Raw genomic sequence first — 144179 nt, forward strand, 5'->3', positions numbered from 1 at the left:
ATCATATCAGAATGGCTGCTCAGAATGATCAGAAGTATCAAAAGCTGTTGGAAGAAGTCCGGCAGGGCAAGAAATCAGAATTTTCAATCAGAGATGATGATCTATTGCTACACCAGGGCAGAATATGTGTTCCTAATGATGTTGAATTGAGGAAGATCATTTTGAAGGAAGCACATGAGTCTCCTTTTGCCATGCACCCTGGTGGTACAAAAATGTATAGAGGGCTAAAGGAGCATTACTGGTGGATGGGTATGAAGAGAGATGTGGCAGAGTTTGTGTCCAAATGCCTAACTTGTCAGCAAGTAAAGGCAGAGCATCAAGTACTGGTTGTTACATCCACTACCAGTACCAGAGTGGAAATGGGAGAGAATAACGATGGATTTTGTGATGGGACTTCCGAGGACACAGAAGAGTCATGATGCAGTTTGGGTCATTATTGACAGACTGACTAAATCTGCTCATTTTCTGCCAGTCCGGATGGACTACAGTTTAGGAAGATTGGCCAAGTTATACATCGATGAGATTGTGAGACTGCATGGAGTGCCAGTATCCATCGTGTCAGACAGAGATCCGAGGTTCACTTCTAGATTCTGGGGTAGTCTTCAGAGAGCCCTAGGAACTAGATTGAACTTCAAGATCGCATTCCACCCACGCATGATGGCCAGTTTGAGAGGGTAATTCAGATCTTGGAGGACATGCTACGGGCTTGTGTGATTGAGTTTGAGGGCAGTTGGGATACACACTTGCCTTTGATTGAGTTTGCTTACAACAACAGCTACCAATCAAGCATTGGAATGCCTCTATATGAAGCTTTGTATGGCAGGAAATGTAGAACCCCGTTGTGTTGGGATGACGTGGGTGAAAGAAAGATGATTGGACCCAAAATTGTTCAAATAGATCAAGAGAAAATCGTGGTGATTCGAGATCGACTTAAGACCGCATCGCATCGCCGTAAGTCCTACATTGATTTGAAGAGAAGAGATATTGAGTATGCAGTGGGTGAGAAAGTTTTCCTCAAGGTTTCTCCTTGGAAGAGAATTATGAGATTCGGCAGAAAGGGAAAACTGAGTCCTCGTTTCATTGGGCCATATGAGGTTCTGGAAAGAGTGGGTCCTTTGGCATATCGGTTGGCACTACCTCCAGAGTTGGAAAAGATACATAATGTCTTCCATGTATCTATGTTGAGGAGGTATCGATCAGACCCATCTCATGTACTGCCAGTAGAAGAAATAGAAGTAAATCCAGACCTCACATATGAGGAAGAACCCATAGAGATTCTGGCTTATGAGGTGAAGCAGCTACGGAACAAGCAGATACCATTGGTAAAAGTGCTGTGGAACCATCATTCAGGCCAAGAAGCTACTTGGGAACGAGAAGAGGACATGAGGAGACAGCACCCACAGCTGTTCAGAGATTGATACCAGGTAAAATTTCGAGATGAAATTTATTTTAAGGGGGGGAGAATTGTAACAACCCCGTTTGCATAGCCTGGTAGATTTCACTGTTCCAGTGACCGGTGTCGGTCCGGATAATTAAGGAGATTAGAGCCACACTTAAGACAACTTGAGAAGCCATAAACACAAATAATTAGTAATGTTTAATTAGTTAACTATAAATAAGAAAAACAGAACATAAGAGGTTAAACGAGCAGAGAGTCACAGCGATGAGTGACCTCCTGAACGATCGCTAAGTCGCTTTAAACTCAAATTTCGAATCAAAAGTGACGCTGCGGTCCTTAGGACCCTTACGAACACAAGTGGAAAAGAGAAAATCACGAAAAAGAACATAAGCTACCAAATAATTAGGTCAGGGAGCCGGAAGAAATATTGGATTATTTACAAACCGGGATGAACCGGCGAGGGGCAATTTGGTCAATTGATCCCGAGAGCTGACTCCTGACCTAACTGTCAAATAAAATCAGAGAAAAGAAAATTTCAGAATCGAGAATTAAATTAAAGAACTAATAGAAAAAAAAATAGAAAAAAAAAAGAAAGAAGATGGAAAAGTCAAAGTTGATGACATCATGAATGATGTCATAAACAAATTAATTAAGTGAATTATTAAATTGGAATTTTTGGTCTTCAAAAAGGGATAAAGATGAAAGAAAATAAAGAAAAAATAAACAAAAAAATCCTTTTTTCTTCTTCTCTCTTTGCCGCCCCATTTCTCCCTCTCATCTCCATGAAAGCTTCTTCCATTTAAGCTTACAATTAAGCTTGATTCTCTCCACTTAATTTACATAACTCCCCTAAAAACCTTGTTAGAACTTGTAATCTCAACTTAAGCACAAGGATTACAAGAAGAAAGAGGAGCTAAAGATAGGGTTTTGAGGATTTAAGAGAGGTGAGCATGTTAACTTGTTACTTTCCATTTTTAATGCATCATTAGTTGTTGAATTAGCTTGTAATGTGTTAAAATGAAATAAAAATATGGGGAAGGACAAACTGAAATTTCGGTCAGCCATGGATGTAGGAAAGTTTGATGTATTTTGAATGAATTAAAGGTGTTAGTAAGTTTGTATGAGTATGGTAGTAGGATAGAGAGGCATAAATGTAGTTAAATACAATAATTTAGTAAGGGTTTTGGGACTTAGGGTTTGTGAACCAAATTTTGAAGAAATGTGTCGACACCATATTTTGGCCGATCCCCAGAATCAATAAAAGTCTTCTTTGGATAGCTAATCACGTTTCCGATCCCTCTTTGATAGGCGGTCACATTTCCGATCTCTCCTCACAAAGAATTGAATCAATGCTAAGTCCTCACATTCGTTAAAGCCCTACCGATCTCTCAAATCATTTACCGATCTCTCAAACCCGTTGTCGAATTTCCGAACCCGTCGAGTATATTCCTGATCTCTGTTGATAAATGAAATGAACTGGCACTAGATCCTTCCTTACCGGTTTTACTGCCGACCTCCCTTTCGAAAAGTTTAAGAGCTAAAGTTTTGGTTCGATTTAATGAGGATTCCGATCTTAAGTGTTCGAGTTAAATTTTCAATCAAGTCCCATTCAGCATTTCTTCCCCACCGATCTCATGATTATTGTGCTTTCCGATCTGTTATACTTAGATTAATAATTGCATTTAGCTCTTGTTTCGCTATGCTCATACAATCAAATACTTAGGCAATTCAGAGATTTTCCGATCACATCCATTCATTGAACAAAAGTAACATTCCATTTCATTTCACTTTTTGTACAAGCTATTCAGCTGGAGGATCACCCTCAGCTTGATTTACATTTTGCTCACTCTCTCTCTCACCCTCGGCTTCCTCCTCACTGTCTTCACCATCGCCCCCAGGAGCCAGGTTGGCCATCCAGGAGAAGTCCTCTTCAGGGTAGCGCTTCTGGAGTTCGGCCAAGAGGTCCTTGTGAGCATTCACATAGGCTCCGGCTATTCCCGCCACCATCTCTTCGTCTCTCTCCTTCAGCTCCTCATCTTTCTCCTTAAGCTCCTCATCCTTCGCCTTAAGCTCCTCTATAAGTTGAGCAACCTGAGCAGCTTCGTTGGCCTGGAGCGCCTGGACTTCTCCGAGAGCCCGATCCCTTTCAGCCAGGACATGAGACTGTTCGGCCAGCTTGTCTTCATAGTACTTCGCCCGTCCCTCAACTTGAGATACATAATCCCGAGCGGATGAGAGTTGGGATCGGAGGGAAGCCACTTCCTGATTTTTCTTCCCGATCTCCTTGCCCAGACGCTAAACCTTTTCCCAAACCATGGTCTGATTCACCAAGCACTCCACGTTCAGGCTCATGGATTGAGTCAAGATATCATCAAGGCTGTTCGGGGATAGCCTGTCCCGATCCTCCCGAAGAAAGATGGAAGCCCCCAAGACTTGGGCAAAACCGGGGTTCTCCCGAACGGTCCAGCTATTCTTCAGGGACTCGATTAGCTTTTGAGCGCCACGAGAAGAGGTCCTCCCAGAAGATTGAGAAGGACCCCTTTCTGTGCTTGGAACAATTGGAAGAGGTGGAGGTTGCTCTTCCGATCTAGGAAGAGATCGGACGGCTTCAGCGGTCGGCAGATCCAAAGGTTGAGGCGGGTCTCTTTGTATCTCCCCAGGTTCGCGATCGGGTGTTCGAAGCATTTCCGAACGCTTCATCTCCTTTACTTTCCGGAAGATCTCTCTTTCCTTCTTCCGCTTCCTGGAACCGTCACCACCCGCCATACCTGCACAAAGAAAAGGTTAGTGAGATCGCTAAGGTCGTGAGAACTGAGATATAGAAAATACCAATGCCGAGGTCAGAGAGCGAAAGTTCGCGGTCTTGGCCGGTGAGCAGTTGAATAGTCCAATGGTGCAGCTCGGCAGTCACTGCATCCAAACAAGAATACTTTTGAGTGGCAGCCAGACTCTTCAGATCCATCACTATTAAGCTTTCCTCCTGACTCAGGGTAATGTGCTTCGGAAGCAAGGGCCCCTGGTACCACCAGCTACGGGGAAAGTCCTCAAAGCAGCTCGGATCTTTGCTCCTCAGAATGAAGAAACGGTTCTTCCAATTCTTAAGGGATGAGGGCAGATGGGAAAAGAGCCCGCAATGAGGCTTCGCCTGAAAGAACCAGTATTCGTCATCCTTTCGGCGAGTTAGTCTGTGCAGCTCGGCGAACACCTTAGCCGTAGGTCTGATTCCCTTTGCTCGGCATAGACCTCGGAAGGCTACAAAGATCCACCACGAGTTAGGGTGAATTTGAGCAATGCACGCTCGATGAAGTTTTAGGACCTCCTTATAGAAATCATTTAGAGGGAACCGGAGACCGGCCTTTAACTGTTCCTCGTACACCATAACCATGTCATTCTCTTCGAAGGAGTGATCGACACGAAGATCGCCGTGGCACTTGATTAGCTCGTACGAATCAGGCCGAATGTTGTATTCTTGGCTAAACGATTGCAGATCGGATTCTCGAAGAACCGATGGTAGCTCGTCTATAGGGAGAGTCTCTCTCCCTGAAGAAGGTGCAAGCCTTGATGGTATGACCCGCCCCCGAGCTGGAGCAGAGGCCCTGGGAGGTTCTTGTTGAACGCTTGGCCCGACTACCTCTTCTTCATCAGAGGACCACGAGAATTGGATGGAAGGAGGGCTCGCTGCTCTCTGACCTTCGGCACCGCTCATTTTCAAAAGAAACAAAGAACTTAAACTAAAAAGAGGATCAAAGCCCTTACCGGAGTCTGATCGGCGTCGGAAGAACTGGAGAAAATGAGAGAACTTCGAAGTTGCGAGCGAGAGACTGAAAATGGAATGAGAGAACTGGCTAGCCCCTCACCCCTATTTATACTAGTCCGAGCATTTAATGCTCGCGAGGTTCCATGCAGTGCATCGGTTAACGGGATTCGCCAATGCTCGACACGCCTCGAACATTCCGAGATCGGTTAATTAGAGATCGGCATAATGAGTTGAATATTTTGAATAAAGGATCAGTTAAGAGTCGTTTTGTTAGGAACCAGATCGGACAAATATATCAGAGATCGGAAAATAATCAATAAGATAATAATTGGAGAAACAAGACTTTTATTTCCAAAAAGATCGGATTACATCATTAGGGCGATCTCTAGGGATCGGATTACAATAAAGGACTAACTACATCATTTGGGTGATCTCTAGAGATCTGATTACATTGACAGACTACATAATTTGGGCGATCTCTAAGGATCGGAATACATTGGAGATATGACTATATCAAAAGGCTGATCTAAGGATCAGTTTATAACTGATCCCAAGGATATTGCCGACGGATGCTTCATCCGCCGTTTAACACCCAATGTGGATCGTAATCGCCGTTTAACACTCAATGTGATGAGAAGCCGAATGAACTCGATTGAGCGACTCGAGATCGGTACAACCGAGGTCCGCAATACAGATCGGTCAAATCCAGCTTCTCTCACCATCGCGATTAAGGTCATCCAATCACCGGGATCGTAAATTTTCAGTCGGTGAGTAAGGAAATCCATCGAAAAAAGATCAAAAACCACAATCATGGCCGGAGCGACCGCCGGAGCAGCTAGAACTAGAAAAGTAAGAAGGAAGAGGGGGAAATCGATGAAGGAAATGTCTCTCATGGACGGGGTATATATAGGGAAAATGAGCATTTATTGTCGATGCAAGAACGGCTTAACGCCGGAATCGAGGGGCAATTAATGCTTTGACCAGACCGGACCTGAGGAAAGGAAAAGATCAGAATAGTAGATCGAGAGATGGGAGACCAGCATGAAAGATCGGAAAGAACATGTGAAAGAGATCAGAAAGAGGAGGGATCGGAAGGCAAAAAGAATAAGACAAATCCCAATAACCGTCGTCAGAATCAGAGCCGAGGTAGTTAAAGCGTTGCAGACGAGATCTCCACTGCACGCCTAAGAATTGCCCGCAATGCTGACAGGTGCCAGGGCATGTCATGACAGTCCTGTACATCCCAATCTCCACCGTTGATCACACTTGTAAGGACAAACCCGGAACCCTTGGATCAAGAGAGAAGACGACAATACCAGCGTCTTTCGCTCTTAGCCCTCAGATCGTTCCGGACAAGGAGATTTGGGACCGTCAGATGGAAAGAAGAAAAGGACAAATGTTCTGAAGGGGGATCTCAGCCATTCATTTTGATTCTCTTTAATTCCTGGACATCCGATCATGTCCTTCGAAATCTTGACCCTCCATCTCCCTCAAAATAAATCCTGACCCTTCACGGGGAGCACCCGATTCCTATAAATACTTGCATGAAAAAACTGTTCAAGGGACGGACGAGCAAAAAAGAGAGGCTGTTATTATAGCGGAAGAACTCTGAAAACTTCATTCAGTTCGTTATTCCGCTACTTTGAAGTGTTGATTGGAAAAACTTTTGAAACTAGTTTTCTGAAGTGTTTCTTGAAAAGGATCAATACTTGAACTCTACATTTCCAGTTTGTTCATTATCTGGTTACACCCTCACTTTCAGCCCTTTATCGTCTCTGTTTTCATTCCCACTGTCTAAGCTAAACTTCATCCCACTCGGCTTTTATCTTAATATGATTATATTTTAGCTAAGCTCCCTTCACTTCTCGACGAACATCACTCTCGAGCTAATCAACCTACTGTCTTATCTCTGTTTGCCAACCCGTAACTATTTTAGTAGATTTGGCTCCTCACAGGTAAGAGTTCATATTGCTGTTTTGTTAAGTGTTTACATTTATTTTGTTCTTCTTACGTATGTGATTTTCTCCAAGTTCATTTTGTGCAAAAAGACCCAAAAGAATGTTACTCCCGAGTTATCTCTTTAGTGATTAGTCTGTCATTTTATTAATCGTCGTTATTTCTGAATGCGAGTTTTTCTGGTTCTTAGTAGCGTGTAAATGGTCTGGAAAGACGTATGTAACTGCAACTTAGAGGTCTCTTTTAAAAGAAAAGGGCATGAATAACACGTCAGGAAGATAGCCGAACTATTAGGTTGACGTAAACAACAATTCGACAAAGACGTCATAAAGTGGAATAAAACCAAAGTAAACGAAACAGAATAGATCGGTCATTAATAGATATTGGTAAAATGAATACATGGAAGGTCGGTAAATCAAGTCTAGTTTTCCCCATCTAGCCAAAAGGTATCGAGAAGCCTTATCCCCAGCATCTTTGAACTCCAGGATCCTTATCTTTAGGTTCTTAGGACACCAAAATTCGGGAGATCGGAAAAATCCCTTTCAGGCTCCTTTTAATTTAAAAGAGATCGGAGGAGAGTTCTTATCTGTTCTCAACTCAAAATTTAGATAACTATTAAATAGAGATCGGAGGAGAGTTCTTATCCGGTCTCAACTCCAAATTTTAATAAACGTCTAAAGGAGATCGGAGGAGGGTTCTTATCCGGTCTCCCCTCAAAATTTTAATAAATAACTTAAAAAGAGGTTGGAGGAGAGTTCTTATCCGATTCTCACACCCGTTCACTAAGGTTGTCTCATTTACTTATGTATCTGGGTAATCCTAATTAGTGAAAAATCAAATATTCCTTTTACCAAAAGGATTAACATTCCCGTTCAAGCCCTTCTAACTAATTTATAAAGGATGCAAAATTAAATCTACTTACCCTTATTAAGGGACGAGGTGGGGTGCCTAACACCTTCCCCACCCGTTTACGGACCCCGAACCTAGAATCTCTGTTTTGAAGTGGTCTCATTTTTAATTTATCTTCGCAAATGGTTTTCTTTAGTTTCCCCCAAAACTAAGGTGGCGACTCCTCAATCCTTCCCACTTCGGTGAGTGATCGTCCGGGCGACCGCAAAGTCCCATTGCGACAGCTTGGCGACTCCACTGGGGACAGTATACCGACTTAACCCCGGTCTAGTGGTCCAAAAGTAGGTTTGATTTTTGTCCGATCAAATTATAGTTAGATGGGCTCATTTGGCGATGTCTTATATGTTAATTATTATTGCTGCTAACTATTTTGTTTTGCCTGTTCTATTTCCTACAGTGCTCTTCATTTCAAAAAAAAAGGGGAAAAATGGAAAAATAAAATCCCCCTGAATTGGGAAGAGGTAAAGGTGTCCCTTCACACACTGAACACTCACACAATGTCCTCACACACTATGGTCCTAACCCGGGCTTTCTTACCCTTTTAGGAAAGTAGGAGGGGGTCATGTAGCGGTACCCGTGGGTTTTACCCCGTTAGTATCCGTGAAGGCTTCTGCTCAAATTGAAACTCGTTCTATTTACCGTGATACCCGTGGAATTTTCCCGACAATATCATGGGCGTAGAATGGGGCTCTACTGTTTACAGTAGGGGCAATTTGGGAACCTGTGGCTTTTAGAAAATTAGATCCTGAGCTTAACTATCACGATAGCTGAAAGCCGTAGTAAGCTACCTTATAAGATAGAACTATCCCAAATAGGTAGCGCTTATCCGGTATCAGGAGTCTCCCTATTATAGGACAAAAAGGGACATGTTTACTCTTACCTTGCTCTCCTTTGATTTCCTTTTGTTCATTTTGTGAGGGTAATCTTGAATTCTACTGAAACACCTACACATTTTCCTACTTTGATAAATGTGTATGTGTCACCTTGTCAACAGTATGATTCAAAATTACCCTAATTTATCTTGTTAACGAATTTTCCCGCAGGCGTTACCAAACCAAGAGTCTGTAAAAGGATAGGCATCATTTTTACCATGGCATCCTCGAGTCAGTCGGCAGAAAAGGTTCAGAATGCTAAACTTTGGTCCGAATCAGCTCATAGTCCTACACTTCGCAAAATGATGCTTCCGAGGCACATGCTAGCTCGCTACCTTCGCTAGATCTGAATAAAACAAAGGTTAGAATGAACAGCCTAGAGGGTCTGTCCAACGGATGGAGGTCGCTTCCCGATTAGGCCAAGGCACATTTTGAAGAGAAGTACGGGAGGATTGCAACCTTAATGCAAGTCAAGGTCCAAATCCCGGCATTAAAAGCCATGTTGTCGGTTTGGAATCCTGGCACGGGTATTCTCTTTCAACGACATTGATACGGTCCCCACTATGGAAGAATATCGTGCATTGCCGGGATTCCATACTCATTGCAGAACCGGATCTACCTACACCTCGAGCATAGGCAGACCTGGAAACGGTTGGCACATATGTTGGGTTCTCCCCCAGAAGAAGTAAAGTCCAAAGAAACTGCCAAAGGAAAAACACATGGTTGGTATTGGACATATCTCCAGAAATGTTTAGATCAATGCCTCCAAGAGAAACAGTGGGACCGGGCTTCAGTAGCCCTCGCTTTGGGAATCTACGGTTTGATTTTGTTCCCGGGGCCATTAGGGATCATAACTTGCAATGCGGTGGAAGTATTCTGGACAGTAGAAAGGCAGGAGATCAATCCGATACCGGCAATTCTCGCGGAAACCTTGTTAACCCTAACTTACTGCAGACAACATGGGAAAGGGTCCATTAAGTGTTGCTCTCAGTTGTTATACCTCTGGATTGTCAGCCACATATGCCCGGTGGAGACAAAGGGGTTGACTTGGTACCTTGATCAGCCTCCCATCGAGAAGATGACCCGGTTAGTAATCAGCCTGAAGAACGAGCAGCAGTGGTGGGAACGGATTTTGAGTTTCAATAGCCACAATTACTGTTGGAAGAAGCTGTGGACGTCAAGCCAACCCGTTTTGATCGGTACAGGGGGTAATCAGTCGGTATCCCTAATCAGAATAACCGGGTACACAAGTTATACTCCAGCATTGGTAATGAGGCAGTTCGGCTCAACACAGTCTGTGATCAACATTGAAGAATACCACCAAGGTCACTTCTACCACGAGCTCAAAGAAGAAAAAGGGTTGAAAAAGGCTCGCAAATTTTGGGAAAACATCGCTCTGATGGAGAGATCGCCTAAAGGCCCAAGCGCCTCGGGCGATTATCTTAAATGGAGGGCTGACAGGGAACGAGAACATTCAACTGTGAAATTCGAAGACAGCAACCCGCTCCGAGATGTCCTATTAGAAGAAACGAATGGCCATCTGGATGACTCACTACGAGAAGCTAATACTGAAAACTCACGATCATAGAACAAATAAAACAGCTGAAGGACCAACAGCAGAAACTTAAAAGAAGAGTAAGAAGACTTAAGGAAGAGGTAAGGGCCGAAAGGATGGGGTTCGAGGAGCAAGAGGTACAGTGGGAAAGGGAAAGAGACTGTCTCCGAGCTGAGGTAAAAGAAGCGAAAGTACAGAATAGTAAGCTTCAGGAAAAGATGAAATACCAAGAGGTACTCGTCGAAGAATATAAGCAAGAAAATAAGAAGAAGAAGCTCGAATTGAAAGGACAGGCACAACTCATCGACGATATCTTGAAAGAGTGTGCTAAGGAAAGAAAGGAAAAGGAAAAACAAACTATTCTCTATCAAGAGTTGAAAGAGAATGTGGACCAGCTGGAAAGAATGATAGCACGGGGAAAACAAGAATTATTACCTGAATCCGAGTACGCTCTGAAAGCATTCGACCCCGCCAAACAAGAGGAAAGGTTATATGAGTATCTCAGAAAATGTCATCTTATTATAAAAAACCTTCCAGAGCCTAGGCCGATGTAAAGAATATGGTGTACACATTATTCAATCAATGAAATGATTTTTGGACCATTGTTTAGCAAAATTTGTGAATGAATAGTATGACTCCCGTAGGAACTTCCTCGCTAGGGTTATGTGAAAAATTGAATGCGCTATATGGACAGGTATCGTAAATGCGCATTCAATCCCGTCATTCGCAGTCAGACTATCGAACGATGCCATGATAAAGTTGATGCGATTATCCTTTTGCGATTCCCAACCCGGCTCTCAAATGCCATCAGATCCTTCGGCCCGCATCAGACTTTTAGTTTCTTTGCAATATTTAAATTCATTTAAATTTTTTTTTACCCTCACAGGAAATCAATATTGATTCAAACAAGGCAAGTCTGACCAAGCACACAGTTCAACCCAAGCGAGTGTACTTAACAAGATCTCGAACAAGGAAGATAATGGAAAATCAGGAACAAGTACAGAACCTACAAAGGTGTCTCCGAATTGAAAGATCAGCTTTCTGAAATTATGAGACTAATGAAGGAAATGTCTCAGAATAAACCTACTTCAGAGCCTAGCCCACCATTACCTCCTCCACCTCCTACAACAAATGATCCTCATCAAGCTTCAACTTCTTTTACCTTTCAGTCTCCCATCCCGGACCCGACAATCACTGTCAATCCGGTTACCACAAATAATGACTTACCTTACTCTCATTACCCAACCATTCCAAACACCGACCCTTATCCTTCAAATTCAATCCCTCCAATTCACTTCACTCCTTATCTCCCAACTGGGGGAATATTCCAGGGAGTGGGAGGGGAAAATAAGTCAAAAGAAAGCAAGAAACTGTCTGCTCTAGAGGAAAGATTGAGAGCAATTGAAGGGCTGAATATGTATGGCTCTGTGGATGTGGCATCACTTAGATTGGTTCCCGATGTGGTGGTGCCGCCCAAATTCAAGGTCCCCGATTTTGACAAATATACTGGGAATTCGACCTGATTCATTTGGCCACCTATATTGCCAAGATGTCCTCTATGACAGATGATGACAGTCGTTAATCCACTTCTTCCACGAGAGCCTCTCGAGCACTCGAGGTGGTGCGTTGCTTAGATAGGAGCAGACTGCCCCGGAAGGATTTAGCCGAGGCCTTTTGAAGCAGTACAAATTTAACTGCGATGTGGCCCCCACAAGGAGGGATCTTCAGAATCTGGTGCAGAAAGACCGGGAAAGCTTCAAAGAGTATGCCCAAAGATGGAGAGAAAAGGCGGCAGAAGTCCACCCTCCGGTGACTGACAATGAGCTGTGCTCGCTATTTATTGAGACTTTGAAGGCTCCCTACTTCAACTTGATGATTGGGAATACTTCCAACAGCTTCTCTGACATCATCCAGATGGGTGAGAGAATTGAAGCTAACTTAAGAATGGGACGACTGCAGGAGTCAGCTGAGAACCCTGCAAAGAAGACTGCCAATTTTGGCAAGAAGAAAGAGAGTGATGTGCATTCCATCACTCGGCAGAATAATTACTCCCAGTTTCCCCAAAATAATTACCGGCCATATCCTTCTTCTCATGGCCAAACCATCGCCAACATTCCACCTCCTTTCCCTAATTATCCGCAACCACGCCCACAATATCCCCCACCTACAAATTTTCAACCAAGACCACCTCCTCCTCCCGTTCAACCAAGACCACCACAAAACAATCCAAGACCCCCAAGAAACCCCGATCCACATCTTCCTCCCTCTCGCTGAAATATACCGATACCTTGTCGGTATAAACCAAATCGCACTGGCCCCTTAGACCCAATCCACCCGCCATATCCTGTGGTATGATGCCACTGCCCGTTGTGAGTACCATGGAGGGGCACAAGGGCATTCAACTGATAACTGCGGGGCACTCAGAGGGAGAGTGCACGCTTTAATCCGAAATGGATGGTTGAAGATCGAGGGAAATGGTTCCCTCCCCAATGTTACCTCAAACCCACTGCCTAACCATAATACAGGTAGTGGTGTAAATATGATTGAGTCTGAGGGAGTGGGATCAACACTGGAGGTAGACAAGCTGGTTCCTCACTTTGAGGAGATTTTTGTTGTAGCAATGAGGGAAGGTTACCTTTGCCCTCAGGTAGCAGGATTCGAAGAGAGTACGGGGTGTCCTTACCATGGAGGGGCAGCTAACCATGAGCTGCGAGATTGTGAGGGGTTCAAACGAGAGGTCCAGAACTTGTTATCCCTCAAAGTTCTGAGATATCAGACGAGGTCAAAGACGGAAGAGGAAGTGAACACCACTAGATTCAGCCAAACGACTTCTACCTCTAAACCCAGAATCACCTTCTCACCCCCGGTAGCCTCACCGCCAGTAACGGTTATCCGAACTCCGCCTCAGCTCCCCATCACCAATACTCACGCTGTCCCTTGGAACTATAATTTCCAAGTTTTCACTCAGGAAGCATCAAGCAGTACATCCGCTCCTAGTCTTGCCTCACCTCCAGCACCACCAAAACCATGTTTCGCTCCTCACGAGCATTTCAGAATGACTTATGATGGACCTACTTGAAGGAACGGAAGCGTGAAAAACACAAGATTATACCATTGAATTCAAAAATTTTCACCTAGGGTCACAAGCACCATGCAAGATTTATTTTTATCTATTTGATTTCAATGATAAACAACATATTAAAACTCTTTTAATATGTTTTTGGATCTGTATTTGCCATTTAAGATTTTAAAATTAATCAGATTAATTTTAGAACCCTAGATTAAATCAAGAACGATTACACTAACCTCTTGATGTGCCGCAAATGTCTCGCGCTTTGAGATTCGTCTTCAGGACACCAGATGTTGTCCCTCTAGCTTGTCCACACCAAGAACACCTATGGCAGCCCTTGAACAGCTTCTAAAGCCTTTTCTATTAATTAGAAATTGAAGTTCTGCCTTTTAAGAGATTAGAGATGCAAACAGGACACTAGAAACAATTTCTAGTGTTCTTAATTCAAGAGATTGATGGCTAATCTCTTTGAATTGATGAGAGATGAAGAGAAATAGCTGGAGAGGCTCAAAGTGGCGTGACATATGAGAGGAGAGGCTGCTGGTTGTGTTTTCTTTTCATAACCCCACTTAAATAGCTAGGTTAACACATTAAACCCTAGCCACATGTCACCGTTTGATTAGCTCTAGGTTTAAGTGACCCAATCACATTGTGCCAAGTGTCAAACCTATATTTAATCTTGATTTTAATCATCTTACATGATTAAAATTATTTGGCAAGCTTATGTGTTATGCCATGTGTCACCATCTCATGGTGCCACGTGTCACACTGCAAAATGACCAAAATGCCCCTGTGTCTTAATTTTGAGTTCTTAACCCAAAATAATTATTTTCTTCTTCTAATTAATTTATATCAAATATAAATTAATTAATTAATCTCTATTAATTAATTTCTCATCAATTAAATTCATATTTAAACAATTTAAATATAAATTTAATTTATACTACACATCCAATAATCTAGATTTGGTTTCAAGTCATGCTAGGGACTTTGCAATTTTATTGCAAACCAAATCTATTTAATTAATCAATTAAACTCTTTAATTAATTAATTAAATCATATTTAATTAGGTGATAACTTGTGTATGTGTGTGACTTACTAGGCTCATCACTAATTGGCAATGAGACATCATATCAACTCTTAATATCATTAGAACTCTTTCTTACCATAAATGATTTCTCTAAATCATTTTATGAACCTCATAGACCATGGTTAACACCTAGCATAGCATGCCATGGCCACCCAATTAGTAATAAGGTTTACCTTAAATGAACCTATAATCATATGTTACCATGCACTAGAATCTCTCTCTGCTACAAAATCCCAACTCAAGCCGAGTCATGGTTTATGTCAAACTCCATTTGCTATGAATATTATGTTCTCTTTTAATTCCAGTTCTTGATTAAAAGATTTTTCTCATCGTAAACTCTTTTTGAATAAATCTATCTGTCTGCCAGAACTTGAAACATCAAGAACAATTAAATGAACATAGGATTTTATCTCTATTTACTTAGAGGAACAGATTCCATCTTGATCAACACCTACCTCCATATATAACTAGTAGGAGCCAACACATGCCCATATACCCATACATAGTACAAGTATGAAAGCAGTATCAAACTCAAACTACCTATATACAAGATAATCGTGCTATCTCGTGTCTAAAGATTATATGCATCGATATGATTTATGACAAAACATTGACAAGAGTAAACTCCATGTGCTTGTCATAAGCGTCACTGGTTCGGCCTACTTATCATTTATAAGTGCCTATCATGTTTGTTATATGGCATGAGACTCACCATTCCATCTTATTTATATCTCATATAAATAACTTGGGAACAAACATGAATACAATCTTTCTGGATAAGTCATGTCCTTATTATGAAGTATCCTCGATTGTGAACCTATTTATGATACTTCGTGCTAGAAATATTGTCACTCATATTCTTAACAACTTAAGAATAATATTTCTAACAAAATATCAATGGACCTTTTCTATTACACATAAATATATTATGTAAACGGAAAAGTGGAAATGCCTTTATTAATAAAAATATGTACAAGATACATACTAAATGATATGCTCTAGGGCATATTACTAACAATCTCCCACTAGCACTAGAGCCATTCATTACAATATCTTAGACCCATCTTCTCAAGATGTCAGTCTAACTGAGATTATGACAAAGGCTTAGTGAATGGATCAGCTGGTTTTTTAGCTGATGTTATATTTTCTGCATGGCTATATCGCCTTGCCCAACTATATCCCTGATAATATGGTAGTGCCTTTCTATGTGTTTGGATTTTGGGTGAGACCTTAGTTCCTTAGCCTGCATGACTGCTCCATTGTTGTCACAGCAGTAGTGGAACCGCCGACTTAATGGAAGGAACTACTATAAGTTCTGCATTTAACTTCTTTATCCAAATGCTTTCCTTTGCAAGATTCGATGCAACAATATACTCAAATCAAGAGTGGAATCGCAATCGTGCTCGCTTGGAACTCTTCCAACCGATCGCACCTCCATTACAAATGAACACATATCCAGAGGTAGACTTTCTATCATCGATATCCGATTGGAAATCGTAATCGATAACCATCCAATTGCAAGTCTCCACCTCCATAAATCAAGAATAAATCCTTAGTTCTTCTTAAGTACTTAAGAATATTCTTGACAAACTATCCAGTTGTTCCAAACCCGATTGGATTGATACCTGCTAGTCAAACTAACAGCATATGCGATATCCGGCCTAGTACACAACATTGCATACATTAAACTTCCAATAGCCGAAGCATATGGAATCCTGGCCATCTTATCTCTTTCTTCAGATGTCTTTGGAGACATCTCTTTAGAAAGATGGATACCATGTCTCACTGGTAACAATCCTCTCTTGGAATCAAGCATGTTAAACCTCTTTAACACCTTTTCCAAGTATAGACTTTGTGATAAACCAATTATCCTTTCCGCTCTATCTCTATAGATGCGAATCCCACGAATATATGTTGCCTCCCCTAAGTCTTTCATGGAGAATGTATTTGACAACCATACCTTTATAATCGTCAACATACCTGTATCATTAACCATCAACAGTATGTCATCCACATATAAGACAAGCAAAATGATAGCACTGACACTCACCTTCTTATATACACATGGCTCATCCTCATTTTTGATAAAACTAAATGATTTAATGGCTTCATCAAAACGGATGTTCCAACTCCTCAAGCTTGTTTCAACCCATAAATGGATCGCTTTAGCTTGCATACCTTGGAACCATCTTGGGATTCAAATCCCTTAGGTTGTTCCATGAAAATGTTTTCTTCAATGTATCCATTAAGAAAAGATGTTTTGACATCCATCTGCCAAATCTCATAATCATAGTATGCAGCTATTGCTAATAAAATACAAATTGATTTAAGCATTGCAACAGGTTAGAAAGTCTCCTCATAGTCGATTCCATGCCTTTGGCGAAACACTATCACTACTAGCCTTGCCTTATAGGTATCTACATTTCCATCAGAACCAATTTTCTTCTTGAAAACCCATTTGTTCCCTATAGGTACAATACCTTTAGGTGTGTCAACAAGATCCCAAACTTGATTCTTATACATGGAATCAATCTCGGATTTCATAGCATCAATCCATTTTGAAGAGTCTATATCTGATATAGCTTCTTCATAGGTAAGTGGATCATCTCCATGATCTACTTCTTCATGAGTAGACAACTCTTGTTCTTCTTCATGAAGAAAACCATATCTCACTGGTGGGTGAGATACCCTGGTTGTTCTACGAGGAACAGCTGTAGATGTTTCATCAATGGGTATAGGTTGACTAGATGGATCTATATCCATCCGATGCTGGTTGGTCGAATTCTCCAATTCTAATTCTATTTGCCTTCCTTTGCCTCCTTCTTGAACAAACTGTTGTTCAAGAAATGTGGCATCTCTACTTATCACAACCTTTTGTGAAGTAGGCAAATAAAAATAATATCCAAAACTATTTTTTTGGATATCCAACAAATCGACCTCTTCTCGATCCGGTCTCCAATTTATCGTTGTTCACTTTTTGATATAAGCTGGACAACCCCAAATCTTAACATGCTTAAGACTTGGTTTTCTTCCATGCCATATCTCATAAGGTGTGGAAGACACTGATTTTGATGGAATCCTATTCAGAACATACAAAGCTGATTCTAATGCAAACCCCCAAAAGAAGATTGGCATATCAGTATAGCTCATCATACTACGTACCATATCCAATAGGGTACGATTTCTCCTTTCAGATACACCATTTAGTTGTGGCATTCCTGGAGGAGTCAGCTGAGAAACAATGCCATGCTCTCTCAAGTATTCATCAAATTTAGTACTCAAATATTCACCTCCATGATCTGATCGAAGAGCTTTAATACTTTTTCCTGTTTGATTTTCTACTTCAGATTTAAATTCCTTAAACTTTTCAAAGGATTCATGTTTGTATTTCATCAAATACAAATACCCAAACCTTGATTTATCATCAGTAAAGGTAATAAAATAATGAAAGCCCCCTCTAGCCATTTCTTTAAACGGACCACATACATCACTATGTATTAGTTCCAAAATATTTTCAGCTCTTAGCCCTTGTCCAACAAAGGGTGATCTAGTCATTTTGCCTTGAAGGCAAGATTCACAAGTTGGAGTAGGCTCAGAGCCTAATGAGGATAGAATCCCCATTTTCTCCAATTTTGCAATCCTATCTTCTGCAACATGACATAACCTTAAGTGCCAAATATATTTTGAACTTGAGTTGGTTTTCACCATGGCATTGCATTCATTTAGATTACTATACTCTGGCCAATGGAAACACTTTCTTACTGGCAATGGAAACACTTTCCTGTTAGCAATGGAAACACTTTCCTGTTGGCAGTGGAAACACTTTCCTTTGCCTTTGTCAGCTTTGGTCTTCCCTTTCTGTTTAGCTATTTTCTTAGAAGGACCAGGAATCTGAAGTTTCTTTTTCATATTGCCCTTCTTCTTGTTGGACTTTCCAGCAGAAGAAGATGCAACCAAAGCTACCTCTTTTCCTTTATTGCCTGGCATATTCTTTTGTGCAATAACCAGCATGTTGAGTAAACCAGCTAAGGTGCATTCCTGTTTAGTCATATGGAAATTTGTCACAAAACTCCCAAAAGACTCAGGAAGGGACTGAAGGATCAAATCCGTTTGTAGTTGGAAATCCATGTTGAAGTCAAGATGTTCCAACTGCTCAAACAGCCGAATCATCTTGTGGACATGATCCCCAACATTCTGTCCCTTAGACATCCTCATACGGAATAGCTGTCTAGATATCTCATACCTAGCATTCCTACTGTGCTCACCATACAACTCTTGTAGGTGAAGGAGGATCTCACTCGCACTCTGCATGTTCTCATGTTGCTTCTGTAACTCATTACTCATGGAAGCAAGCATGTAACACTTAGCTCTCATATCATGCTCCTTCCACTTGTCCAAAGTTTCATGTTCCTCTTGTGTGGCCTCTGGAGGTAAGGGACCAGGAACATTTGAATCTAGAACGTATCCTATATGTTCAAGGTTCAGGACAAGTTTCAATTTTCTTAGCCAATCAGACAGATTAGGTCCTGTCAACCTATTGTGGTCAAGTATGCTTGCAAGGATATTGGATGGTAGTGGTTATTTTGTGATCATTTTTATCAGAAAATTAATTGCAGAAAATAACCAGATTAATTAGTAAATGTATCATGTAATTAACCAAAATGATTATGGTCTTTTAATCAAATTGGTCCTCCCACTAACTTAGCGAATCCTACACTTCCAAAGTAGAAAACGGAAATCCTAGTTGGATGGATTTCTAGTGGGTGATTGAATTCTTATAATTCTATTGATCATCCTCAGGTACATCCATTATTGGAATTACAATAAACTATAAGTGAGCAACTCTTTGCCCATCACATCTCATGTGAGGTTCAATCCTTTACCTAGCCCCTAATGCTCAAAATCTCAGGTACATCCATTATTGACTTATCTTGCATTAGTTAAGTTGATCCCATTGAGCCAGTAATTATGCAAATAATTTTAATGTCCTCAGGTACATCCAATATTGGCCACTAAACCATTTACATATTTACAACATTTCATGCTTAACAATTATTCTTAAGAAAATCTCTTAAATAAATTGCATCTTATGCAACTATTTAAAATTTCTTAAAATAATTGCCCCAATGGAGGGCCTATGTTATAATTACTTTAATTATAGCATTTCCAACTTAATCATTTGTTTGGAAGATTTTATGGTCATTCTATTTACTATTAAGGTCTCACTTTGCACATTGTCCATTTAGCATGCATATATCATATAATTGCATACATTCCCATACATCTCATGCATTCATGGATAAGCAGTAAATATGGTATGATCATGGACTTTCTAAGGGATTCAATTCTGAGCCACCAAGAATTGAATCAGGGCATTCCTAGGTGCATTTCATTCATTCATTTTACAAGAGTTGCTGAAGGAGTACATAATCAACATTTGATCTTGAATTCCTCCCACTGGTCCCACCAATGCTCTTGACCTCCTTGAACTTCTTGCAATCCAATATTACATAGTAATCCTTGGCATACCAAGTCGAATTTACAAGAACTTAAATAAATGAAATTACAACCCAAAAATATTACAAACTTAATAATATATGCCCATAATAAATTAAAATAAATTAATTTACAATCCCAAAGAAACATAAAAGAAATAAATCCAATCACATTGGTCTTTTATAGTCCATGATCATCCATCATGCATATCACTATTTAACAATTAAATAAAACATACATACTTATATTAAATTGAATATCTCATATTCAACTTAAAAATCCAGATTTGAATATGATTCAAATAAATTTAAAAATTCAGATTTGAATCTCATTCAAACAAATTTAAAAATTCAGATTTGAATCACATTCAAACAACTTTAAAAATTCAGATTTGAATCACATTCAAACATTTTTTAAAAAATTAGATTTGAATCACATTCAAATATTTTTAAAAAAATCAGATCTGAATTTTATTCAATCAATTTTAAAAAATCAGATTTAAATATGATTCAAACAACTTTAAAAATTCAGATTTGAATCACATTCAAACAACTTTTAAAATTCAGATTTGAATCACATTTAAATAATTTTTAAAATTCTGATTTGAATCATAATTTAATTGTGTTATTAAAATTCTAATTAAACAATTTAATTAGACATAAAATGGATCTTAGATCATACAACAATTGCACATTCACCATCCATTTACCTTTGCACACCATTGTGATGCATCAACCATGCGCACCATGGTGTTCATCATTTGTGCCGCCACTTTGACTTTGCAACCAGCAATAAACTCTTGATCTCATGATCAAACACACAATTAAATCATATAAACATCAATCTAAATGGCAAATATAGTGGCTCTGATACCAATTGAAGGAACGGAAGCGTGAAAAACACAAGATTATACCATTGAATTCAAAAATTTTCACCTAGGGTCACAAGCACCATGCAAGATTTATTTTTATCTATTTGATTTCAATGATAAACAACATATTAAAACTCTTTTAATATGTTTTTGGATCTGTATTTGCCATTTAAGATTTTAAAATTAATCAGATTAATTTTAGAACCCTAGATTAAATCAAGAACGATTACACTAACCTCTTGATGTGTCCGCAGTCTGCGGCTTTGAGATTCGTCTTCAGGACACCAGATGTTGTCCCTCTAGCTTGTCCACACCAAGAACACCTATGGCAGCCCTTGAACAGCTTCTAAAGCCTTTTCTATTAATTAGAAATTGAAGTTCTGCCTTTTAAGAGATTAGAGATGCAAACAGGACACTAGAAACAATTTCTAGTGTTCTTAATTCAAGAGATTGATGGCTAATCTCTTTGAATTGATGAGAGATGAAGAGAAATAGCTGGAGAGGCTCAAAGTGGCGTGACATATGAGAGGAGAGGCTGCTGGTTGTGTTTTCTTTTCATAACCCCACTTAAATAGCTAGGTTAACACATTAAACCCTAGCCACATGTCACCTTTTGATTAGCTCTAGGTTTAAGTGACCCAATCACATTGTGCCAAGTGTCAAACCTATATTTAATCTTGATTTTAATCATCTTACATGATTAAAATTATTTGGCAAGCTTATGTGTTATGCCATGTGTCACCATCTCATGGTGCCACGTGTCACACTGCAAAATGACCAAAATGCCCCTGTGTCTTAATTTTGAGTTCTTAACCCAAAATAATTATTTTCTTCTTCTAATTAATTTATATCAAATATAAATTAATTAATTAATCTCTATTAATTAATTTCCCATCAATTAAATTCATATTTAAATACTTTAAATATAAATTTAATTTATACTACACATCCAATAATCTAGATTTGGTTTCAAGTCATGCTAGGGACTTTGCAATTTTATTGCAAACCAAATCTATTTAATTAATCAATTAAACTCTTTAATTAATTAATTAAATCATATTTAATTAGGTGATAACTTGTGTATGTGTGTGACTTACTAGGCTCATCACTAATTGGCAATGAGACATCATATCAACTCTTAATATCATTAGAACTCTTTCTTACCATAAATGATTTCTCTAAATCATTTTATGAACCTCATAGACCATGGTTAACACCTAGCATAGCATGCCATGGCCACCCAATTAGTAATAAGGTTTACCTTAAATGAACCTATAATCATATGTTACCATGCACTAGAATCTCTCTCATACAAAATCCCAACTCAAGCCGAGTCATGGTTTATGTCAAACTCCATTTGCTATGAATATTATGTTCTCTTTTAATTCCAGTTCTTGATTAAAAGATTTTTCTCATCGTAAACTCTTTCAATAAATCTATCTGTCTGGCCAGAACTTGAAACATCAAGAACAATTAAATGAACATAGGATTTTATCTCTATTTACTTAGAGGAACAGATTCCATCTTGATCAACACCTACCTCCATATATAACTAGTAGGAGCCAACACATGCCCATATACCCATACATAGTACAAGTATGAAAGCAGTATCAAACTCAAACTACCTATATACAAGATAATTGTGCTATCTCAGGTCTAAAGATTATATGCACTGATATGATTTATGACAAAACATTGACAAGAGTAAACTCCATGTGCTTGTCATAAGCGTCACTGGTTCGGCCTACTTATCATTTATAAGTGCCTATCATGTTTGTTATATGGCATGAGACTCACCATTCCATCTTATTTATATCTCATATAAATAACTTGGGAACAAACATGAATACAATCTTTCTGGATAAGTCATGTCCTTATTATGAAGTATCCTCGATTGTGAACCTATTTATGATACTTCGTGCTAGAAATATTGTCACTCATATTCTTAACAACTTAAGAATAATATTTCTAACAAAATATCAATGGACCTTTTCTATTACACATAAATATATTATGTAAACGGAAAAGTGGAAATGCCTTTATTAATAAAAATATGTACAAGATACATACTAAATGATATGCTCTAGGGCATATTACTAACACTACTAGCAACATTACTCCCCAAACCAGTTCTCGGCCCGTTATCGCAACAAAGTCCTCTCCACCTGAGCAAGAAGTCGAGTTTATAACTCGAAGTGGGAGGTGTTACGGGAACGAAGAAAGAGAAAAGAGGAAAGGGAAAGTAAAAATGGGAGAGTCATCAAGAAATACAGAAGAGGAGGTTGAGAAAGCAGGGCAAGTAGACCCTGCTGAACATAAAGAAGAGGAAGAACTGCTGCTCCAAATAATGAAACAGAGCGAGTATGATGTGGTGGAGCAGTTGAGAAAAACACCCGCCGATTTCATCATATCACCGATCCTGAGCTCTAAGTCCACCGACAAGCCTTACAAAGAATCCTGGATCAAGCCTTTGTAAACCCCGACATTACTCCGGGGCAGTTTGAGAAGATAGTAGAACAAATCCAGGCATCCAGCTTTGTAGCCTTTTCTGAAGAGGAGGTAGACCCCGCAGGTTTAAGGCACAACAAAGCTCTACATGTAACTGTGAAGTGCAAGGGTTGTATAGTGGCCAAAGTTCTCATCGATAACGGATCGGCCCTTAATGTACTGCCTAGCGCAACCTTAGCCAGGCTACCGGTCGACCAATCGCATATACGTCAGAGCGCGATGGTAGTAAGAGCCTTTGACGGTACAAGGAGAGAAGTACTGGGAGACATTGACTTGCCAATCCAAGTCGGTGCATGTACTTTCAACGTCACGTTCCAGGTGATGAACATTGAGCCGGCTTACACTATGCTGTTGGGAAGGCCGTGGATCCATTCTGTTAATGCTGTTCCTTCGACTTTGCACCAGAAGATCAAATACATTAAGGACGGCAAAATCATCACTGTAAGGGGTGAAGAAGCCATATTGGTCACCAAGCCACAATCACTTCCTTATGTGGAAGCGGCCGAGGAGTCATTGGAGAGTTCTTTCCAGGCCCTTGAATTGCAAGACAACGGAAATGAGGGGGCTATGGCTATGGTGGCCAAAGTGATGTCAAGGAACGGGTATCAAGAGGGGAAAGGCTTGGGCACCGCACTGCAAGGAATCGTGGAACCCATACCGGCTATTCAGAAGATAGGCCGTTGTGGTTTGGGATATGAGGAGGATGCCCTCATGGATGGGCGGTTCTGGATGAGGAAAATACTTCGGGATCAGAGGTTTGACCAAGAGATGGGAAAGATGAAAATAGTCCCGAGAATTACGGAGATCTTTACTAAACCGGTCATTCAACACCCAGCAAATACAGAAGAATCACCTGATGATCCATCCATTGATGTCATCCAACTAGATTCCTTGTATGAGGCCCTAATCTCGCCAATGGCTGAGGGGCAAGAGCTGAACAACTGGACGACGGAGGATATCCCTGTACTCAATTTCGAGTAAAGTACTTCTGGTTATCTACACTTGATCATTTTGTCCATGGTGACAAGTGTAATACTGTAAATGGACCTTTTCTTATGGCATTAATATTAATGAATTGATAGCGCATTTTAAATCCAATACTCTCTTTCTTCCCTTTTTAATTCCATCCTTATAACACTTTCTATTCTTTATTTATTCAGGACCATTCATCAATTAACACCTAATAATCCAATAGACTCAGGAATCCTCCGTTAATTTTGAAATCCCCATAATCGCCATTACTTCAAGTGATTCGAGGAAGACCTTACACAAGAAGACAAAGGAAAAGGATGAACCCTCCCTCGTGCCTTGTGGAGACGAAACGTGCACAATAAACTTAGGCACGGAAGAAGTAAAAAGGGAACTTAAGGTAGTGGAGAGTGAGGAATTGGGAGACATGATCGGTCTGCTTAAAGAATTCCTCGACGTGTTTTCCTGGAGCTATGATGATATGGTGGGTTTGGACCCTCAGATAGTAACGCACAAAATTCCCTTAATTCCAGGAACGATTCCGGTGAAGCAGAAACTAAGGAGAATGAATCCCGACACACTGCTCAAGGTTCGGGATGAAGTCAAGAAACAGTATGACGCCGGGTTCTTGGAAGTGGTCAAATATCCCCAATGGGTGGCTAACGTCGTCCCGGTAATGAAGAAGGACGGAAGAGTCAGGGTGTGCGTTGACTACCGGGATCTTAATAAAGCTAGCTTGAAAGACGATTTCCCTCTCCCCCACATTGATGTGCTAGTTGACAATGCTGCGGGATTGGGTAGGTGTTCGTGCATTGATGGGGCATCAGGGTATAATCAGATCCCAATGGACGAGGAAGACAAGGATAAAACTGCTTTCATCACCCAATGGGGGGTATTTTGTTATCAGGTCATGCCCTTCGGGTTGAAGAATGCCGGGGCTACTTATCAACGCGCAATGGTCACATTATTCCACGATATGATGCATAAAGAAGTGGAAGTATATGTGGATGATATGATCATCAAATCCCGGGGAGAAGAGAGCCACGTTCAGGTGATGAGGAGGGTGTTCGAAAGGCTCAGGAAATACCAGTTGAAGCTGAACCCTGCTAAGTGCATATTTGGAGCTAGATCGGGAAAACTGTTGGGATTCATAGTAAGCGAGAAAGGGATAGAAGTAGATCCAGACAAAGTTCGAGCTATTCAAGAAATGCCGTCCCCAAAAACAGAAAGGGAGGTGCGCAGTTTTCTGGGAAAGTTGAACTACATTTCAAGATTTATTTCTAATCTCACTGCCAAAGCCGAGCCTATTTTCAGACTACTCCGGAAGAACAACTCTACTCAATGGGATTCAGTTTGTCAAGAGGCTTTTGAGAAAATCAAGCAATATCTGTCAAATCCGCCAGTGTTGGTTCCACCTGTGGCGGGCAGGCCTCTGATCCTGTATATGGCAGTCCAACAGAATTCTATGGGATGTGTTTTGGGACAGCATGATGATACCGGCCGAAAAGAGAGGGCCATTTATTACCTAAGCAAAAAGTTCAATGATTGCGAGTCAAGGTACTCTTTCTTAGAAAAAACTTGCTGCGCGTTAGCCTGGACAGCGAATCGCCTCAAGCACTACATGTTGAATCACAAGACATGGCTCATCTCCAGGATGGATCCTATCAGATATGTATTCGAGAGCCCATTCGTGCCAGGAAGGATAGCCAAGTGGCAGGTCATACTCTCCCAATATGACATAGTCTACATGACCCGGAAAGCGGTAAAAGGTAGCGTGATCGCTGACCTACTAGCGGAAAATCCTATCCAGGATTATGAAGCTCTGGATTTTGAGTTCCCTGATGAGCATATCAATGAAATAGACTGCGAAGAAGAAGGGCCAACCGACGTATGGGAAATGTATTTTGATGGAGCAGTAAATGGAATCGGAGCTGTACTGGTATCCCCGGACGGAAAACACTTCCCGATAGCTGTCAAGTTGAAGTTCGACTGCACCAACAATGTGGCAGAGTATGAAGCTTGTGTAATGGGTCTACAAGTTGCTATCGAAATGAAAATCAGAAAGTTGGAGGTGTACGGAGACTCGGCTCTGATAATTTATCAAGTCAAGGGAGAATGGCAAACCAAAGATCCCAAGCTAATCCCATATCAGAAGTACTTACTGGAACTGATTAAGAAGTTCGAAGTGATCTCTTTCACTCACCTTAGTAGAGACAAGAATCAATTTGCTGATGCCTTAGCTACTCTAGCCGTTATGGCTCAAATCGAAGAAGGGCAGATGATTCAGACGTTGAAGATTAAGGCAAGGAATGAGCCAGCTTACTGCTTCATGATCGAGGAAGAGCCTGATGGTAAGCCCTGGTATCATGATATCTTGGTTTACTGTAGAACCAGAGAATTCCCTTTGGAGGCAAGCAAAAATGAAAAGAAGATGATTCAGAGATTAGCATTGGGGTACTTCCCCAGTGGAGAAACCCTATATAAGAGGAGCTCCAACGGTGAATTATTGAGATGTGTAGATGCAAAAGAGGCAAAGAGAATCCTCTTTGAGACTCATGAGGGGAATTGCGCAACCCACGCCAACGGGCACATGATGGCTAAGCAAATCATGCGACGTGGATATTTTTGGACCACAATCGAAAAAGATTGCATCGAGTATTTCCGAAAATGCCATAAGTGTCAGATCTATGCCGATCCAATAAATGTGCCACCTCATAAGCTGTTCAACCTCGTCTCACCATGGCCTTTCGCAATATGGGGCATCGATGTGATTGGTCCCATCAATCCCAAGGCATCCAATGGGCACAGATTCATCCTTGTGGCCATCGACTATTTCTCCAAGTGGGTCGAAGCAACGTCATACGCCCACATCACACAGAACACATTTCTCAAATTCTTCAGAAGCAATATCATCTGCCGGCATGGTCTCCCAAATGAAATTGTCACTGATAATGCCAAGAACTTGAATGGTCCAAAGATTCAGGAATTATGTGATCGGTACAAAATCCGGCATCTCAATTCCTCCCCGTACCGTCCCCAGATGAATGGAGCAGTAGAAGCCGCGAACAAAAATCTAAAGAGGATAATCCGGAAAATAACGGTCACCTATAAGGATTGGCATGATATGCTTCCCTACGCTCTTCACGCATACCGAACTTCCGTGAGAACCTCAACCGGGGCAACTCCATACTCGCTGGTCTACGGCATGGAGGCAGTATTGCCCATTGAAGTTGAAATCCCTTCCCTAAGAATCCTGAAGGAGTCAGGAATTGATGAGTCAGAATGGGTTCAGTCAAGGTTGGATCAGTTAAACTTGCTTGATGAGAAAAGGTTAGCAGCGGCATGTCATGGGCAATTATATCAGAGGAGGATGGCTAGGGCATTTGATAAAAGCGTTCGCCCACGCGAATTCCAACCTGGGGACTTAGTTCTAAAGAAAGTGCTGTCGAACCAAAACGATCCCCGGGGCAAATGGTCACCAACCTACGAGGGACCCTATGTGGTTAAAAAGGCATTTTCCGGAGGAGCCTTGATCTTGACCCAAATGGACGGCGAAGAGTTTCAGAGACCTGTGAATGCCGACACTGTCAAGAGGTACTATGCATAAATGAGTGAAGGATGAAAACCCGAAAGGGCGTCCAAAAAAAAAAAAAAAAAAAAACTTGGGGTGAAAACCCAAAAGGGCATCCCAAGAACCAAAATGGAGAAATAAGGAAGGGGGTATGGAACCGAGGATGGAGAGGAAACCGTCACGGCATGGGACTTCAGAGAACTTGAAATAATGGCAGTTAAAAGACTTCAAAACCAACTATAAGGAATATGTGAGATCTATCCTTGTACCTTCCCTTTCAAAGTCTATCCTTGTTTTTCTTAAAGCCATAATAAAGTCATACTTTATTCCTTCTACTTTTGTTTTCCTGTTCACTCACTTTTAATACTATCCTTTCTCTTTGTTTAATGTGCTATTAATTAGTTAAAATTTTTGCCATAAGCTTTGAATTCGAAAATTGATAACCTCACGTACTTTATTATGAGATTTGCAGGGAATGGCCTCCTAAAAAAAAAAAAAAAAAAAAAAAAAAAAAAAAAAAAAACCAAGGTGAAAACCCGAAAGGGCGCTTCTGGTTAAATGGACGGAAAGAAAGTGAAAACCCGCAAGGGCGCTTTCCATAAAATAAGAAGAAAAGTCGGGAACAGAAGAGGGGCATTTGAAGAAATGAGGTCATAGGCCAAGTCTTGCAACTCCTTTTCCGTTAATCATCGGCCTTCGGTATCTTGATAAGTACACTTCATCGGGGAAGAACTTCATGTGTCAGGGTTAGACTTGCCTTGTAAGTTGATTTTAATTTCTTGCAATTTACATTCCTGTTATCAACCTCTGGTTCCTTGATCTAAGTTGATTTTAATTTCTCGCAATTTAAAATTCATGCTATCAACCTCTGGTTCCTTGATCTAAGTTGATTTTAATTTCATGCAGTTTATATTTCCTGTTATCAACCTCTGGTTCCTTGATCTAAGTTGATTTTAATTTCTCGCAATTTAAATTTCATGCTATCAACCTCTGGTTCCTTGATCTAAGTTGATTTTAATTTCATGCAGTTTATATTTCCTGTTATCAACCTCTGGTTCCTTGATCTAAGTTGATTTTAATTTCTCGCAATTTAAATTTCCTGTTATCAACCTCTGGTTCCTTGATCTAAGTTGATTTTAATTTCTAGTAATTTAAATTTCATGCTATCAACCTCTGGTTCCTTGATCTAAGTTGATTTTAATTTCATGCAGTTTATATTTCCTGTTATCAACCTCTGGTTCCTTGATCTAAGTTGATTTTAATTTCTCACAATTTAAATTTCCTGTTATCAACCTCTGGTTCCTTGATCTAAGTTGATTTTAATTTCTCGCAATTTAAATTTCATGCTATCAACCTCTGGTTCCTTGATCTAAGTTGATTTTAATTTCATGCAGTTTATATTTCCTGTTATCAACCTCTGGTTCCTTGATCTAAGTTGATTTTAATTTCTCGCAATTTAAATTTCATGCTATCAACCTCTGGTTCCTTGATCTAAGTTGATTTTAATTTCATGCAGTTTATATTTCCTGTTATCAACCTCTGGTTCCTTGATCTAAGTTGATTTTAATTTCTCGCAATTTAAATTTCATGCTATCAACCTCTGGTTCCTTGATCTAAGTTGATTTTAATTTCATGCAGTTTATATTTCCTGTTATCAACCTCTGGTTCCTTGATCTAAGTTGATTTTAATTTCTCGCAATTTAAATTTCATGCTATCAACCTCTGGTTCCTTGATCTAAGTTGATTTTAATTTCATGCAGTTTATATTTCCTGTTATCAACCTCTGGTTCCTTGATCTAAGTTGATTTTAATTTCATGCAGTTTATATTTCCTGTTATCAACCTCTGGTTCCTTGATCTAAGTTGATTTTAATTTCCTGCAATTTAAATTTCCTGCTATCAACCTCTGGTTCCTTGATCTAAGTTGATTTTAATTTCCTGCTATTTAAATTTCCTGCTATCAACCTCTGGTTCCTTGATCTAAGTTGATTTTAATTTCCTGCAATTTAAATTTTCTGTTATCAACCTCTGGTTCCTTGATCTAAGTTGATTTTAATTTCCTGCAATTTACATTTTCTGTCATCAACCTCTGGTTCCTTGATCTAAGTTGATTTTAATTTTAATTCCCCGATTCTTTGATCCAAGTTGATTTGGGTCTAACTTCTGTTGCCTATCCCTAGGTCATTAACTTAGGTATGCTTTAGTTCCTTAACTTCGAACACCTAGTCGTCCAAAATATGATTCTGAATCTTTACATAATTCCTATACGGAAATTTTTCCTTTAATAGAAATTATGTAAAGAGGGGCAGCTGTTGACACCATATTTTGGCCGATCCCCAGAATCAATAAAAGTCTTCTTTGGACAGCTAATCACGTTTCCGATCCCTCTTTGATAGGCGGTCACATTTCCGATCTCTCCTCACAAAGAATTGAATCAATGCTAAGTCCTCACATTCGTTAAAGCCCTACCGATCTCTCAAATCATTTACCGATCTCTCAAACCCGTTGTCGAATTTCCGGACCCGTCGAGTATATTCCTGATCTCTGTTGATAAATGAAATGAACTGGCACTAGATCCTTCCTTACCGGTTTTACTGCCGACCTCCCTTTCGAAAAGTTTAAGAGCTAAAGTTTTGGTTCGATTTAATGAGGATTCCGATCTTAAGTGTTCGAGTTAAATTTTCAATCAAGTCCCATTCAGCATTTCTTCCCCACCGATCTCATGATTATTGTGCTTTCCGATCTCTTATACTTAGATTAATAATTGCATTTAGCTCTTGTTTCGCTATGCTCATACAATCAAATACTTAGGCAATTCAGAGATTTTCCGATCACATCCATTCATTGAACAAAAGTAACATTCCATTTCATTTCACTTTTTGTACAAGCTATTCAGCTGGAGGATCACCCTCAGCTTGATTTACATTTTGCTCACTCTCTCTCTCACCCTTGGCTTCCTCCTCACTGTCTTCACCATCGCCCCCAGGAGCCAGGTCGGCCATCCAGGAGAAGTCCTCTTCAGGGTAGCGCTTCTGGAGTTCGGCCAAGAGGTCCTTGTGAGCATTCACATAGGCTCCGGCTATTCCCGCCACCATCTCTTCGTCTCTCTCCTTCAGCTCCTCGTCTTTCTCCTTAAGCTCCTCATCCTTCGCCTTAAGCTCCTCTATAAGTTGAGCAACCTGAGCAACTTCGTTGGCCTGGAGCGCCTGGACTTCTCCGAGAGCCCGATCCCTTTCAGCCAGGACATGAGACTGTTCGGCCAGCTTGTCTTCATAGTACTTCGCCCGTCCCTCAACTTGAGATATATAATCCCGAGCGGATGAGAGTTGGGATCGGAGGGAAGCCACTTCCTGATTTTTCTTCCCGATCTCCTTACCCAGACGCTGAACCTTTTCCCAAACCATGGTCTGATTCACCAGGCACTCCACGTTCAGGCTCATGGATTGAGTCAAGATATCATCAAGGCTGTTCGGGGATAGCCTGTCCCGATCCTCCCGAAGAAAGATGGAAGCCCCCAAGACTTGGGCAAAACCGGGGTTCTCCCGAACGGTCCGGCTATTCTTCAGGGACTCGATTAGCTTTTGAGCGCCACGAGAAGAGGTCCTCCCAGAAGATTGAGAAGGACCCCTTTCTGTGCTTGGAACAATTGGAAGAGGTGGAGGTTGCTCTTCCGATATAGGAGGAGATCGGACGGCTTCAGTGGTCGGCAGATCCAAAGGTTGAGGCGGGTCTCTTTGTATCTCCCCAGGTTCGCGACCGGGTGTTCGAAGCATTTCCGAACGCTTCATCTCCTTTACTTTCCGGAAGATCTCTCTTTCCTTCTTTCGCTTCCTGGAACCGTCACCACCCGCCATACCTGCACAAAGAAAAGGTTAGTGAGATCGCTAAGGTCGTGAAGCGAGATATAGAAAATACCAATGCCGAGGTCGAGAGCGAAAGTTCGCGGTCTTGGCGGTGGCGATTGAATAGTCCAATGGTGCGGCTCGGCAGTCACCGCATCCAAACAAGAATACTTTTGAGTGGCAGCCAGACTCTTCAGATCCATCACAATTAAGCTTTCCTCCTGACTCAGGGTAATGTGCTTCGGAAGCAAGGGCCCCTGGTACCACCAGCTACGGGGAAAGTCCTCAAAGCAGCTCGGATCTTTGCTCCTCAGAATGAAGAAACGGTTCTTCCAATTCTTAAGGGATGAGGGCAGATCGGAAAAGAGTCCGCAATGAGGCTTCGCCTGAAAGAACCAGTGTTCGTCATCCTTTCGGCGAGTTAGTCTGTGCAGCTCGGCGAACACCTTAGCCGTAGGTCTGATTCCCTTAGCTCGGCATAGACCTCGGAAGGCTACCAAGATCCGCCACGAGTTAGGGTGAATTTGAGCAATGCACGCTCGGTGAAGTTTTAGGACCTCCTTATAGAAATCATCTAGAGGGAACCGGAGACCGGCCTTTAACTGTTCCTCGTACACCATAACCATGTCATTCTCTTCGAAGGAGTGATCGACACGAAGATCGCCATGGCACTTGATTAGCTCGTACGAATCAGGCCGAATGTTGTATTCTTGGATAAACGATTGCAGATCAGATTCTCGAAGAACCGATGGTAGCTCGTCTATAGGGAGAGTCTCTCTCCCTGAAGAAGGTGCAAGCCTTGATGGTATGACCAGCCCCCGAGCTGGAGCAGAGGCCCTGGGAGGTTCTTGTTGAATGCTTGGCCCGACTACCTCTTCTTCATCAGAGGACCACGAGAATTGGATGGAAGGAGGGCTCGCCGCTCTCTGACCTTCGGCACCGCTCATTTTCAAAAGAAACAAAGAACTTAAACTAAAAAGAGGATCAAAGCCCTTACCGGAGTCTGATCGGCGTCGGAAGAACTGGAGAAAATGAGAGAACTTCGAAGTTGCGAGCGAGAGACTGAAAATGGAATGAGAGAACTGGCTAGCCCCTCACCCCTATTTATACTAGTCCGAGCATTTAATGCTCGCGAGGTTCCATGCAGTGCATCGGTTAACGGGATTCGCCAGCTGTTCTGACACGTCTCTCTAACATTTCGAGATCGGTTAATTGGAGATCGGCATAATGAGTTGAATATTTTGAATAAAGGATCAGTTAAGAGTCGTTTTGTTAGGAACCAGATCGGACAAATATATCAGAGATCGGAAAATAATCAATAAGATAATAATTGGAGAAACAAGACTTTTATTTCCAAAAAGATCGGATTACATCATTATGGCGATCTCTAGGATCGGATTACAATAAAGGACTAACTACATCATTTGGGTGATCTCTAGAGATCGATTACATTGACAGACTACATCATTTGGGCGATCTCTAAGGATCGGAATACATTGGAGATCGACTATATCAAAGGTCGATCTAAGGATCGGTTTATAAGCGATCCCAAGGATATTGCCGACGGATGCTTCATCATTGTCGGAAGACCCAATGTGGATCGAATCATTTGTCGGAACACTCAATGTGATGAGAAGCGAATGAACTCGATTGAGCGACTCGAAATCGGTACAACCGAGGTCCGCAATCTGAATCGATCAAATCCAGTTCTCTCACCATCGTCAGTTAAGGTCATCCAATCACCGGGATCGTAAATTTTCAGTCGGTGAGTAAGGAAATCCATCGAAAAAAGATCAAAAACCACAATCATGTCATGAGATCTCCACTGCACGCCTAAGAATCGCCCGCAATGCTGACAGGTGCCAGGGCATGTCATGACAGTCCTGTACATCCCAATCTCCACCGTTGATCACACTTGTAAGGACAAACCCGGAACCCTTGGATCAAGAGAGAAGACGACAATACCAGCATCTTTCGCTCTTAGCCCTCAGATCGTTCCGGACAAGGAGATTTGGGACCGTCAGATGGAAAGAAGAAAAGGACAAATGTTCTGAAGGGGGATCTCAGCCATTCATTTTGATTATCTTTAATTCCTGGACATCGGATCATGTCCTTTGAAATCTTGACCCTCCATCTCCCTCAAAATAAATCCTGACCCTTCACGGGGAGCACCCGATTCCTATAAATACCTGCATGAAAAAACTGTTCAAGGGACGGACGAGCAAAAAAGAGAGGCTGTTATTATAGCGGAAGAACTCTGAAAACTTCATTCAGTTCGTTATTCCGCTACTTTGAAGTGTTGATTGGAAAAACTTTTGAAACTAGTTTTCTGAAGTGTTTCTTGAAAAGGATTCTGAATACTGGAATTCTACATTTCCAGTTTGTTCATTATCTGGTTACTCCCTCACTTTTAGCCCTTTATCGTCTCTGTTTTCATTCCCACTGTCTAAGCTAAACTTCATCCCACTCGGCTTTTATCTTAATATGATTATATTTTAGCTAAGCTCCCTTCACTTCCCGACGAACATCAGCTCTCAGGCTAATCAGTCCACTGTCTTATCTCTGTTTGCCACCCCGTAACTATTTTAGTAGATTTGGCTCCTCACAGGTAAGAGTTCATATTGCTGTTTTGTTAAGTGTTTACATTTATTTTGTTCTTCTTACATATGTGATTTTCTCCAAGTTCATTTTGTGCAAAAGCCCCAAAAGAATGTTACTCCCGAGTTATCTCTTTAGTGATTAGTCTGTCATTTTATTAATCGTCGTTACTTCTGAATGCGAGTTTTTCTGGTTCTTAGTAGCGTGTAAATGGTCTGGCAAGACGTATGTAACTGCAACTTAGAGGTCTCTTTTAAAAGAGAAGGGCATGAATAACACGTCAGGAAGATAGCCGAACTATTAGGTTGACGTAAACAGCAATTCGACAAAGATGTCATAAAGTGGAATAAAACCAAAGTAAACGAAACAGAATAGATCGGTCATTAATAGATATTGGTAAAATGAATACATGGAAGGTCGGTAAATCAAGTCTAGTTTTCCCCATCTAGCCAAAAGGTATCGAGAAGCCTTATCCCCAGCATCTTTGAACTCCAGGATTAGGTTCTTAGGACACCAAAATTTGGGAGATCGGAAAAATCCCTTTCAGGCTCCTTTTAATTTAAAAGAGATCGGAGGAGAGTTCTTATCCGGTCTCAACTCAAAATTTAGATAACTATTAAATAGAGATCGGAGGAGAGTTCTTATCCGGTCTCAACTCCAAATTTTAATAAACGTCTAAAGGAGATCGGAGGAGGGTTCTTATCCGGTCTCCCCTCAAAATTTTAATAAATAACTTAAAAAGAGGTCGGAGGAGAGTTCTTATCCGATTCTCACACCCATTCACTAAGGTTGTCTCATTTACTTATGTATCTGGGTAATCCTAATTAGTGAAAAATCAAATATTCCTTTTACCAAAAGGATTAACATTCCCGTTCAAGCCCTTCTAACTAATTTATAAAGGATGCAAAATTAAATCTACTTACCCTTATTAAGGGACGAGGTGGGGTGCCTAACCCCTTCCCCACCCGTTTACGGACCCCGAACCTAGAATCTCTATTTTGAAGTGGTCTCATTTTTAATTTATCTTCTCAAATGGTTTTCTTTAGTTTCCCCCAAAACTAAGGTGGCGACTCCTCAATCCTTCCCACTTCGGTGAGTGATCGTCCGGGCGACCGCAAAGTCCCATTGCGACAAAATGCATAAATGATCTCTTTGACCACTTGTGAACTGAAAAATGGTCAATAATGACCAAAGGAGATGTGTGGAAATTGTGAAAATGAAAACCAAATTCGTAGGTCCAATGGTCATGCTGCTGGCAGCATGACCAAACCCACTTTGAAGGACCAAAACTCAAATTTTACAAGTCCAATTGATATGCCAGCAATTGGAGATGAAAATAGACATAAAATAGCACAATTTTCATTAAGAAACCATGGCCAAAAACTGACCAAAACTTAGTGAGACAATTGACCAAAGTGAAATGAGAGCAGGCTGCCACTGCACCAAACTGACCAAATGAAGGTCATAACTCGAGCTAGGAAGGTCAAATTGACCTGAAATTTTACCAGCAATTAGATAAGGTATAGATCTAAAACTGTCATGAAGAACACCACCCCAAATTATGCCATTAACCCATTCAAATTATTGAGCAAAGTTGAGTTACCAAACCTGCAACTCTGCAGAATTTCTATTGAGCAGTAATGTTTGAAGGGTTATAACTCTCTCTACAAAACTCCGATTTAGGCGATTCTTAAACCGATGGAAACCTAAGACATAGTAGAACATTTCATATGAAGAAAGTTAGACCAAATTATGAACTTAACTTAATCAAATTACTGACCAAAGTTGGATCAAAATCTGCTAGAACCCAAAATCTCAGCATGAACAGTGCACGTGAACAGTAATTTTATTTTGGCCATAACTTGAGCTACAAAAATCTGATTGAGGTGATCCAAAAATGAGAATACACTTAAGACAATAAGGAACATTTTCTATGAAGGAAGTTTTGTCAAATTCCAACAGTAGATTGACCAATGGAACAGTGCAACTTCGGAGAACCAAAACCGAAAATTGGCAATTTTGCCAAAATGACCTAAGCTTTGAGAAAATGACCAAAACCAACAAGTTTAATGATCAAAATGTGGTATGTGGGTGAAGTTGGAGTTCCCATACCTATTAAGCCTTGGAAAGTCAATAATTTGACTTGAATAGTGCAGTGAATAGTAACCCGAAACACAAAATTTCGAGAACGTCGAATTTAACACGTTAGAGCTAAGTAAATGTGAAGCTAAGTTTATTTTGGATTTATTTTAAGTTCTAGTACTGAAACATTGTAAAATTGCATGTTTCAGTGGAAAAGAATACCGGGACAGAACCCGAGGAGTCGAGTCAAGGCCAACAGGCGACTCGTTTGAGGTTTGTGCACAACATCACTATGCTTTAAAATGTGTTGATAAAGTGAATGAAATATGTATTTTACATTTGATTTGAATTATTGAGAATTTATTTGTGACATTAGTTATGATGTTTTGACTCAAATTGTTGGAAGTTATTGTGTATATTTGAAATGACAATGTTTAACAAATTGTTAAGATAAGTTTTGAAACCACAGTATCATGACCATATATTTGAACACCTCACTAACACGATTAGTGGGGGTAATTAGTTTCAAATTTTGATTCCTTCTCTGGAGAAGTGTTGAGGTGTGCCAGTAGAAGAGGATGTGAATGGATATCCATATATTTGAGCTAGCTAGCCTTGTGATGTGATTTCTCTTTAGCCTCTGGCTATTGAGATTCTATTTGTTTTGAATGGCATGATCTAACTGTGGGTTTTATGAAATGTGTTTTGATACTTTGAAATGAACCTGGTTTGCATTAAAATCTCATAATTTATGTTTTGTGTTTAATGCTCATGTTTAGTTAAATTTTTGAATAAATGTGATTTAAGTTTTGCATAAAGATTATTTTAGTATGTTGTGCACCACTGAGTCCTAGTACTCAGCGATAGCTTCTATTGCTGTCGCAGATACAGAGATTAGAGGAGCAGCAGACTGAGCTGCTGACGATTGAGGATCGTTCTGCTTTGAAGCTATCGGGTATAATTTATACCCTGATCGTAAATATTTATTTTGATGTCTGTAATGCACAGAATTGTATGGACATGTGAAGATGGGTTTTGAGCAGCTTGTACAAAATCTGTATAAAATTTTGTAATAAACTTTAGTTTGGATTTTCTTAATGTAAATTTTTGTATGATGTATACATAAATTATTTATCTTTAAAGAAATATGAATGTATGAAATTGATTGACTATACCTTGAGGACTATTGAATTTTGAACTTGAGGAATTTATGGAAATGATTGTGAAATTGATTGAGTTGATTGTGAAATCGAAGCAGTTGTTGAGAAAAATTTTTAGAAGTGCTTTTTACAGGTATTTGAAGAACTGTTTTCTCAAAATACAGAGGAAACTCTGTCAAAATTTTTATAAAAATTGCGAAAAAATAAAATGGGCCAAAATTTTCAACTAGCTTTCAACTTAATTACATGTTTTAAATATTTATTAGAAATGCTCACCACTTATCAAAAAGAAGAAAATTGTTTTAAAATCCCTTGTAGGGTACTTAATGAGTTATCGGTAGGTGAAGTTCGGTAGTTCATTAGGTATTCTACGGGATCATGTTATGTCTTACAGAGGGGTAAGGTGTGACATGCCTTATGCCCAAGAGGCCTATGTTGTAGCCAATTTGGCTGGTGTGGTGACACACCTGAATACTATGCTAATGGTTGCCAAAGCCAATGTCACGATGGAGGTGGTGGTGGAGACCTCGGTGGTATCATCTCAAGATCAATGTTTGAGGAGATGCTTAAACATAGAAATGATGTTGCTTGTCCTGCTAAGAGATTCTATACCTATGAAGCTTTTATATCAGCAACCAAAGCTTTTCTAGCCTTCGGCATCATCAGAGATATTATGTAATACCCCGAACCTCTGAGTTATGAATAGTACCATTTTTGGTCAGTGACTAGTACTATTCAAAGACACCTTGTGGACCAAAAATAAATGAAAAATTAATTGAGATAGACACAATAAAAATTCAAGTGAACAAAAAATCTAAGGACTCATCGGGTATTATAAAAATAAGGATTATGACCCGATGAGGGACATTTTGGTCAATTCACCTCAAGAGTTAACTTTTGACCAAAATGTCAATTAAATTAAATGAAATTAATGAATTGAATTATGGGGTAAAAATTGAAGAAAAATTCAAGTAAAAACATGTAAGGGAAAATTTAAGAAATGAAAACTTAAACTTTCATTTCCATTATGACAAAATTAAAATGAAGGACTTATGGACTTTTAATAATTAAATTTAATTATTTAATTAAAAGGAAAAATTAAGTGTAAATGTAAAAAAAAGGGGGGGGAATAAAAATTTAAGTTTAATTATCCTTATAACACAATTAAAATTTATAATTTTAATAAACTAATTTTGGGGATAAATATATATATATATATATATATATATATATATATATATATATATATATATATATATATATATATATATAAGAAGATAAATGTCTTCTTCATTTTTTTTTTATAAGATGCCACCACCCTCTCCTCTCTCTCCCTCTCTCTTTCTTTTTCCTCCATCACTCTTCCATTCACAAGTTCTCTCACCCTTTGATTCCCCATATTTCTTCCATTAATCTTCCAACAAATTAATAGAAAAACCTTGATTAAGCATCCAAGTAAAGATTGAAACAAGAAGAATAAGATTTGGAAGAGATTGGAAGTGGGAAAAATCATCAAGTGAGGTAAGCTCTCTCTTTCATGCTTGATTAACCAAATATGCTTTGAATCAAGTTTGGTTGTGATGAATTTACATGAGAAAGCATGAAATTTCATAAGAAAATGAAAGAAAACATGTATGGAATCTAAACTAGGGTTTTGGCCAAATTGGAGAAAAGTTAGGGTTTGATGTCTTTGAATGAAATTGATGATGAGATTAAGCTTAGTTGAAGTAGTATACATGATTGGGGCAAAGAAATTGCATGAAATGTGTATAAATTTAATTATGGGAGATTAGGGTTCATGGGAAAATTGGAGCTTTAGTGCTAGAGAGTGAAATTAGTGTGTGTAGTGTTAAATTATAATCATTTGAGGTTTATTTAGTTTGAATTGGCATTGGGTTGATGAATGGAAGTAATGAAATGGTAGGATTAGGGAAAATTACAAACTTTGGTATTTGAAAAATTATGGAGTTTATGCTAGGAAGTGCCATTGATGTGTCAATATTAAATTATAGTCATTTTGGGTAAATTAAATGTGAATTGAGGTTGTTTAGTGGGAGTAATTGAAGAAATGAAAATTTGAACCTAGGGCAGAATTTTACACACTGAGTTCAGTGTGTTTGACAGCCCATAAATTGAGCTATACAACTCCAATTGGTGTGAAACTAATTGGAAATGAAACTTAAGACATAGGGCTAGAATTTTTGTGAAGAGACCCAACCCAGAAACTGCCCAGAAATTGCCTAAAACTTGGTTTGAACTTAGAGACAAAATTCTGGAACCTGCAGAATTTGACTATATGAACAATAAACTTTGCATGGTCATAACTCTCTCTAGAAAACTCAGATTTAGGCGATTCTTGAACTGATAGAAACCTAAGACATAGTAGAACATTTCATATGAAGAATATTAGACCAAATTATAGACTTAACTTGATCAAATTGCTGAATGAAGTTGGATCAATAAATCTGCTAGAACTGAATCTGCAGCATGAACAGTGACGTGAACAGTAATTGTGTTTTGGGCATAACTTGAGCTACACAGCTCCGAATTAGGTGATTCAAAAAGGAAAATAAAGTTAAGACCTAGATGAACAATTTTCATGAAGAACACCTCATCAAATTATGATCAAAACTAGGTAAAAATTGGATTCAAAGATTGGGGCACCAAATTGTCCAAAACCAAAACTCTCAAAAATTTGCAAAGCTAATTTGGGATGCATTAGATATTTATGTAATTAGTTCTTGGCAGCAATTGAGATGCGTATTAAGGTATTCTATTTGTGTATTTTCAGTAGAAAGAGAAGTAGGTAGCAAGGAAGGAGAATTATTGAAAGTTTGTGCACAACTAACCTTTTCTTTGTTTTTAAACTTGTAAATTGTTTGGAATTTGTTTATTTGAATGAGTTTTCTTTGAACAAGTTTATTTTGACTGAAATATAGTTTTTCTCTAGGATTTAAGAAATTTGAGTGTTGCCACCTTTATATGGATATTATGATGAATTTAAATGTGTTTATTGGTTTATTAACGTGATTGTTAAGTGAAAAATTTTTGAAAACTGTTTTGAAACCACAGTTATCATGACAGTCCCTTTCGGAACTCCCTAGTAGTAACGACTACTTCGGGTTGATAATTGATATTGATTATGTCTCATTAATAACGGTTAGTGGGGTAAGACTACATGAGTACTCATTAGCTAGCTAGCCCTTCCCTCATTAATAACGGTTAGTGAGGTTGAGATTGCTTTGTCGTGGTGTACAACACGGCACTGATCGTGAAATTTTGTGTCATGGCCTGAACTGTGTGTTGATGTTGGCAATACTAATGCTTTTGTGAATTGTGATTTATGAAGTGTGATTTCTCATTTGAAATGTTATTCCAATAAATGGCTCTTATGAACTTAGAACTATTGTGATGTTTTCATGCTTAAGAAGGATGTGATTTATTATGCCTTGACAAGTTTTATTTTATTTTAAGTTTTAAAGTTATTAGTTGTGCACAACTGAGTGATATACTCAGAGATAGCTTATTTATGCTGTCGCAGGAAAGGGAAAGGAGAAGGCTGCTGAGTGAGAGACTTGAAAGCAGTATTTTAGTTTTGATTTGTTGGTATATATCGTAGGTATACCCCTGTAATTTCCTTTTGATGTATTTTTCACCTATATGTATGGATGTACGGACATTGAGCAGTTTGTATTTAAAAGCATTGCATTGCTATCACATTTTGAGTTTATAACTATTTTGTATTTTACTTTGAGACTTATGAAAATGTAACTTTTGCAATATTTAGTCTATCATTATTTCCAATGAATATTTACATGGAATTTTAACTATTCTCATGTAGTTTTCCGGAAAAGAATTGATAAGATAAAACGCTATGATTTGTTTTAAAATCCTTTGTAGCATAACTAATGGGTTATCGGTAGGTGGAGTTGGGTAATTCATTAGGTATGCTACGGGAACATGTCATGCCTTACCAGGGATAAGGTGTGACATATTAATACGCGTAAAAGGGAGATTGGTACATTCTTTGGCTAGACATCTCATGAAACTGCAACTTTTTGGTTTTATTACCCTTTTTCTCCTCACTTAGAAGGTTTGTTTTGATTAAAACTCATTTAAATTCGAAATGATTCTGTAGAATTTTTTGATATTTATATTTATTAAAGATTCATTTTAATTACTATTATCCATTATAATTAATATAATTTACTTAAAATTAATATTGATTATAGTAAATAAAGTAAAATTTATAAATTTAATTGATTAACTTTAATTAATTTAAAGATTAATCACTTTAATTAGTATATAATTAAATAGTTAATTGAGAAATTTGTGTTGGTAATGCACTGCAGGAGGGTGGCCATTTGCACCGGATGGACCATATGCTTAGGGATATTGCTTTAAGGGGGAACAAAATCAAGTGTCGTCTTACTGTTCTCTAAGTCCCACTTATCCTTGTGCTCCTGGCAAGAAATATTACAATAAAGGTCCCATCCAACTTTCATGGTACATTTTTTTTTGGCAACATAACTTTGATTTTAAACACAAATTTATTATTATTATACAAAAATTGAATTAATTACTTGCAAATGTTATTTAATCCATGCCTAACATAAAACTTTTTGTAATATTATATATATTATAAATGATACAGGAATTACAATTATGGGCAATGTAGGCAAGCCTTAGGATTAGGCCTATTGAACAATCCAGAACTTGTAGCGATAGATGCAGTCATTTCTTTCAAGATAGAAATTTGATTCTAGATGACTCCATAATATCCAAAGCCCTCTTGCCATGACATCATCACTAGACAATGGTCACCCCACTGACAGTGATATTTTAGCCGGAAGAGCTTGAAGTTATGGTGTGATAACAAACATCATCAATGGTTGTCTTGAATGTGGTAGGGGCTGGGATGTTAGGGTTGAAGATCGTATTGGGTTTTATAAGAGATATTGTGATATATTTGGAGTTTGCTATGGTAGCAATCTTGACTGCTACAACCAAAAGCCATTTGAAAATGGGCTTGGGGATTTGGGAGATGCAATTGTTTCACTGGTTTTACAACCCCACAAGTGCACGGATCGCTAACAAGTAATAGAGTGATGAGTAAAATATCATTCCCACAAGGAATTTGATTAGTAAGTACCAATCTACATAGTAATTTTGACTGTTTAGGCTATCGAATACTGAGGGAATGAAGTTTGTTTATTAAACACTAGAATGGTAAACTTAAAACGAAACAATCTATTTTGAAACAATTTCAGAATTAAGATTTCACACTTGAACCTTACTATGGATGTTAACTTATTTATTTACTAGGTTGAGAATCGTTTACTTTGATGGAAATTAATCCTAAGGTATCCTAAGTCCTCTCTCAAGGCACCTAGGGTGTGTTTTAATTAACTTAAACCCGACTTTCGTGGTGATCAAATTAATTAAAACCCTTTAAGATCTTTGACCAATTTTGAAATTCCACAAAGGTATCAGCCTATGTCTAGGTCAAAATTCCTAGGTTCAAAATCTTAATTTTCTAATATTAATCTTCACCTTTCAGTCTTTCAATTAATATCTATAAGCAATACTAAGTGGGTACCAATACATAGCATGTATTAAGATCACAAGAAATTAAATCAAGGAACAAATATCAAATCCAATAAATAAAACATAATGTTTATTGTCGCAAGGTGTTTTGCGGTCGCCTGAACGAACCCTCACCGAAGTGGGAAAGAGTGAGGAGTCGCCACTTTAATTTTAAGGGGAATTAAAGAAAACCATTTGTGAAAATAAATTAAAATGAAACCACTTCAAAACAGAGATTCTAGGTTCGGGGTCCGTAAACGGGTGGGGAAGGTGTTAGGCACCCCACCTCGTCCCTCAATAAGGGTAAGTAGATTTAACTTCGCGTTCTTTATAAATTAGTTAGGAGGGCTTGAATGGAAATGTTAATCCTTTTGACAAAGGAGTATTCGATTTTTCACTAATTCTGATTACCCAGATACATAAGTAAATGAGACAACCTTAGTGAGTTACTGTTGTATGTTAATTTTGTTTGAAGAGCTATTTTATTAGAATTCAATTTTGGGAATTGGATAAGAACTCTCCTCCAATCTCTTTTAATATTTATTAAAAATTTTTTTTAAGCTTGAGGATCGGATAAGAACTCTCCTCCGACCACTTTTGTTAAAATTCTAGGTGAGAATCGGATAAGAACTCTCCTCCGATCTTTTTAATATTTGTTAAAGTTTTAGATTTGAGGATCGGATAAGAACTCTCCTCCGATCTCTTTTAAACATTTTATTTTAATTTTAGATTGAGAACCGAATAAGAACTCTCCTCCGATCTCTTTTGAGTATTTATTTAAATTTGGGTTGAGAACCGGATAAGAACTCTCTTCCGATCTCTTTTAAATGTTTTTTAAATTTTAGATTGAGAACCGGATAAGAACTCTCCTCCGGTCTCTTTTGAATATTTGTTAAAGTTTTAGATTGAGAACCGGATAAGAACTCTCCTCCGATCTCTTTTATTTTAATGGGAGTCGGATAAGGATTTTTCCGATCTCTCGAAGTTTAATTTCAGTTACTCTACGTAAGAGCCTAAGACTAAGGGTTTTGGCATTCAAAGATGACAGGGATCGGAATAAGGCTTCTTTTAACTCATTAGTACCTTGTGACTAGACCGAGGACACTAAACTGAATTTCCCGATCTTCTGATGTGGTCGCTTTACCAGTACCCTCTGATACCCGGTTTATTCCATTTATTTACCTGCGGTTCGGTTTTACCCTACCTCGTGGCGTCTTACCCAATTGTCTTTCGTGTTGTTCCAGTGAGTTGGCCTAACTATTTTCCTGACTTATTACCCAGATCTTTCATTATTTTTAAAGAGACCCTTAAGATACGGTTACCTACATTTTATCCGACCCCTTATATACTACTCGAGACTAGAAGACTTGCATTCAGAGATAACAACGATTAACAAAAAGAATGGACTGATCAACAAAGAAGTAAACCCGAGAGTAACCTTTTTCGTATTCTTTAACATAATATAAACTTAGAGAAGACTACGTACATAAAAGAACAAAGGAAATACGTAAAGTAAGAACGAGCAATTAAAGAAATGGCAATATGAGCACTCACCTGTAGGGAGCCGAATCTACTAAACTAAATATGGAATGATCAAAACATAATAGGACTGCAGGTTGATAGCTGGAAGGTTAAGTTTCGCCTTGAAACAAAGGGTGCCTCGCTAAAATTCAATCGGGTCGAAATAATACCTAAATTTCAAATGAGGTCGAGCCTGGACAATGGTGGATGGAAACAAAAAGCTGAAAATGAGAGCACCACAGGATAATGAACGAACTGAAAATAGAGAGTTTCAGTATTCAAGAATCCCTTTGCATGAAAAAACTTTAGAAAACCGGTTTCAAAAGCTTTTTCTTATGAACGCTAAAAAAATAGCAGAGTAACGAACTGAATTGAGTTTTAGAGTTCTTCCACTATAGTCACCGCTCTCTTCTTTTCCGTCCCTTGAACAGTTTTTCATGCAGGTATTTATAAGAATCGGGTGCTTCCCCTGAAGGGTCAGGATCTATTTTGAGGGAGATGGAGGGTCAGGATTTCAAAGGACATGATCTGAGGCTCATGAATTAAAGAGAATCAGAACAGACGGCTGAGATCCCCTTCAGAATATTTATCCTTTTCCTCTTCTAATCCGACAGTCCCAAATTCTCTTGTCCGGGGCGATCCGAGGGCTAGGAGTGAAAGGCGCTGGTCTTGTCGTCTTCTTCTTCGATCCAAGGGCTCCGGGCTCATCCTTACAAGTCGGATCAATGGTGGAGATTGGAAGGTACAGCACTGTCATGACATATTCTGGCACCTGTCAGTAATGCGGGCGATTCTGGGGCTTGCGGTTGAGATTTCACCTGCAACGCTTTAACTACCTCGGCTCTGATTATGACGAAAGCGGTAGGCGTCTTATTCTCTTCGTTTTCCGCTCTCTCTTCCTTTTCGGTCTTTTCAACATGCTACTTTCCCGATCTCTCATATCGGACCCTTCTTTTCCGATCTCTCCTACTCCAGTCCTTTCATCCGATTTAGTTGAGTCAAAGCATTAATTTCCCTCAATTCCCGAAGCGACCGCTTCGTTTCCTGCTTAGCAATAAATGCTCAGATTTTCCTATATATATACCTTCAACCGGGAAGCCCTCCGTATTTGATTTTCTCCTCTTCCTTCTGACAAGTCCTATTCTAGCTGCCCCGGCAATAATTCCGGCCATGGTGGCCACCTTTGATCTTTTTTCGGTTGTCCTCTTTGTTCCTAGCCTGAAAATTTATGATCCCGGTGATCAAAGAATCGTGATGACCTTATCTGATGACAGTGAGAGAACTGGACTAATTAACCGATCTGGATCGAAGACCCCGATCGTACCGATCTCGAGTTATTCGACTGGTATAATCCGCGAACCGATTTCGGGCGAGAAGACTGCTAATATTCCCCTCAACACCGGTGACTGCTCCTTGGCATTCATCTGGCTCTTCGCCGCACTGGGTGTTCCGACAGCGGCTCGGTTTCGAGCGGTAACTTTGATGACGACCTCTCTCATTCTCACGGGAGTCATAGTCCCCCCATCTAAGCTGTACATCTATCCGATGTCAACAGCCGGTCTCCTGGTCAAACACATCTTTTGACTCAGCCACGAGACTAGGCTTTGACATAGGCCTTTTAGATGGGATGTTCCACCGATCTCTAGAGATCGCCCAAATGATGTAATCTGATCTTTCAATGGAATCCGATCTCTAGAGATCGCCCAAATGATGTAATTTTTCTTTTAATGTAATCCGATCCCTAGAGATCGCCCAAATGATGTAATCAGATCTTTTCGGAAATAAAATTTATTTTGACAACTGTCATTTTATTATTATTGCATTGATTATTTTCCGATCTCTGATGTGTTTATCCGATCTGGCTCTTAACTGAACAACCCTTAACTGATCCGTACTTCCAAACATTCGCTTTAATTAGCCGATCCCTAACTAGCTGATCTCTCCTTATGGAATTTTGGAATATTCGTGAGACGTGTCAGAACAGCTGGCGAGTCCCACTAACCGATGCATTGCCTGGAACATCGTGAGCATTAAATGCTCGGACGAGTGTAAATAGGGGTGGGGTTAGCCAGTTGCTCCCTTATGTCGTTTTCAGTCTCTCGCGAACAACTTCAAAATTCTCTCGTTTTCTCAAGCTCTTCCGACGCCGATCAAGCTCCGGTAAGGGTTTTGATCCTTCTTTTAGTTTAAATTCTTTATTTCCTTTGAAAATGAGCGGAGCCGAGGGTTAAAGAGCGGCAAGCCCTCCTTCCATTCAGTTCTCGTGGTCATCTGATGAAGTAGAAGTGGTCAGGCCAAGCACGCGACCCGAACCTCCTAGGGTCTCCGTTCCAGCTCAGGGGCAAGCAGCATCATCAAGGCATATACCTTCTTCAGGGAGGGAAAATCTACCCATGGACGAGTTGCCATCGATCCTTCAAGAAACTGATCTGCAGTCGTTTAGCCAGGAGTATAACATTCGGCCTGATTCCTACGAGTTGATTAGGTGTCACGGCGATCTTCGTGCCGATCACTTCTTTGAGGGGGACGATATGATCATGGTCTGCGAAGAACAATTAAAAGCCGGTCTACGGTTTCCTTTGGACGACTTCTTCAAGGAAGTTTTAAAATATCACCAAGTGTGCATCGCCTAAGTTCACCCGAACTCGTGGCGGATCCTAGTAGCCTTCCGAGGCCTATGCCGAGCTAAGGGGCTCCGACCTACAGTTAAGGTGTTTGCTGAACTGCACAGGCTAACTCGTCGAAAGGATGACGAGTATTGGTTCTTGCAGGCGAAACCCCATTGTGGGCTTTTTACCGACCTGCCTTCCTCCCTGAAGAATTGGAAGAACCGCTTCTTCATTTTGAGGAGCAAAATTCCGAATGGTTTTGAGGCCTTCCCTCCGAGCTGGCTGCATCAGGGTCCCTTGCTTACGAAGCACATCGCCCTAAATAGGGAAGAGGGTGCAATGGTGATGGAGTTGAAGGAACAAGTGTCCAGAGAGAAATTCTCTTGTTTGGATGCAGTGACGGCCGAGCTGCACCATTGGACTATGCAGCTGGTCACCGGCCAAGATCGCGGGCTTCAGCTCTCTGACCTCGGCATCGGTATTTTCTATATCTCAGATCTTTGGACCTTAGCGATGTCACTGACCTCTTCTTTGTGCAGGTATGGCAAGCGGCGAAGCCTCCAAGGAGAGCAGGAAATGGAAGAGAGAGATCTCCCGGAAGGTACAGGAGATGAAGCATTCCGAGTTGCTTCAAATGCCCGGTCATGAACCCGGGGAAATACAAGAAGGTTCGTCTCGACCTTCTGGACTGCCGATCATAGAAGTGGTCTGGTCTCCTCCTCGTCAAGAAGAGCCGCCTCCACCTCCTCCAGTCGTTTCAAGTGCGGAAAGGGGTCCTTCTTAACATGCCCCAAGGACTCTCTCCCGCGGTGCACAAGTACTGATCCATTCCTTGGAGAAGAACCGGACTGTTCAGGAGAATCCGGGTTTGGCTAAGGTCCTGGGGGCTTCTATCTGCCTTCTGGAGGATCGGGACAGGCTGTCCTCAGACAACCTTGATGATATCCTGACCCGATCTATGAGCTTGAACGTGGAGTGCTTGGTGAACCAGCACATCGTCCGGGAGAAGGCTCACCGCCTGGGTATAGAGGTCGAGAAAATGGGTCATGAGGTGTCTTCTCTCCGATCCCAACTTTTGTCCGCTCAGGACTACATATCTCAGATTGAGGGGCGAATGAAGTTCTATGAGGACAAGCTGGCCGATCAAGCTCATGTTCTGGCCGAGCGAGATCGTGTTCTTGAAGAAGTCCAAGCGCTCCGGGCTGGCGAAGTTGCTCACCTCACAGAAGAGCTCAAAGCGAAGGAGGAAGAGATAGTGACAAGAGAGGCCGGCGCTTATGTGAATGCCCACAGGGATCTCTTGGCCGAGCTCGAGCGATATCGAGGAGGACTTCACTTGGATGGTAGACTTGGCTCCCCAAGACGAAGGTGAGGATAGCGAGGGAGGCGAGGTGAGAGAGGAAATGAGCAAAATGTAGATCAGTGGGGTGATCCTCGGTAGAATGACTTGTATAAATTCTGAAATGAAATGCCTTTTTGTTCAGTGAATGGTTGTGATCGGAAAATCTCTAAATTATTTAAGCACTTGATTGTCTGAGCATATCGAAATAACTAAAAGTGATTATTAACCTAAGTGTGAGAGATCGGAAAACACAATAAGCATGAGATCGATAGGGAACCAACGCTAAACGGGACTTGATTAAAATTGGAAATTTGGCTTAAACACTTAAGATCGGGATCATCATTAAACCGGATCGGAACCTTAACCTGATTATTCCTAAACTTCTAAAAGGGAGATCGGCGAATAAAACTGATGACAATAAAATCTGGTGTTGGTTCAACTTCGTTTGACAAGAGAGATCGGGAATGTAATTGACTGGTCAGAAGATTTGACAATTGGTTTGAGAAGTCAATGAGTAATTTGAGAGACCGGTAAGGCTTTAACTGACATGAGGACTTAGCGTTGATTCAATTCCTTGTGAGGAGAGATCGGAAATGTAGTTATCTGGCAAAGAGAGATCGGGAATGTAATTGGCTGGCAAAGGGAGACTTAGTGCTGGAGATCAGTTTCGAAGTTTATTGATTCTGGGGATCGGCCAAAATATGGTGTCGACAGCTGTTCCTCTTTACATAATTTCTATTAAAGGGAAAAATTTCCCGTGTAGGAATTATGTAAAGATTCAGACCCATATTTTGGGCGGTTAGGTATTCAAGGTCAGGAATCTAAAGCCTACTCAAATTAGTGACCTAGAGATTTGTGATAGAAGTTAAAATTAAAATCAACTTAGATCAAGGAACCACAGGTTGATAACAGGAAATTTAAAATGTAGGAAATTAAAATCAACTTAGATCAAGGAACCAGAGGTTGATTACAGAAAATTTAAAATGCAGGAAATTAAAATCAACTTAGATCAAGGGACCAGAGGTTGATAACAGGAAATTTAAATTGCAGGAAATTAAAATCAACTTAGATCAAGGGACCAGAGGTTGATGACAGAAAATTTAAATTGCAAGAAATTAAAATCAACTTAGATCAAGGAACCAGAGGTTGATGACAGGAAATTTAAATTGCAAGAAATTAAAATCAACTTAGATCAAGGAACCAGAGGTTGATGACAGGAAATTTAAATTGCAAGAAATTAAAATCAACTTAGATCAAGGAACCAGAGGTTGATGACAGGAAATTTAAATTGCAAGAAATTAAAATCATCTTAGATCAAGGAACCAGAGGTTGATGACAGGAAATTTAAATTGCAAGAAATTAAAATCAACTTAGATCAAGGAGCCAGAGGTTGATAACAGGAAATTTAAATTGCAAGAAATTAAAATCAACTTAGATCAAGGAACCAACTTAGATCAAGGAACCAGAGGTTGATGACAGGAAATTTAAATTGCAAGAAATTAAAATCAACTTAGATCAAGGAACCAGAGGTTGATAACAGGAAATTTAAATTGCAAGAAATTAAAATCAACTTAGATCAAGGAACCAGAGGTTGATAACAGGAAATTTAAATTGCAGGAAATTAAAATCAACTTAAATCAAGGAACCAGAGGTTGATAACAGAAAATTTAAATTGCAAGAAATTAAAATCAACTTAGATCAAGGAACCAGAGGTTGATAACAGGAAATTTAAATTGCAGGAAATTAAAATCAACTTACAAAGCAAGCCTAATCTGGACACAAGAAGTTCTTTCCCGATGAAGTGTACTTAACAGGATCCGAAGGCCAATGATTAATGAAGGACGAGTTACAATACCTAACCTACGACCTCCTTTCTTCTGATGCCCCTTTTCAGTTCTTGGCTTTCTCCTTATTTTGTGAAAGGCGCCCTTGCGGGTTTTCGCTTTCCTTTCGTCCATTTGACTAGAAGCGCCTTTCCAGGTTTTCACCTCTAGTTTTTTTTTTCTTTTTTTTTTTTTGGACGTTCCCTGCAAATCTCATAGCAAAGTACGTGAGGTTATCAATTGTCAAATCCTAATCTTATGACAAAAATTTTAACTGATTAATAGCGCATTAAATAACGAGATTGCAGAAGGATAATGTTAAAGAATGAGTATAAAGGAAAGAGAAAGGTATAGGGAATAAAGTATGACTTTATTAAGGTTTCAATAAAAACGAAGATAGAGTTTCAAAGGAAAAGGGTACAAGGATAGATCTCACATATTCCTTGTGGTTAGCTTTGAAGTTCCTTAACTGCCATTATTTCTAGTACTCTGAAGTCTCATGCCATGACAGTTTGTTTCCCTTCTCGGTCTCATGCTTCTTTCCTTATTTCTCCCTTTTGATTCTTGGGATGCCCTTTCGGGTTTTCACCTGTAGATCTTGATTTTTTTTTTTGGCTCGCTTTTCAGGATGCCCTTTTGGGTTTTCATTCCTCACTCATTTTACAGAAAGCACCGCTTCGGGTTTTCGCCTTCTTTCACACATTTTACTAGGAGCGCCCTTCCGGGTTTTCACCCCTACCCTTTTTTTTAGGCATAGTATCTCTTGACGGTGTCGGCATTCACAGGTCTTGGAAATTCTTCACCGTCCATGTGGGTCAAGATCAAGGCCCCACCAGAAAATGCCTTTTTAACCACATAGGGTCCCTCGTGGGTTGGTGAGCATTTGCCCCGGGGATCATTTTGATTTGGCAGCACTTTCTTCAGAACTAGGTCTCCGGGTTGGAATTCGCGTGAGCAAACGCTTTTGTCAAATGCCCTGGCCATTCTCCTCTGGTATAACTGCCCATGACATGCTGCTGCTAGCCTTTTCTCGTCCAGCAAGTTTAATTGATCCAACCTCGACTGGATCCATTCTGACTCATCAATCCCCGATTCCTTCAGAATCCTTAAGGAAGGAATTTCAACTTCAATAGGTAGTACAGCTTCCATCCCGTAAACTAGTGAGTATGGAGTTGCCCCGGTTGAGGTCCTTACCGAAGTCCGGTATGCGTGAAGAGCGTAGGGAAGCATATCATGCCAATCCCTATATGTGACCGTCATTTTCCGGATTATCCTCTTAAGGTTTTTGTTTGCGGCTTCCACCGTTCCATTCATCTGGGGGCGGTACGGGGAGGAATTGAGATGTCGGATCTTGTATTGATCATATAACTTCTGAATCTTCGGACCATTCAAATTCTTGGCATTGTCAGTGACGATTTTGTTAGGGAGACCGTGCCGGCAGATGATATTATTTCTGAAGAATTTGAGAAATGTGTTCTGTGTAATGTGGGCGTAGGATGTCGCTTCTACCCATTTAGAGAAATAGTCGATAGCTACTAGGATAAATCTATGCCCATTAGATGCCTTAGGGTTGATGGGACCAATCACATCGATGCCCCACATTGCAAAAGGCCACGGTGAGACGAGGTTGAACAATTTGTGAGGTGGCACATTTATCGGATCCGCGTAGATCTGACACTTATGGCACTTTCGAAAATACTCGACGTAATCTTTCTCCATGGTAGTCCAGAAATATCCTCTTCGCATGATTTGCTTAGCCATCATATGCCCATTGGCATGGGTTGCACAATTTCCCTCATGAGTCTCGAAAAGGATTTCCTTTGCCTCTTTTGCATCCACACATCTCAGCAATTCGCCATTGGAGCTTCTCTTGTACAGGGTCTCTCCGCTGGGGAAGTATCCCAGTGCTAATCTCCGAATCATCCTCTTTTCGTTTTTGCTTGCCCCCGAAGGGAATTCTCTGGTTCTGCAATAGACCAGGATGTCATGATACCAAGGTTTACCATCGGGCTCTTCCTCGATCATGAAGCAGTATGCTGGTTCACTTCTTGCCTTAATCCTCAATACTTGAGTTGTCTGCCCTTCTTCCATTTGAGCCATAACAGCCAGAGTGGCTAAGGCATCAGCAAATTGATTCTTGTCTCGACTAAGGTGAGTGAAAGAGATTTCTTCAAATTTCCTAATCAGCTCCAGTAAGTACTTCTGATATGGGATTAGCTTCGGATCCTTGGTTTGCCATTCTCCTTTGACTTGATAAATGATCAGAGCTGAGTCTCCATACACCTCCAACTTTTTGATTCTCATTTAGATAGCAGCTTGTAGACCCATTACACAAGCTTCATATTCTGCGACATTGTTGGTACAATCAAACCTCAACTTGATAGCTATCGGAAAGTGCTTCCCATCCGGGGATACCAATACAGCTCCGACTCCATTACCGGACAAATTGACAGCTCCGTCGAAATACATTTCCCATACATCCGCTGGCTCTTCTTCTCCGCAGTTTACTTCATTAATATGCTCATCGGGGAACTCAAAATCCAGAGCTTCATAATTTTGGATAGGGTTTTCTGCTAGGAGATCGGCGATCACGCTACCTTTCACCGCTTTCCAGGTCAAGACAATGTCATATTGGGAGAGTGTGACCTGCCACTTGGCTATCCTTCCTGGCACAAATGGGCTTTCGAATACATATTTGATAGGATCCATCCTGGAGATGAGCCATGTCTTGTGATTCAGCATGTAGTGTTTGAGGCGATTTGCTGTCCAGGCTAACGCGCAGCAAGTTTTTTCTAGGAAAGAGTACCTTGACTCACAATCATTGAACTTTTTGCTCAGGTAATAGATAGCCCTCTCCTTTCGGCCGGTATCATCATGTTGCCCCAAAACACATCCCATTGAGCTTTGTTGGACCGCCATATATAGAATCAAAGGCCTTCCGGCCACTGGTGGAACCAATACTGGTGGGTTTGACAGGTACTGCTTGATTTTCTCAAAAGCTTCTTGACAAATTGAATCCCATCGAGTAGTGTTGTTCTTTCGGAGTAGTCTAAAGATAGGCTCATCTTTGGTGGTGAGATTGGAGATAAACCTTGATATGTAGTTCAACTTCCCCAAGAAACTGCGTATCTCTCTTTCTGTTTTTGGGGATGGCATCTCTTGAATAGCTCGAACTTTGTCTGGGTCAACTTCTATTCCTTTCTTGCTCACTATGAACCCCAACAATTTCCCAGATCTAGCTCCGAATATGCATTTGGCAGGGTTCAGTTTCAGTTGATATTTCCTGAACCTCTCGAATACTTTCCTCAGCACCTGCACATGGCTCTCCTCTCCCCTGGATTTGATGATCATATCATCCACGTACACCTCCACTTCTTTATGCATCATGTCATGGAATAATGTGGCCATGGCGCGTTGGTAGGTGGCTCCGGCATTTTTTAACCTGAAAGGCATGACCCGATAGCAAAATACCCCCCATTGAGTGATAAAGGCCGTTTTCTCCTTGTCTTCCTCATCCATTGGGATTTGATTGTACGCAGATGCCCCATCAATACACGAACACCTGCCCAATCCCGCAGCATTGTCTACTAACACATCAATGTGAGGGAGAGGGAAGTCATCTTTCAGGCTTGCTTTATTGAGATCTCTATAATCTACACACACCCTGACTCTCCCGTCCTTCTTCATTACCGGGACTACGTTAGCTATCCATTGGGGATATTTAACCACTTCTAGAAACCCAGCATCATACTGCTTCTTGACCTCATCCCTAACTTTGAGTAGCGTGTCAGGATTCATTCTTCTTAGCTTCTGCTTTACTGGGATTATCCTAGGAATTAGAGGAATTTTGTGCATCACTATTTGGGGGTCCAAACCAATCATATCGTTATAGCTCCAAGAAAACACGTCTAGGAATTCTTTGAGCAATATGATCATATCTCCCAATTCATCATTCTCCACCACCTTAAGTTCCCTTCTCTCTTCTTCCGTGCCTAAGTTTATGGTGCATGTTTTGTCTCCACAAGGCACTAGGGAAGGTTCATCCTTTTCATATCTTTCTTCTGTATGCTCTATCTCAGAATCACTTGAAGTAATGGCAGTTATGGGGATTTCAAAATTAACCAGAGGAATTTCTGAGTCTATTGAATTATTAGGTGCTAATTGATGAACGGTCCTGAATGAACGAAAATGGAATATATTATAAGGATGGAATTCAAAAGAAAGAAAAAGAGAGTTGGATAAAAAATGCGTTATTAATCCGTTAACATTTATGACATAAGAAAAGGTCCATTTACAATATTACACTTGCCATCATGGACAAAATGATCAAGTGTAGATAACCAAAAGTACTTTACTCGAAATTAAGTACAGGGATGTCCTCTGCTGTCCAGTTGTCCAGTTCTTGCCCCTCAGCCATTGGCGAGACTAGATCCCCATACAAGGAATCCAAGTGGATGACATCGATGGATGGTTCATCGAGTGATTCTTCTACTTCTACCGGATTTTCAATGACCGGTTTAGTGAAGACTTCCGTGATTCTCGGGATTACCTTCATCTTCCCAATTTTTTGATCGAATCTCTGATCCCGAAGTCTGTTCCTCATCCAGAATTGCCCATCCATGAGGGCATCTTCCTCATAGCCCAAACCACAACGGCCCACCTTCTGGATAGCCGGTATAGGTTCAACAATTCCTTGTAATGTGGCGCCTAGGCCTTTGCCTTCTTCATACCCATTCCTCGACATTATCTTGGCTACCATAGCCATAGCCCCTTCATTTCTTGAAACGTTATCTTGTAGTTCGAGGGCCTGGAAGGAGCTTTCCAACGACTCCTCAGCGGCTTCCACATAAGGAAGTGATTGTGGCTTGGTGACCAAAATGGCTTCTTCCCCTCTTACAGTGATGATTTTGCCGTCCATAATGTACTTTATCTTCTGGTGCAAAGTTGAGGGAACGGCATTCGCAGAATGGATCCAAGGCCTCCCCAGCAACATAGTGTAGGCCGGTTCAATGTTCATCACCTGGAATGTGACGTTGAAGGTACATGCGCCAATTTGAAGTGGCAAGTCAATATCTCCCAACACTTCTCTTCTTGTACCGTCAAAGGCTCTTACCACCATAGCACTTTGACGTATATCTGATCGGTCAACTGGCAACCTAGCCAAGGTAGCACTAGGCAGTACATTGAGGGCTGATCCGTTATCAATAAGGACCTTGGCCACTATACAACCTTTACATTTCACTGTCACATGCAGAGCTTTAGTGTGCCTTAAACCCGCAGGGTCTATCTCCTCTTCAGAAAAGGTGACAAAACTGGATGCCTGGATTTGTCCCACTATCTTCTCAAACTGCCCCGGTGTGATGTCGGGGTTTACAAAGGCCTGATCCAAGATTTTCTGCAAGGCTTGACGGTGCACCTCGGAGCTCGAGTGCGATAACAGTGAAATTCGGGCAGGTGTCTTTCTTAACTGCTCCACCACATCATACTCACTCTGCTTCATTATTTGGAGCAACAGTTCCTCCTCTTCTTTAGGCCCGGCATGTTCTACTTCCTCCGTCTTCTCAACCTCCTCTTCTGTACTATTCAGTGACTCTCCCATTTTTACTTTCCCTTTCTTCTTTTCTTTCTCTTTGTTCCCGTAACATCTCCCACTTCGAGTTATAAACTCGACTTCTTGCTCAAGCGAAGAGGATTTTGTGGCAGCGATGGGCTGAAGATTAACTTGGGGAGTAGTACTGGTGATAGGTCCGGCATAAGTCATTTTAATGTGCTCATGTGGAGTGAAACATGGTTTTGGTGGTGCCGGAGGTGAAGCAAGATTAGGAGGTGATGTACTGCTTGACGCTCCTTGAGTGAAAACTTGGAAGTTATAATTCTAAGGTATGGCATGGGTGTTTGTGATAGGGAGCTGAGGCAGGGTTCGGATAATCGTCACTGGCGGTGAGGCTACTGGGGGTGAGAAAGTGATTCTGGGTTTAGAGGTAGAAGCATTTTGGCTGAATCTAGCTGTGTTCACTCCCCCTTCCATCTTTGACCTTTTCTGGCATCTCAGAACTTTGAGGGATAATAAGTTCTGAACCTCTTGCTTAAACTCTTCACAATCCCGCAGCTCATGATTAGCTGCCCCTTCATGGTAAGGACATCCCGTACCCTTTTCTGATCCAGTTACCTGAAGACAAAGGTAACCTTCCCTCATTGCCATGGCAAAAATTTCCTCAAAGTGAGGAATTAGCTTGTCTACCTCTGGTACCAACCTCTCTCCATCCGATTCTGTCATATTTACTCCATTTCCCGCATTATGATTGGGCAACGGGTTTGAGGTAACATTAGGGAGGGAACCATTTCCCTCAATCTACAACCACCCGTTACGAATTAAAGCGTGCACTCTCCCTCTGAGTGCCCCGCAGTTATCAGTTGAATGCCCTTGTGCCCCTCCATGATATTCACAACGGGCAGTGGGATCATACCACCTGGGGTATGGTGGCTGAATTGGGTCTAGGGGAACTGGTACTATTTGGTTTATACCGACGAGGTATCGGTATATTTCACTGAGCGGGAGGGGAAGGGGTGGATCAGGGTTTCTTGGTGGTCTGGGATTATTTTAAGGTGGTCTGGGTTGGGTAGGTGGAGGAGGAGGTCTGGGTTGGTAATTTGTAGGTGGTGGGTATTGTGGGCGCGGGTGTGGATAATTTGGGAAAGGAGGTGGAAGGTTTGCAACTGTTTGGCCATGAGGGGAAGGATATGGCCAGTAGTTATTTTGAGGTGATGGGGAATAATTATTCTGCCGGGTGATGGAATGCACATCACCTTCCTTTTTCTTGCCAAAACTGGCAGTCTTCTTTGCAGGGTTCTCAGTCAATTCCTGCAGTCGTCCCATCCTTAAATTAGCCTCTATCCTCTCACCAGCTTGGATGATGTCAGAGAAGCTATTGGAAGTGTTTCCAATCATCAAATTGAAGTAAGGAGCCTTCAATGTTTCGATGAACAGGGAGCATAGTTCATTGTCGGTTACTGGAGGATATACTTCTGCAGCCTTTCCCCTCCATCTTTGGGCATATTCCTTGAAGCTTTCTCTGTCCCTCTGTACCAGGTTTTGGAGGTCTCTCCTCGTGGGGGCTACATCGCAGTTAAATTTGTACTGCTTTAAGAAGGCATCAGCTAAATCCTTCCAGGAGCGTAGTTTGCTCCTATCTAACTGTATGCACCATCTCAAGGCTGCGCCGGAGAGACTCTCGTGAAAGAAATGGACGAGAAGTCTATCATCTTCTATCAAGGCAGACATTTTGGCAATGTAAGTTGCCAGGTGAATGCGGGGATCTGAGTTCCCGGTGTACTTGTCGAAATCCGAGACTTTAAACTTGGGTGGCACCACCACATCTGGCACCAATCTAAGTGAAGTCACATCGACTGAACCATACATGTTCAGCCCCTCTATTGCTCTCAATCTTTCCTCCAGAGCAGAAAGCTTTTCATTTTCCCTGGTCTTATTTTCTCCTATTGCGGGAAATACTCCTCCAGTTGGGAGGTGAGGGTTGGAGTGGACTGGAGGGACTAGGACTGAAGGGTATGGTTCGGGATTAGAAATAGCTGGATAGTAGGAGAAAGGTGGGTCATTATTTATGGTAGCCGGGTTAATAGTGATTGTCGGGTCCGGGATAGGCGACTGAAAGGTAAAGGAAGTTGAAGCTTGGTGTGGATCATTTGTTGTAGGTAGTGGAGGAGGTAGTGGTAAGTTTGGTTCCGAAGCAGGTTTATTCTGGGACATCTCCCTCATTAGTCTCATAAGTTCTGAGACCTGATCTTTCAGCTCGGACACTTGCCCTTGTAGGTTTTGTACTTGTTCATGATCTTCCATTATCTTCTTTGTTCGGGATCTTGTTAAGTACACTCGCTTGGGTTGAACCGTGTGCTTGGTCAGACTTGCTTTGTTTGAAGCAATGTTGATTTTCTGTAGGGTGGTAAAAAAAAAATTTAATAAATTTCGAATTTCGTAAAAACTAAGGGTCCAGGTTCGGACAAAGGATACAGTGGCATTCGGGAGCCAAAATGGAGTCTGCAGAAGGATAATTATATTAATTTTATCATGGCATCGTTCAATAGTCTGACTGTGAATGACTGGATTGAATGCGCGTCTATGATACCTGTCCATATGGCACATCCAATTTTTCGCATGACCCTGGCGAGGGGGTTCCTACGGGAGTCATACTATTCATTCACAACTCTGCTAAACAATGACCCAAAAATCATTCTATTAACTGAATAATTCGTACACAGCATTCTTTACATCAGCCTAGGCTCAGGGAGGTTCTTTATAATGAGATGACATTTTCTGAGATACTCATATAACCTTTCTTCTTGTTTGGCAGGGTCGAATGCTTTCAGAGCATACTCTAATTCAGGTAGGAGTTCTTGTTTTCCCTGTGCTATCGTTCTCTCCAGCTGGTCGACATTCTCTTTCAGCTCTTGATAAAGAGCAGCTTGCCTTTCTTTTTCCTTTCTCTCCTTTGCACATTCTTTCAGAATATCGTTGATGAGTAGTGCCTGTTCCTTCAATTCGAGCTTCTTCTTTTTGTTTTCTTGTTTATATTCTTCTACGAGTATCTTGGTATTTCATTTCTTCCTGAAGCTTATCATTCTGTACTTCTACTTCTTTTACCAGAGCTTGGAGAGAGCTTTTTTCCTTTTCCCACCGTGCCTCTCGCTCTTTCAAGCCCATCTTTTTGGCCCTTGCCTCTTCCCTGAGTCTTCTCACTTTTCTTTTAAGGTTCTACTGTTGGTCCTCCAACTGTTTTATTTGTTCTTGCAGTTGCGAGTTTTCGGTGTTTGCCTTTTGTAGTGAGTCAGCCAGATGAGTATTAGCTTCTTCTGATAGGATGTTTCGGCGAAGGTCGCTATTTTTGAATTTTGTAGTTGAGTGTTCTTGGTCCCTGTCAGCCCTCCATTTAAGATAATCACCCGTGGCACTTGGACCTTTAGGCGACCTCTCCATCAGAGTGATGTTTTCCCAAGATTTGCGAGCTATTTTCAATCCTTCTTCTTCCTTGAGCTCATAGTAAAAATGACCTTGGTGGTATTCTTCAATGTTAATTCTGGATTGTGTTGAGCCAAACTGTCTCATTACTAACGCTGGAGTGTAACTCGTGTATCCAGTCACTCCGATTAGGGATACTGATTGATTACCTCCTGTGCTGATCAAAATGGATTGACTCGACGTCCACAGTTTCCTCCAACAGTAGTCATGGCCATTGAAACTCAAAATTCGTTCTTGCCACTGCTGTTCATTCTTCTGACTGATTACTAATCGGGTCATTTTCTCGATGAGAGGCTAGTCAAGGTACCAAGTCAATCCCTTTGTCTCCAAAGGACACATATGACTGATAATCCAGAGATGCAACAATTGAGAACAACACTTAATGGACCCCTTGCCTTGTTGTCTGCAGTAAGTAAGGGTTAAGAAAGTCTCGGCAAGAATTGCCGATACTGGATTGACCTTCTGTTTCTCCACTGCCCAGAACATTTCTACAACACCACAAGTTATGATTCCGGAAGGTCCGAGGAATAAGATCAGGCCGTAGACCGCTAAAGCGAATATCAATGAAGCTTGATCCCATTGCTCATTTTGGATACATTGATCTAGCCCCTTCTTGAGATAAGTCCAATACCATCCATGCGTGTTTCCTTTGATAATTTCCCTTGCCTTTGCTTCTTCTGGTGGAATTCCCAGCATATGTGCGAACCGTTTCCAGGTCTGCCTATGCTCGAGGTGTAGGTAAATCCGATTCTGCGCCGCGTAAGGGATTTCTAGCAACGCTTGATATTCTTCCATAGTGGGAGCAGTATCAATGTCATTGAAAGAGAACACCCCAAACTTAGGATTCCAAACTGGCAACATAGCCTTTAGTGCCGGGACTTGAACTTTGACTTGTATCAAGGTTACAATTCTCCCATATTTCTTCTCAAATTGTGCTTTGACCTGATCGGGAAATGACTTCCAACCATTGGCCAGACCTTCGAGACTGTTCATTCTGACTTCAATCTTGCTTAGGTCTAATAGAGGAAATGAGCTGGTATCATTTTGTAGGGGCACTGAACTATTTTTGGGCCATGGTTTAGCATTCTGTCCTAATTTAAGAACTTCTTCTACCGACTGACTCGAGGATGCCATGTTAAAATGATGCTTATCCTTTTACAGACCTTATTTGGGTGATGCCTGCAGTAAAAACTTGTTAGCGGGATAAACTTAGGTAATCTTGAATTATACTGTTGACTGAGGGATATCTACACATTTATCAAAGTAGGAAAGTGTGTAGGTTATCTTAACAGTATAATTCAAGATTATCCTTAAAAACAAAATAAACACGAGCAGAATAAGGGTAAGGGTAAGTATGCCCCTTTTGTCCTAAAATAAAGGAGAGTCCTAGTACCGGCTGGGTGCTACCTAATTGGATAGTTCTATCTTATAAGGTAGCTTGCTATGGCTTCCAGCTATCGTGATAGTTTAGCTCAAGGTCTAATTTTCTAAAATCCATAGGTTCCCAAATTGCCCCTACTGTAAACAGTAGAGCCCCATTCTATCCCCCATGATACTGTAGGGAAAATTCCACGGGTATCACAGTGAATAGGACGAGTTTCAATTTGAGCAGAAGCCTTCACGGATACTAATGGGGTAAAACCCACGGGTACCGCTACATGACTCCCTCCTACTTTCCTAAAAGGGTAAGAAAGCCCGGGTATAGGGCCGAAGTGTGTGAGGACATCGCGTGAGTGTTCAGTGTGTGAAGGGACACCTTTACCTCTTCCCAATTCAGGGGGATTTTATTTTTCCTTTTTTTTTTTCTTTTAAATGAAGAGCGCTGTAGAAAGTAAAACAAGCAAGACAAACAAAACGGTTAGTAGGAATAATCAATAATTAAAATATTGCCGGGTGAGCCCACCTAACTATAATTTGATCGAAAAATTAAATCTACTTTTGGACCTCTAGACCGGGGCGGTTAAGTAACAATTATTCCCCAGCGGAGTCGCCAAGCTGTCGCAAGGTGTTTTGCGATCGCCTGAACGAACCCTCACCGAAGTGGGAAAGAGTGAGGAGTCGCCACTTTAATTTTGAGGGGAATTAAAGAAAACCATTTGTGAAAATAATTAAAATGAAACCACTTCAAAACAGAGATTCTAGGTTCGGGGTCCGTAAACGGGTGGGGAAGGTGTTAGGCACCCCACCTCGTCCCTCAATAAGGGTAAGTAGATTTAACTTCGCGTTCTTTATAAATTAGTTAGGAGGGCTTGAATGGAAATGTTAATCCTTTTGACAAAGGAATATTCAATTTTTCACTAATTCGGATTACCCAGATACATAAGTAAATGAGACAACCTTAGTGAGTTACTGTTGTATGTTAATTTTGTTTGAAGGGCTATTTTATTAGAATTCAATTTTGGGAATTGGATAAGAACTCTCCTCCAATCTCTTTTAATATTTATTAAAAAAATTTTTTAAGCTTGAGGATCGGATAAGAACTCTCCTCCGACCTCTTTTGTTAAAATTCTAGGTGAGAATCGGATAAGAACTCTCCTCCGATCTTTTTAATATTTGTTAAAGTTTTAGATTTGAGGATCGGATAAGAACTCTCCTCCGATCTCTTTTAAACATTTTATTTTAATTTTAGATTGAGAACCGGATAAGAACTCTCCTCCGATCTCTTTTGAGTATTTATTTAAATTTGGGTTGAGAACCGGATAAGAACTCTCTTCCGATCTCTTTTAAACATTTTTTAAATTTTAGATTGAGAACCGGATAAGAACTCTCCTCCGGTCTCTTTTGAATATTTGTTAAAGTTTTAGATTGAGAACCGGATAAGAACTCTCCTCCGATCTCTTTTATTTTAATGGGAGTCGGATAAGGATTTTTCCGATCTCTCGAAGTTTAATTTCAGTTACTCCACGTAAGAGCCTAAGACTAAGGGTTTTGGCATTCGAAGATGACAGGGATCGGAATAAGGCTTCTTTTAACTCATTAGTACCTTGTGACTAGACCGGGGACACTAAACTGAATTTCCCGATCTTCTGATGTGGTCGCTTTACCAGTACCCTCTGATACCCGGTTTATTCCATTTATTTACCTACGGTTTGGTTTTACCCTACCTCGTGGCGTCTTACCCAATTGTCTTTCGTGTTGTTCCAGTGAGTTGGCCTAACTATTTTCCTGACTTATTACCCAGATCTTTCATTATTTTTAAAGAGACCCTTAAGATACAGTTACCTACATTTTATCCGACCCCTTATATACTACTCGAGACTAGAAGACTTGCATTTAGAGATAACAACGATTAACAAAAAGAATGGACTGATCAACAAAGAAGTAAACCCGAGAGTAACCTTCTTCGTATTCTTTAGCGTAATATAAACTTAGAGAAGACTACGTACATAAAAGAACAAAGGAAATACGTAAAGTAAGAATGAGCAATTAAAGAAATGGCAATATGAGCACTCACCTGTAGGGAGCCGAATCTACTAAACTAAATATGGAATGATCAAAACATAATAGGACTGCAGATTGATAGCTGGAAGGTTAAGTTTCGCCTTGAAACAAAGGGTGCCTCGCTAAAATGCAATCGGGTCGAAATAATACCTAAATTTCAAATGAGTTCGAGCTGGACAATGGGGGATGGAAACAAAAAGCTGAAAATGAGAGCACCACAGGATAATGAACGAACTGAAAATAGAGAGTTTCAGTATTCAAGAATCACTTTGCAAGAAAAAACTTTAGAAAACCGGTTTCAAAAGCTTTTTCTTATGAACGCTAAAAAAATAGCAGAGTAACGAACTGAATTGAGTTCCAGAGTTCTTCCACTATAGTCACCACTCTCTTCTTTTCCGTCCCTTGAACAGTTTTTCATGCAGGTATGTATAGGAATCAGGTGCTTCCCCTGAAGGGTCAGGATCTATTTTGAGGGAGATGGAGGGTCAGGATTTCAAAAGACATGATCTGAGGCTCATGAATTAAAGATAATCAGAACAGACGGCCGAGATCCCCTTCAGAATATTTGTCCTTTTCCTCTTCTAATCCGACGGTCCCAAATTCTTTTGTCCGGGGCGATCCGAGGGCTAGGAGTGAAAGGCGCTGGTCTTGTCGTCTTCTTCTTCGATCCAAGGGCTCCGGGCTCGTCCTTACAAGTCGGATCAATGGTGGAGATTGGAAGGTACAGCGCTGTCATGACATATTCGCACTGTCGATGTCACGGGAGATTCCAGGCGTGCGGTTGAGATTTCACTTGCAACGCTTTAACTACCTCGGCTGTGGTTATGACGACAGCGGTAGGCATCTTATTCTCTTCGTTTTCTGCTCTCTCTTCCTTTCCGGTCTTTTCAACATGCTACTTTCCCGATTCTTTGAGAAACTGATCTGCAGTCGTTCAGCCAGGAGTATAACATTCGACCTGATTCCTACGAGTTGATTAGGTGTCACGGCGATCTTCGTGCCGATCACTTCTTTGAGGGGGACGATATGATCATGGTCTGCGAAGAACAATTAAAATCCGGTCTACGGTTTCCTTTGGACGACTTCTTGAAGGAAGTTTTAAAATATCACCAAGTGTGCATCACCCAAGTTCACCCGAACTCGTGGCGGATCCTAGTAGCCTTCCGAGGCCTATGCCGAGCTAAGGGGCTCCGACCTATAGTTAAGGTGTTTGCTGAACTGCACAGGCTAACTCGTCGAAAGGATGACGAGTATTGGTTCTTGCAGGTGAAACCCCATTGTGGGCTTTTTACCGACCTGCCTTCCTCCCTGAAGAATTGGAAGAACCACTTCTTCATTTTGAGGAGCAAAATTCCGAATGGTTTTGAGGGCTTCCCTCGGAGCTGGCTGCATCAGGGTCCCTTGCTTACGAAGCACATCGGCCTAAATAGGGAAGAGGGTGCAATGGTGATGGAGTTGAAGGAACAAGCGTCCAGAGAGAAATTCTCTTGTTTGGATGCAGTGACGGCCGAGTTGCACCATTGGACTATGCAGCTGGTCACCGGCCAAGATCGTGGGCTTCAGCTCTCTGACCTCGGCATCGGTATTTTCTATATCTCAGATCTTTAGACCTTAGCGATCTCATTGACCTCTTCTTTGTGCAGGTATGGCAAGCGGCGAAGCCTCCAAGGAGAGCCGGAAACGGAAGAGAGAGATCTCCCGGAAGGTACGGGAGATGAAGCGTTCCGAGCTACTTCAAACGCCCGGTCATGAACCCGGGGAAATACAAGAAGGTTCGTCTCGACCTTTTGGACCGCCGATCATAGAAGTGGTCCGGTCTCCTCCTCGTCAAGAAGAGCCGCCTCCACCTCCTCCAGTCATTTCAAGTGCGGAAGGGGGTCCTTCTCAACATGCCCCAAGGACTCTCTCCCGCGGTGCACAAGTTGCTGATCCATTCCTTGGAGAAGAACCGGACTGTTCGGGAGAATTCGGGTTTGGCTAAGGTCCTGGGGGCTTCTATCTGCCTTCGGGAGGATCGGGACAGGCTGTCCTCAGACAACCTTGATGATATCCTGACCCGATCTATGAGCTTGAACGTGGAGTGCTTGGTGAACCTGCACATCGTCCGGGAGAAGGCTCACCGCCTGGGTATGGAGGTCGAGAAAATGGGTCATGAGGTGTCTTCTCTCCGATCCCAACTTTCGTCCGCTCAGGACTACATATCTCAGATTGAGGGGCGAATGAAGTTCTATGAGGACAAGCTGGCCGATCAAGCTCATGTTCTGGCCGAGCGAGATCGTGTTCTTGAAGAAGTCCAAGCGCTCCGGGTTGGCGAAGTTGCTCACCTCACAGAAGAGCTCAAAGCGAAGGAGGAAGAGATAGTGACAAGAGAGGCCGGCGCTTATGTGAATGCCCACAGGAATCTCTTGGCCGAGCTCAGGAAGCGATATCCCGAGAAGGACTTCACTTGGATGGTAGACTTGGCTCCCCAAGACGAAGGTGAGGATAGCGAGGGGGAGGCTGAGGGTGAGAGAGGAAATGAGCAAAATGTAGATCAGGCTGGGGGTGATCCTCCAGCCGAATGACTTGTATAAATTCTGAAATGAAATGCCTTTTTGTTCAGTGAATGGTTGTGATCGGAAAATCTCTAAATTATTTAAGCACTTGATTGTCTGAGCATATCGAAACAACTAAAAGTGATTATTAACCTAAGTGTGGGAGATCGGAAAACACAATAAGCATGAGATCGATAGGGAACCAACGCTAAACGGGACTTGATTAAAATTGGAAATTTGGCTTAAACACTTAAGATCGGGATCATCATTAAACCGGATCGGAACCTTAACCTGATTATTCCTAAACTTCTAAAAGGGAGATTGGCGAATAAAACTGATGACAATAAAATCTGGTGTTGGTTCAACTTCGTTTGACAAGAGAGATCGGGAATGTAATTGACTGGTCAGAAGATTTGACAATTGGTTTGAGAAGTCGGTGAGTAATTTGAGAGACCGGTAAGGCTTTAACTGACATGAGGACTTAGCGTTGATTCAATTCCTTGTGAGGAGAGATCGAAAATGTTGTTATCTGGCAAAGAGAGATCAGGAATGTAATTGGCTGGCAAAGGGAGACTTAGTGCTGGAGATCGGTTTCGAAGTTTATTGATTCTAGGGATCAGCCAAAATATGGTGTCGACATTTATCCATAATAATGATTACTGTCGACAGCTTATTTTGGCCGATCCCCAAAATCAATAAAACTTTGGAACCGATCCCCGGTATTAAGTCTCCTTCGGACGGCTAATCACATTTCCGATCCCTCTTTGATAGGCTATCACACTTCCGATCTCTCCCCGCAAAGAATTAAATCAAATTGTCAAAGTTTTTCGCATCAGTCAAAGCTTTACCAGTTTGTCGCTTATCGATCTCTCAAACCCATTGTCGAAGCTCAGGACCCGTCAAGTATATTCCTGATAAATGAACTGGCACTAGATCTTTCCTTACCAGTTTTATGGCCGATCTCTCTTTCGAAATTTTAAAAGTTAAGGTTTTGGTTCAGTTCAATAAGGATTCCAATTTTGAGTGTTAGTTAAATTTTCAATTTTAATCAAGTCCCATTCAGCATTTTTTCCTCACCGATCTCATGCTTATTGTGCTTTCCGATCTCTTATACTTAGATTAATAATTGCCTTTAGTTTTTGTTTTGCTGTGCTCATACAATCAAATACTCAGACAAACAATGGTTTAAAATTTTCCGATCACAACCATTCATTGAACAAAGAGGCATTCTATTTCATTTCATAATTTGTACAAGTTATTCGGCTGGGGGATCACCCCCAGCCTGATTTACATTCTGCTCACTCTCTCTCTCACCCTCGGCTTCCTCCTCACTATCCTCATCGTCACCCTCAGGAGCCAGGTCGTCCATCCAGGAGAAGTCCTCTTCAGGGTAGCGCTTCTGGAGTTCGGCCAAGAGGTCCTTGTGTGCATTCACATAGGCTCCGGCTATCCCTGTCACCATCTCTTCGTCTTTCTCCTTAACCGCCCCATCCTTCGCTTTAAGTTCCTCGTCTTTCTCCTTGAGCTCTTCGATGAGTTGGGCGACCTGAGCAGCTTCGTTGGCATGAAGCGCTTGGACCTCTCCGAGGGCCCGATCCCTTTCATCCAGGACACGAGTCTGTTCGGCCAGCTTGTCTTCGTAGTACTTCACCCGTCCTTCGACTTGAGATATATAATCTCGATCGGATGAGAGTTGGGATCGGAGGGAAGCCAATCCCTTGCGATTCGGAAGCAAGGGCCCCTGGTACCACCAGCTGCGGGGGAAGTCCTCAAAGCGGCTCGGATCTTTGCTCCTCAGGATGAAGAAACGATTCTTCCAATTCTTGAGAGATGAGGGCAGATCGGAAAAGAGTCCGCAATGAGGCTTCGCCTGAAAGAACCAGTGGTCATCGTCCTTTCGGCGAGTTAGCCTGTGCAACTCGGCGAACACCTTAGCCGTAGGTCTGATTCCCTTAGCTCGGCATAGGCCTCGGAAGGCTACCAAGATCCGCCATGAGTTGGGGTGAATTTGAGCAATGCACGCTCGGTGAAGTTTTAAGACCTCCTTGTAGAAGTCATCCAGGGGGAATCGAAGACCGGCCTTTAATTGTTCCTCGTACACCATAACCATGTCATTCTCTTCGAAGGAGTGATCGACACGAAGATCGCCGTGGCACCTGATTAGCTCGTACGAATCAGGACAAATATTATACTCTTGACTAAATGATTGAAGATCGGATTCTCGAAGAACCGACGGTAGCTCGTCTATGGGGAGAGTATCCCTCCCTGAGGAACGAACATGTCTCGATGGTATGATCCGCCCCCGAGCTGGAGCAGAGACCCTAGGGGGTTCAGGTTGCGTGCTTGGCCCGACTGCCTCTTCTTCATCAGACGATGACCATGAGAACTGAATGGAAGGAGGGCTCGCCGCTCTCTGACCTTCGGCACCGCTCATTTTCAAAAGAAACAAAGAACTTAAACTAAAAAGAGGATCAAAGCCCTTACCGGAGTCTGATCGGCGTCGGAAGAAAACTTGAGAAAATGAGAGAACTTCGAAGTTGAGAGCAAAAAAGCTGAAAACGGAATGAGAGAACTGGCTAGCCCCTCACCCCTATTTATACTAGTCCGAGCATTAAATGCTCGCGAGGTTCCATGCAATGCATCGGTTAACGGGATTCGCCAGCTGTTCTGACACATCTTTCGAGCATTCCGAGATCGGTTAAGTAGAGGTCGGCATAATAAGTTGAATATTTTGAATAAAGGATCAGTTAAGAGTCATTTTGTTAGAATCCAGATCAGACAAATGTGTCAGACATCAGAAAATAATCAATAAGATGATAATTGGAGAAACAAAATTTTTATTTCCAAAAGTTTGGATTACATCATTTGGGCGATCTCTAGGGATCGGATTACAATAAAATTCTAACTACATCATTTGGGCGATCTCTAAGGATCGGAATACATTGGAGATCTGACTATATCAAAAGGCTGATCTAAAGATCAGTTTATAACTGATCCCAAGGATATTGCCGACCGGATGCCTCATCCGCTGTCGGAACACCCAATGTGGATCAGAATCGCTGTCGGAACACTCAATGTGATGAGAAGCCGAATGAACCCAGCCGAGCAACTCGAGATCGGTATAACCGAGGTCCGCAATGCAGATCGGTCAAGTCCAGTTCTCTCGCCATCATCGGTTAAAGTCACTCGATCACTGGGATCGTAGATTTTCAGTCGGTGAGTAAGGAAATCCGTCGGAAAAAGATCAAAAACCACAATCATGGCCGGAGCGACCGCCGAAGCAGCTAGAACCAGGAAAGTAAGAAAGTAGGAAAGGAAATCAGATGAAGGAAATGTTTCTGATTGACGGGGGTATATATAGGGAAAATGAGCATTTATTGTTGGCGATGCAAAGCGAACGCTTCGGGAATCGAGGGGCAATTAATGCTTTGACCAGACCGGACCTAAGGAAAGGAAAAGGTCAGAATAATAGATCGGAAGATGGGAGGTCAGCATGAGAGATCGGAACAAGGGAATGTCAAGAAGATCGAGAATAGGAAGAGATCGGAAGACAAAAGGAATAAAGACAAATCCCAATAACCGTCGTCAGAATCAGAGCCGAGGTAGTTAAAGCGTGGCAGACGAGATCCCCACCGCACGCCTAAGAATCGCCCGCAATGCTGACAGGCGCCAGGGTATGTCATGATAGTCCTGTACATTCCAATCTCCACCGTTGATCCCACTTGTAAGGACAAACCCGGAACCCTTAGATCAAGAGAGGAGACGACAATACCAGCGTCTTTCGCTCTTAGCCCTCAGATCGTTCCGGACAAGGAAATTTGGACCGTCAGATGGAAAGAAGAAAAAGACAAATGTTCTGAAGAAGGATCTCAGCCATTCATTTTGATTCTCTTTAATTCCTGGACATCCGATCATGTCCTTCGAAATCTTGACCCTCCATCTCCCTCAAAATAAATCCTGACCCTTCACGGGGAGCACCCGATTCCTATAAATACCTGCATGAAAAACTGTTCAAGGGACGGGCAAAAAAAAAAAATATAGACAAGAGGCTGTTATTATAGCAGAGGAACTCTGAAATTTCATTTAGTTTGCTACTCTGCTACTTAGAAGTGTCGATCAAAAAGACTTTTGAAACTAGTTTTCTGAAGTGTTTTTCTTGAAAAGATTCTGAATACTGGGACTCTACATTTCCAGTTTGTTCATTATCTGGTCACACTCTCACTTTCTGCCTTTTATCATCTCTGTTTTCATTGTCCAAGCTCAACTTCATTCCACTCGGTTCTTTTCATCTTGATCTGATCACATTTTAGCTAAGCACCCTCCAGTTCACGAGGAACACCATCCCTCAGGCCAATCAACCCGTTGCCTTATCACTATTTGACACCCCATAGTTATTTTAGTAGATTTGGCTCCTTACAGGTAAGAGCTCATACAACTGTTTTATTAAGTGCTTACATTTATTTTACGCATTTTCCTTGTTCTTCTCACATCTGTAACTTTCTACTTTTGCACAAACGATCCCCAAAAATGTTATTGTAAGAGTTCCTACTACTGTTTTATTAAGTGTCTACGTTTATTTTCTGCATTTTCCTTGTTTTTCTTACGTCTGCGATTTTCTTCAAGATCATTTCTGCATAAGCAATCCCCAAAGAAAGTCACTCTCAAATCATCTTTTTAGTGATCAGTTCATTTTATTAATCTCCGTCATTTCTGAATGCAAGTTTTCTAACTACTAGTAGCATGTAAATGGTGGAGTAAACGTAGGTAACTGTAACTTAGAGGTCTCTTTTAAAGGAAAGGACATGAATGATACATCAGGAAGATAGCCGAACTATTAGATTGACGTAAACAGTAATTCAACAAAGATGTGAACAAAATAGAATAGATCGGTCATTAATAGATATTGGTAAAAATGAATACCCAGAAGGTCGGTGAATCAAGTCTAGTTTTCCCTATCTAGCCAAAGGGCATCAAAAAACCTTATCCCCGACATCTTTGAATGCCAGAATCCTTAGTTTCAGGCTCTTAGGACATGTAGCCGAAATTAAAATTCGGGAGGTCGGAAAAGCCCCTTTCTGGCTCCTGTTAATCTAAAAGGGATCGGAAGAGAGTTCTCATCCGGTTTCAACCCAAAATTTAATAAATATCTAAAAGAGATCGGAAGAGAGTTCTTATCCGATCTCCATTCAAACTTTAACATGTACTTAAAAAAGGTCGGAGGAGGATTCTTATCCGGTCTCAACTCAAAATTTCAATAAATATTTAATAGGGATCGGAGGAGAGTTCTTATCCGGTCTCAACTCAAAATTTTAATAAATATCTAAAAGAGATCGGAGGAGAGTTCTTATCCGGTCTCAACTCAAAATTTTAATAAATATCTAAAAGAGATCGGAGGAGAGTTCTTATCCGGTTCTCACCCTAAATCTTAACCCGTAATAATCCCAAAACTAAAATACGTAACGTCCACTCACTAAGGTTGTCTCATTTACTTATGTATCTGGGTGATCCGAATTTAGTGAAATATCAAATTTCCTTTTGACAAAAGGATTAACATTTTCATCTGAGCCCTCTTAACTAACTTATAAAAAACGCAAAATTAAATCTACTTACCCTTATTAAGGGACGAGGTGGGGTGCCTAACACCTTCCCCACCCGTTTACGGACCCCGAACCTAGAATCTCTGTCTTGAAGTGGTTTCATTTTTTAACTTCTCAAATGGTTTTCTTTAGTTTCCCTCAAAACTAAGGTGGCGACTCCTCACTCTTTCCCGCTTCGGTGAGTGATCGTCCGGGCGACCGCAAAATCACTTGCGACAGCTTGGCGACTCCACTGGGGAATTATACCCCAGTCTAGTGGTCCAAAAGTAGATTTAATTTTGTCCGATCAAATTATAGTTAGATGGGCTCACTCGGCGATGTCTTATATGTTAATTATTATTATTGCTAACTATTTTGTTTTGCCTGTTCTATCTCTTACAGTGCTCTTCATTTCAAAAAGAAAAAAATGGAAAAATGGAAAAATAAAATCCCCCTGAATTGGGAAGAGGTAAAGGTGTCCCTTCACACACTGAACACTCACACAATGTCCTCACACACTATGGTCCTAACCCGGGCTTTCTTACCCTTTTAGGAAAGTAGGAGGGAGTCATGTAGCGGTACCCGTGGGTTTTACCCCGTTAGTATCCGTGAAGGCTTCTGCTCAAATTGAAACTCGCTCTATCCACTGTGATACTCGTGGAATTTTCCCGATAACATCATGGGGGTAGAATGGGGCTCTACTGTTTACAGTAGGGGCAATTTGGGAACCTGTGGCTTCTAGAAAATTAGCTCCTGAGCTAAACTATCACAATAGTTGAAGGCCGTAGTAAACTACCTCATAAGATAGAACTATCCAGGTAGGTAGCGCTCACCCGGTGTTAGGAATCTCCCTACTATAGGACAAAAGGGGCATACTTTCTCTTACCCTATTCTGCTTTAATTTCCTTTGTTCATTTCTTTTGAGGGTAATCTTGAATCCTACTAGAACACCTACACATTTTCCTACTTTGATAAATGTGTACGTGTCACTCTGTCAACAGTATGATTCAAAATTACCCTAATTTGTCTTACTAACGAATTTTCTCACATGTATTACCAAACCAAGAGTCTGTAAAAGGATAGGCATCATTTTTATCATGGCATCCTCGAGTCAGTCGGCAGAAAAGGTTCAGAATGCTAAACTTTGGTCCAAATCAGCTCACAGTCCGGTACCCTCGCAAAATGATGCTTCCGAGGCACCTGCTAGCTCGCTACCTTCGCTAGATCTGAATAAAATAGAGGTCAGAATGAACAGCCTAGAGGGTCTGTCTAACGGATGGAGGTCGCTTCCCGATCAGGCCAAGGTACGTTTTGAAGAGAAGTACGGGAGGATTGCAACCTTAATGCAAGTCAAGGTCCAAACCCCGGCATTAAAAGCCATGTTGTCGGTTTGGAATCCTAAGTACGGGGTATTCTCTTTCAATGACGTTGATACGGTCCCCACTATGGAAGAATATCAGGCGTTGCTGGGGATCCCATACACATTGCAGAATCGGATCTACTTACACCTCGAGCATAGGCAAACCTGGAAACGGTTGGCACATATGTTGGGTTCTCCCCCAGAAGAAGTAAAGTCCAAAGAAACTGCCAAGGGAAAAACACATGGCTGGTATTGGACATATCTCCAGAAATGTTTAGATCAATGCCTCCATGAAAAACAGTGGGACTGGGTTTCAGTAGCTCTCGCTTTGGGAATCTACGGTCTGATTCTGTTCCCGGGACCATTGGGAATCATAACTTGCAACGCGGTGGAAGTGTTCTGGACGGTGGAAAGACAGCAGATTAATCCAATACCTGCAATCCTTGCGGAGACTTTATTAACCCTTACCTACTGCAGACAACAGGGCAGAGGATCCCTTAAGTGTTGTTCTCAACTGTTATACCTCTGGATTATCAGTCACATGTGTCCTGTGGAGACAAAAGGATTGACTTGGTACCTTGACCAGCCTCCCATTGAGAAGATGATTCGGTTAGTGATCAGCCCGAAGAATGAAAAACAGTGGTGGGAACGGATTTTGAGTTTCAATAGCCATGATTACTGTTGGAGGAAGCTGTGGACGTCAAGCCAACCCGTTTTGATCGGTACAGGGGGTATTCAGTCAGTGTCCCTGATCGGAGTAACCGGATACACAAGTTATACTCCGGCATTGGTAATGAGGCAGTTCGGCTCAACACAGTCTATGATCAACATTGAAGAATACCACCAAGGTCGCTTCTACCACGAGCTCAAAGGAGAAGAAGGGTTGAAAAAGGCTCGCAAATCTTGGGAAAACGTCACTCTGATGGAGAGATCGCCTAAAGGCCCAAGCACCTCGGGCGATTATCTTAAATGGAGAGCTGACAGGGACCGAGAACATTCAACTGTGGAATTCGAAGACAGCAACCCGCTCCAAGATGTCCTATTAGAAGAAACGAATGGCCATCTGGATGACTCACTACGAGAGGCTAATATTGAGAACTCACAACTGCAGGAACAAATAAAATAGTTGAAGGACCAACAGCAGAAACTTAAAAGAAGAGTAAGAAGACTTAAGGAAGAGGTAAGGGCCGAAAGGATGGGGTTCGAGGAGCAAGAGGTACAGTGGGAAAGGGAAAGAGACTCTCTCCAAGCTGAGGTAAAAGAAGCGAAAGTACAGAATAGCAAGTTTCAGGAAAAGATGAAATACCAAGAGGTACTCGTCGAAGAATATAAGCAAGAAAGTAAGAAGAAGAAGCTCGAATTGAAAGAACAAGCACTACTCATCAACGATATCTTGAATGAGTGTGCTAAAGAAAGGAAAGAGAAAGAAAAACAAGCTGCTCTCTATCAAGGACTGAAAGAGAATGTTGACCAGCTGGAAAGAACAATGGCACGGGGAAAACAAGAATTATTACCTGAATCCGAGTACGCTCTGAAAGCATTCGACCCCGCCAAGCAAGAAGAAAGATTATATGAGTATCTCAGAAAATGTCATCTTATTATAAAGAATCTTCCAGAGCTTAGGCCAATGTAAAAGATACGATGTACAAATTACTCAATTAATGAAGTGATTTTTGGACCATTGTCTAGCAAAATTTGTGAATGAATAGTATGACTCCCGTAGGAACTTCCTCGCTAGGGTTATGTGAAAAATTGAAATGCGCCATATGAACAGATATCATAAATGCGCATTCAATCCCGTCATTCACGGTCAGACTATCGAACGATGCCATGATAAAGCTGAGGCGATTATCCTTTTTACAGATTTCAACCTGGCTCTCAAATGCCACTGTATCCTTCGTCCAGACCAGGACTTTTAGTTTCTTTGCAAAATTCAAAGTTTATTTAAAATTTTTTCTACCCTTACAGGAAATCAATATTGCTTCTAACAACGCAAGTCTGACCAAGCACACGGTTCAACCCCAGCGAGTGTACTTAACAAGATCTCGAACAAGAAGACTAATGGAAGACCAGGAACAAGTACAGAACCTACAGGGGCAAGTGTCTGAACTGAAAGACCAGGTTTCAGAACTTATGAAGATGATGAGGGAGATGTCCCAAAATAAGTCCACTTCAGACCCTAACCTACCATTACCTCCCCTACCTCCTACAACGGTTGATTCTCACTACGCTTCAACCTCCTTCACTTTCCAGCCATCAATCCCGGACCCGACAGTCACTGTCAATCCGGTGACCATAAATAATGACCTACCTTTTTCCTATTACCCGGCTATCTCAAATGCCGAGCCACACCCTTCAATCCCGATCCCTCCAGTTTACTCCACCCCTCAGCTCCCAGTTGGAGGAGCGCATCATACGGTGGAAGGAGAACATAGGGCGAGAGAAAATGAGAAACTATCGGCTCTAGAAGAAAAGGCGAGGGCAATAGAGGCTGAACATGTATGGTTCGATCGATGTGTAAATCCGAGATTGGTTCCCGATGTGGTGGTACCTCCTAAATTCAAGGTTCCGGATTTCGATAAGTACACCGGAAACTCAGATCCCCGCATCCACCTGGCAACCTACATTGCCAAAATGTCTGCCTTAACAGAAGACGATAGACTTCTTATTCACTTCTTTCACGAGAGCCTCTCCGGAGCAGCTCTGAGATGGTGCATACAATTGGACAGGAGCAAGCTGCACTCCTGGAAGGATTTAGCCGATACCTTTCTAAAGCAGTACAAATTCAATTGTGATGCGGCACCCACAAGAAGGGACCTCCAGAACCTGGTACAGAAAGACCGGGAAGGTTTCAAGCAGTATGCCCAACGATAGAGGGAGAAGGCTGCAGAAGTATATCCTCCGGTGACCGACAATGAACTCTGCTCCCTATTTATCGAAACATTGAAGGCTCCCTACTTCAACCTGATGATTGGAAATACCTCCAACAGCTTCTCAGATATCATCCAAGCTGGTGAGAGAATTGAAGCTAATCTGAGAATAGGAAGGCTACAGGAGTTGGCTGAGAACCCTGTGAAGAAGACTGCCAATTTTGGCAAGAAAAAGGAGAGTGATGTGCATTCCATCACTCGACAGAATAATTACCCCCAATTTCCCCAAAATAACTACCGGCCATATCCTCCCTCTCAGGGCCAAACCATCGCAAACATTCCACCTCCTTTCTCTAATTATCCACAACCACGCCCACAATACGCCCCACTTACAAATTTCCAATCAAGACCGCCTCCTCCTCCAGCTCAACCAAGACCACCACAAAATAATCCAAGACCTCCAAGGAACCCTGATCCCCCTCTTCCCCTCCCTCTCAGTGAAATATACCGATACCTTGTCGGTATAAACCAAATCGTACCAGTCCCCTTAGACCCAATCCAGCCGCCATATCCCAGGTGGTATGATGCCACTGCCCGGTGTGAGTACCACGGAGGGGCACAAGGGCATTCAACTGATAACTGCGGGGCACTCAGAGGGAGAGTGCACGCTTTAATCCGAAACGGGTGGTTGAAGATCGAGGGAAATGGTTCCCTCCCCAACGTTACCTCAAACCCACTGCCTAACTATAATGCGGGCAGTAGTGTAAATATGATAGAATCTAAAGGAGAAGGATCAACACCAGAAGTGGATAAGTTGGTTCCATACTTTGAGGAGATTTTTGCTGTAGCAACGAGGGAAGGCTACCTTTGCCCTCAGGTAGCGGGATTCGAAGAGAGTGTGGGGTGTCCTTACCATGGAGGGGCCGCTGACCATGAGCTGCGAGATTGTAAGGGGTTTAGGCAAGAGGTCCGGAAATTATTGTCTCTCAAAGTTCTGAGATGCCAGATGAAGTCAAAGACAGAAGAAGGAATAAACACTACTAGATTCAGCCAAACTGCTTCTACCTCCAAGCCCAGAATCACCTTCTCACCCCCGGTAGCCTCACCACCAGTAACGGTTATCCGAACTCCGCCTCAGCTCCCCATCACCAATACTCACGCTGTCCCTTGGAACTATAATTTCCAAGTTTTCACTCAGGGAGCGTCAAGCAGTACCTCGGCTCCTGGTCTTGCCTCACCTCCAGCACCACCGAAACCATGTTTCGCTCCTCACGAGCATTTTAGAATGACTTATGATGGACCTACCAGCAATATTACTCCCCAAACCAGTTCTCGGCCCATTATCGCAACAAAGTCCTCTCCACCTGAGTAAGAAGTCGAGTTTATAACTCGAAGTGGGAGGTGTTACGGGAACGAAGAAAGAGAAAAGAGGAAAGGGAAAGTAAAAATGGGAGAATCATCAAAAAATACAGAAGAGGAGGTTGAGAAAGCAGGGGGAGTAGACCCTACTGAACATAAAGAAGAGGAAGAACTGCTGCTCCAAATAATGAAACAGAGTGAGTATGATGTGGTAGAGCAGCTGAGGAAAACACCCGCCCGGATTTCACTGTTATCACTAATCCTAAGCTCAGAAGTCCACCGACAAGCCTTGCAAAGAATCCTGGATCAAGCCTTTGTAAACCCCGACATCACTCCGGGGCAGTTTGAGAAGATAGTAGGACAAATCCAGGCATCCAGCTTTGTAGCTTTTTCTGAAGAAGAGGTAGACCCCGCAGGTTTAGGGCACAATAAAGCCCTACATGTAACTGTGAAGTGTAAGGGTTGCATAGTGGCCAAGGTCCTCATCGACAACGGATCAGCCCTCAATGTACTGCCTAGCGCGACCTTAGCCAGGCTACCGGTTGACCAATCACATATACGTCAGAGCGCGATGGTGGTAAGAGCCTTTGACGGTACAAAGAGAGAAGTACTGGGAGACATTGACTTGCCAATCCAAGTCGGTGCATGTACTTTCCACATCACGTTCCAGGTGATGAACATTGAGCCGGCTTACACTATGCTGTTGGGAAGGCCGTGGATCCATTCTGCGAATGCTGTTCCTTCAACTTTGCACCAGAAGATCAAATACATTAAGGACAGCAAAATCATCACTGTAAGGGGCGAAGAAGCCATACTGGTCACCAAGCCGCAATCACTTCCTTATGTGGAAGCGGCCGAGGAATCATTGGAGAGTTCTTTCCAGGCCCTTGAACTGCAAGATACCGAGAAGGAGGGGGCTATGGCTATGGTAGCCAAAGTGATGTCGAGGAATGGGTATCAAGAGGGGAAAGGCTTAGGCACCACACTGCAAGGAATCGTGGAACCCATACCAGCATGTCAGAAGGTAGACCGTTGTGGTTTATGAGGAGGATGCCCTCGTGGATGAGCGATTCCGGATGAGGAAAATACTTCGGGATCAGAGGTTTGACCATAAGATGGGAAAGATGAAAGTAGTCCCGAGGATCACGGAGATCTTCACCAAACTGGTCATTCAACATCCGGCAAATACAGAAGAATCACCCGATGATCCATCCATCGATGTCATCCAACTGGACTCCTTGTATGAGGCCCTAGTCTCGCCAGTGGCTGAGGAGCAGAAGCTTGACAACTGGACAACGGAGGATATCCCTGTACTCAATCTCGAGTAAAGTACCTCTGGTTATCTACACTTGATCACTTTGTCCATAGTGACAAGTGTAATACTGTAAATGGACCTTTTCTTATGGCATTAATATTATTAATGAATTGATAGCGCATTTTTAAATCCAGCACTCTCTTTCCTTTTTAAATTCCATCCTTATAACATGTTCTATTCTTTATTCGTCCAGGACCATCCATCAATTAACACCTAATAATCCAATAAACTCAGAAATCCCTATGGTTAATTTTGAAATCCCCATAACTGCCATTACTTCAAGTGACTCTGAGGAGGAACTTACACAAGAAGACGGTGAAAAGGATGAGCCCTCCCTCGTGCCTTGTGGAGACGAGGCGCACACAATAAACTTGGGCACGGAAGAAGTAAAAAGGGAACTTAAGGTAGTAGAGAGTGAGGAATTGGGAGATATGATCGGTGCAGCTTAAGAATTCCTCGGCGTGTTTTCTGGAGCTATGATGATATGGTGGGTTTGGACCCTCGGATAATGCGCACAAAATTCCCTTAATCCCAGGAACAATTCCGGTGAAGCAGAAACTAAGGAGAATGAATCCCGACACACTGCTCAAGGTTCGGGATGAAGTCAAGAAACAGTATGACGCCGGGTTCTTGGAAGTGGTCAAATATCCCCAATGGGTGGCTAACGTCGTCCCGGTAATGAAGAAAGACGGGAGAGTCAGAGTGTGCGTTGACTACAGGGACCTTAATAAAGCTAGCTTGAAAGACGATTTCCCTCTCCCCCACATTGATGTGTTAGTTGACAATGCTGCGGGATTGGGCAGGTGTTCGTGTATTGATGGGGCATCAGGGTACAATCAGATCCCAATGGATAAAGAAGACAAGGATAAAACTGCTTTCATCACTCAATGGGGAGTATTCTGCTATCGGGTCATGCCCTTCGGGTTGAAAAATGCCGGGGCTACTTACCAGCGCGCGATGGTCACATTATTCCACGATATGATGCATAAAGAAGTGGAGGTGTACGTGGATGATATGATCATTAAATCCAGGGGAGAAGAGAGCCACGTTCAGGTGATGAGGAGGGTATTCGAAAGGCTCAGGAAATACCACTTGAAGCTGAACCCTGCTAAATGCATATTCGGAGCTAAATCGGGGAAGCTGTTGGGATTCATAGTAAGCGAGAAAGGGATAGAAGTAGATCCAGACAAAGTTCGAGCTATTCAAGAAATGCCATCTCCAAAAACAGAAAGGGAGGTGCGCAGTTTTCTCGGAAAGCTGAACTACATTTCGAGGTTTATTTCTAATCTTACTGCCAAAGCTGAGCCTATTTTCAGATTACTCCGGAAAAACAACTCTACTCAATGGGATTCAGTTTGTCAAGAGGCTTTTGAGAAAATCAAGCAGTATCTGTCAAATCCACCCGTGTTGGTTCCACCAGTGGCGGGTAGGCCTCTGATCCTGTATATGGCAGTCCAGCAGAACTCGATGGGATGTGTTTTGGGACAACATGATGATACCGGCCGAAAAGAGAGGGCCATTTATTACCTGAGCAAAAAGTTCAATGATTGTGAATCAAGGTACTCTTCCTTAGAAAAGACTTGTTGCGCGTTAGCCTGGACAGCAAATCGCCTCAAACACTATATGTTGAATCACAAGACATGGCTCATCTCTAGGATGGATCCTATTAGATATGTATTCGAGAGCCCATTCGTGCCAGGAAGGATAGCCAAGTGGCAGGTCATACTCTCCCAATACGACATAGTCTACATGACCCGGAAAGCGGTAAAAGGTAGCGTAATCGCTGACCTACTAGCGGAAAATCCTATCCAGGATTATGAAGCTCTGGATTTTGAGTTCCCTGATGAGCACATTAATGAAGTGGACTGCAAAGAAGGGGGGCCAGCCGATGTATGGGAAATGTACTTCGACGGAGCTGTCAATTTATCCGGAAATGGAATCGGAGCTGTGCTGGTATCCCCGGACGGAAAACACTTCCCAATAGCTGTCAAGTTGAGGTTTGACTGTACCAACAATGTCGCAGAGTATGAAACTTGTGTGATGGGTCTACAAGCTGCTATCGAAATGAAAATCAGAAAGTTGGAGGTGTACGGAGACTCGGCTCTGATAATTTATCAAGTCAAGGGAGAATGGCAAACTAAGGATCCCAAGTTGATCCCATATCAGAAGTACTTACTGGAGCTGATTAAGGAATTCGAAGAAATCTCTTTCACTCATCTTAGCAGAGACAAGAATCAATTTGCTGATGCTTTAGCTACTCTGGCCGTTATGGCTCAAATGGAAGAAGGGCAGACAACTCAAGCATTGAGGGTCAAAGCAAGGGATGAGCCAGCTTATTGCTTCATGATTGAAGAAGAGCCCGATGGAAAACCCTGGTATCATGACATCCTGGTCTACTGTAGAACCAGAGAATTCCCTTTGGGGGCAAGCAAAAATGAAAAGAAGATGATTCGGAGATTAGCATTGGGGTACTTCCCCAGTGGAGAAACCCTATACAAGAGGAGCTCCAACGGTGAATTATTGAGATGTGTAGATGCAAAAGAAGCAAAGAGAATCCTCTTTGAGACTCATGAGGGGAATTGCGCAACCCATGCCAACGGGCATATGATGGCTAAACAAATCATGCGGCGGGGGTATTTTTGGACCACAATGGAAAAGGATTGTATTGAGTACTTCCGGAAATGCCATAAGTGTCAGATCTATGCAGATCCGATAAATGTGCCACCTCACAAGTTGTTCAGCCTCGTCTCACCATGGCCTTTCGCAATGTGGGGCATCGATGTGATTGGTCCCATCAATCCTAAGGCATCCAATGGGCATAGATTCATCCTTGTGGCCATCGACTATTTCTCCAAATGGGTCGAAGCAACGTCGTATGCTCACATCACGCAGAACACATTTCTCAAATTCTTCAGAAGCAATATCATCTGCCGGCATGGTCTCCCGAATAAAATTGTCACTGATAATGCCAAAAATTTGAATGGTCCGAAGATTCAGGAATTATGTGATCAATACAAAATCCGGCATCTCAATTCCTCCCCGTACCGTCCCCAGATGAATGGAGCAGTAGAAGCCGCGAACAAAAATTTAAAGAGGATAATCCGGAAAATGACGGTCACCTATAAGGATTGGCATGATATGCTTCCCTATGCTCTTCACGCATACCGAACTTCCGTAAGAACCTCAACCGGGGCAACTCCATACTCACTGGTCTACGGGATGGAGGCCGTATTACCTATTGAGGTCGAAATTCCTTCCTTTAGGATCCTGAAGGAATCAGGGATTGATGAATCAGAATGGATCCAGTCAAGGTTGGATCAGTTAAATTTGCTGGACGAGAAAAGGTTAACAGCAGCATGTCATGGGCAATTATACCAGAGGAGAATGGCTAGGGCATTTGATAAAGGTGTTCGCCTACGTGAATTCCAACCCGGGGACCTAGTTCTGAAGAAAGTACTGTCGAACCAAAACGATCCCCGGGGCAAATGGTCACCAACCTACGAAGGACCCTATGTAGTTAAAAAGGCATTTTCCGGAGGAGCCTTGATCTTGACCCAAATGGACGGTGAAGAGTTTCAGAGACCTGTGAATGCCGACACTGTCAAGAGGTACTATGCATAAATGAGGGAAGGATGAAAACCCGAAAGGGCGTCCTGAAAAAAAAAAAAAAAAAAAAAAAAAATTTTGGAGTGAAAACCCGAAAGGGCGCCCCAAGAACCAAAGTAGAGAAATAAGGAAGAGGGTATGAAACTGAGGATGAAGAAGAGACCATTATGGCATGAAGCTGCAGAGAACTTGAAATAATGGCAGTTAAAAGACTTCAAAACCAACTAAAAGGAATATGTGAGATCTATCTTTGTACCTTTTTCTTCTCCTTTGAAAGTCTATTTTTCCTAATAAAGTTATGCTTCATTCCTTCTGTTCTTGTTTTCCCGCTTTTTAATACTATTCTTTCTCTTTGTTTAATGCGCTATTGATTAGTTAAAATTTTTGCCATAAGATTTGAATTCGAAAATTGATAACCTCACGTACTTTATTATGAGATTTGCAGGAATTGGCCTTCAAAAAAAAAAAAAACTAGAGGTGAAAACCCTAAAGGGCACTTCTGGTTAAATGGATGGAAAGAAAGTGAAAACCCGCAAGGGCGCTTTCCATAAAATAAGAAGAAAAGTCGGGGAACAGAAGAAGAGCATTTGAAGCCTTGATGGTCATGGGCCAAAAGTCTTGCAACTCCTCCTCCATTAATCATCGGTCTTCGGTATCTCGTTAAGTACGCTTCGTCAGGGAAAGAACTTCATGTGTCAAGGTTAGACTTGCCTTGTAAGTTGATTTTAATTTCATACAATTTACATTTCCACCATCAACCTCTGGTTCCTTGATCTAAGTTGATTTTAATTTCCCACAATTTAATTTTCCTGTTATCAACCTCTGGTTCCTTGATCTAAGTTGATTTTAATTTCCCGCAATTTAATTTTCCTGTTATCAACCTCTGGTTCCTTGATCTAAGTTGATTTTTAATTTCCCGCAATTTAATTTTCCTGTTATCAACCTCTGGTTCCTTGATCTAAGTTGATTTTAATTTCCCGCAATTTAATTTTCCTGTTATCAACCTCTGGTTCCTTGATCTAAGTTGATTTTAATTTCCTGCAATTTAATTTTCCTGTTGTCAACCTCTGGTTCCTTGATCTAAGTTGATTTTAATTTCCTGCAATTTAACTTTCCTGTTATCAACCTCTGGGTCCTTGATCTAAGTTGATTTTAATTTTTTGCAATTCACATTTCCACCATCAACCTCTGGTTCCTTGATCTAAGTTGATTTTAATTTCCTGCAATTTAATTTTCCTGTTATCAACCTCTGGTTCCTTGATCTAAGTTGATTTTAATTTCCTGCAATTTAACTTTCCTGTTATCAACCTCTGGTTCCTTGATCTAAGTTGATTTTAATTTCCTGCAATTTAACTTTCCTGTTATCAACCTCTGGTTCCTTGATCTAAGTTGATTTTAATTTCCCGCAATTTAACTTTCCTGTTATCAACCTCTGGTTCCTTGATCTAAGTTGATTTTAATTTCCCGCAATTTAATTTTCCTGTTATCAACCTCTGGTTCCTTGATCTAAGTTGATTTTAATTTCCTGCGATTTACATTTCCAAGTTGATTTTAAATTCTTGCAATTTTATTTTCCTGCAATTTTATTTTCCTGCTATCAGCCTCTGGTTTCTTGATCCAAGTTGATTTTAATTTTCTAAGCATTCTAACTTCCGTTGCCAATTTCTAGGTCGTTAATTTCGAACGCCTAATCGTCCAAAATACGAGTCTGAATCTTTACATAATTCCTACACGAAAATTCTTCCTTTAATAGAAATTATGTAAAGAGGGGCAGCTGTCGACAGCTTATTTTGGCCGATCCCCAAAATCAATAAAACTTTGGAACCGATCCCCGGTATTAAGTCTCCTTCGGACGGCTAATCACATTTCCGATCCCTCTTTGATAGGCTATCACACTTCCGATCTCTCCCCGCAAAGAATTAAATCAAATTGTCAAAGTTTTTCGCATCAGTCAAAGCTTTACCAGTTTGTCGCTTACCGATCTCTCAAACCCATTGTCGAAGCTCAGGACCCGTCAAGTATATTCCTGATAAATGAACTGGCACTAGATCTTTCCTTACCAGTTTTATGGCCGATCTCTCTTTCGAAAGTTTAAAAGTTAAGGTTTTGGTTCAGTTCAATAAGGATTCCAATTTTGAGTGTTAGTTAAATTTTCAATTTTAATCAAGTCCCATTCAGCATTTTTTCCTCACCGATCTCATGCTTATTGTGCTTTCCGATCTCTTATACTTAGATTAATAATTGCCTTTAGTTTTTGTTTTGCTGTGCTCATACAATCAAATACTCAGACAAACAATGGTTTAAAATTTTCCGATCACAACCATTCATTGAACAAAGAGGCATTCTATTTCATTTCATAATTTGTACAAGTTATTCGGCTGGGGGATCACCCCCAGCCTGATTTACATTCTGCTCACTCTCTCTCTCACCCTCGGCTTCCTCCTCACTGTCCTCATCGTCGCCCTCAGGAGCCAGGTCGTCCATCCAGGAGAAGTCCTCTTCAGGGTAGCGCTTCTGGAGTTCGGCCAAGAGGTCCTTGTGAGCATTCACATAGGCTCCGGCTATCCCTGTCACCATCTCTTCGTCTTTCTCCTTAAGCGCCCCATCCTTCGCTTTAAGCTCCTCGTCTTTCTCCTTGAGCTCTTCGATGAGTTGGGCGACCTGAGCAGCTTCGTTGGCATGAAGCGCTTGGACCTCTCCGAGGGCCCGATCCCTTTCATCCAGGACACGAGTCTGTTCGGCCAGCTTGTCTTCGTAGTACTTCGCCCGTCCCTCGACTTGAGATATATAATCCCGAGCGGATGAGAGTTGGGATCGGAGGGAAGCCAATTCCTGATTTTTCTTCCCGATCTCCTTACCCAGACGCTGGATCTTTTCCCAAACCATGGTCTGATTCACCAGGCACTCCACATTCAGACTCATGGAGTGAGTCAAGATATCATCCAGGCTGCTCGAGGATAGCCTGTCCCGGTCCTCCCAAAGAAAGATGGAAGCCCCCAAGACTTGGGCAAAACCGGGGTTCTCCCGAACGGTCCGGCTATTCTTCAGGGACTCCATTAACTTCTGGGCGCCACGAGAAGAGGCCCTCCCAGAAGATTGAGAAGGCCCCCTTTCCTTGCTTGGAACAACTGAAAGAGTCGGGGGCTGCTCTTCCGATCTAGGAGGAGATCGAACAGCTTCAGTGATCGGCAGATCCGAAGATGGAGGCGGGTCTCCTTGTATTTCCCCAGGTTCGTGACCGGGTGTTTGAAGTCGTTCCGAACGCTTCATCTCCTTTATCTTCCGGGAGATCTCTCTTTCCTTCTTCCGCTTCCTAGAACCCTCACCACCCACCATACCTGCACAAAGAAAAGGTTAGTGAGATCGCTAAGGTCGTGAGAACTGAGATATAGAAAATACCAATGCCGAGGTCAGAGAGCGGAAGTTCGCGATCTTGGCCGGTGATTAGCTGCATGGTCCAATGATTCAGCTCGGCGGTCACCGCGTTTGGACAGGAATACTTTAGAGTGGTGGCCTGACTCTTCAGATCCATCACTATTAAACTTTCCTCTTCACTCAGGGTAAGGCGATTCGGAAGCAAGGGCCCCTGGTACCACCAGCTGCGGGGGAAGTCCTCAAAGCGGCTCGGATCTTTGCTCCTCAGGATGAAGAAACGATTCTTCCAATTCTTGAGAGATGAGGGCAGATCGGAAAAGAGCCCGCAATGAGGCTTCGCCTGAAAGAACCAGTGGTCATCGTCCTTTCGGCGAGTTAGCCTGTGCAACTCGGCGAACACCTTAGCCGTAGGTCTGATTCCCTTAGCTCGGCATAGGCCTCGGAAGGCTACCAAGATCCGCCATGAGTTGGGGTGAATTTGAGCAATGCACGCTCGGTGAAGTTTTAAGACCTCCTTGTAGAAGTCATCCAGGGGGAACCGAAGACCGGCCTTTAATTGTTCCTCGTACACCATAACCATGTCATTCTCTTCGAAGGAGTGATCGACACGAAGATCGCCGTGGCACCTGATTAGCTCGTACGAATCAGGACAAATATTATACTCTTGACTAAACGATTGAAGATCGGATTCTCGAAGAACCGACGGTAGCTCGTCTATGGGGAGAGTCTCCCTCCCTGAGGAACGAACATGTCTCGATGGTATGATCCGCCCCCGAGCTGGAGCAGAGACCCTAGGGGGTTCAGGTTGCGTGCTTGGCTCGACTACCTCTTCTTCATCAGACGATGACCATGAGAACTGAATGGAAGGAGGGCTCGCCGCTCTCTGACCTTTGGCACCGCTCATTTTCAAAAGAAACAAAGAACTTAAACTAAAAAGAGGATCAAAGCCCTTACCGGAGTCTGATCGGCGTCGGAAGAAAACTTGAGAAAATGAGAGAACTTCGAAGTTGAGAGCAAGGAAGCTGAAAACGGAATGAGAGAACTGGCTAGCCCCTCACCCCTATTTATACTAGTCCGAGCATTAAATGCTCGCGAGGTTCCATGCAATGCATCGGTTAACTGGATTCGCCAGCTGTTCTGACACGTCTCTCGAGCATTCCGAGATCGGTTAAGTAGAGGTCAGCATAATAAGTTGAATATTTTGAATAAAGGATCAGTTAAGAGTCATTTTGTTAGAATCCAGATCGGACAAATGTGTCAGACATCAGAAAATAATCAATAAGATGATAATTGGAGAAACAAAATTTTTATTTCCAAAAGTTCGGATTACATCATTTGGGCGATCTCTAGGGATCGGATTACAATAAAATTCTAACTACATCATTTGGGCGATCTCTAAGGATCGGAATACATTGGAGATCTGACTATATCAAAAGGCTGATCTAAAGATCAGTTTATAACTGATCCCAAGGATATTGCCGACCGGATGCCTCATCCGCTGTCGGAACACCCAATGTGGATCAGAATCGCTGTCGGAACACTCAATGTGATGAGAAGCCGAATGAACCCAGCCGAGCAACTCGAGATCGGTATAACCGAGGTCCGCAATGCAGATCGGTCAAGTCCAGTTCTCTCGCCATCATCGGTTAAAGTCACTCGATCACCGGGATCGTAGATTTTCAGTCGGTGAGTAAGGAAATCGGTCGGAAAAAGATCAAAAACCACAATCATGGCCGGAGCGACCGCCGGAGCAGCTAGAACCAGGAAAGTAAGAAAGTAGGAAAGGAAATCAGATGAAGGAAATGTTTCTGATTGACGGGGGTATATATAGGGGAAAATGAGCATTTATTGCTGAGCAGTAAACGAAGCGAACGCTTCGGGAATCGAGGGGCAATTAATGCTTTGACCAGACCGGACCTAAGGAAAGGAAAAGGTCAGAATAATAGATCGGAAGATGGGAGGTCAGCATGAGAGATCGGAACAAGGGAATGTCAAGAAGATCGAGAATAGGAAGAGATCGGAAGACAAAAGGAATAAAGACAAATCCCAATAATCGTCGTCAGAATCAGAGCCGAGGTAGTTAAAGCGTGGCAGACGAGATCCCCACCGCACGCCTAAGAATCGCCCGCAATGCTGACAGGCGCCAGGGTATGTCATGATAGTCCTGTACATTCCAATCTCCACCGTTGATCCCACTTGTAAGGACAAACCCGGAACCCTTAGATCAAGAGAGGAGACGACAATACCAGCGTCTTTCGCTCTTAGCCCTCAGATCGTTCCGGACAAGGAAATTTGGACCGTCAGATGGAAAGAAGAAAAAGACAAATGTTCTGAAGAAGGATCTCAGCCATTCATTTTGATTCTCTTTAATTCCTGGACATCCGATCATGTCCTTCGAAATCTTGACCCTCCATCTCCCTCAAAATAAATCCTGACCCTTCACGGGGAGCACCCGATTCCTATAAATACCTGCATGAAAAACTGTTCAAGGGACGGGCAAAAAAAAAAAATATATAGACAAGAGGCTGTTATTATAGCAGAGGAACTCTGAAATTTCATTTAGTTTGCTACTCTGCTACTTAGAAGTGTCGATCAAAAAGACTTTTGAAACTAGTTTTCTGAAGTGTTTTTCTTGAAAAGATTCTGAATACTGGGACTCTACATTTCCAGTTTGTTCATTATCTGGTCACACTCTCACTTTCTGCCTTTTATCATCTCTGTTTTCATTGTCCAAGCTCAACTTCATTCCACTCGGTTCTTTTCATCTTGATCTGATCACATTTTAGCTAAGCACCCTCCAGTTCACGAGGAACACCATCCCTCAGGCCAATCAACCCATTGCCTTATCACTATTTGACACCCCATAGTTATTTTAGTAGATTTGGCTCCTTACAGGTAAGAGCTCATACAACTGTTTTATTAAGTGCTTACATTTATTTTACGCATTTTCCTTATTCTTCTCACATCTGTAACTTTCTACTTTTGCACAAACGATCCCCAAAAATGTTATTGTAAGAGTTCCTACTACTGTTTTATTAAGTGTCTACGTTTATTTTCCGCATTTTCCTTGTTTTTCTTACGTCTGCGATTTTCTTCAAGATCATTTCTGCATAAGCAATCCCCAAAGAAAGTCACTCTCAAATCATCTTTTTAGTGATCAGTTCATTTTATTAATCTCCGTCATTTCTGAATGCAAGTTTTCTAACTCCTAGTAGCATGTAAATGGTGGAGTAAACGTAGGTAACTGTAACTTAGAGGTCTCTTTTAAAGGAAAGGACATGAATGATACGTCAGGAAGATAGCCGAACTATTAGATTGACGTAAACAGCAATTCAACAAAGATGTGAACAAAATAGAATAGATCGGTCATTAATAGATATTGGTAAAAATGAATACCCAGAAGGTCGGTGAATCAAGTCTAGTTTTCCTTATCTAGCCAAAGGGCATCGAAAAACCTTATCCCCGACATCTTTGAATGCCAGAATCCTTAGTTTCAGGCTCTTAGGACATGTAGCCGAAATTAAAATTCGGGAGGTCGGAAAAGCCCCTTTCTGGCTCCTGTTAATCTAAAAGGGATCGGAAGAGAGTTCTCATCCGGTTTCAACCCAAAATTTAATAAATATCTAAAAGAGATCGGAAGAGAGTTCTTATCCGATCTCCATTCAAACTTTAACATGTACTTAAAAAAGGTCGGAGGAGGATTCTTATCCGGTCTCAACTCAAAATTTCAATAAATATTTAATAGGGATCGGAGGAGAGTTCTTATCCGGTCTCAACTCAAAATTTTAATAAATATCTAAAAGAGATCGGAGGAGAGTTCTTATCCGGTCTCAACTCAAAATTTTAATAAATATCTAAAAGAGATCGGAGGAGAGTTCTTATCCGGTTCTCACCCTAAATCTTAACCCGTAATAATCCCAAAACTAAAATACGTAACGTCCACTCACTAAGGTTGTCTCATTTACTTATGTATCTGGGTGATCCGAATTTAGTGAAATATCAAATTTCCTTTTGACAAAAGGATTAACATTTTCATCCGAGCCCTCTTAACTAACTTATAAAAAACGCAAAATTAAATCTACTTACCCTTATTAAGGGACGAGGTGGGGTGCCTAACACCTTCCCCACCCGTTTATGGACCCCGAACCTAGAATCTCTGTCTTGAAGTGGTTTCATTTTTTAACTTCTCAAATGGTTTTCTTTAGTTTCCCTCAAAACTAAGGTGGCGACTCCTCACTCTTTCCCGCTTCGGTGAGTGATCGTCCGGGCGACCGCAAAATCACTTGCGACAATTACAAGCATTACTCTTCCAATTCCAGAATATGAAAACTACTCACTCATGGTGAGTCCAGCAAACATCATGATAAACAAAAATAAAGATAGTAAAAAGAAATCGTCTAGAAGAAATAAAACAATAAAAATCCATTTAAGGAAATGGAATGAAAGAACCGAAGAGGGTTGCAGCTTTGATCTTGTGGAACTTCGGCTGGAATACTCCTATTGATACTGATATTCTTCTCCTCAAGACAGCTGGTGAGATTTCAGAGGTGAATCCTCTTTAAAACTCCTAAAAAGTGTTGTAAAAGGATTGATCTCCCTTCAGATGTTTTCTGTTTCTATTTATAATGGTTGTTCTGGGGTTAAGTCATTTTTGAGTCCAAAAAGCTTTAGGAGTCTGATTTGAATCAGTAAACAAGTGCGGGAATTAGGGTTAGAAAATTGGCTACCGCACATCACCTCGAATGGTAGCTCCTAATCTGGTGGCTGCATTATTGGTGCCAAGATCAGGGCTTCTTTGATCCTGTTAAAAGAGACAAGGCAATTTTCATCAAAATCAAAGGGAACATCTTGATTTAACAGGTTGGTAAGTGGCTTAGCTATTTTGGAAAAATCTTTAATGAATCTTCTATAGAACCCTGCATGTCCCAAAAAGCTTCGCACTCCCCTGACTGATGTTGGTGACTGATGTTGGTGGTGGCATGTTTTCAATGATCTCATTTTTTGCCTTGTCAACCTCAATTCCTCTTTCTGATATCAAATGTCCTAGCACTATACCTTCCCTTACCATGAAGTAGCATTTTTCCCAATTTAGAACCAGGTTTGATTCTTCACATCTTTGCAACACCTTAGATAAATTAGCTAGGCAATCATCAAAAGTAGTTCCATAGACAGAAAAATTATCCATAAATACTTCCATGATATTTTTAATATAATCAGAAAAAATAGCCATCATGCATCTTTGAAAGGTAGCAGGGGCATTACAAAGACCAAAAGGCATTCTCCTATATGCAAATGTTCTATAAGGGCAAGTGAATGTGGTCTTTTCTTCGTCTTTTGGGTGAATAGGAATTTGAAAGAATCCCGAATACCTATCTAGATAACAGAAATAAGAGTGTTTTGCTAACCTCTCTAACATTTGGTTAATGAAAGGGAGAGGAAAATGGTCTTTTCTGGTAGCACTGTTCAATTTCCTATAATCTATGCATATTAGCCAACCAGTGACTACCCTAGTAGGGATCAGTTCATTGTTTGCATTTTGGATAATAGTTGTCCCACCCTTCTTAGAAACTACATGTACTAGACTAACCCATTTACTATTAGAAATTGGGTATATGATACCTGCATCTAATAGTTTTAAAATTTATTTCTTAACTACTTCTTTCATGTTTGGGTTAAGTCTTCTTTGATGCTCTATAGTGGGTTTACTGTTTTCTTCCATAGGTATCCTATGCATGCAAATCGAGGGGTTAATCCCTTTCAGGTCTTCTATTGTATACCCTATGGCCTTGTTGTGGATCCTAAGTTCTCTTAACAATTTTTCCTTTTCTAACTTAGACAGGCTAGCATTGATTATAATAGGATACTTAGAGTTTGAGTCCAAAAATGCATACCTTAGTGAGGATGGGAGAGGTTTAAGCTCTACATGTTTGGTGTCTTTTTGGAGCTTATCCTTAGGCTGTTCCTCCTTCAAATTTTCCATCTTGGAAGCTTGAGCTAGGGGTAGGGGTGGATGAGCTGCTAATTATTGTGCACAGGCTGCTATTTCTGTGTTTTCATTATTTGCTGTGTGACTATGCACAATGCATGCTTCAAGAGGATCTTTAAAATGTATCTTATAAAATTCATTTTAACTTGTTTGTCAATTATGTCGACCTTAAAGCATTCATTAGGTTCGAATTTGTGTTTCATTGTGTCAAACAAGTTGAATTCCACTTCTTCTTCTCCTACCTTGAGGGTTAGTCACCCATTTTTGACGTCTGTGATTGCTCCGGTGGTTGCTAAGAATGGTCTTCCCAAGATGATAGGGATCTGAACATCTTCTTCCATCTTAAGGACAACAAAGTCTAATGGAATGAAGAATTTGCCCACTTTGATGGGGATGTTCTCAAGTATGCCCACTGGATATTTAACTGATCGATCAGCCAATTGTAGTGAAATTATCGTGGGCTTTAGTTCTCCAATCTCTAGTCTTTTGCATATTAATAGAGGCTTTAAACTCACACTTGCCCCAAGATCGCAGAGGGCCTTGTCTATTTTCTTGTTGCCAATAAGGCATGGTATGGAGAAGCTTCCTAGATCTTTCAACTTTGGAGGCAGTTTTTTTTGCAGTATAGCACTGCATTCCTCTGTCAGAGCAACTGTCTCATAGTCTTCCAATTTTCTTTTCTTTGATAGATTTCCTTAAGAAATTTGGCATAGGATGGCATCTGAGAGTGTTCTTCAGTGAAGGGAATGTTGATATAAAGTTTCTGTAAAACTTCTAAAAATTTCCCAAATTGCTTGTCCAATTTGGCTTTCTGAAATCTTTGAGGAAAAGGTAGGGGAGGCTGGTATGGCTCTGGTAACTTCTTTTTCTTCCCTGCTTCCTCTCTCTGATCTTTCTTGGCTTCTTCCTCCTTCTTCTCTGTTTGGCTTTCAGATTCTTCTGAGGTCTCCTCTGTTGGTTTTTCCTCTGGTGGTACTAGAGTTCTACCACTCCTCAATGTAACTGCCTTACAATGCTCCCTTGGGTTCATCTCTGGTTGACTAGGCAGTTTACCAGTAGCCTTACTTGAAGAACTTACTTGTTGTGCAATTTGGTTTTCTAGCATCTTGTTATGGGTAGCAAGCTGGTCCATTCTGGAAGTCAGCTATTTAATCAATTCATTCTGTTGTTATTGAGCTACTAATAAACCTTAAATCATGGATTCCATGGTCATCTTCAGTTCAGGTTGTTGAGGTTGAGGAGGCGATGGTAGCTGTGCAAAGTTTTGGCCTTTATTCTGAAATCCAAGGGGTGCTGGTGGTTTGTACCCCTGTTGTTTGTTTATTGGCTGATTCTCTTGATTGGACCAAGAGAAATTTGGGTGGTTCCTCCATCCAGGGTTGTAAGTATTCGAATATGCATTATTGGGCTGCCTCTGGTTGAAGTTTCCTCCATTATTCACATAGTTCATCTATTCTGTGGAGGGTTCATTGAAGCTGTTATATTCTGAATTCATGTATCCTCCTCCATAGCTGTCCTCATATTGACTATTCATCCCTACTGCATTAGCTTGTATTTTATCAAGCCTCCTTGTGAGCTGATCAAATTGGGCATTTATCATGCTTAGGGCATCCACTTCCAGGACCCCTGCTGTTCTCCTTTCATTTCCTCTTTCATTTGACCACTCATAATTATGGTATGCCATCCTCTTTAGAAGTTCAAGTGCTTGTGTCACTGTTTTCTCCATTAGGTCACCTTTTGTAGCCGAGTCTACTGTGCTCCTTGTAGAGGATAGTAACCCATTATAGAAAATTTGCACTAATAGCCAATCATCTATGCCATGGTGTGGACATTCCCTCTGCAGGTCCTTATATCTTTCCCATGCGTCATAGAGTGATTCACCTTCCTTTTGTCTGAAGGTGTTGAGCTCAAGCCTCAGTCTTGCAGTCTTTGCTGGTGGGAAGTACCTTACTAGAAAAGCTTGTGAGAGGTTTTCCCAAGTGGTGAATGTTCTAGCTGGTTGAGAAAGTAACCACTTTCTTGCTCTGTCTCAAAGGGAGAATGGGAATGCTCTGAGCCTTATGGCTTGATCAGAAACTCCATTCATCTTGAATGTGTCACATAGGGCAAGAAAGCACTGGAGGTGATAGTGTGGATCTTATGTTGGTGAACCTCCGAACTAGGTTTCTTGAATCATTTGAAGCCATGCTGGTTTTAACTCAAAGTTGTTGGCTTCCACTGTGGGTCTTGTGACACTAGGCTGAAATCCTTGGACAGATGGAGCTCCGTAATCTCTCAAGAGTCTCGGCCTGTCATTATTATCCGCCATGGTTGGAATTTCAGGATCTTCTTGATCGTGCTCTTGGTGTTTCCTTTCCCTCCTGATGGCTCTCAAAGTTCTGTCTATCTCTGGATCACAGTCCAAAATTTCTTCTTCTGACCTCGTTCTGGTCATATACCAGGTTAAGCACCTAAGAGAAAAGAAAAGAAATAAAACAAATCAAATAAAATTTGATAATAAATATTATTAGCTAAATCAGCTAAATTGCCTATCGCTCAATATTACTAAAGCCAAGAATTCCCCAACAACGGCACTAAAAACTTATTTCGCTGGTTTTACAACCCCGCAAGTGCACGGATCACTAACAAGTAATAGAGTGATGAGTAAAGTATCGTTCCCACTAGGAATTTCATTAGTAAGTACCAATCTACACAATAATTTTGACTGTTTAGGCTATCGAATACTGAGGGAATGAAGTTTGTTTATTAAACACTAGAATGGTAAACTTAAAACGAAACAATCTATTTTGAAACAATTCTGGAATTAAGATTTCACACTTGAACCTTACTATGGATGTTAACTTATTTATTTACTGGGTTGAGAATCGTTTGCCTTGATGGAAATTAATCCTAAGGTATCCTAAGTCCTCTCTCAAGGCACTTAGGGTGTATTTTAATTAACTTAAACTCGACTTTTGTGGCGATCAAATTAATTAAAACCCTTTAAGATTTTTGACCAATTTTGAAATTCCACAAAGGTATCAGCCTATGTTTAGGTCAGAATTCCTAGGTTCAAAATCTTGATTTTCTAATATTAATCTTCACCTTTAAGTCCTTCAATTAATATCTATAATCAATACTAAGTGGGTACCAACACATAGCATGCATTAAGATCACAAGAAATTAAATCAAGGAACAAATCTCAAATTCAATAAATAAAACATAATGTTTATCCATAATAATGAATACAAGCATTACTCTTCCAATTCCAGAATATGAAAACTACTCACTCATGGTGAGTTCAGCAAACATCATGATAAACAAAAATAAAGACAGTAAAAAGAAATCGTCTAGAAGAAATAAAATAATAAAAATCCGTTTAAGGAAATGGAATGAAAGAACTGAAGAGGGGTTGCAGTTTTGATCTTGTGAAACTTCGGCTGGAATACTCCTCTTGATACTGATATTCTTCTCCTCAAGATGGCTGGTGAGATTTCAAAGGCGAATGCTCTTTAAAACTCCTAAAAAGTACCATAAAAGGATTGATCTCCCTTCGGATGTTTTCTGCTTCTATTTATAATGGCTGTTCTAGGTTTAGGTCATTTTTGAGTCCAAAAAGCTTTAGGAGTCTGATTTGTATCAGTAAACAAGTGCGGGAATTCGGGTTAGAAAATTGGCTGCCGCATAGTACACGGCCCGTGTGTCACTACACGGCCCCAGGCCGTGTAACTTACTGGAGCAGAATTGCGGAGTCTTGCATTGGCACAGAGACTTACATGGGTCTGCATTGGCTACACGGGCCTGGTTACACAGGCCGTGTACTTTTATTCTCAGAAATTTCTTTAAGCTTGTGCCCAGCAGAGACTTACACAGGTCCTGTAGATTACACGGGTCCAATTACACGACCCGTGTACATTTGTGTCTCTATTGGCTCTCTAGCTTTCTTCTGGCAGAGTTACACGGGTCTATGGCTTTGCTTACATGACCCGTGTACTTTGTATCAGCAGCAATTCTGAGTCTTTTGACCTCTCTAAGCTTCCCTTTGGACTCCTATGCTCTGTGACTTCACCAAAACACCTGAAATGATGCATAAAACATGGAATTAAGATCTTGACAATAGAAATTACAAAAACTAATGAAATCAACTACTATGTATGAGATTACTTACCTAAATGCCATTAGATAGTATACAAATGTGCTTAAAAACATCTATACAATTCAAGTGTATCAGCAATATAATTAATTTCCATGTTATCTTGGAAAAATAAATAAATAAATAAATAAAACATGTGTCTTTCTATATTTTGTTTGCAAATTAGATTATTGTTAGTTGCTTGCTTTCTTAATATGTATAACAGATTAAAACATTTTATCTTATAAGGTAAACTCAAGGACGTTGGAAATATGGTTTAGGTCACTCATGTGGATCAACCCGGATCCATTAAATTTAAAATCAGTATAAAAAATAATCGCATGAAAAGTCATGTATATTATCAAAAGATATAACTTCATAAAAAGATGCATTTCTTCTTAATAGTTATATATGTGAAGTGATGCAACTATTGGTCAAAAGGTGCCATGACTTTATAATATAGCCAAGCTTTTGTCTTCATTAGATATAGAAGAAAAAAAAGAAAATCACATACAGAAGTGTGAAGTGTGTGCACTGAGTGGTGGTGCATTGGCTTTTTTCTTGGCATCATTAAAAGACTCTTGCTTGATTCATTTGTGAAGCATTGATTATTTTGCAAATAAGGTACACATTTAGATTGTGAACTAATATATATAGTTAATGTTATTCATGTGATTATATGGTAGATTATTGAAACAAATATAGTGGAGATCTTAGGGTTATTTGAACATGGGTTAGGATCCATATATTTAAATCCATGTGTTAGGCCTATAATTTTTCTTCATAATCAAATGAAATAATTTTAACATGAGCTATCTTTCTGTGAAATAACAAGATTGTAAATATTATTATTATTATTTTAATAATTTCAGTGAGATATGGTATCTATGTGTTACTCCAATTTGTTTACAAATTAGATTATTAGTTTAAGGTTGCTTGCTTTCTCTATATATTGGATTAACATCCTATTTTGATAGGGGTTTATCTTTTAATAAAATAACAATTATGTGAATATAATTGCTTTTAATAAAAGCCTTGGTTTGTAGATTTTGAAGATTGTATTTTTCTTTTTTTTTTGGTAGCCAACGCTATTAATTTGCAACCAACTTAATAATAGTTTCCATAAATAGGAATTCTTGCTTCTTATGCATGCCCAAAATTAGTAAAATTATAAACTCAACTAGATTGAATTTTTAGGAATAGTCATACTTTTTGAATTAGATGAAACAAAATATTTATTGTCATAAATGAATTAGAAATGTTCATTATTATATTTCTTGCACCCCTTTCATGCGTTCAATATATTTTGTTTTAAACTTATCATTGTAGATTTATATCTTACATCATTTAGTTGCTTTCCATAGAGATGACCTTAGCACTGTGGCTGATTATTGGTAACAAGATAAGAACATCTCTTTGATTCTAACATGCTGTAAGATTTATGGCTGATAATATTTCTAGATAGGTTAAAATCAATTTCTTCAATGTGGTCTAATAATTGATATTTAATTTAGTAAAAATAAATATTGATCATATATGGGTTACTTGATAAATGTACCAAATTAAATCTTAAAGATATATATATATATATATATATATATATATGGTCTAAACCTCTCTCTGCCTATAAGGTTACACTTTTCATTTCCACTCACACTTAAAAAACACTAGCAATTTCAATCATCATATAAACCTATCACAAAAATACCATGACGTCACAACCATCTAAGATTTACCATTAACTAAAAAGTGCCAAATGTACATTTCTATTACACTATAGTTTAAAAAAAATTAATATGAAAATCCGCTATTGAAAATTAAAAGGATTTTTTTACAATAAAATTAAAATTTAAGAATTTTTTTAGTAATAAATTAAAGTTAACGGATAAAAGTAAAATATATGACAAAATTCAAAAGAGACAAGGTACAAAAATTACCTATGTTTTTACACGTTAGCACATGGAAAGGGCTAAAGGGAGAGAGAAAAAAAAAAAAAACTATTTATCGCGACCTCGTTGAAAAAAAAATGCCCCAAAGGGCAAAAATAGCAATTTAAAACTTTTAATCCCTAGGGTTTCATGCAAAATACAAACATTTTATTCTCTTGCAAAACCAAATATTTCAGTCACAATATATTATAACTCAATTGCTAGCATGCCTAATTGCCATTAGAAAATAAAAGCCCTGAATTATCAAGAATAAGTTTAGGAAATTTTATCCAAAAGGCGCATAATCAAATTCCATCACCTAATATGAGTAGTGTAGATCACTAATTGTTGATCCTCTAGCTTGTCCATACAAACAAGATGACCAAAGCTTCCTTTCAACACAAAAACTCCCTTTTATATTTCCTCTTGATATGGCCAAGTTTTACACAAAAGTGGAGTTTAGACTTTTTAGGTTTTCTCTTTATGGAAATGTGGAGGAACTCTTTCTCTACCTTTAATTCAAGAGTAACAACTTCTAATATCTCTTGAATCAAGCATGAAGGATGAAGAAAGTTTGGATTAGGAGAGAGAAATGGTTTGGCCAACATAAGGAAGAAGAAGAATAATAATTTCTTTTTCTTTTCTTTCTCTTATATATTTTAATTTTCCTAATTATAATTAACTTTACAAATGTTCACATCTAATCCCATAAGAGAATATGTTTTCTAATCTTTATTAGTCCGCTTGTCAAGTTAAGATAATTAGAAAATTAAAATTTTAATTAATTAGTATATGAAAAAATACTAATTAATCTACACTTTCTTTCTCCTTTGACTCTAAGTCAAAATTAAGTCAAATTAACCATAATTAATTTCTTACCTTATGAAAATTAATCAAGTTTATATTTAAACACTATTAACTTGATTACTTCCATAAGTGAATTTAGTTTCAAGTCATGCTACGGACTTTGCAATCTTATTACAAACTAAAATATTAATTTGATTAATTAACTAAACCATTTAATTAATTAATCAAATTAATTTTGGTTTGGTCATATTGTTCTTATAAATGTGACTTACTAGGTTCATTACTAATTGGCAATGAGAATAATATTTACTCTTTAATATTATTAGAATTATTCCCTACTTAAAGTGAAATTCCCTTTTCACTTTTAGTTCTTATAAATCATGGTTGACACCTTGCATAGTGTACCATGACTACCTAATTAGTTATGAATTAATTCTTAATTCATGAACCTTGATCATACATACCATGTACTAAAATATTTCCATTATAAAATCTCAATCCTAGCTAGAGTTATGATTTATGTCAAACTCTTAATGCATAGAATCATATGTCCTCATTTTAATTCTAATTCTTAATTAATAAGACTTTCTAGTTAGAAACTCTTTTCTAACTAAGTCTATTTGTCCTGGCTAGGAACTTGACTTACCAAGAATAATTTTAAATGGACATAGGATTTTATCCCTATTTACTTAGGGTAACAGATCTCATCTTGACTAAACACTTATCTCCATATATAACTAGTCAGAGACAACACACACCCGTATACCCATACCTAGTATGAGTATATAAGTGGCATCAAACTTAAACTACCTATATACAAGATAACCGTGTTATCTCAGGTCAAGAGATTATATGCACTATTATGACCTAAATGACAATGCATTAACAAGAATAAACTCCATGTACATGTCATATTTATGTCACTGGTTCAGCCTACTTATCTTATAAATGCCCATTATGTTTGTCATATGGCATGAGACTCATCATCCCATCTCCTTAGTATCTCATACTAATACATGGAACCAAACAAAAATGACAATCAATTCGAATAAATCATGCCCAATGAGGTATCCTTGACTATGAACTAAAATTTATAACACTTGTACTAGAATATTCCATCAATCATATTCTTAACACATTAAGAATGGAACATATTAAATAGGAATAAATGTTTACAAGACACAAATTTCATAATGTGTTCTAAGGCATACTACTAACAATCTCTCACTTGTACTAGTGCCAATCATTATAAAGTCTTAGACCCATCTTCTCAAGATGTCGATCTAATTGGTTTTGTGTCATGGCCTTGGTGAATATATCAGTTGGGTTTTTAACTGAAGCTATCTTCTACATAGCATCATCGCCTCTCCCAATTATTTCTCTGATAATATGATAATGCCTTTGCATGTGTTTGGACTTCTGGTGAGACCAGGGTTCCTTTGCTTGAATAATAGCACCATTGTTGTCACAATATAGAGGAATTGGTGACACAATTGAAGGAACCATTCCAAGTTCTATAATGATATTTTTATTCAAACAACTTCATTTGCAGCATCAGATGCAGTAATATACTCGACCTCTGTAGTGGAATCTGCAGTTGTTATTTGCTTGGAGCTTTTCTAGCTGACTGCATCTCCATTACAAATAAACACAAAATCTAAGATAAACTTTCTATCATCCACATCTAATTGAAAATCAAAATCTATAAAACCATCTAGTTGCAAATCACCTCTTCAATATATCAAGAGTAAATCCTTAGTTCTTCTCAATTACTTAAGGATATTCTTGACTGCAGTCCAGTGTTCTAAACCTGGATTGGATTAAAACTTGCTAGTTAAACTGATAGCATAAGCGATATCCAGCCTTGTACATAAATAGCATACATAAGACTTTTAGGTGTCTTTGGAGATATTTCTTTGGAAAGATGGATACCATGCCTCACAGGCAATAATCCTCTCTTAGAATCAAGTATGTTAAACCTTTTTAACACCTTTTCTAAGTATGGACTTTGGGACAAACCTATCATTTTTTTCAATTTATCTTTATAGATACGATTTCCCAGAATATAGGTTACTTCTCCTAAGTCTTTCATTAAGAAAGTATTAGTTAACCAAATTTTTATCACTACTAGCATACTTATATCATTACCCATTAATAATATGTCATCCATGTATAAGATAAGAAAAGTGATTGCACTCCCACTAACCTTTTTGTAAACATATGGCTCATCCTCATTTTTGATAAAGCCAAAAGATTTAATGGCTTCATTAAAACAAATGTTCCAACTCTTCAAAGCTTATTTTAGACCATAAATGGATCTTTTAAGCTTGCATCTTTAGAATCATCCTTGGATTCAAAAACCTTAGGTTGTTCCATGAAAATGTTTTCCTCTATGTATCCATTGAGGAAAGCAGTTTTGACATCCATTTGCCAAATCTCATAATCATAGTATGCTGCTATTGCCAATAAAATCCTAATGGATTTTAACATGGCTATAGGTGAAAATGTTTCTTCATAATTGATTCCTAGCCTTTGTTAATACCCTTTCGCAACTAGCCATACTTTATATGTCTCTACCTTTCCATCAAAATCAATTTTCTTCTTAAAAACCCATTTATTTCCTAGTGGTAAGATACCTTCAGGTGGGTCTACAAGATCCCAAACTTAATTCTTATACATAGAATACATTTTAGATTTCATGGCATTTATCCATTTTGAAGAATTTACATCTGATATAGCTTCATCATAAGTCATAGAATCATCACCATGATTTACTTATTCATGAACAAACAACTCTTATTCATTAACATGAAGAATTCCATATCTATCCGGAGGATGAGATATTCTACTTAATCTTTGAGGAATTGATGTGAAGACATCATCAATAGGTTTAGGCTCATTGGATAGATCAATATCCATTTTATCTGTTTGTTAATCAAAATTCTCTAATTCCAATTCTATTTTCCTTCTTTTAACACCTTTTTGAATCAACTCTTTCTCAGGAAAAACAACATCTCTACTTATCACAACTCTTTGTACTGTAGGAAGATAGAAATAATATCCAAAACTATCTTTTGAATATCCAATAAATCATCCCTTTTCTGATCTTTTTTCTAGTTTATCAAAAGAAGAAGAAAAGCATTTCTCTCAAGTCAAATAAGGATGAAGATAAGAAGAAAGGAGTTGTACTTAAAGTTGACTCAAGTGACAACTCAAGTGCTTCAAGTGATGATGATGATGAAATGGCTATGCTTGCAAGGAAATTCAAAAGAGCTTTCAAGAAGGGAGGAAGTAAATACAAGAAATTCTTGAAAAAGTATACTCCCAAGGATAAACGTTTCAAGGATTCAAAAGAAGAAGTTGTATGTTATGAGTGTCACAAACCAGGACATATCAAGCCCAAATGTCCATTGCTCAAAAAGAAGAATGGAAAAGAAGATAGGAGCAAGAAAGCTATGAAAGTAGTTTGAAGCAACAGTAAAGAATTTTCAAATGATGAATCAAGTGACAAGGAGACTGCTCACCTTTGTATGATGGCATTTGAAGAGAAAGTCGAAAGTTCACAAAAGGAAGAAGAAAGTGATAATGAGGTAAACTCTCTTGAATCTCCTAATGTAGAGGAACTTGAACTTGCATTTGCTAAAGTATATGAAGAGTATAGAAACTATAAGAGAAAGTGCACTAAAATGAATTTAGAAATTGAATCATTGAGATCACAAAAATATTGCCATGACCAATGTGTATAAAGAAATTGAATTTTATAAAGGACAAATTGCTTTGTTTAAAGAGCTAGATTTGGAGTTGAAAAACTCAAAAGAAACTTGTGAAAGGCTCATTGAGAAAAATAAGGTTCTTGAAGCTAAAATAGAATCTTTGACAAATGATTTGGCAAGATTTACAAAAGGAAAAGAAACTCTAGATGTACTTCTTGGAAACCAAAGAATTTCAAATGAAAAATATGGAATTGGTTTTGATGGTTTCATGAACTATGGTAAATACAAAAATCATTTCATTAAAGCATCTACATCCTCCTTGCCTAATATCACATGTTATTATTGCAATAAAAGAGGTCATATGATTAGTTCTTGTGCATTTAGGAAGGGTCTTCTTAAGGCAAAGAAGGTATGGGTGCCAAAGGGAACCTTACCTAAAGTCACTAACCCCCAAGGACCCAAAGTTGCTTGGGTACCTAAAGCTAAATGATTAAATTTCAGGTTTGTATCAAAGGGATGAAGGAAAGTGAAAAATGGTATATAGATAGTGGTTGTTCAAAACACATGACCAGTGAAAAGGACAAGTTTTCAAAAATCACAATGGTAGTTGGAGGACATATGAAATTTGGAGATAAAAGAAAAGAAAAAATAATTGGAAATGGCACAATTGGAACCAAACCTTGCATTGAAGATGTGTCATTTGTTGAAGGTTTGAAATACAACTTGCTAAGTGTAAGGCAACTTTGCGATAAAGGTTTTGAGGTAAAGTTCACTTCTTCTTTTTGTACAATCAATAACTTAGATAATGACACATTGTTCATTGCAAATAGATCTAATAATGTTTCCTTGCTTGACATGAATAACTTTGAAACTAATCATGGTACATGTCTAGTATCTTTTGATAATTCTAGTTATTTATGGCATAGAAGATTAGGACATGCAAGCATGCACACACTCTCAAAATTGTCCAAGAAAGAACTTGTTAAAGGTCTTCCAAAGATTAAATATGAAAATGAATTTCAATGTAGGGCATGTGCACTAGGAAAGCATACTAGAGCATCTTTTAAATCTAAAAATATTGTTTCTACCACTAGGCCATTAGAATTGCTTCATCTTGATTTGTTTGGACCCGTGTCTCTTGCTAGTCTTGGTAGGAAGACATATGCCTTAGTTATTGTTGATGACTATTCAATATATACATGGACATTCTTCCTTGCTCACAAAGATGAAACTTTTGAGAAATTCACCTCTTTTAGTAAAATGGTTCAAAATGAAAAAGGTTTTTGCATCACATCTATAAGGAGTGATCATGGAACTGAATTTGAAAATCATTTATTTGAGAAATATTGTGATAAACATGGAATCAACCATAATTTTTTAGCTCCTAGAACACCACAACAAAATGGGGTTATAGAAAGGAAAAATAGGACTTTGCAAGAAATGACTAAAACCATGTTGAATGAAAATAATTTGCAAAAGTATTTTTGGGCTGAAGCTATTAATACTTCTTGCTATGTGTTGAATAGAATTTTGATTAGACCAATTTTGAAACAGACCCCCTATGAGCTTTGGAAAGGAAGACAACCAAATATTTCATATTTCAGAGCATTTGGACGTAAGTGCTATAACTTAAATAACAAGAAGGATAACTTGAAGAAATTTGATGCTAAATCCGATGAAGGAATCTTTCTTGGGTATTCAATAAAGAGTAAAGCATATAGGGTGTTTAATAGAAGAACGTTAGTTATTGAGGAAACTATTCATGTTTTGTTTGATGAGGCTAACCCTTCTATTAGAAGGAAGGATGTTTTTGATAATAATAATGAGCAGGTGTTTGGAAAAGATAATGTAAAATCAAGTTAAGAAATGGAACAAATTGATGACAAAGATGAAAAAACTCAAGAAGATACCATAATAGATGTCTATAATGCCAACAATGATCAAATCAATGAAGAAATGCCAAATTTGGAAGAATTACAGGTGAATGAACCCCAACATGAAGATTTACCTAAAGAATGGAGATTCTATAGAAATCATCCCCAAGAAGACATCATTGATGATCCATCTCAAAGGATGATGACTAGAGCACAATTGAGAAAATATTTTGGTAATGTTGCCTTTGTTTCACAAATTGAACCTAAATGTTTTAAAGAAGCTCAAAATGATGAAAGGTGGATTCTTGCCATGCAAGAAGAACTCAATCAATTTGAGAGAAACAAAGTTTGGAATTTGGTGCCTAAACCTAAAAATCATTCAATTATTGGTACTAAATGGGTTTTTTAGAAACAAAATGGATGAAAAAGGCAATGTTGTTAGAAAAAAAGCTTGACTAGTGGCTCAAGGCTATAACCAAGAGGAATGTATTGATTTTGATGAAACCTTTGCTCCGGTTGCTAGAATTGAAGCTATTAGAATGTTATGTGCCTTTGCATGTTACAAGGATTTTATGCTTTATCAAATGGATGTCAAGAGTGCATTTTTAAATGGTTATATTGATGAGGAAGTGTATGTTGCACAACCTCCGGGTTTTGAAAATCATGAGCATCCAAATCATGTTTATAAACTTACTAAAGCTTTATATGGTTTAAAACAAGCTTCTAGAGCATGGTATGAAAGACTTAGTAAATTCCTTTTACAAAATGATTTCCAAAGAGGCAAAGTGGACACAACACTTTTTGTTAAGAAGCATCATAATGATATGCTCATTGTGCAAATATATGTTGATGATATAATTTTTAGTGCTACTAAAGAATCTCTTTGCAAGAAATTTTCTAAGATTATGCAGAATGAATTTGAGATGAGCATGATGGGGGAGCTCACATTCTTCCTTGGACTTCAAATTAAGCAAATGAAAGATGGCATCTTCATAAATCAATCAAAGTACATCAAGGATATATTGAAGAAATTTAAAATGGAAGATTTGAAGAGCATGGGCACTCCTATGAGTTCAATAATTAAAATGGACAATGATGAAAAAGGTAAAGAAGTAGATACAAAGCTTTATAGAGGTATGGTTGGCTCTCTTTTATATCTTACTGCTTTTAGACCAGACATACATTTTAGTATTTGCTTGTGTGCAAGATTTCAATAATGTCCAAAAGAACCCATCTAAGTGCAGTTAAAAGAATCTTTAAATACCTCATTGGCACACACTCAATTGGTTTATGGTATCCAAAATGTAAATCTTTCAATCTTGTAGGTTATAGTGATTCAGATTTTGCAGGAAGTAGATTGGATAGAAAAAGTACTTCAGGTACCTGTCAATTTCTTGGTTTTGCATTTCTTGGCGCAGTAAGAAACAAACTTCAGTGCCTCTATCTACAGTTGAGGCTAAATATATAGCTGTTGGTAGTTGTGTTGCTCAAATTTTATGAATAAAACAACAATTGAAAGATTTTGGTTTAAAATATAATCTTGCTCCAATTAGGTGTGACAACACAAGTGCCATAAATTTGATCAAAAATCCAGTACAACATTCAAGAACAAAACATATTGAGATCAGACATCATTTTATTAGAGATCATGTTCAAAATGGAGATATCAAAATTGAATTTGTTACTTCTGAAAATCAACTTGTAGATATTTTTACAAAACCACTCAATGTGGAAACTTTTTGCAAAATTAGAGTGAACCACTTGCTTAAAATTCAATTCATATAGATTTAATATATCTGCATATTATCAAATGTGTGAGTAATTTGCTGTGATATTAATTTTCCAGGAAAACTCTAAATAACAGTAGCTAACTTATTTTTGTACTCGTGAAATTAGTTTAGTAAGTTGTATGCTACTGTTGCGGGCGTAAAATTAGTTTACTGTAACGTGTATTGTTCAAATTTTAAGCCAAAAAGTGATTGTGTTTTGAACTTTCTGCACGCTAATCAATGCATTTACCCATTCACATTTTCTGTGCTGAGTCAGATATCCAACATTCAAGAACAAAACATATTGAGATCAGACATCATTTTATTAGAGATCATGTTCAAAATGGAGATATCAAAATTGAATTTGTTACTTTTGAAAATCAACTTGCAGATATTTTTACAAAACCACTCAATGAGGAAACTTTTTGCAAAATTAGAAGGGAAATTGGCATGAGTGAACCACTTGCTTGAAATTCAATTCATATAGATTTAATATATCTGCATATTATCAAATGTGTGAGTAATTTGCTGTGATATTAATTTGCTAGGAAAACTCTAAATAATAGTGGCTAACTTATTTTTGTACTCGTGAAATTAATTTATTAAGTTGTATGCTATTGTTGCGTGCCTAAAATTAATTTACTGTAACGTGTACTGTTCAAATTTTAAGTCAAAAAGTGATTGTGTTTTGAACTTTCTGCGCGCCAATTAATGCATTTACCCATTCACATCTTCTGTGCTGAGTCAGATATATATATATATATATACATTTGAAATAAAAGTAAAATTCAAATAAAGTACACTAGAAGAGGGAAAGCGCGGAACTCAAGAAACATTACCCACTGCCACACGAAACCTTCACCTATCAACTCATTTTTTTTTTCATGCCATACCCGACTCTCTCTCTCTCCTCTGTATTGTGTTATGGTACTACTCTTACTAATTTTCTTGTCATTAACACTGACCCATTTTCATCAAATCGCCTATCTCACTCTCTAATCATCACCTAAAACGCTAATCCCGCATTCATTCGTCACTGCGCTAGAAGCCATTTTAAAATTCCCAATTCTTCATCACCTCTGGTTCATCATCTATGGCTCACACCAAATGAAAATCCCCTATTGCTGCAGCCTCGTCGTCATCTTCTTCATCCGAAGAACTCCCTGTTGCCGCATTAAAGAAGAAATTGAGGGAAAAGAAGAAAATACCAGAAACTAAATCCACCAGTGTATCTTTCGACCCATCTAAGGAAGTCGAACCTGCTGTGATGGCACCAGAAAAGAAAAAAGGAAGGAAAATGCGTGGGATTGATATTCAACGCAAAAAGGGTGCTGCAAAATCATCAGGCTCTATTATTGACAAAGCGCTTCTCGACTGTAAGTTCATTAAATGGGATAATTTTGATCAGGTTGATTTTCAATTTAAGGAACTCTTTGAATTTCAAGAATGGATGAATGATTGTGAATGCACTGATGTTTACTACCCTAGACTAGTCCAAGAATTCTATAGAACTTTAAGAGTAGTTGATGAAGAAGACAGATTTGAGGTTTCTTTGAATGACAGAGCATATGACATTTCTGTTGAATTGACTACTAAAGCCTTCAAATTGCCGAATGATGGAAATAGAATCTCTGCTCATAGAGATGTTGATAGAGTTCTAGGTTTTAATTTGATTGAATTTGAAAGTGAAGTTTTTCCTGCCAACACTGCCACTAGTGAAAAATCCACTAGCACTAAAGCATTTCAGCACATTAAGATTATTCACAGTATGGTGAATTATATATTTTGTCCTAAATCTGGCAGCTATGGATATTTGAGTTACTTGGATATGTGCATCATGTGGCATATTGTTAATAGAGTAAGAATGAATTTGGCATATCTAATTTTCAAGAATATGTGTAAAGCTTATGGGATTGGTAAATTGCCCTATGCACACCTCTTAACTGCCTTGTTTAGAGAATTGGATATAAATGTCTCTAAGGAGAGTTCCAGGGCAGATTTAATTGTGCTTAGAGAAATTCATTCTGATACTGATGGAAGAAAGAAACATTTTGAAAAAGGTGGATCTTCTAAGGCTAAAGTTGATTCAGATTCCCAAAGTGAGATTATGAGTGAGCTTCAAGGGCTAAGAGCTTTCATTAATGAGAAATTCAGTACAACAAATCAATCTATTGAACTTCTGAGAAAATTTATGGATATTATTGATTACAAAGTAAGTTATTTACTTACTCAAAATGAGGAGTTAAAGAAACAGATTGCAGATCTTAAGCAGGCACAGGAAATTGATTTTGCAACCAAAGTTGAAACTGATGTACCTGCAGGTGACCCCTCTACTCATGATGCTCATGTTTTTTATCATGGTAATGTTGAGTGTGAAGGTACTGGGCTTGGTGAGTCCACTGCTGCTGTAGAACATGAAAGGGAACAGGTTGTAGAACCTGCAGTTGAACCTGTTGTTGAGCATGTTAGTGAACACGTTGTAGAACCTGTTGTTGAGCATGTTAGTGAACAGGTTGTAGAACCTGTAGTTGAGTCTACACAAAAGAAGGAAGACTCTCTTAAGGATCAGCAGGAGAGTGCTCCACCTAAACCTTCTGCAACTGAAGCTTATCAGGCTAAGAAGGGCAAGAAAAAAGTTAAGTCTATGGTGTCCAATCCATATCAGACTTTGGCTGCTGCCCTTCAAACCCCATCTAATGAGGATGGGCTACAGGAGCATGAGCCTTTGGCTGACTAAGTTTCTCAGCCACCTACTGCTAAACCCTCCAGGAAGAAGATGGTGCCTTCCAAAGCTATTCAAAGGAGCAAAAGACTTAATGTTTAGAAAATGATCTGCATTTTTAGTTTACTAATATGTTTACTACTATTGTTGAATGGTTTTTCAGTTTGCTACTGTCTATCTTACTGATTTTCAGTTTGTGCTTACTTGATTCTTTTTGGATTAATATCTCCTGTTTCCTTTTTGGATGATGACAAAAAGGGGGAGAATGCAATGGATGTGTGCTTTTGTTTTGGAAAAATGGATGTGTGATTATATTTTGAAAATGGAAGTATGCTTATGTTTTAGAAATGTGTATGCAAACTATTGTGGCTTATGCGTGCAAACTATTAAGTTTAACATTTTATATATTGAAATTGTGAATATCTTATGAATATGTTTTGTAGCATAAATTCAGGGAGAGTTTTGTATAGCTGTTAATACTTTTACTTTTTTTTTAACCTGTGTGCATACATTTAGAGGGAGTATTTTCCGCATACTAACATGCTTGGTTATACATAAACTTATGCACACTTTTATTTATTCTTAATTGATGATTCAATTGAGTTTTGTCATCATCAAAAAGGGGGAGATTGTTGACCCTATGTAGCTCAAAATGAACATTGATTTTGACGATAGCAAAACTCAAATAGAATCTATCTAACTTAATTTTAAGTGATGTGTAGATTCTTTCTCTTATTCATGAAGAATCTTTAAGGTTGCATCAAAAGAGGAAGAGTACTAAAAGGCATCTCAAGATGGATTAAAGTGAGAAAGAACAAGATTATGAAAGCTAAAACTCAAAGTAAAGGTATGAAAGTCATAGAGTTAGAAATTGAGTCTTAGGACTTGTGTAAAAAGAATTGATGAAAGTTTTAGTCAAATGGAGCTCAAAATTAATTTTTTTTTTCAATTACTTTATAAAATTTTCTCTCATCATGACATTGGATATTGCTATTGGAATATATATTTTTCTTAAGGTCTAAATTAGATTTTTAAAGATTACAATTTGAAACAGGCATCTGGTAAATTAGTTTGCTAACTTGTTTGCTAAAATATTAGTTCGCTAATGTGTTTGCTAAAACATTAGTTTGCTAACTAGTTTACTACTGTCGCCAAAATTTCATTAGTTTGCTAAGTGATCAGAGTTGCTCAACTTCGTACAAAAAAACAAAATAACGGTTATTTTGCCTATAACAGAGTGTATAATGTTCCAAAAAGCTTTCAAACGTTTTAAAATGATTTGGGACTATAAATACACCTTATTTACTTCATTTTACACTTGATGAAAGCTTATAATTGCACTCTAATCTTGATTTTTCATTTATTGCTTTCATTCAAGAGCTTTAAAGTGTTTGAGCTACCATTGGTAAATCAACTCATCTCTTCTTTATAGTTTGATTTGTATTGAGTGAGAGTGAGTGTTAAAACATTAAATTGCATTTAAGAGAGGTTGTACAAGCACCTATTGAATCTTGAGAGTATGAGTGCTTGAGATAGCACATGTCAAGTGTTCAAGCTACCTTGGTAAAAGCTTGGTGTTGAAAAAGTTGTAAATGGCTTTTGGTCTCTTGCCTTTAAAAGAGCAAATAGTGGAGAGAAGACTCAAAGAGGGTTCTTTGAGAGAGTGGATGTAGGCTAGTTAAGCCAAACCACTATAAAAATCATTGTGTTTGATTTCTCTAACCTTAATCTCTTTACTTTTGTGTTATTTAATTTCTATGCATGATATTGAATGTTAATTGAATAGATTGAGTTGATATACTTGAAGATATATTGAGTAGGTTGAAAAATTAGTTAAATATTTTATGATGTATGTTATGTCAAAAATTGCTATAAATATTGATTGAAGCTTGAATTGCAATTTAGAGACACATTACTGAAACACATATCACTTTCACTATATATAAAAGAGCACCTAGTTGAACAAAGCCACAATTTTTCATCAGGCTACAAGCAAGGGCCGAAAAATTATAAAGTCCAATTCACCCCCCTCTTGGACTATTTTGGGACAACATGGCTGCTTTCCATACAATATTTCATATGGAGTGGAAGAGACTAATTGGAAGGGACACGATTATGAATGTATGAAGATGTTTCTAATGTAAATTCCCATAAGAAGATTAAAAGATCGGTATAGCTCATCATACTTCATACCATATCCAATAGAGTACAATTTCTCCTTTCAGATATACCATTTAATTGTGGTGTTCCTAGAAGAGTTAATTGAAAAATAATGCCGTGTTCTTTTAAGAACTCATTGAATTCAGTACTTAAGTATTTATCTCCTCGATATGATCTTAGAGTTTTAATACTTTTTCCTGTTTATTTTTCTATTTCAAATTTGAATTCTTTGAACTTTTCAAAAGATTCACATTTATATTGAAAGTATTATGCACCAATTGCAAGATCAATTCATCAATAGGTGCAGAAATTAACAATTTAAAATTTTTCCTTAACCTAGGGTTTCATGTATCATGGAATCTCATTAAGCTATTAAAAAACACATCATTTGGTCATTACTAAATCATGCTTCAAATGCTAATTAAGCCTAATTGCCATTGGGAAATAAATTCCCCTAATTATACCAAGCTCAGTTTTTGGAGATAAACTCACCCTTAAAGCAAAGAATCAACAATTCCCACCAAATCTGGGTAGTGAAGACTATCAATTACTAGTCCTGTAGCTTGTCCACACAAGCACTTGATCAAAGCTCCTTGATCAATCAAGAAACTCTTCCAAGTTTTTTAAATGGGGTGGCTAAGAAGAAGGGAGGAAGATTATATTGTATTTCAATGTATTTCTAATTGAAAATAAGGAGAAACAATTTCTCAAGGCTTGATCCAAGAGTTGTAACACTTAGTGCTCTTGAATTTAGTTTCAAGGATGAAGATGAAACTTAAGAAAGGGAAGGGAGAATGTGGCCGGCTCACTTGAGAAGAAGAAGAAGACTATATTAATTTCCTTCTTATCTCTTAGATAAATATCGCAATTTCTTATTTAATACAAGTTAACAAATGGTAACTTCTAATTGGTTAATCAAAAGCTTTATCCCAATATCATTGGTCCACTTGTTAACACTTAGTATTAATCAAGAAATTATGATTTAATTAATCATCATTAATCATCTCATTTAATTAATTAATCAATCATTAATTAATTAAATTTCTCCTAAGTTTGACCACATCAAACTTAGTCCAAGTAAGCATTTGACCAAGTCAACATAGTCAAAATTCTTACTTTGACAAGATAATTTTCATTTCTTCTTTAATTTAATTTCTAAGTTCATATTTAAACATTTTAAATATTAACTTGATTACTTTCAAGAATGAATTTAGTTTCAAGTCATGCTAAAGACTTTGCAATCTAATTGCAAATTAAAATTTATTAATTCAATTAATTAATTAAACTTTTTAATCAATTAATTAAATTAATTATGCTTTGATCAATTGCTTTTTGTGTGTGACTTACTAGGTTTATTTCTAATTAGCAATGAGAATAATATTAACTCTTTAATATTATTGGAATCTTTCCAAACTCAAAATCAAATTTTGATTTCATTCAATTTCTCATAAGCCATAGTTGACATCTAGCATAATGTGCTATGACTACCCAATCAGTTATGAATTATTTCTCTAATTCATAAACCTTGATCATACATACCATGCACTAGAATCTCTCCATTACAAAGTGCCAATTCTAACTGGAGTCATGGTTTATGTCAAACTCCAATTGCATCGAATCTTATATTCTCTTTTAATTCCAATTCTTGGCTAGTTAGACTTTCTTATCAGAAACTCTTTTCTGGCTAAGTCTATCGATCCTGGCTAGGAACTTAAATCATCAAGAACAATTAAATGAACATAGGACTTTATAACTATTTACTTAAGGTAGCGGATCCCATCTTGACTAACACTTATCTCCATACATAACTAGTTAGAGCCAACACATGCCCATACACTCATACCTAGTATAAGTATGAAAGTAATATCAAACTCAAATCACCTATATATAAGATAACTGCGTTATCTTAGGTCAAAGGATTATATGCGCTATTATGATCTTTATGACATTGCATTGACAAGAGTAAACTCCATATGCATGTCATAAGTGTCACTGATTTAGCCCACTCATCATATGTGTCACACCTTACTCCTCCGTAAGGCACGACATGATCCCGTAGTATACCTAATAAATCACCGAACTTCATCTACTGATAATTCATTAAATACACTACAAGAGATTTTAAACCAATTTTCATTCCTTTTTAAGGTGGTGAGCAATTTTGGTAGGTATTAAAAACCTTTATTTGGAGTTTAACCACATATCAAATATTTAAGCAATTTTAAGTTTCCGCAAATTTTATAAAAATTTCAGTTGAGTGCCATCTATAATTGGAAAAAATTAGTTCTTCAAAACCTATGAAAATACTCCCAATAATTTCATATTTCAACCCAACCTCCAATAAAATCTCAATTCAACACCTCCAATAATTTCTCATCATTCTGTGCAGCCATTTTTATCTGATCAATTAACACTGGTTGTACTTGCCAAGCAACTACCGTCTGTCCTTCATCATCAACCTCCAAACTAGCATGTGGTGCTTTCAACTCATGTACCATGGACAAAGGAGAAACTCTTAGACTTGGCATAGTCTTATGACTTAAAGCATCAGCCACTACATTAGCTTTTCCAGGCTAATAGTTTATCAGACAATTATAGTCTTTAAAAAGTTCTAAGCATCTCCTCTATCTCAAATTCAAATCTTTCTAAATGCCCAGATACTTCAAGCTCTTATGATCTGTGTAGATGTAACACTTCTCCCCATACAGATAATGTCTCCAGATCTTTAAAGCAAAAACAATAGCAGCAAGCTCCAAGTCATGTGTACGGTAGTTTCTCTCATGTGGTTTTAGCTGGCGTAATGCATATGCAATGACATTTCGATCTTGCATCAGTACACAGCCTAACCCATTATGAGAAGCATCGCTATAAACTGTATATTCTTTACCCGGTATAGGTAAAGTCAAGACTAGAGCTTCAGTCAGACATCTCTTCAACTCATCAAAGGTCTGCTGGCATTTATCAGTCCACTGAAATTTCACATCTTTTCGAATCAGTTTGGTTAGTGGAGATGCTAACATAGAAAATCCCTTCACAAACCAATGGTAGTATCCAGCTAAACCCAGAAAACTGCGGACTTCTGTAACATTTCTGGGTGGCTTCCAATTAAGGATAGCGTCAATCTTACTAGGATCTACCTTAATACCTTCTGCTGATACTATGTGCCCCAAGAAAGCAATTTCTTTTAGCCAAAATTCGTATTTCGACAATTTGGCGTACGGTTGTTTCTCCCTTAAAGTCTGTAGCAGAATCCGCAGATGTCTATCATGCTCCTCTACATTCCTCGAATACACTAAGATGTCATCAATGAATACCACCACAAATTGATCTATGTATGGCCTGAAGATAGTGTTCATCAGGTCCATAAATGCAGCTGGACCATTGGTTAACCTAAATGGCATAACTAGAAACTCATAATGGCCATATCGAGTTCTAAAGGCAGTTTTAGGAATGCTCTGCTCTTGCACCCTCAACTAGTAATAGCCCGATCTCAAGTCAATTTTGGAGAACACAGCTGCAACCTTCAACTGATCAAACAAATCATCTATGCGGGGCAATGGGTATCTGTTCTTTATTGTCACCTTATTCAGCTACCTATAGTCAATGCATAAACAGAAAGTGCCATCTTTCTTCTTAACAAACAATACTGGCACTCCCCAAGGTGACACACTAGGGTGAATGAAGCCCTTGTCAAGCAATTCTTGAAACTGTACATTCAACTCCTTTAATTCAGCAAGTGCCATTCTATATGGAGTAATTGAGATTGGGTCCACACCAGGCATAACATCAATCTCAAACTGCACCTCTTTTTCTGGAGATAATCCTGGCAACTCATCAGGAAACACATTCGGAAAGTCACATACTGTAGGGATGTCTCTCAGTGCTAGACTCCTTACTTGGGTGTCTACCACATATGTCAAGTATGCTTCACACCTCTTTCTGATCATTTTTCTAGCTAGTGCAGCCGAAATAATGTTTAATGGTAATAACTGCCTCTCTCCATGTATTACCGCATCACTGTATTGAGGGAGACCAAAAGTGACTATCTTCAATCTACAGTCAATCATGGCGTGATGCCTGACTAACCAATCCATGCCCAAGATAATATCATAATCTCTGAAGGGCATTTCTATCAAATCAGACAGAAAGGTGTGTCCTTGGATCACCAAAGGACAATCCCTATGCATTCTGTTGACCCTAACCTCTTGTCCTAGTGGACTAGTTACTAGCACCTCAAAATCCATTTTTACACAAGGAACGATAAGAGAATCAATAATGCTAGCACTAACATACGAATGGGTAGACCTAGATCAAATAGCACAAATACATCTTGATCAGAGATAGAGAATATACCAGCCACAATATCAGATGTCTCAGCCTTTTCTCTCTGTCTCATCATATAGACTATGGCTGGTGCACTACCTTGTTTTGGTTGATTCACTGTACTCTGATTCCCTGGGGTACTGCCCCTACCTCTACCTCTGCCTCTGCTAACTGCTGATGAACCCCTCGGTGTAGAGGCTTAGGCTGATCCCTCAGATGTATCAGATGGTCCAGAACGACGTGCACTCTTACAATCCTTTGCAAAGTGACCGGTCCCTCCACAGTTAAAACATACGCCTGTGGTTCTGTGGCATACTCCACAGTGTGTTTTCCAATAGGTTTCACATACATGGACTGATAATGCCCCTCTGGGTGTCTGCTGGGTCTGCTAACCAGATTGGGGTGGTATCTATCCGGAAGACCTGCCTCTACCCGGCTTGCCTGAACTGGATCCCCCAAAATATTTCCTCTTCCCTAAACCACTATTAGGTGCTTGACCAGTAGACTTTCCAGTTTTCTCTTTCTCTTCTGTACTCTTTTTAACTGATCCTTCCTTTTCTATCCTTTCCAGTTCCAGAGCCTGTGAGATCAACTCTGAGAAGTTCTGATGTCGGAACCCCACAACTTAAATTCTCAGATTAGGCCTTAACCCGGCCTCAAACTACTTACATCAATCTCTAGGGGTGGTAGTCAGGCTTCCAGCATAATGGCTCAGCCAAGAGAAATCTCTCTCATATTCTGCTATTATTCTGTCCCCTTGCTTCAAACTTAAAAACTCTTGCAGTTTTATATCGACATACGTATCAGGGACCCATTTCTGTCGAAACTCCCTTAAGAAATCTGACCAGTTAAGGACTGGAGGTTCAACTAGACTATGGGGGATGGTCTTCCACCATTCATAGGCATCCCCTTGCAGCAAGGAAACTGAATATACGAATTTAAGTTCTTTTGTACACTGCAGCTTCCTAAATACCCGTTCCATCCTTTTCAACCACTGCTCAGCTTCCAATGGATCCACAGTTCCTTTGAATTTTGTAGCCCCAAATTTCATTAATTTTTCATATTGTCTGGCTGGGGCTGTGGTTGTGCTGCAGGTGCTTGAGTAGGTACATTGCCAACCATTTGTTGGAATAACGCAGCCATCTGCTGAGAAAATTGAGCAGGAAACTGCGGCATTGGAGGAGCTGGAGTGGCTAACCCACTCACATTTTGGAGAGCTGGGCTTCCCTCGATGCCTCAGCCTCAACAAATTGCTCGATTGAATGATCTCTTTCTTCCATTCCAATGTCAAATAAATTATCTACTTCCTGATAACAAACACAAGGAGGTTTATCTCCGTTAGTTCATATTCATGATGTAAATATATCATATGTATAAACTAAGAACACTTGTGTAGTTGTACTTATCAAAGAAAATATTCAAATTCATATTCAAAACTCATTTAAAAACCAAGCTCTGAAACCCCTCCGTAAGGCACGACATGATCCCGTAGTATACCTAATGAATCACTGAACTTCGTCTACCGATAATTCATTAAATACACTACAAGGGATTTTAAACCAATTTTCATTCCTTTTTAAGGTAGTGAGCAATTTTGGTAGGTATTAAAAACCTTTATTTGGAGTTTAACCACATATCAAATATCTAAGCAATTTTAAGTTTCCGCAAATTTTATAAAAATTTCGGCAGAGTGCCGTCTATAATTGAAAAAAATTAGTTCTTCAAAACCTGTGAAAATACTCCCAATAATTTCATATTTCAACCCCAACCTCGAATAAAATCTCAATTCAACACAGTCCAACCAAATTTCAATTCAAAATTCACAACTCAATTTTTTCAAAATAATTCAATAAACTCAATAACGTTACATTGAATTTAATTTACATACACAAGCCTTAATATATAGAAAGAAAATTCAAAAAATAATATTATTACAGATTTAAGTGTACAACTGCTCATTTACTACATAGATACATATGAACAATATCATATTTACATCAAACTAAATTACATGCGTATAAAATAATACCCGTACAAAAACTTTAGTGGGGTCCTTGTCAACTTAGCAGTTCACTCTGCTGCTTTTTCTTTTCCCTTATCTGTGATAGCAAATAAAGCTATCGCTGAGTATTGTTTACTCATTGGTGCACAATAAAAATTTAAAGATGCGGAAAATAAAATATTCATCGATAAATAGTAATTCAAAGCCTTTCACAATCACATTTCACAAATTTCAAATCACATTTATAATACTATTTTGTCAAATAATTTATAAAGCACTGTGTTGCCAATCCATATACAACTTAGGTCATGACACAAAATTTCCAATCAATGATGTGTTGTACACCACGACAAAGCAATCTCAACCCCACTAATCGAAATCAATGAGGGAGGTGGCTAGCTAGCTATATGAGTACTCATCCTAACTCGACCTCAACTGGCAAGCCAGAGAGGGAGGGATATAGTCGATCTCAACCCCGTAAATGGAGGAGGAATATAATGATACTGTCATGCTAAGTGTGAATCCAAAACCAATTTAAATCAAGTTATTCAAACATTTCATGCAAAACACAAATCAATTTCCAATTCAAATTTCCATTCATAAAATGGCAACATAGCATTTTTCAAAACCCATAATTAGTACAATTAATTCACAATGCATAGCTAAATAAGTTTTCAATTAGAAAATGATAAATTAAAGTTTATTGTGCACAAATCTAGAATGAGTCGCCTCTAGACCTTGACTCACTTTTCCTTATCTTCCTTCTCAATCTCTTTTCTAACTGAAATACACAATTTACAGTATTTCAGTATCAGGTTTCGTAATTGACCCAACAGTTAATTTCATGCATACTTGAATGTACACCTAAACTTGCTTAAAAATGGAATTCTTTGAATTTGGTAATTTGGGGTTACTATTCATTACACTATTCAAGTCAAAATGTTGACTTTTTCATTCTTAATAGGTATGTGAATTCCAATTACACCCACATACCATATTTTGAGTGTCAAATTTGTTGGCATTAGTTGCCATTTCAATTTCTAAGCCTCCTAAGAGAAATTTTAAATTTTCAGTTTTGAATCACTGTTTCTACTATTCCATTGGTCTAGTTACAGTGGAAATTTGGCCAACATTCCTCCATCAAAGTTATTCCTTATTGTCTTAGCTTTAATTCCCTTTTTCGATCACTCCATTTGGAGTTTTTTTAGCTCAAGTTATGTTAATTTCAAGGTGGCTTGCCGAATTGGTTTTAACCCAGAATTATGGGTACCAATTCTGTTATAGCAGTTTTGGTGTGCCGACTGTAGCTCACTTTTTGGATGGGTTATCGTTAGAATTTGTGTTTGTGTTCTTCACAAAAGTTGTAGTGATATGTCTCAGCTTTCCAACGGTATAAAATTCAGGTCATTTGGACCTTCCTACACCAGGTTATGGCCATATGAACAAATACTATTCATTTGGTCATTTCTGTACAGTGGCAGTGTGCCTAATCTGACTTTGACCTAATTTTTTACTAACTTAAAGTCATTTTCAGGGCAGGGTTTCTACACAAAAATTGTGGAATTATGTGTCAAATTAGCCTCACACCAATTGGAGTAGCAGAATTGCAGTTTTGGTCCTCTAAGTGGACCAAGGTCTGGCTGTCCAGAATTTGACCCCTACCAATCCGAATTCAATGTCACTCCTCACCATTCAAACTCATTATAATTGGGCCCAATTGACCAAATTGAGTCTCAATTAGGTCAATTTGTCTCAATTTCAGAAATCCCCAAAAATTTCCCCAATTTTCAATGGCCAAGAACCCTAATTTCTCCAAATTGCACAATTAATGCAATTAATGTGTATAATCACTCCTATACACTTAATTGAGCTTAAATACACTCTTAATTCCATCAAAATCCCTCAAACCCTAACATTTCTCAAGCTAGCCGAATTCTCTGTAGGTCCCTAACATGTTGTTTTTGTTTCATTTTCCTCAATTCTAAGTTAATTCAAGTAGATGTGCATGAATATAAAGAGAAATTAAAGAATTGATGACTAACCTCTTTGTGTGGCTTTTCTCTCTTCCCAAATTCCACTTCTTTCCTCTTATTTTTGTTATCAATAGGTGAATCAAGGTTCAAGGACAAGGTTTACTTAAACAACCTTAGGGAAATTATGGCTAGATTAAGGTTTTGTGAAGCTTTGGTATGGTTGTTAACGGTGGAAGTGAAATGAAAAGAGAGAGATGAGAGAGGAGTAGCCGGCCAAGTTGAGGAAGAAAGGCGAATTTTATTTCCTTTTTCCTAATTGGTCAATATGTCATTATCTCAATTTTTCATAATTAGAATTTAAAAGCTTTATTATGTCATGGTGATCTCATAAAAAGAATTAGAAATTAGAACTTTCTTTTCTTTTCTTTTCCTTTCTTTTTCCACACTTCTTCAATTTAAATCTATATTTTGAAATTTTAATTTCTTACATTTTATTGGACAGTTAGGCCAAGAGTCACCTCTGAGGGTGAATTGACCAATTTGCCCCTCGACGGTTTGATCCGATTTACCAATAATTCAGTTTTTCTTTTATAACCCTGATCTAATTATTTGACCTACTTCTCAACTCTTTTCTGTAATTTTCTCATTTTCACTAGCTTCGCAATAATCCTTAGGACTGCGATGTCACAATGTCTTGCACGAATTTAGGGTTATAACTGACCTCGTAGTCACTTCCCGGTACGGTCACCCATCGCTATGACCCCCGGCTCATTTAACCTTTATGCTTTATTTTTCTTATATGTATTTAACCTTCTGGTAATCGCTATTAATTTTTGTTCAGGACTTTTCTAGATGACTTAAACATGTTTCTAATCCTCTTAATTATCCGAACCGACATTTGTCACCTAAACAGTGAAATACACAGGACTATGCATGTAGGGGTGTTACAATATGAGTGCCCACCATGTCTGTTACATGGCATGAGACTCATGATTCTAACTCATTAGCATCTCATACTAATCTATGGAAATAGACATGAATGATAATCCTTCTAGATAAATCATGTCCTATGATGTATCGTAGATTGTGAACCAAAATTCATAACACTTATGCAAGAATGTTTTGTCGCTCATATTCTTAACAACTTAAGAATAGAACATCAAATAAGATATTAAAGGACATTTTCAATTAAATATAAACAATTTATATTAATAAAAATGAATATTTGCTTTTATTGAATAATAAACATGTACAAGATACAAATAAATGATATGCTCTAGGGTATATTACTAACAATCTCCTACTTGTATTAGAGCCATTTATTATAATATCTTAGACCCATCTTCTCAAGAAATTAGTCTAATTGCATTTGTGTCATGGCTTTTGTGAATGGATCATCTGGATTATCAACTGATGCTATTTTCTGAATGGCTACATCCCCGTGCCTAACTATTTTTCTAATAATGTGGTAGGACCATTCAATGTGTTTGGATTTCTAGTGAGGCTGGGTTTCCCTTGCTTGAATCACAGCACCATTGTTATCACAAAACAAAGGGATTGGTGATAAAATAGAGGGGACCACTCCAAGTTTTATTATGAACTTCTTTATCTAAACAGCTTCTTTTGCGGCATCAGATGCAGTAATATACTCAGCCTCTGTAATGGAGTTGCCAGTTGTACTCTGTTTGAAACTTTTTCAACTAACTGTACCTCCATTACATATGAACACAAAACTAGAAATAGACTTTTTATCATCCATGTCTGATTGGAAATCAGAATATATAAAACCATCTAGTTTGAGATCACCTCCTCTATTTATCAAGATTAAATCCTTAGTTCTTCTTAAGTACTTAAGGATATTCTTGATCGTAATCTAGTGTTCTAAACCTGGATTGGATTGAAGTTTGCTAGTCAAACTGACAGTGTAAGCAATATTCGACCTCGTACACAATATTGCATACATTAGACTTTCAATAGCCGAAGCATATGAAATTTTGGCCATTTTCTCTCTTTCTTCAAGTGTCTTTGAAGACATTTTCTTAGAAAGGTGGATGCCGTGTCTTACTAGTAACAATCCTCTCTTAGAATCAAGTATGTTAAACCTTTTTAACACCTTTTCCAAGTATAGACTTTGAGATAAACCTATCATTCTTTTCTCTCTATCTCTACAGATGTGAATTCCTAGAATATAGGTTGCTTCCCCTTAGTCTTTTATGGAGAATATATTTGACAACTAGACTTTTACAGTAGTTAGCATACCGACATTGTCACACCCTACCCCTCTGTAAGGCATAACATGATCCCGTAGTATACCTAATGAATTACCAACTTCGTCTACTGATAACCCATTAAATACACTACAAGGGATTTTAAAACTTTTCTTACTTCTTTTTACAGTGGTGAGCACTATTTATAGGTGTTAAAAACCTTTTTGAACTTAAGTGAAAGAGCTAACACATTTGAATTAGTAGTAATTTCTATAAAATTTTTGGCGGAGTGCCCTCTGTATTTTGAATAAAACAGTTCTTCAGAAAACCTGTAAAAAAAAAAACTTCAAATATATTTCTCAACTCAAATTCACAATAAATTTTTTTAATATTTTCAAAGGATGAGATAAAAGAAATATAGTACAAATTTTACAAGTCAAAATAACTCATAATTTATTTTACAACTTCAATGTACAAGAAATCAAATAAATTTCTAAAGTCATAATTTCATTCACAAGATGGCAACACAATTTATAATTAACTTCAAATTTACATAAATCACACTAAATCAATTTTTCAATGACAAAAGGCTCAAATAAGGTTTATTGTGCACAAACCTCTTATAACTGTCTCCTAGCCTTGACTCAGTGTTTTCTTCCCTTTCCCTGAGTCTTTGCTAACTGAGAAACACAATTTGAAGTATTTTAGTACTCATTTAAATTGTCTCTAATGATAATGCTTGATAATTAATTTACTGAATTCTATTATTTCCTTAGTCAACCTAATATGTTGACCCTCGATGCATTCTAGGTAATTAGGTTTTAATGTTACTAATATGTCACATTTGTAGCTTTTTAGGGTTGGTACATGTTACCCAATTCATTTCCATGTATATTGCGTTTTAATGCAATTTGCTGGATTCCGGGATACTAGTTTGACCTAGCCGGTTGACGTAATTCCCTCTGTTTTCGGGTTTCGGTCGAAACTACAAACTTGTAGATCTATGTCTTATTGCACGCGGGGCAAAATTTTAGGTCATTCTGAGTTTACTAGACCAATTTATGGTCATTTTACTATTGCTGGTCAAAATGCATCAAAATTGGTCACTTTAGGTCTTTTTAGGTCATTTTAGGTTCGGCCAGTTTTTGGACCCGAACTTGTGCAAGCTTTTTGACTTACTTATGGTCATTTTTGGGCTTTGGTGTCTTCATAAGACTTGTAGATATAGTTCTTAACTATTAATGGTAAAATTTTTCAGGTCAATTGGACCTGTTTTTGAGTGAGTTATGGCTAAAACACTAACTGCTGCCCAAATGGTAAATTTTCAGGCCTTAATTGCACTAATCCGGATTTGGTCATTTTTCAAGTTACCTTACAAGCAGAATTTTGGTAAGCTTTATTCATGAAAGTTGGCACTTTTTGTGCCTAGTTTCACCTCCAATTGGTCTCATACCAATTGGAGCCACACACTTAAGGTTCTAGGCCCATAACATAAACTGCCCTATTGCATTTTATTCATTACTCACCAAAAGGACACTTTTAACACTTATCAAACTACACATTCATGCCAATTCTGGTTTGTACCATAACCTAAACACATTTCACAACATATTGTTGGTCATTTTGGCAGCTTATAATCACACTCAATATGCACCATATAGTACAGAATTTTTCAAGCTCAAATTACAACAATTCAATCACCTAACCTAGCTCATTTACATGTCCAACATCACACCATCATACATATACACAAGCTGCCATAACAAGTACCACAATTCAACATTGATATTCCATAAACCAAACATGAAATAACATTTTTATGATTCACCATTCAAGCTGCTGATTCATACACCTCTCTCCATTAATGTCCAAGCTTCCAAATTCAAGTATACATTCACAATATACTTAGTATACATCACCCAATTTATTCCTACACATATAAAGACATAATCAACCCTTTAATCTACCATTTACAAGCAAGAATAAACTGTCCTTAAGGACTTTCCATGGCTGCCAAAAATACACCTCTCCCTCTAAACATCAAACCTCAAAAATCTCTCCATAATTCAAGTACCCATAACATTCTTACTAACTTTAATGAAGCAATGACCAAAACACACAAACTTACCACTTTGGAAACTCTTCAAAACCTCTCCAAAACTTGGTCTTCTTGTTGCCTATCTACTGCCCAAGGTGTATGGACAATCTTTAATGAAGGAAAGTGCCAAGAAAGGAGCTTGAATCTCACTTGCATGGAGCTTCCAAGTCATGCGGCAATGGAGGTTTGTTGGGAGCAAATTTCGGCTGGTTCTAAGGTTGAAGATGAACATGTGTATTTTGCCCAAGATGATGAGTTAGTGGTCCACTTAGATGGGTGAGTGGAGCACTAAGCTTAAATTAAATATTAGTTTATTCATAAGTTTCATTTTCCCACATTAAGCTTCCCATTTTTGCTATTTACATTAGGTACCACTAATTTAATTTTTCATGACATTTTCCAAGTGTAATATCATTTATTTTTAATGAAAATTTAGGTCAAAAGACAACTTGGGGTGTCAAATGACCACACTGCCCCTGTTCGGGTTGCATTCTTGATTTTTCAGTAACACCGGGTTTTGTCCATTTTTCGATTTCTCACTTTTCTTTATACTAATTAATTAATTTTTCTTTGATATTTCTAATGGTATTTACACTTCAATAGACATTTATTTAAGTCCTAAAAATATTTTCCAGGGTTCATCACGGTCCAGGGTTAGTCAACAGTCCACGCCGTGACTTCCCGGTGCGGTCACCCATCGTTAGGGTTCTCGGCTCGTTTAACTTGGTTACATTTTATTGCTATTATTTTTCCTTTGTTCTTCTTGTGTTTTCTTTTCTTGTATTTCATTATTTTATGTCTCCTCATCCATGTCTAAGTGTAGTTCTAGGCATCCTAGTTGTCCGGACAACACTGGTCACTGGAACAGTAGAACGCACTACCAAACATAGGGGTGTTACAATTCTCCCCCCCTTAATATAAATTTCGTCTCGAAATTTTACCTGGCATTAGTCTCTGAACAGCTGTGGGTGCTGTCTCCTCATATCCTCTTCACGTTCCCAAGTAGCTTCCTGGCCTGAATGATGGTTCCACAGTACTTTAACCAGGTGTATCTGTTTATTCCTTAGCTGCTTCACCTGATAAGCCAGAATTTCTATGGGTTCTTCCTCATATGAGAGGTCTGGATTTACCTTAATTTCTTCAACTGATAGTATATGAGATGGGTCTGATCTGTACCTCCTTAACATGGACACATGGAAGACACTGTGTATCCTTGCTAACTCCGGAGGTAATGCCAACCGATATGCCAAAGGACCCACTCTTTCTAGAACCTCATATGGTCCGATGAAACGAGGACTCAGTTTCCCCTTTCTGCCAAATCTCATAATCCTCTTCCAAGGAGAAACTTTGAGGAATACCTTATCACTCACTGCATATTCAATATCTTTTCTCTTCGGGTCAACATAGGACTTCTGACGGTCTAATGCAGCCTTGAGTCTATCTCTGATCAATCTGATCTTTTCCTCTGTCTGCTGAACAATTTCTGGCCCAATCATCTTCCTTTCACCTACTTCATCCCAACATAGGGGAGTTCTGCACTTTCTGCCTTACAAAGCTTCATATGGAGGCATCCCAATGCTTGATTGGTAGCTGTTGTTATAAGCAAACTCAATCAAAGACAAGTGTGTATCCCAACTACCTTCAAACTCAATCACACAAGCCCGTAGCATATCTTCCAATATCTGAATTACCCTTTCGGTGGCCATCAATGCGTGGGTGGAATCTTTGTCTTGAAGTTCAATCTAGTTCCTAAGGCTCTCTGAAGACTACCCCAGAATTTAGAAGTGAACCTAGGATCTTTGTCAGATACAATCGATACTGGCACTCCATGCAGTTTTACAATCTCTTATATATACAATCTGGCTAATCTTTCCAGGCTATAGTCCATCCGAACTGGCAAAAAGTGAGCAGACTTGGTCAGTCTGTCAACTATAACCCATACTGCATCATGACTATTCTGTGTCCTCGGAAGTCCCGTAACAAAATCCATAGTTATTCGTTCCCATTTCCACTCTGGTACTGGCAATGGATGTAACAAACCAGTTAGAACTTGATGTTCTGCTTTTACTTGCTGACAAGTTAGGCATTTGGAAACAAATTCAGCTATATCCCTCTTCATACCCATCCACCAGTAATGCTCTTTCAGCCCTCTGTACATTTTAGTTCCACCAGGGTGCATAGCAAAAGGAGACTCATGTGCTTCCTTCATAATGATTTGTCTCAATTCAACATCATTAGGAACCCACATTCTGCCCTGATGTAGCAATAAACCATCATCTTTCACAGAAAATTCAGGTTTCTTGCCCTGCTGGACTTCTTTCAATAGCTTCTGATATTTATCATCACTCTGAGTAGCCATTCTGATCTGATCAATCAACACTGGCTGTACATGCTATGCAACTACTGTCTATTCCTCATCATCAATCTCTAAACTGGCTTGCTGTGCTTTCAACTCATATACCATGGACAAAGGAGAAACTCTGAGACTTGCCATAGTCTTGCGACTTAAGGCGTCAGCCACCACATTTGCTTTCCCTGGCTGATAGTCTATTAAGCAGTCATAGTCTTTAATGAGTTCTAACCATCTTCTCTGCCTCAAGTTCAATTCCTTCTGGGTGCCTAAGTACTTCAAGCTCTTGTGATTTGTGTAAATGTAGCATTTCTCCCCATACAAATAGTGTCTCCAGATCTTCAAAGCAAAAACAATAGCTGCTAGCTCCAAATCATGTGTTGGGTAGTTCCTCTCATGCGGTTTCAGCTGGCGTGATGCATAAGCAATGACATTCTGATCTTGCATCAGTACACAGCCTAAACCATTGTGAGAAGCATCACTATAAACTGTGAATTCTTTACTCGGAGTAGGTAAAGTGAGGACTGGAGCTTCAGTCAAACACCTCTTCAACTCATCAAAACTCTGCTGGCATTTATCAGTCCACTGAAATTTTACATCTTTTTGAAGCAGCTTGGTCAGTGGAGAAGATAACATAGAAAACCCTTTCACAAACCGGCGATAATATCCAGCTAAACCAGAAAACTGTGAATTTCTGTGATATTCCTGGGCGGCTTCCAATTAAGGATAGCTTCTACCTTGCTGGAATCTACCTTGATCCCTTCAGCTGACACAACATGTCCCAAAAAAGAGATTTCTTTCAGCCAAAATTCATATTTTGACAATTTGGCGTATAGCTGTTTCTCCCTTAAAGTCTGCAGTACAATTCGCAGATGTCTGTCATGCTCCTCTGCATTCCTTGAATATATTAAAATGTCATCAATAAACGCCACCACAAATTGGTTGAGATATGGTCTGAAGATAGTGTTCATCAGATCCATAAAAGCAGCTGGAGCATTTGTTAACCCTAATGGCATTACTAGAAACTCATAGTGGCCATACCGAGTTCTGAAAGCAGTTTTTGGAATACTCTGCTCTTGCACCTTCAACTGATAATAACCAGATCACAGATCAATTTTGGAGAATACAGCTGCACCCTTCAACTGATCAAACAGATCATCAATGCGAGGCAATGGATATCTGTTTTTTATTGTCACCTTATTCAACTACCGGTAGTCAATACATAAGCGAAGAGTGCCATCCTTCTTCTTAACAAACAATACTGGCGCTCCCCAAGGTGACACACTAGGGCGGATAAAGCCCTTTTTAAGTAGTTTTTACAACTGTATCTTCAACTCCTTCAACTCTGCTGGTGCCATTCTGTATGGTGTTATGAAGATTGGATCCACACCAGGCATAACATTAATTTCAAACTGCACTTCTCTTTCCGGAGGTAATCCTGGCAATTCATCAGGAAACATATCTGGAAAGTCATATACTGTAGGATGTCCCTCAATGCTGGACTCCCCACTTGGGTGTCTACCACATGTGCCAAGTATGCTTCACACCCCTTTCTGATCATTTTTCTGGCTAGTGCAGCCGAAATGATGTTTGATGGCAATAGCTGCCTCTCCCCATGTATTACCACATCACTGTACTGAGGGAGACCAAAAGTGACTGTCTTTAGCCTACAGTCAATCATGGCATGATGCCTGGCTAACCAATCCATGCCCAAGATGATATCATAATCTCTGAAGGGCATTTCAATGAAATCAGACAGAAAAGTGTGTCCTTGGATCACCAAAGGACAATCCCTATACATTCTATTAACCCTGACCTCTTGTCCTAGCGGACTTGTTACTAGCACCTCAAAGTCCATTTTTGTACATGGAACAGCAATGCAATCAATGATGCTAGCACTCACATAAGAATGGGTAGAACCCAGATCAAATAACACAAACACATCTTGATTAAAAGTTGAGAAGGTACCAGCCACAACATCAGATGTCTCGGCCTCTTCTCTCTATCTCATTGCATAGATTCTGACTGGAGCACTGTCTTGCTCTAATTGTTTCACTGTGCCTTGGCTGCCTGCTGGGTTACCTCTACCCCTGCCTTTACCTCTGCTGGGTGGTTGTGAACTTCTGGTGATAGGGCTCTGAACTGACCCTTCTGCAGTAGTAGGAGGTGGTCCAACTCTGCGAGTACTGGTGTAATCCTTGGCCAAGTGTCCTGTGCCTCCACAGTTATAACAGGCTCCAATAGCCTTGTAGCATATCCCACCATGATATCTTCCACAAGTTTCACATTGGCGGGGAGGGTAGGAACCTCTGGTACTCTGCTGACCAGATAGAGGAGGTTTCTGTCCTGAATATCTTCCCCTACCAGACTTCTTGCCACCTCTGCTGTGTCCCCCATGGTTCTTCCTCTTTCCAGTAGGACCACTGGAACTCTATTCTACTAATTTTCCCTCTTTCTCTGTCTTCTCTGATTTCTTTTTCTCAGGAGCTGCTTCAGATTCAATTCTTTCTAACTTTAGGGCTTGAGAAATAAGTTCAGAGAAGTTAGTGTGTTTGAATCCGACCACTTATAATCTGATACTGGGCTTCAAGCCGGTTTCAAACCTCTTGCATCTCTCCCTGCTGGTAGAAAGTAGACTTACTGCATAATGGCTTAGGCGGGAAAATTCCCTTTCATATTGAGCCACTGATCTACTCCCCTATTTCAGATTTAGGAACTCTTGCAGCTTCTGGTCTACATAAGCATCAGGGACATATTTTTTTCTGAATTCCCTGAGAAAGTCATTCCATGTTAGCACTGCAGGTTCTACCAGACTGTGGGGAATGGTTTTCCACCAGTCATAAGCATCCCCCTGTAGCAAAGATACTGAATATTCAAATTTGAGCTCCTCTGTGCAATGCAGTTTCTTGAATACCCTATCCATCCTCTCTAACCACTGTTCTGCCTCTAGAGGATCTACTGTCCCCTTGAACTCTGTAGCCCCATATTTCATCAATTTGTCATACTGTCTAGCGTAAGGCGTGGTTGTATCACCGTGTTTGTATTGGGACTTGATTAGGCACATTTCCAGCCATTTGTTGGAACATTGCGACCATCTGTGAGCGAATCGAGTAAGAAATCGCGATGCTGCGGGTGGTCTTCTTTGAACCACTGACGTTGTGTAGGGCTGGGGCATCTCCTTGCACCTCAGCTTCTATCGATTGATCGACTGAACGATCACCCTCTTCCATAGTCAATGCGAGGATCTTAGACCTCCTGAACAAATAACATAAGGAGATTTCCTCCCGTTAGTGCATATTTATAATATAATGTACTGTATGTATCAAACAATGATATTGAGCAGTTGCACTATGAAGAAAGAATATTACAGGTGAAAACAGAATTTAAAAACTAGCTCTGATACCACTAAAACATGTCACACCCTACCCCTCTGTAAGGCATAACATGATCCCATAGTATATCTAATGAATTACTAACTTCGTCTACTGATAACCCATTAAATATACTACAAGGGATTTTAAAACTTTTCTTACTTCTTTTTACAGTGGTGAGCACTATTTATTGGTGTTAAAAACCTTTTTGAACTTAAGTGAAAGAGCTAACACATTTGAATTATTAGTAATTTCTATAAAATTTTTGGCGGAGTGCCCTCTGTATTTTGAATAAAACAGTTCTTCAGAAAACCTGTAAAAAAAAAACTTCAAATATATTTCTCAACTCAAATTCACAATAAATTTTTTTAATATTTTCAAAGGATGAGATAAAAGAAATATAGTACAAATTTTACAAGTCAAAATAACTCATAATTTATTTTACAACTTCAATGTACAATTTTAATTTACAACTGCTCAAAACCAAGAACAATATATACATACAGTGAACATACATTACAGTACAAAATGCAAAATATGGTATACTCAATATACCCGATGATCTCTCAGTGTTGCCCTAGCAGCCTAGTCTGCTGCCCTGTCTGTCTGTCTACCTGCGACAGCAATGAAAAGCTATCGCTAAGACAATGTCTTAGTGGTGCACAATAAAAATTTTAAATACAATGCATAAATCATTCATTACCAAAACACAATTTAAATGCTGCACAATTACATTTCATAAATTATCAAAGCTCATTACAGAAAAATTTTGGGTCAAATGATTTAATAAACATAGTGTTGCCAATTCATACACAACTTAAGCCATGACACAAATTTTCCGATCAATGCCGCGTTGTACACCACGACAAAGCAATCTACGACCCTACTAATCGAAATCAATGAGGGAGGTGGCTAGCTAGCTAATGAGTACTCATCCAATCTACAACCTCAACTGGTAAACCAGAGAGGGAGGAAAAATAACCGATCTCACCCCATAAATGGAGGAGGAATAATAAGATACTGTCATGCTAAGTGTGAATTAAAAATCAATTTCAAACATTTTATTCAAATGATTCGTGAGAAATCCAATAAATTTCCAAAGTCATAATTTCATTCACAAGATGGCAACACAATTCATAATTAACTTCAAATTTACATAAATCACACTAAATCAATTTTTCAATGACAAAAGGCTCAAATAAGGTTTATTGTGCACAAACCTCTGATAACTGTCTCCTGGCCTTGACTCAGTGTTTCCTTCCCTTTCCCTGAGTCTTTGCTAACTGAGAAACACAATTTGAAGTGTTTTAGTACTCATTTAAATTGTCTCTAATGATAATGCTTGATAATTAATTTACTGAATTCTATTATTTCCTCAGTCAACCTAATATGTTGACCCTCGATGCATTCTAGGTAAATTAGGTTTTAATGTCACATTTGTAGCCTTTTAGGGTTGGTACATGTTACCCAATTCATTTCCATGTATATTGCATTTTAATGCAATTTGCTAGATTCTGGGATACTAGTTTGACCTAGCCGGTTGACCTAATTTCCTCAGTTTTCGGGTTTGGTCGAAACTACAAACTTGTAGATCTATGTCTTATTGCACGCGGGGCAAAATTTTAGATCATTCTGAGTTTACTAGACCAAGTTATGGTCATTTTACTATTGCTGGTCAAAATGCATCAAAATTGGTCACTTTAGGTCTTTTTAGGTCATTTTAGGTTCGGCCAGTTTTTGGACCTGAACTTGTGCAAGCTTTTTGACTTGCTTATTGTCATTTCTGGGCGTTGACCTATTCATGGTAAAAATTTCAGGTCAATTGGACCTGTTTTGAGTGAGTTATGGCCAAAACACTAACTGCTGCCCAAATGGTAAATTTTCAGGCCTTAATTGCACTAATCCGGATTTGGTCATTTTTCAAGTTACCTTACAAGCAGAATTTTGGTAATCTTTCTTCATGAAAGTTGGCACTTTTTGTGCCTAGTTTCACTTCCAATTGGTCTCATACCAATTGGAGCCACACACTTAAGGTTCTAGGCCCATAACATAAACTGCCCTATTGCATTTTATTCATTACTCACCAAAGAACACTTTTAACACTTACCAAACTATACATTCATGCTAATTTTGGTTTGTACCATAACCTAAACACATTTCACAACATATTGTTGGTCATTTTGGCAGCTTATAATCACACTCAATATGCACCATATAGTATACAATTTTTCAAGCTCAAATTACAACAATTCAATCACCTAACCTAGCTCATTTACATGTCCAACATCACACCATCATACATATACACAAGCTGCCATAACAAGTACCACAATTCAACATTAATATTCCATAAACCAAATATGAAATAACATTTTTATGGTTCACCATTCAAGCTGCCGATTCATACACCTCTCTCCATTAATGTCCAAGCTTCCAAATTCAAGTATACATGCACAATATACTTAGTATACATCACCCAATTTATTCCTCCACATATAAACACATAATCAACCCTTTAATCTACCATTTACAAGCAAGAATAAACTGTCCTTAAGGAGTTTCCATGGCTGCCAAAAATACACCTCTCCCTTTAAACATCAAACCTCAAAAATCTCTCCATAATTCAAGTACCCATAACATTCTTACTAACTTTAATGAAGCAATAACCAAAACACACAAACTTACCACTTTGGAAACTCTTCAAAACCTCTCCAAAACTTGGTCTTCTTGTTGCCTATCTACTGCCCAAGGTGTATGGACAATCTTTAATGAAGGAAAGTGCCATGAAAGGAGCTTGAATCTCACTTGCATGGAGCTTCCAAGTCATGCGGCAATGGAGGTTTGTTGGGAGCAAATTTCGGCTGGTTCTAAGGTTGAAGATGAAGATGTGTATTCTGCCCAAGATGATGAGTTAGTGGTCCACTTAGATGGGTGAGTGGAGCACTAAGATTAAATTAAATATTAGTTTATTCATAAGTTTCATTTTCCCACATTAAGCTTTCCATTTTTGCTATTTACATTAGGTACCACTAATTTAATTTTTCATGACATTTTCCAAGTGTAATATCATTTATTTTTAATAGACATTTAGGTCAAAAGACAACTTGGGGTGTCAAATGACCACACTGCCCCTGTTCGGATTGCATTCCTGATTTTTCGATAACACCGAGTTTTGTCCGTTTTTCGATTTCTCACTTTTCTTTGTACTAATTAATTAATTTTTCTTTGATATTTCTAATGGCATTTACACTTCAATAGACATTTATTTAAGTCCTAAAAATATTTTCCAGGGTTCCCGTGGTCCAGGGTTAGTCAACGATCCACGCCGTGACTTCCCGGTACGGTCACCCATTGCTAGGGTTCTCGGCTTGTTTAACTTGGTTACATTTTATTGCTATTATTTTTCCTTTGTTTTTCTTGTGTTTTCTTTTCTTGTATTTCATTATTTTATATCTCCTCATCCATGTCTAAGTGTAGTTCTAGGCATCCTAGCTGTCCGGACAATATTGGTCACTGGAACAGTAGAACGCACTACCGAACATAGGGGTGTTACAGACATCATTACCTATTAATAATATGTCATCCACGTACAAGACAAGGAAAGTGATTGCGGTCCCACTAACCTTCTTATATACACATGGTTCATTTTCATTTTTAATAAAACTAAAAGATTTAATGGCTTCATCAAAATGGATGTTTCAACTTCTCGAAGCTTGCTTTAACCCACAAATGGATTTTTTTAGTTTGCATACTTTAAAACTGTCCTTGGATTTAAAACCCTTAGGTTGTTCCATGAATAGGTTTTCCTCAATATATCCATTGAGAAAAGTAATTTTGACATCCATTTGTTAAATCTCATAATCATGGTATGCAGCTATAAATGATAAAATCCTAATGGATTTAAGCATGGCTATAAGTAAGAAAGTCTCTTCATAATCGATTCGTTGCCTTTGGCGAAACCCTTTTGCAACTAGTCATGCTTTATAGGTCTCTACCTTTCCATCATAACCAATTTTCTTCTTGAAAATCCATTTATTCCCTATAGGTACAATACCTTCAGGAGGGTCTATAAGATCCCATACTTGGTTCTTGTATATGGAATCCATTTAGGATTTTATTGCCTCAATCCATTTTGAAGATTCTATATCTGATATAGCTTCTTCATAGGTTAGAGGATCATCTCCATGACCTATTTTCTCATGAACAAACAACTTTTGTTCATGCTCATAAAGAAAACTATATCTCTCTGGTGGATGAGATATTCTGGTTGATCTGCAAGGAAGTGATGTGGATAAATCATCAATAGGTTTAAGCTGATTGGATAGATATATATCCATTTGATTTGTTGGTTGATCGGAATTCTCTAATTCCAATTCTATCTGCCATCCTTTGCCACATTCTTAAATAAACTCTTTTTCAAGAAAAATAGCATCTCGAGTTATCACAATCCTTTATGATATAGGAAGATAGAAATAATATCAAAAGTTATCTTTTGGATACCTAACAAATAGTCCATTTTTAAATTTGGTTTCCAATTTATCAGTCTTTAGCTTTTTAACATAAGCTAGACAACCCCAAATCTTAACATGTTTAAGACTTGGTTGTCTTCCATGCCATATCTCATATGGAGTGAAAAAGACTGATTTAGATGAAACTCTGTTAAGAATATATAGAGCCATTTCTAATGCAAATCCCTATAAGGAGATTGGAAAATCTGTATAACTCATCATACTGCGTACCATATGTAATAGGGTATGGTTTCTCCTTTCAGATACACCATTTAATTTTGCTGCTCCTGGAGGAGTTAATTGAGAAATAATGCCATGTTCTTTTAAGAACTTATCAAATTTAGTACTTAAGTATTCTCCTCCTCGATTTGATCTTAAAGTTTTAATACTTTTTCTTGTTTATTTTTCTACTTCAGATTTAAATTCTTTGAACTTTTCAAAGGATTCATGCTTGTATTTCATTAAATGCAAATATCCATACCTAGATTTATCATCAGTAAAGGAAATGAAGTAGTGATAATCACCTCTCTCCATTTCTTTAAATAGGCCACATATATGTACCAGCTCAAAAATATTTTCAGCTCTTAACCCTTGTCCAACAAAGGGAGATCTAGTCATTTTGCCTTAAAGGTATGATTCACAAGTTAGAGTAGGGTCAGAACCCAATGAAGATAAAATCTCCATTTTCTCCAACTTTGCAATCCTATCTCCTGCAACATGACCTAATCTTAAGTGCCAAAGATGTTTCAGACTAGAGTTGGATTTAATTATGGCATTAAATTCAATTTGATGGCATACACTAGTTTTGTATTGCTTATTATTATCCAAATAATAAAGACCATCATGTAAATAACCCATGCCAATAATTTTATTTTTAAAATAAACATTGCAAACATCTTTCATGAATTGAAATTCATATCCATTTCTAGTCAAACTAGATACAGAAATGATGTTCTTAACAGCATCAGGTACATATAATGCGTGATCTAAATACAAAATATGTTCAGATAAATATAAAGATTTAGACCCTATGGCTAAGGCTGTAACTGTTGCTCCATTGCCAATTCTGAGTCTAACATCTTGTGCCTGCAAGCTGCTACTGCTTACTAGTTCCTGCATATCAAAATATATGTGAGAACTCACACCAGTATCTAAAACCCAAGCTATAGATGAACTAGGAGTATCATCTGTATCTAAATAACAAGAACTAGACATACCTTTAGAGTTGTCAAATACTTCGGGCAATTTCTCTTCCAAAGCCTATCTTTTTGATAATGGAAATATTTTCCTTTGTCAAAAACAGCTTCAATTTCTTCTATCTCTGTGGCTTGGCTATTCGGCCTAAAGGTCTAGGAACAAAAGGTTTCTTTTTCTTGTTGCCTTTCTTCTTTTTGGACTTTCCAATTGAAGAAGAAGCAACTAAAGCTATCTCATTTCCATTATTACCTGGCATGTTCTTTTGGGCGATGACTAGTAGGTTTAACAACTTAGCCAAGGTGCTCTCCTATTTAGTCATGTGGAAATTTGTAATAAAATTTCCAAATGACTTAGGGAGGGATTGAAGGATCAAATTCATTTGCAATTCAAAGTCCATGTTAAAATCAAGATCTTCCAACTACTCAATGAGCTGGATCATCTTGTGGACATAGTCTCCAATATTTTATCCCTCTGTCATCCCCATTCTAAATAGTTATTTTGATATCTCATATCTTACATGCCTACTATGCTCACCATATAACTCTTATAGGTGAGTGAGGATTTCAGACGGACTTTGCATCATTTCAGGCTATTTTTGTAATTCATTTGTCATTGGTGCCAGCATGTAGCACTTTGCCCTTAAGTCATGCTCTTTCCACCTGTCCAAAGTATCAAGTTCCTCCAATGAGGCCCAGCAGGTAAGGGACCAGGAACTTTTGAATATAGAACATATCCAATACTGTAGAGCGGGGGAGAGGGGCGTGAGGCGTAATATCATCTACTAGAATTATATAAAATACACCAGGTAATATCCAGGAAAGATGGCAGAGTCACAATGGTCTCACTTAAGTACCACCTCCTTAGACAGCATTTCCTAGACATGCACTTTATACAATCCTAATAGAATTAAACCACGGGTAAGTACTGTCTTCCCATAACACTACCACGGTACTAAATATTTATGCCACGAAGGCATAGATAGACAGGAGTCGCCAATCGGCTAATAACTGGGACATATTCAGTGTTTCTTTCGAGGGTCATGGATGGTAACTTACTCCTTGTAGAGTTTCCACAACCGTCATTACCGTAGCCCAATGTCTAGGTTTGGGATAGTGGATACGTAAGGGGAAGTTGTTAGGCACCCCTTATGCCTAGTTTAACCTCATTAATTCGAGTGTTAGTCCTCTACTAATGTTTCTAGAAGTCTTATTTATTATTCCTTTATTAAACTTTATCCTAAAAAAACAATTTTAATCCTACACACACAAGTAATTCACAAAAGGGTTGTTGTTTACAAACAATTTTCATGCAAAAGTAATTCCTATCTATGTAGTTGCTAATTATTTAAATGATATTTACCAGATGACTAAAATTAATTTATTATTGAGAATTTAATTTATAAACAAATTCAATTTCAAATAACCTTAAGTTTCTATTTAACCTAATTAATTAATTTTTCACCAAGTTACCCTAAGGATAATTAAACTAAATTAATTATGTACATGTATAATTTATTCTAATATCACATAAGGTGCAAACAATCACAATTTAATAAAGATTTCTAACATGTAAATTTATTTTACAATTACCAAGTATTAAATTAAATTTATTTTACATGCCTAGGTTAGTTTAATTTACAAATAAGATTAATTTTAATTTACAAAGTATTTATTTAAATTAATTACATGCAAAAGTCACTTAAATTAAAAACAAAGTTAATTTTAATTTACCAAATAAAAATCCTATTATTACTATAATTTCATGCCAATCGCTATTTTAGGAATTTAGGATTACTTGTTAGTAATTGCAATTGTCATTGGGGCAACCTATCCTTAAAAAAGGGTCTTCTCTTCTAGTATGGCAATGATATCCTTGGCTTACTCCTGTTTAGCTCCACATAAGCTCCATGCAAATACCCTCTTTTTGTCATAAAAATAAAGAAACTAAAAAGTAAAGAAACTAAAGAAAATAAGAAAATACTGATAACAATTCATATTGGATTCTAACTTTACTTTCCGAAGGGGTTAAAATTCCTAATTAGTTACAACTATCTAAGGGTCCAGGTCTTCTAACATGATCCGAACACTTCATAACACTTCTTGAATTAAGAAAACTGAGAAAAATAAATCAAATATCAATTAGAACTCAAGAACACACAAAAACATACATAAATATACAATTCTTAGATTCTGGGAGATTGACAGTAGCAAGAAATTTGATTTTTGAAAAATAGTTAGACATGCCTAAAAATCATGGAAAAATTACAAAGGACAGCCAAAACATCATACAACATCATAAAATTCATATGGGAACCGCACATTCCTGCATGTACTTCTTTCATTATTTGCTCAGCCTATTTTTCTATCACACATAAGAGCTTGTGAAGTTGCCCCCCCCCCCCCCCCCCAGCTAAAGTAAGTTGAGTGGCTAATCTATGAATTATTGCTCTATCTCTTTTGTTGGCTGATTGCGAGTATTCTCTTACTTTTAGAGACCTCCTTATTTCTTCATACCATTTTCCTTCATCCTCTAGGTCCACATGTGCTACTATTAATCCTTCATAGCATAAAATTTTATTCCTCATTAGGATAACTAACTAAGTCAACTTTTGATCACCCTTTTTCTATAGGGACACTAGTGTGGCTTGGGAATCGGCCATCTGATTTTAAGCTCGAGGCATGTGCTTCATGGTCACCTTATCAAAAATTACCTAATAGTTTCTTTATATATTCCAAGTATGGCCTCAATTTTGCTTCCTTCAATTCACATTCAACTTTAATATAAGAGACTACTAGAATCAAATCTCCAATTACCTCTTTTTTTTTTTTTTTTTGCCCTAACAACTATCAAAGCTTCTAAGCCACAGATGCAGGCCTCATATTCAGATCTGTAGGGATCTTGTATTGTACTACGTCTCAGTCAATTCCTAACATTTCTTTATATGACCAAACAAATACTTTTTGGTACTTTGTCAATAAGGCTATAAATTTATCTCTTTCTTCTTGGGTTAAATGTTCAGCTAACTTAATGTCTTTAGGATTATTTGGTGTACCCAAAATAATAGAGATTGATTTTGATGCATTAATAGAAATAGATTCTAAATGATTATGAAAGCCATACATATGCCCATTAGAATAAATATCAAACAAGTAAGCAAAATGACTGGCCATATTACTAATCTTCGCCTCAGAATTGGCATCAAGTATATCAAAAATAGAAACACCAGTATCACTATTGTGAGCATTACAAAATACAAACTCAAACTTAGGAGTGCAGCTTTAGGTTCTTGGTTTCCATGCAATATTTAGATCAATGTTGCTAATTTTCTACTCTAGCTCTTTCACATGTGGTAACCCCTAATCATATGTCTAGGTAGTTGCCCCTCTTTCAAGAACCTAGGAGGTTGTGGTTCTTCTTCCTCTTCAGTTGGCTCATAGCCCAAACCATACCTCGTGATTTGCCCCTTCATTTTAAGAAAAATCGCCAGGCCATCTATATGTTTTCCTAGGCCCATGCCAGAAAAAAAATTTCATCCCTTTCTTCATAGTAGCCACTTTTAGATCCATCAAGTTTTCATAAATCCTAGCAACTTGAAAACCAGACATTGGTGAAGCTGAACTATCTACTTGCAATGCAACTACCTCCTCATCAAAATTGGTCTAGACATCCAAAGGACCCTCATCATAGCTAGAATTATCACAAATGTTAACAACCATTATAGATTGAGGTTCATTGGGCTTTGGATGGGTTAGATAGGTTCATTGGGCTTTTGGATGGGTTGGATAAAGTCAATAATCCTATCAGGGTTATTTTGGGTGGTGGAGATTATGTAAAGACCTGGTGGAGGTGGAAATTTTGGTTAGGCATAGGGCTAGTGTGGGTTTTTTAGTTGATTTTTTTGGTCAATTATCCTTTTAGCATCAATTATGTCTTAAATATCATGCTTAAGTTGGAAGCATCAGTCAGTGTCATGACCGTGGGCTTGGTAAAACCGACAACATTGGTTGATATCATAGCTAGGTGAGAGTGGATTTGGTTATGGTCTCAGTGCTAAGAGCTGCAGGAGGTCTCAAGCTTTGAGACGCTCGAAAACTTTGAATAAGAGTTGGTTGAAGTGGAAAAATCTCCTTGGGGTGCAAGACACAATTTGAACCTCAATAACTTTAATGTCACTTAATTGGCCTACCTTGGGTCCTTTTTCCAAAGTTGACCATAATTTTGTCTTCTAGCTCAAACATCTTGGCTTTAAAGGTTTCATTAAGCATGACCATAGTTTCTTCCATCTTAAGTAGTACAGGTGAAATCCTTACTAGACTCTTCCCTTCCCTAACCCAAGTGACCTGATCAGAAGTCTCTTTGATGTCTTTCGAGGCTATATTTGCTCAAAAAAAGTAGGATTTAAGGGTTAACCTAAACATGGTATGTACATGAATGCAGTGCATGAATGGACCCTTTTTTTTTTTACCTTTACCTTTACAAAACCAAAATCAAACCATACCAATAGAACTAAAACTGAACCAAAACTAATCCATATAAACTAAACTAAAATCAGATTAAAGACTAAATCAAAACTGAAAAGAACATCTCTAGAACTGAATCTTTGCCCCCTTATACCTTAAACTCACACATGCAGGGTAGGAAAAAATTCTATCCTAGGCTATAATACACTGGACACACTAACAGGGGGTGGTCTAGGATGATCCTCCCCTCACAAACAAATGATTTATATCCTTAAAGTTTAACCATAAGTAAGCATCCCCTTGCTTAACACGGGTTTTAAGATGGCCCTATACACACATTGGGCCTACATAGGGCCTAGGTTCATCTCAACTACCACTAGAACTTATGGTTTGAACAGTAAGGCTATAAATCCGGCAGAACAAAAATCTACGGGGTACCTAGAGTTGAAATCTATGGCTAATGGGCTTCATTGGGTAGGAAAAGAGTCACCCATGAGAGAGCTTGTCCATTAAGCACAACAGCCGAAGCTGTGGCTCTTTTATATACTCGAAGGTATGGGCATGGGGTGCTAGCATTCACTAATTTATCATAGCTCAAGTGGAACTATGGTCTCCTTAGCTAGTAATACCAGGGCTAAAAAGGGTAAGGCTGATCCATGTAATAGTGTAGTGCAATGCAAAAAGTTTAATAGAGGAATAATATTAGACTAATAGAAACATATTGGAGTAACTATCCATTTAATCCCCAGTGGAGTTGCCAAACTGTGGAGAGGGGGGGGGGGCGTAAGGCGTAATATCATCCACTAGAATTATATAAAATGCACTAGGTAATGCCCAGGAAAGATGGTGGAGTCACAATAGTCTCACTTAAGTATAACCTCCTTAGACAGCATTTCCTAGACATGCACTTCATACAATCCTAATAGAATCAAACCACTGGTAAGTACCGTCTTCCCATAACACTACCACGGCACTAAAGATTTATGCCACGAAGGCATAGATAGACAAGAGTCGCCACCTAGGTAATAACTAGGGCATATTCAGTGTTTCTTCTGAGGGTCATGGATGGCAACTTACTCTTTGCAGAGTTTCCACAACCATCATTACCATAGCCCAATATCTAGGTTAGGGATAGTGGGTACATAAGGGGAAGGTGTTAGACACCCCTTACGCCTGGTCTAACGTCGTTAATTCAAGTGCTAATCCTCTACTAATGTTTCTAGAAGTCTTGTTTATTATTCCTTTATTAAACTTTATCCTAAAAATGCAATTCTAATCCTACACATGCAAGTAATTCACAAAAGGCTTGTTGTTTACAAATAATTTTCATACACAAGTAATTCCTATCTATGGGGTTGCTAATTATTTAAATGATATTTATCAGATGACTAAAATTAATTTATTATTGAGAATTTAATTTATAAACAAATTCAATTTCAAATAACCCTAAGTTTCTATTTAACCTAATTAATTAATTTTTCACCAAGTTACCCTAAGGATAATTAAACTAAATTAATTATATACATGTGTAATTTATTCTAATATCACATAAGGCCCAAACAATCACAACCTAATAAATATTTCCAACATGCAAATTTATTTTGCAATTACCAAGTATTAAATTAAATTTATTTTACTTGCCTAGGTTAGTTTAATTTACAAACAAGATTAATTTTAATTTATAAAGTATTTATTTAAATTAATTATATGCAAAAGTCAGTTAAATTAAAAACAAAGTTAATTTTAATTTATCAAATAAAAATCCTATTATTACTATAATTTTATACCAATGTTTATTCTAGGAATTTAGAATTACTTACTTGTTAGTAATTACAGTTGCCATGGGGATAAGCTACCCTTAAAAAAGGGTTTTCTCTTCTAGTAAGGCAATGATATCCCTAGCTTACTCCTGTTTAGCTCCATGGCTTACTCCCATTTAGCTCCACGTAAGCTCCATGCAAATGCCCTCTTTGGTACGTACCTTAGGGCTACTTACCAATTTTGTTTGTAATAAAATAAAAAAACTAAAAAGTAAAGAAACTAAAGAAAATAAGAAAATACTAATAACAATTCATATTGGATTCTAACTCTACTCTCCTAAGGGGTTAAAATTCCTAATTCGTTACAACTACCTCAGGGTCCAGGTCTTCTAACATAATCCAAACACTTCATAACACTTCTTAAATTAATAGAACTTAGAAAAATAAATCAAATATCAATTAGAACTCAAGAACGCACAAGAACATACATAAATATACAATTTTCAGATTCTAGCAGATTGACAGTTGCAAGAAATTTGATTTTTAAAAAATAGTTAGACATGCCTAAAAATCATGAAAAAAAATTATAGAAGATAGCCAAAACATCATACAACATCATAAAATTCACAGATTAAACAAAACCCTAGCCAAATAATCTACACAAATCATAAATTTTTCTAATGATAGAATCGCACTACTTTTTTGTACACCAACCATAACAGATATGAATGTGAAACTAATTGGAAAAGATTCACAAGATTCCAAACTTAATTTTAGACACCAGATTTACACAAAAATATTAAGAAACAAGGGATATATGGGCTCCATAAATCGGGTATCCTGCAAATCAAATTTTATAGAAACCCTAAATTCAAATAGCCATAACTTACAAAATATTAAAGCTTTTTTAGTGATTGTTGAGCCTAAAATTAATATAATTTCGTGTAGAATATGAATACATTTTCTTCAAATTTTTTACAGATTCAGAAAATAATGAAAAATAATAAAAATATGAGAGACAGAAAATTGAACATGTGCAGAGTTGTGTATCCCCTCAAATTAAACATGATTACATGATCTATATGAACATACAAAATAAATTAAAAACAAGAAACATAGAATTAAACATTACATGGCATAGATCTTGAAAAGAAAATAAAAGAACTAACCTTAAAGAAATATCGCAAGAAAGAAAGAAGAACTAAAAGAATTTTGACTATTTCTCTCTTTAAACTTTTTTTCCTTCTTTTTTTTTTGTTTTTTTTTTTTGTCTTCTCCTCCTCCCCTTTTCTTCCCTTCTCCAGTAGGGTATTTATACGGTTTTGGGAGAGATGTGTGATAGGGTTTAGAGTCCTAGGATGATAAAGTTCAGATAACTTAAACAACTGGGATTGGGGAATTTGGGTGAGACTGGGATATGGATGAGGTGTTTTAACCAATAGGAAGAGAGGGAAAAGGGAAGGTGTTTGCTGGTTTTTCAACCACCGCAAGTGCATGGATCGCTAACAAGTAATAAAGTGATGAGTATAGTATCGTTCCCACGAGGACTGTGTTGAGTACCAAACTATAGTGATTTTAATTATCTAGACGATCGAATTGTAGAGAAATAATAATTATATCTAAATTAAAAGAAATAAAGTCTAAAACAGTTATCTAAACTAAAATAGTAATGGATAAGAACATTCTAGAGCTAGGGGTTCACACTTCAATCAATTATTAAATCAATATAATTCATTCAATAATTGGGAGATTGTTACTTTGATGGAAATTAATCCTAAGTTATCTTAAGTCCTCTCTCAAGGCACTCAAGGTGTATTTTAATTAACCTAAACTCTACTTTCGTGGTGATTAAATTAATTAAAACCCTTTAAGATTAATTTTGGAACTCCACAAAGGTCATCAGCCTATTTCTAGGTCAGATTTTCTAGGTTCAAAATCCCGATTTTCTAATATTAACCTTTACCTTTCAGTCCTTCAATTAAAATCTGTAATCAATACTAAGTGGGTACCAATACATAGCATGCATTAAGATCACAAGAGATTGAATCAAAGAATAAAATACCCAATGTATTAAATAAAATCAAACCAGATCCATAATGAAATTGAGAGTGCTACATCCTAATCCTAGAATAAAGAACCTACTTACCCATGGTGAGTTTTACAATCAAGTTTATAAAAAGATAAAGAGAAGACATGAGAAGAAAATAGAGTGAAAGAACCCAGACGGAGAGTTGTAGCCTTGGACTTTGGGAACTTCAGCTGAAAATCCCTTCTAGCAATCTTGCATATCTTGTTTCTCCCTTGCCTCCCTTGAGGTTGATGTGCCTCCTTGAATGTAAATTGGCTCAATGTAAATTCCGTTCTTGGATGTAAATTCTCTCCTCCCCTCAATTCCTAACTTTTTATATTTATATCTGATGTAAAAACTCTAATTTTAGAGTCCTAGAAGTGTTAGGAGTCCATTCGGATCGAGTTGGAAACAAGAAAAGTCACATCAGAATCGCTGTCAAGGGACTTTACATGGGCCGTATAGTGATACACGCCCCGTGTAACTTTCTACTACTTTTTTTTTCAAGTTTTCTTTGTCCAGAAGGTTGCACGGGGTCCAGGAAGTTACACAAGGCAAGTTACATGGCCCGTGTACTGCTTCTGAACCTGTATTCTTTATGTTTTGACCTCCAAATCTCTTCCAAACTCATCCTTGATTCTAGAATCACATAAAAACACCTGATAAAATATAAAAATCAATGAATTGAGTTGGATTAACATGTTTTCTAAAATAATAATGAAGACACATAAAAATAAACATAAAAGGAGACTAGATGCTAATAAAATGCAATGGATGTTAACCTTAAATGTCTATATAATTTGATGTAATCAAATACCCCCAAACTCGAACTTTTGCTTGCCCTCAAGAAAAATAAAACTTTATAAAAACTCATTGGGGTACTTAGAAACATAATAAAAAACTTAACTTGCACATAATTAGGCACTCTTCAACTTTCATACTAATTCCCACTTTCAAGGCATAGGGACCTCAACAATTGCCCGCTAAAACCTCACCCCCTTTATGGTGCTTCAACTAATTATTCCTCTATGCAAGGCCATTAATAAGTCACAAATAACCTATTTTATCAGGATAGACTTGAGAAACACTTACTCCCCCAAATTTGCCTCTATTATGGGTAATTATAGTGAAGTGATTCAATTCCAACTCCATAGGCATATCTCAATTTTCTATCTCCACTAATGTAACATACACTTTTCAAAAGATCAAAAGGTCTTTAAAAGGGTTGTAATGGGGCTAAAGGGATAATGACTTGATTGCCAATGAAAAGTTTTTAGGGAATGCAAATATGAGGATAGCATGTATGCATAAAATATCAAGTATACTAAGTTTGTTCTACTGATTTTTTATGGAGAGGAAGGGCTTTTGGTTTTTTATAGTGCCAAGCATGCTTCCATGATACTTATCTTGGGACTTCTTCTTTTTTTTTTTCTTCTTCTTCTTCTTCTTTCCTTTTTTTTTATAATTTATGTCCCTTTTGTCCTCTCCCCCAAACTCATTGCTTTTGCTGGATTGGAAAGGCAAATTTTTCTTTGATTTTAATTGCACACTTGCACTCTTTCTTGAGTTCTACATCCTCTCTCCATTTTTTTTTTGTTGCACTTATTATACTTTTTACTTATGCATTTAGCCTCCTCAAAAGGGTAGGATAGGTGTTTAGGCTAGGGGCTAGGTAAATAATATGGGTAAGCAATAAATTCTAAGGGATAGATATAGGCTTCAAATTGGTTACAAGGGATA

The 144179-nt window shown here is 39.0% G+C and overlaps 1 non-coding gene across 1 annotated transcript; it reads left to right on the plus strand.

Annotated features, from left to right (window-relative positions):
• Nucleotides 1–92852: 92852 nt before the first annotated feature.
• On the plus strand, nt 92853–92959 carry LOC131169642 (small nucleolar RNA R71). The gene has a single exon (XR_009140533.1). It is a non-coding gene; the product is annotated as a small nucleolar RNA R71 (small nucleolar RNA).
• Nucleotides 92960–144179: the final 51220 nt, after the last annotated feature.

This window comes from Hevea brasiliensis, chromosome 1, assembly GCF_030052815.1.
Source record: "Hevea brasiliensis isolate MT/VB/25A 57/8 chromosome 1, ASM3005281v1, whole genome shotgun sequence".
Taxonomy (NCBI): Eukaryota; Viridiplantae; Streptophyta; class Magnoliopsida; order Malpighiales; family Euphorbiaceae; genus Hevea; species Hevea brasiliensis.